Consider the following 144,179-nt stretch of genomic DNA (forward strand, 5'->3'; position numbering starts at 1 on the left):
CTATATAAACTCCTCCTCCACCCTCTTTCTAGGGTTAGCATTGTGATAGCTCATACTTTGAGATAGAGCTTTGCTCACCCATACGGATCTAGTCCACCGCGAGGGACCGACACCTCTTCGGAGAAGGTCTACTTGGGTTCAAGACCTCCTCTCGAAGAAGACCCTCCTCAAGACTCCTCATGGAGAAGAACCGGTACCCTATGTCTCGTCCCTTGTTTGATTCAGATCTTGTATCCTTTTGTGTTTCAAGGATCTAGCACATGTGTGACTATATTCTTGTTGGTTGAGTGTTTTCTTTTGTGTTTCCCCTGTTTCCCCACTCGTGTTCTTTGTGTTCTTGGTAGAATTCTCTCCAAACGTGAATGATCGGACGTCTAGGGTTCTACCCAACATCATGGTCCCTTAAGCTTGTGAGGGAGATATTTGATGGCATGTAGATCATCACCGTGAGCCATGTGAATGTGGAGAAGGAAATCTTGGATCCACACTGCGGGATCCGTCGTGCCATCGTATGATTCGATGTTCATGGGTTTAAACCCTTCTGGGAACTAGTGTTCCATCACCTCATCGGTGAAGCATAGGGGGTGCCCGGTGCCTCTATATCGGGCCACGTCACGACGCAGTTCAGATGGAGTCCGTATGCGGGTTTCAGCCAGTGTGAAGTTATGCTTGTCGTGCCAGGCTTGATGGCATCTTCTCGCGCTGGGGCTCGGCCCCTTGATCTGTATATAGATCTTTTCTGACCAGCTCTATTATCCACGTCCCTTCGTAGGTGGTAAGTGTATCCTGCAGCAGTTGTCTCTTTACCTTTACGACAGGGTGGTGCAGGCGGGTGTCCGGCTTGAGTTGCCGCTCTATCTCGGCCACGTGGTGGTCGGTCAAGTCCGTCAGTAGCATTACGGTTGGGCGATATAGGCTCTAGGGCGTTGTCGTCGAATTGGGGTAGCAGCTTGCGCTTCGGGTAACTCTTGGTTGGGCATCCGAGGCCGTATTACTCGGCTGCCAGGACATCTGTCCATCTGTCATTAAGCAGATCATAATCATCTTGAACCTGTTGCTGCTTCTTTTTCAAGCTTCTTGCAGTGGCTATTAGCTGGCACTTAAAGCGCTCTTGTTCGAAGGGTTCCTCTAGCACGATGAATTCTTTGTTGAGGAGGCTCTCGTCTTCTTTGGAGATTGGTATCTAATCATCATCCTCCGAACCCTCGTTCCCTATGGGACTGTCGGGGTTGACTTGCCCCACCTCCCAATCATCATGTTTGGATGTTGGTTCGACCGGGGTTTCTTGGTCTTCGGCGTTATCCGGAGTATTATTGTCTTTGGTGCCGGTATTGCTGTCTTTTTCTCGGTGCGGTTAAGAGCGGCGCCGGTTGAGGGAGTCCTGAATTAGGGGGTATCCAGACTGCCGGACTGTGTACAACGTCCAGACTATTGAAGCGTGAAGATACAAGACTCAAGACTTCGGCCCGTGTCCGGATGGGACTCTCCTTTGCGTGGAAGTCAAGCTTGGCGATCCAGATATTGTGTTTCCTTTCTTGTAACTGACTCCATGTAAACCCTAGCCCTCTCTGGTGTCTATATAAACCGAAGAGGTTGGTCCTTAGAAGGCCGATCACAATTACAATCATACCATCATAGGCTAGCTCTTAGGGTTTAGCCTCTACGATCTCATGGTACATCAACTCTTGTACTACCCATATCATCAATATTAATCAAGCAGGAAGTAGGGTTTTACCTCCATCGAGAGGGCCCAAACCTGGGCAAACATTTGTGTCCCTTGCTTCCTGTTACCATCAGCCTTGACGCACAGATCGGGACCCCCTACCCGAGATCCGCCGGTTTTGACACCGACATTGGTGATTTCATTGAGAGTTCCTGTGTGACGTCGCCGCAAGGCTCGATGGCTCGTCTCATTGTCAGGACCCCGACTCGATGTCACATCGATCTAGCTTGTAACACCTCATATCACTTTGCGGCCTCACGCATGGTATCCCCACGGGTGCCGCCTTACCTTTGCCCGGGACCGTTTGCGCCTTTTGGCTCACGTATATGATAGTGTCGCTAGCATCCATATGATAAAGAGCCCGGGCTGACATGACTAGTCGTAAACCCAAAGTGGCACAGACTTACAGGGACAGGCATCCATGACCCAGCAACGAACGTGTCGGTCATCAGCAAGTGGGTCCGGGCTGTAGCACTGGGCTAGCAGGACTCCGGTAAACCGGGCTGTAGCGGGCTAACAGGACTCCGGTACTCAATGCGTGACATTTCCCCGAAGGGACAGACACAGGAACGAAGAAGGACACATGCCGGCCAGCCTAAGTGTTCCCAGAGCAGTAGCAAGCTACCATGGCTCAGCGGTAACACTAGGAGACATTTCCCGGTAAGAGAGGCTACTAAGGATAAACAACTAGATAGTCAGATCCCACACATACCAAGCATTTCAAACATACACACAATATGCTCGATATGTGCAATACAACAAGGCATCACAACATGACTCTATGACACAAGTACTTTATTTAAGGCTCAGAGAGCCATACATAACATACACAAAGGTACGGGTCACACGACCCAGCATTCAAGTCATACAGTCATACAAACCAGCAGCGGAAGTAGCTTGTCTGGGTACAGACAACTAGCAAAATAAAAGAGGCTTGGAAAGCCTAGCTATACTACGAGGTCCTTCACAAGCTCAGGATCACCACCTGGGCCTTAGCCTACTCATTGATGTCAACGTCTACATAGAACCCATCAGAAGGGGTTGCAGCGTCTTCTGTAAAAATGTAAATTATAGCAACATGAGTACAAAGGTACTCAGCAAGACTTACATCAGATCCTACATACATGCACATTATCAAGAAGGGTTGGTGGAGTTATTGCAGCAAGCCAGCTTTGACTCTTGGCTAGACTATCCTACGAGACTCCAACTTGAAATGGTTTTGCGTACACGAGTCCACTATTCACCACTTCAATACACTACCGAGGATCCACCTCCGTCTTCCTACAGAAGAGCCATCCTCGGCACTCACACTTATCTTGTAGCTTTTAGTAGTTTCCATTTACTTGTCTATGAACTGTATAGGCAACCAAGTAGTCCTTTACCGCGGACGCGGCTATTCGAATAGATCATGATAACCCTGCAGGGGTGTACTTCTTCATACACGCTCTCACCACTTACCGTCGTTTACACGACATGTACTCGGCAACCTTCAAGCGGAAGCCCAACGTGGGTGTCGGCCACGACCTACCTAATCACCTCAGCCTCCAGTCCAGGTTTATCGCCTATCCAGGTTCCATCCGAAGGGAGTCCGGCCGAGGTTTCCCATACGGCCCCGAACGATGTGAACAGGGTTTCCGAAATACCTAACGGGTATTCGGTACACCCGGCCACGTACCTACCGCATCACAGCCCACCCCTACGGTCAGCGCTGTCCACGGCCTCCAGTAGACTACAAACACCAGAAACTACTTGCAACTCCTGGACGGAGAACTAGGGTGAATAAGAAGCCGAGAGGGTCCATTGGTTTCGGGCCCAATGCATGGTAGTAGCTGGTTCTTAAATCACACATACAGATCTCAGTGCTTAAGGTCGGCTTCAATGAAACAACCCACCATGTACTCCTACATGGCCTCTCATCGATACCTTTACCAAATCGTGTTCACCACACCACTCTCATTACGGACATAATCATTTCACTCTAGCCCATCACCCAGATGAACCAGACCTGACACGACTCTAAGCATAGCAGGCATAGCAAGGTAGGAACAACACATACATATGGCTCAATCAACTCCTACACATGCTAGTGGGTTTCATCTAGTTACTGTGGCAATGACAGGTCATGCAGAGGAAGTGGGTTCAACTACCGTAGCACACAGCAGTTTGAAACGCGTTGTCTTAATGCAGTAAAAGAGAGCAGGAGCGAGAACATGGGATTGTATCGATATGATCAAATGGTTGGTTGCTTGCCTGATGGTTCGATGCACTGATACGGTTCTTCGTTAGGGTAATCACGATACTCCTCGGTGGCAGAACCTGCCGCAAAGAACACCGATACACAACCATCACCAAACAATGTGCAACAATATGATGCATGCATGAAACATAGCAATATGAGTGTGTTGGGCTAATGCAACTAAGACCAGAAGGGTTTGAACCAATTTGAATCAAAGATTCAAATTTCAAACTCAAACATGGCCCTTTAAAGTGTTTTTCCTTGTTCTGCATTAAACATCAAGTTAACTTGTTTAATCATGCATGAAAATAGTACAGATGGATAGATTGGATTTTTCTGATCATTTTTCATATATAATTTGTCTGATTTGGAGTTACAGAATAAAAGTTATGAATTTTTAAAGTTTAAACTATATTCTGGAATTTCCTATATTAGATTAATTCCAGAAAATCAATTATTGCGTCAGCCTGACGTCAGTGTGACGTCAGCAGGTCAACGGAACATGTCCAGGTCAAACCTGACAGTGGGTCCCGCGTGTCAGGGTGATTAATTTAATTAAAGTTTAATAAAACTAAACCTGTTTAATTAACAGGGCTGGGCCCCACCTGTCATTGACTCAGGGGAGTCAACCAGGGCCCACCCGTGGTCAAACCCGGGTCGTCTGCACCGGCGTTTAGCCGCCGGCGAGCCCGACGCGGCGGCGGAAGTGGTTTTGGCTGTTTCGGCCACCAAATGGGTCGCGGAGACCACCTGAGTGGAGCTGAGGACGAGCCGCAGCTCTTGGTGGTGTCCGTTGGGGTCGGGGTGGCCGGAGTTGGCGCCAGCGACGACTTTGGCGGCCACCGGGGTTCGGCCGAAGACGAACTTGACGCTAGAGGGGTCGGTAAGGCGCGGGGAGTAGCTAGCTAGGTGCTACGTGACACGGTGAGTATGATGGACACCGTGGAGTGGCCGGAGGGTGACCGGGAGCACGTCGGCGACGAGCTCCACGGCGGTGGGTGCGGTTGAGCTCCGGGAGGTCGCTACACGGCTCGGGAGCAAGAAAAGAAAGGGGGGAAGATGGCCAAGCTCACAGTGAGTGCGACGAGGCCCTTGGTGCGGCCGGGGATGGACCGGAGCGACGACGGCATTGAAGGGGATCTCCGGCGGCGGCGGTTCGGGCGAGGTCGTTGCGGTGGACTCGGGCGTTGCGAGCACTCGGGGCTCGGCTTGCTCGATGGAGTGGAAAGCGGCGGAGCTCCTGGACACGATGAGAGGACGCACGGGCGGCAGGGAGCACGGCTACGACGACGGCACGGCGATGGTGGCGTCGGTCATGGCGGGGGAGCGCGAGGGGGAGGAGCTGGAGAGAGGAGGGGGTGTCTGGGGGGTTCGGGGGAGCGAGGGAGGCCGGTCCACGACGTCACCGGGCGAGGGAAGCGGCGAGGCGGCGAGCGGGTGCGTGGCGCACGCTGCGGTCGCCGTCGGGCACCTGCCTGCCTGCCTGGCCGGCAAGCAGCTCGCTGGAGCGGTGCTGGGCTGGGCCGGCAGGTGGGCCGGGTGCTGGGCGCCAGGTAAGTTTTTCCATTTTTTTCTGTTTTCTGTTTTTTAATACTTCTGCAACTTTGTTGAATTAAATAAAATACTTAGGCAACTCCTAAAATCACCAAACTACTCATGGTCCATAGTTGGATTATTTCCAACATGAAACATTTTAGTTTGGAGATATTTGAGCATTTAAATATTTTATATAATTTTAAATGCCCAAATTCAAATATTTATGATTTAATTCAAAAACCCTAAGATGGCCTAGGAAAATGTGCATCACTTTTGGCAGAGGTTCTGAACCAAGACAAAAATGATGGGCATTTTAGAAGGGCATTTCAGGTTCATTGAAAAAGTTTTTAGTAAACCCTAATTGGTTTCAGAGGGGACTGGGGGTTCTGTCATCCCCATTTCAGGTTTCTGATGAAAGAGTAAACATGATGCAACACTCTAATGCATGGCTAACTAGGATGTGACAACTCACCCCCACTCAAAAGAATCTCGTCCCGAGATTTGGGTTCCTCCGGAAAGAAGGCGGGATACTCAAGTCGAAGACGATCCTCCCTTTCCCAAGTTGCTTCATCCTCAGAATGGTGCGACCATTGTACTTTGAGAAACTTGATATTATGACGTCGAGTGGTACGCTCGGCCTGATCGAGGATACGGATGGGGTACTCTCGATATGTAAGATTATCTTGGAGATCAAGCATTTCGTAGTCCACTCCACGGATAGGATCCGAGAAGCAACGCCTGAGTTGAGAAACGTGGAAGACATCGTGGACTCTGGAGAGGTGCGGAGGTAGTTCCAACTGGTAGGCAACTTCTCCTTGTTTAGCGAGAATGCGAAAAGGTCCAATGTAACGAGGAGCCAATTTGCCTTTGATACCGAAACGATGGGTTCCCTTCAGAGGGGTAACCCGAAGGTAAGCCTTCTCGTCAACCTCGAAAGTCATAGCCTTATGTTTTCGGTCATATTGACTCTTTTGACGAGATTGGGCTGTTTTCAACTTTTCACGAACGATGCGAACTTGTTCTTCTGCTTCCTGAATCATATCCGGGCCAAAGAATTGTCTTTCCCCGGTCTCTAACCAGTTAAGAGGTGTTCGACACCGTCGTCCATAGAGAACTTCAAAAGGGGCTTTACCCAAGCTAGATTGATAGCTGTTGTTGTAAGCGAATTCGGCAAATGGAAGGCACTTCTCCCAATCCATTCCGAATGAGATAACAGAGGCTCGAAGCATGTCTTCTAGAATCTGGTTGACGCGTTCCACTTGACCACTCGACTAAGGGTGGAAAGCGGTGCTAAAGGAGAGACGGGTTCCCATAGCATTTTGGAAACTTTCCCAAAATCGAGAGGTGAAAATACTTCCTCGATCCGAGTTAATTTCCAAAGGAACACCATGGAGAGACACTATCCGGGAGATGTATAAGTCTGCCAATTGACTAGCAGTTATACTCTCACGAACAGGTAGGAAATGGGCTACTTTGGAAAGACGATCGACAACGACGAAGATAGCATTATTCCCTCTCTTGGTCCTGGGAAAACCGGTAATGAAATCCATACCAATTTTATCCCATTTCCATTCAGGAATAGCTAAGGGTTGAAGGGTGCCAGCAGGCCGTTGATGCTCTGCTTTTACACGACGACAGACGTCGCAATTAGCAATATACTGAGCAATTTCTCTCTTCATCCTAGTCCACCAGAACCTCTGGCGTAGGTCCTGATACATCTTAGTACTACCAGGATGAATGGTGAGAGGAGATTCATGAGCCTCCTTAAGGATCAATTGCCTCAGGTTTCACACTTTGGGAACCACTAGTCGATTCCCGAAGTATACGACCCCTTGATCATTAATGGAGAAACAATTCGCAATTCCTTTCTTGATGTTTCTCTTGATGCAGGAGATTCCCGGATCTACCTTCTGTGCTTTGAAGATCTGGTCCGTAAGGGTAGGTTTCGCCACCAAGGTGGAAAGAAAACCTTGAGGAACAATGTGAAGGTTAAGCTTCCGAAATTCCTCATGGAGAAGCGGTTGACTTTGTTGTAGCATTAGGTTGTTACAATAAGATTTACGACTTAGCGCATCAGCCATGACGTTGGCTTTCCCTGGGGTGTAAGTTATTCCTAAGTCGAAATCTGTGATCAACTCAACCCAACGTCTTTGCCTGAGATTCAAATCCGGTTGGGTGAAAATGTACTTTAGACTTTGGTGATCAGTGAATATTTCGCAACGGTTACCGAGGAGGTAATGTCGCCAGGTCTTAAGTGCATAAACTACGGCTGCAAGCTCTAGATCATGAGTAGGATAATTCTCCTCATGTGGATGCAATTGCCGTGAAGCGTAAGCAATTACGTGTCGATCTTGCATGAGAATGCAACCTAGTCCTTGTCGCGAGGCGTCGCAGTAGATAACAAAGTCCTTGGAGAAGTCTGGCGGTACCAGTACGGGAGCAGAAGTCAGGCGTCTTTTCAGTTCCTGAAAGCTGTGCTCACATTGTGGAGTCCATTCGAACTTCTTATCTTTCTTGAGGAGTTCGGTTAGAGGTTTAGCAACTTTGGAGAAGTTTTCGACAAAGAGACGACAATAGCTCGCTAAGCCCAGAAAACTCCGAACTTGCTTGACCGATTCAGGTGGAGTCCAATTAAGGACGGCTTGAACTCGCTTAGGGTTAACAGCAATACCTTTACCAGATATTACATGACCCAGATAGGTCACTTCCGATAACCAGAATTCACATTTAGAAAATTTGGCATAAAGACGATGCTCTCGAAGTTTCTTCAACACTAGCCTTAGATGTTCGGCATGTTCTTCCTCGTTCTTGGAGTAGATGAGTATATCATCGAGATAAACTACGACAAATTTATCCAAATACTCCATGAAGATTGAGTTCATTAACCGAGAAAAGGTGGCTGGAGCGTTGGTTAAGCCGAAGGACATGACGGTGTACTCGTATTGGCCATAACGAGTAACAAAGGCCGTTTTAGGAATGTCCCCGTTTCTGATTTTGATTTGATGGTAGCCCAACCTCAAATCCATCTTGGAGAAGATTGAGGATCCAGCGAGCTGATCATACAGGTCGTTGATCCTGGGGAGCAGATATTTGTTCTTGATTGTGACCAAATTGACAGGTCGATAATCTACAACCATCTGGTCCGTACCATCCTTCTTCTTGACGAATAGGACGGGGCAAGCCCACGGAGATGAGCTAGGTCGGATGAAACCCTTTTTCAAGGACTCATCGAGTTGTTTCTTAAGCTCGGCTAGTTCTAGTGGTGCCATCTTATAGGGTCTTCTAGCAATCGGAACGGTTCCTGGAATGAGGTCTATTACGAACTCAACATCCCTGTCAGGTGGAACACCTGGCAATTCCTCTGGGAAGACATCCGGAAAGTCACGGACTACCGGAACGTCCTCAAGGTCTGGCAAAGGGCTGGCGTTAAGAGAATATAATTGTCGCTTGGCTAATCGGGTCAAGACATTGACTATCTTCCCCGAAGAATGAGTGAGTTGAACAGTCCTAGAGAAGCAATCAATTTTGGCATGATGAGCTGACATCCAGTCCATACCCAAAATGATGCAAGGAAAACAAGTCTGTCGACTTGGATTTCATTTCCATAACTTACCCTGGAGGTCTGCCATCTAGAACCAGGAGTAGAAATTTCCATAGTGGATGGCATGTCACAGAATGCGGTGTTATGCAAACGAGCATAGTTCTCGGATATAAATGAATGAGAGCCTCCTGTATCGAAAAGAACAGATGCCGGATGGCAATTAACAAGGAGCGTACCGAGAACAACGTTGGGATCCTCTTGAGCTTCTTCGGCAGAGATACAGTTGACATGGCCACGTGTAGCGGTGGCCGGCTTGGCGTGGAACACTTTCCCTGTCGGCTTGCCACGGCCAACAGCTTTAGCAGATTGGTTGGGGTTGGTCTGGGGACACTCACGCATATAGTGGCTAGATTCCGCACACTTGAAACAAGTCACGGAATTGGCACGTGGGGGAGCATTGTTGGATGGACCCCCATAGGGCTTGGCTGGTGTAGACTGTTGAACAGGGCGAGGCGCCTGGAAAGATGGCCTCGGTGTGAACCTGGGTGGCAGGGCGGTGTTGGGCACCCACACGCGGCGCTTCTGAGGACCAGCACTAGATGAGGAACCCATGTCACGGCCATGCTTGCGTGTTGCGTCATAATCATTCTGACCAGTTTCAGCACTGATGGCCTTGTTAACAAGTTTCTGAAAAGATGTGCACTCATGCAGACGGAGGTCGCGGCGAAGCTCAGGACTAAGTCCCTTACGGAACCTTGCTTGCTTCTTGGCATCGGTAGAAACTTCCTCAGTTGCATATCGTGCGAGGTTACCAAACTCCCTGCTGTAAGCATCCACAGAGAGTCGGCCTTGGGTGAAATTGCAAAATTCCTCACGTTTACGGTCCATGAGACCCTCCGGAATGTGATGTTCACGGAAAGCCTCGCTGAATTCAGCCCAAGTAGTGACATGGCCCGCTGGGCGCATAGCTCCATAATTCTCCCACCATAGACTGGCGGGGCCTTCAAGATGATATGCAGCAAAGGTGACCTTGTCAGCCTCAGCTACTAGCGCGGAACGCAGCTTGTGGGAGATACTGCAAAGCCAGTCATCAGCGTCGAGAGGCTCGACGGAGTGGTGGAACGTGGGTGGATGTAACTTGATAAAATCACTGAGTGACACCACATTAGACCTCTGATGGTGTGCTGTGTTCTGTTCAATACGCTCCAACAAACGGTTGGTCTCCCGCTTGTTTCTTTCGGTTTCCATCATAACCTCGGCTAGGGAAGGAGGATGAGGTAGATTTGCATTCCTGACTTCACTGCCTTCGGCCTGCTCTTGAGGAGCAGGGTTAGTGCGCGTGTTGACCATCCTAGGTAAACAAGACAATGATTTAGTCAGAATGATGAAATTCCGACATAGGATACAGAATGTAAGGAATAACTCGAAATGCAAGATGATCATCCGTATGACATGGTAGATACAGAAACTGCTTCTTTATTCCATCGTCATACACACCATACAGGGTTTAGTACAAGACCAAACAAAGTACTATTACGGTGAAAAGAGGATTACATCTCATCGGAGGCATCCCAAGCTCCTATACATTATTTTTCTACACCTTCGGAAAGAGTACAAACTAGGTCATATCCCACGAGTCACGCGGGACGATAGACGACACAGCTAGTGCAAACTAGTGATACTACCACTAACTCAGACCGATCCGTAGTAGTTCTCGTAGAAATCACCTCCATAGCCTGGAAGCTCAACATGATCATCCGGAAACAGACGATTTCGCGGAGCTTGTGGACCATAGGGGCTAGGATGAGGTCTTGGACCAACAGACGGTGGCCTGCGGGGACCGCGAGGTGGGGTGATGCCTCCTACATCACGCCAACCCATCACATCTGGCAGAGCAGATCTCACAGGATAGAGATCGCGCATATCCGAATATCCAGCTTGCACCGCCGGTGCAAACCGAGTCAATGTGGCCCAGTGGTCAGCACGGGTATTGAAGAGCTCTAACCTCAAGGCCCGATTTTCACGGTCCTTATCCTCGAGCATCTCAGCAGTGGTGCGAGTCCGTGAATCCTCCTGGGTGGGGTCAGCATAGATAGCCTGGAGATACCCTTGTGCTCCCGGAAGTGATCCTGGCATATACCGGAAATCAGAGTCCCAAAATAGACAAGACCTGACTCGCATGATGGTCATCATAGAGTAGGCGGCGTCCTGCACAGCCATCTCAATAGTAACCCCGAGGCCATAGGAGCAGTGAAGGGGCTCGGTGGACCTAGGATAAGACGGAAATATCCTGACAGTGCAGAGATACTGGCTTTGATTAAAGTCTCGGAATTGCTCTTCGACCGTGTACTCAGGATACCAACGGTATCCAGCCTCAGTCATTACCCTGACCAACATGGCAGTATGGCCGGGTACATCTAGGCATTGAGTCAGGCGAACCACTTGATTGAGGTCGCGAGTGGCCATCTGAAAGCACAACCATAATGCAAAGGCATTAGAATTTCTAGCAAAATTTCGGCAGCATAACAACTGTAAATGCTCAAGAAGGATTTTGAGACATTTGACAAAGGATTTCATATGCACTCAACATCATCATATCAAGTTCTGAGTCCATCCTAGCAACATAATGTGGTAGTAGAACTGAACTAGGCTTGTATCCATCAACCCTATAAGGTACTACTGATTAGTAACACGTGATCCTGATAGAGAGAATAGATCCTAATTCCTTAACCCCCGGTGGAAGAATAGACTGACTCAGATCAGAAAGTCATAAGATAAAGAAGTAAAAGAGCCTTACGTTCCATCCACAAACAATTCCCCTACATATAACTAAAGAATTTCTAGACTCAACATCGACCAGTTTGGCTTGGAGAACCTACAGGCAGTCCAGCTCTGATGCCAACGCTGTCAGGACCCCGACTCGATGTCACATCGATCTAGCTTGTAACACCTCATATCACTTTGCGGCCTCACGCACGGTATCCCCACGGGTGCCGCCTTACCTTTGCCCGGGACTGTTTGTGCCTTTTGGCTCACGTATATGATAGTGTCGCTAGCATCCATATGATAAAGAGCCCGGGCTGACATGACTAGTCGTAAACCCAAAGTGGCACAGACTTACAGGGACAGGCATCCATGACCCAGCAACGAACGTGTCGGTCATCAGCAAGTGGGTCCGGGCTGTAGCACTGGGCTAGCAGGACTCCGGTAAACCGGGCTATAGCAGGCTAACAGGACTCCGGTACTCAATGCTTGACATTACCCCGAAGGGACAGACACATGAACGAAGAAGGTCACATGCCGGCCAGCCTAAGTGTTCCCGAGCAGTAGCAAGCTACCATGGCTCAGCGGTAACACTAGGAGACATTTCCCGGTAAGAGAGGCTACTAAGGATAAACAACTAGATAGTCAGATCCCACACATACCAAGCATTTCAAACATACACACAATATGCCCGATATGTGCAATTACAACAAGGCATCACAACATGACTCTATGACACAAGTACTTTATTTAAGGCTCAGAGAGCCATACATAACATACACAAAGGTACGGGTCACACGACCCAGCATTCAAGTCATATAGTCATACAAACCAGCAGCGGAAGTAGCTTGTCTGGGTACAGACAACTAGCAAAATAAAAGAGGCTTGGAAAGCCTAGCTATACTACGAGGTCCTTCACAAGCTCAGGATCACCACCTGGGCCTTAGCCTACTCATTGATGTCAACGTCTACGTAGAACCCATCAGAAGGGGTTGCAGCGTCTTCTGTAAAAATGTAAATTATAGCAACATGAGTACAAAGGTACTCAGCAAGACTTACATCAGATCCTACATACATGCACATTATCAAGAAGGGTTGGTGGAGTTATTGCAGCAAGCCAGCTTTGACTCTTGGCTAGACTATCCTACGAGACTCCAACTTGAAATGGTTTTGCGTACACGAGTCCACTATTCACCACTTCAATACACTACCGAGGATCCACCTCCGTCTTCCTACGGAAGAGCCATCCTCGGCACTCACACCTATCTTGAGGCTTTTAGTAGTTTCCATTTACTTGTCTATGAACTGTATAGGCAACCAAGTAGTCCTTTACCGCGGACGCGGCTATTCGAATAGATCATGATAACCCTGCAGGGGTGTACTTCTTCATACACGCTCTCACCACTTACCGTCGTTTACACGACATGTACTCGGCAACCTTCAAGCGGAAGCCCAACGTGGGTGTTGGCCACGACCTACCTAATCACCTAAGCCTCCAGTCCAGGTTTATCGCCTATCCAGGTTCCATCCGCAGGGAGTCCGGCCGAGGTTTCCCATACGGCCCCGAACGATGTGAACAGGGTTTCCGAAATACCTAACGGGTATTCGGTACACCCGGCCACGTACCTACCGCATCACAGCCCACCCCTATGGTCAGCGCTGTCCACGGCCTCCAGTAGACTACAAACACCAGAAACTACTTGCAACTCCTGGACGGAGAACTAGGGTGAAATAAGAAGCCGAGAGGGTCCATTGGTTTCGGGCCCAATGCATGGTAGTAGCTGGTTCTTAAATCACACATACAGATCTCAGTGCTTAAGGTCGGCTTCAATGAAACAACCCACCATGTACTCCTACATGGCCTCTCATCGATACCTTTACCAAATCGTGTTCACCACACCACTCCCATTACGGACATAATCATTTCACTCTAGCCCATCACCCAGATGAACCAGACCTGACACGACTCTAAGCATAGCAGGCATAGCAAGGTAGGAACAACACATACATATGGCTCAATCAACTCCTACACATGCTAGTGGGTTTCATCCAGTTACTGTGGCAATGACAGGTCATGTAGAGGAAGTGGGTTCAACTACCATAGCACACAGCAGTTTGAAACGCGTTGTCTTAATGCAGTAAAAGAGAGCAGGAGCAAGAACATGGGATTGTATCGATATGATCAAATGGTTGGTTGCTTGCCTGATGGTTCGATGCACCGATACGGTTCTTCGTTAGGGTAATCACGATACTCCTCAGTGGCAGAACCTGCCGCAAAGAACACCGATACACAACCATCACCAAACAATGTGCAACAATATGATGCATGCATGAAACATAGCAATATGAGTGTGTTGGGCTAATGCAACTAAGACCAGAAGGGTTTGAACCAATTTGAATCAAAGATTCAAATTTCAAACTCAAACATGGCCCTTTAAAGTGTTTTTCCTTGTTCTGCATTAAACATCAAGTTAACTTGTTTAATCATGCATGAAAATAGTACAGATGGATAGATTGGATTTTTCTGATCATTTTTCATATATAATTTGTCTGATTTGGAGTTACAGAATAAAAGTTATGAATTTTTAAAGTTTAAACTATATTCTGGAATTTCCTATATTAGATTAATTCCAGAAAATCAATTATTGCGTCAGCCTGACGTCAGCAGGTCAACGGAACATGTCCAGGTCAAACCTGACAGTGGGTCCCGCGTGTCAGGGTGATTAATTTAATTAAAGTTTTAATAAAACTAAACCTGTTTAATTAACAGGGCTGGGCCCCACCTGTCATTGACTCAAGGGAGTCAACCAGGGCCCACCCGTGGTCAAACCCGGGTCGGCTACACTGGCGTTTCGGCCACCAAATGGGTCGCGGAGACCACCGGAGTGGAGCTGAGGACGAGCCGCAGCTCTTGGTGGAGTCCGTTGGGGTCGGGGTGGCCGGAGTTGGCGCCGGCGACGACTTTGGCGGCCACCGGGGTTCGGCCGAAGACGAACTTGATGCTAGAGGGGTCGGTAAGGCGCGGGGAGTAGCTAGCTAGGTGCTACGTGACACAGTGAGTATGATGGACACCATGGAGTGGCCGGAGGGTGACCGGGAGCACGTCGGCGACGAGCTCCACGGCGGTGGGTGCGGTTGAGCTCCGGGAGGTCTCTACACGGCTCGGGAGCAAGAAAAGAAAGGGGGGGAAGATGGCCAAGCTCACAGTGAGTGCGACGAGGCCCTTGGTGCGGCCGCGGATGGACCGGAGCGACGACGGCGTTGAAGGGGATCTCTGGCGACGGCGGTTCGGGCGAGGTCGTTGCGGTGGACTCGGGCGTTGCGAGCGCTCGGGGCTCGGCTTGCTCGATGGAGTGGAAAGCGGCGGAGCTCCTGGACACGATGAGAGGACGCACGGGCGGCGGGGAGCATGGCTACGACGACGGCACGACGATGGTGGCATCGGTCATGGCGGGGGAGCGCGAGGGGGAGGAGCTGGAGAGAGGAGGGGGTGTCTGGGGGATTCGGGGGAGCGAGGGAGGCCGGTCCACGACGTCACCGGGCGAGGGAAGCGGCGAGGCGGCAAGCAGGTGCGTGGCGCACGCTGCGGTCGCCGTCGGGCACCTGCCTGCCTGCTTGGCCGGCAAGCAGCTCGCTGGAGCGGTGCTGGGCTGGGCCGACAGGTGGGCCGGGTGCTGGGCGCCAGGTAAGTTTTTCCATTTTTTTTCTGTTTTCTGTTTTTTTAATACTTCTGCAACTTTGTTGAATTAAATAAAATACTTAGGCAACTCCTAAAATCACCAAACTACTCCTGGTCCATAGTTGGATTATTTCCAACATGAAACATTTTAGTTTGGAGATATTTGAGCATTTAAATATTTTATATAATTTTAAATGCCCAAATTCAAATATTTATGATTTAATTCAAAAACCCTAAGATGGCCTAGGAAAATGTGCATCACTTTTGGCAGAGGTTCTGAACCAAGACAAAAATGATGGGCATTTTAGAAGGGCATTTCAGGTTCATTGAAAAAGTTTTTAGTAAACCCTAATTGGTTTCAGAGGGGACTGGGGGTTCTGTCATCCCCATTTCAGGTTTCTGATGAAAGAGTAAACATGATGCAACACTCTAATGCATGGCTAACTAGGGTGTGACACTCATTTTCAAGGATGACATTACCTCGGAGGGGGCTCTGGCTGTAGGCCATACGCTCCAGCTCGGTGGCTTTATCATGGCCGCCCCATCACGTCAGCTCGGAACTTGCCGCTTCTAGGGTCATCAATCATAACCTTCATGTCAGCTCGGAACTTGCCGAACAGATGGATCCAATGGATCTCTCCTCCCTTAACAAACTCTTGGATCGCATCGCCGCTTTGGGAGTCGCTACAGACTACGGCCGGATGGGGCTTAAACCCGACTGAAGGGACATCAGGTCCCCGCCGGCCACCCATGAGATAGCGATAGTGGAGGAACCACACACAAATTTCCCCTCAACTTTGAGGAAAAATTATGTTCGGATCACCAAACTTCTTGAGCCGAACACCTGCTCAAAGGAAAATTTGACCCAGGCCCTAGACTTAGAATCGGGCATTGGGCCGAAGAAATTGGGCAGCACTCCGGATTCTGAGCTGTTAAGCTCGAAACCGCCCGCTCCCTTGGGCGTTAGATCGGATCAAAATCCGGATTCTGCTAAGAGCACCTACCTGGACTTAAACTGTCTCTCCCGCATCAGGCAAGAGCCCCAAGAAACCGTACATCGCTACTGGGCCAGGTTCCTCCTTGCGCTTAACAAGGTCAGGGATTGCCGCGAGGAGAACATGGTCTCACTCTTCTGCAAAAACTGCACGGACGAAGGACTCCTCAATGTTATAAGCCGCCATGACATAGTACGCTTCACGGACTTGGAAATCATAGTACGGAAGTACTGTGCGATGGAGAGCACCTGGAAGAGCCAAACAGAATTTTGGGATAGTACTGCTCTCACCAAGACCTTTGTCCGAACTAAACGGACGAACTCTCGTAAGTCGTCCGACCCAATCCCCAAGAAACCAAAGCCCACCCCAGAGCGGGGATCCGTGTTGGAAGAATGGATCGACGGGCCATGTAAGCTCCACAGTACTCCGGATACAACGCCAACTCATAGCCTTAGGGCATGTTGGATACTCTGGCAGGTGGCAAAAAGTGGCGAGGATCTTCTTCTGGGCCACAAAGCGGAACAACATCCTGCCAGCGAACGCAATACGGTACTAACAGTCTTCGAGACTTTTGCCTCAAACAATAGGCGCAAGCGAGCTCGTCGAAGCTCCGCTGAAATTTACCATGTGGCAAAAATAAACCCTTGGAACGACACTGCTATAACTTTTAATGCCAATGATGAACCTTGATTCCAGACTGTCCGGGCCTAGCCGCTCTGGTCCTCAGCAAGATCGTAGATGGCTTTCGGCTCACTAAATTACTCATGGACGGCGGAAGCGGATTAAATCTGATTTATGAAGAAACACTCAGCAAGATGGAGATTGATAAAAGCCGCATTGAACAAAGCGGCACGACCTTCAGGGGAATTATCCCTACTCGGGAAGCGCGGTGTGCGGGAAAAATCACACTCGATGTGGTATTCGGCACCCTGGAGAATTATAGGTCTGAAGAAATCACATTCCAGGTGGCTCCTTTTAGCAGCAGATACCACACCCTTCTAGGGTGGGACGCATTTACAAGCTTTCAAGCTGTGCCCCATTATGGGTACATGAATCTTAAAATGCCCGGACCCAATGGAATCATCACTCTAGCCAGTGATCCGGACGTTGCACTTTGCGCCGAAAATGAAACCGCAGCACTAGCCTTGGAAGCGTTATCTAAAGCCCTAGCAGCCGAAGAGTTAACAACACTGCGGGCCACCGTGGACAGGGATGACGTGATACTAGACAAGCGACCCAAGTCCACCTCATTTAAGCCTGCAAACGAGATAGTCAAATTCCAGGTCCATCCAACGGAACCCACGAAGACAACTTCCATCGGGACACAGTTGAGTCCCGCGATGGACGCTGCACTACGAGATTTCTTACGCGAGAATTGGGATATTTTTGCCTGGCACCCATCGGACATGCTAGGCATCCCGCGCAGATTGGCCGAACACAGCCTCAATATTCGAAAAGTATATAAACCAGTCAAGCAGACCCTAAGGCGATTCTCAGAGCCCGAACGACAGGCAATGTGGGAAGAGTTAGCCAATCTACTCGTGGCCGGATTCATCATAGATATTAAACATCCGGATTGGCTAGCAAATTTGGTGATGGTACCAAAGAAGGACAAATCCTGGCGCCGATGCGTTGACTTCAAAGACCTCAACAAGGCTTGCCCCAAGGATCCCTTTCCCCTCCCTCGCATCGATCAACCCATCGATGCCACAGATGGACACGACTCGCTGTGTTTTCTCGATGCATACTCTGGATACCATCAAATAAAGATGGCAGAGTCTGACCAAGCTGCTACAGCTTTTATAATGCCATATGGTCCTTTTTGCTTCAACACTATGCCCTTCGGGCTCAAGAATGCCGACGCAACCTATCAACGCATGATTCAAACATGCCTGGAAAAAGAAATCGGCAAAACAGTGGAAGCATATGTGGACGACGTGGTCATAAAAACTAGACACGTCGAAACACTGATAGATGACTTGAGGCTCACATTCGATAACCTCCGGACGTATGACATTAAGTTGAATCCGGAAAAATGCGTCTTCGGCGTCCCATCAGGGAAACTGCTGGGCTTCATTGTTTCCAATAGAGGAATTGAAGCGAATCCGGCAAAAATCCGAGCTCTGCCTCAGTTGGCTATACCAACAGACCTCAAGAACATCTAGAAGCTAGCCGGATGTGTGGCCGCTTTGAGCCACTTTATCTCCAGGCTAGGAGAAAAGGCATTGCCTCTTTACCATCTCCTTCGCCGCACAGAACACTTCGTATGGACGGCTGCAGCCGTGGCCGGACTCGATGAAATAAAGACCTTACTAGCCAGTAATCCAGTCCTAACAGAGCTGAACATCGGCGAGCCTATGCTATTGTACATAGCGGCAACACATCAAGTTGTAAGCGCAGTACTCGTCATCGAACGAGAGGTTGACGGATACAAATTCCCGCTCCAAAAGCCGGTTTATTACGTATCCACAGTCCTCACCCCATGCAAATCCCGATACCCACACTATCAAAAAATAGCATACGCGGTCTTCATGGCATCCCGGAAGCTGCGACACTACTTTCAAGAGTGTTCGATCATAGTAGCCTCCGAAGTACCACTCAATGACATAATAAACAACTGCGACGCTACCGGCAGGATTGCTAAATGGGCCATCGAGGTCCTTCTGTTCAACATAATGTACAAACCACAGCGGGCCATCAAGTCGCAAGTACTGGCCGACTTTGTCGCCGAATGGACGGAAGCCGAACTCCCTAAAGAGTACAACGCATACTCCAACCGGATCATGCACTTCGACGGCTCTAAAATGCTGGCCGGATTGGGAGCAAGTGTAGTCCTGACGTCTCCCACCGAAGACACAGTCCAGTACGTCCTCCAAATACTTTACACGGACTCCAACAATGCAGCCGAATATGAGGCTTGGTTGCATGGTCTTCGGATGGCGGTCTCTATGGGCATCCAATGCCTGGAAGTGCGCGGGGATTCGAACCTCGCAATATCACAAATAAACTAAGACTTCGATGCCAAGGACCCAAAAATGGCGGCCTACCGTAATGCCGTCCTCAAAATGTCAGCTCGGTTCGAGGGGCTTGAATTCCACCATGTGGCTCGAGCAAACAATCAAGCGGCGGACGTCCTTTCCCGCATCGGCGCCAAACGTGACCCTGTCCCACCTAACATATTCTTGGAAAGGCTGTTCAAGCCATCCGTAGTATGGGAAGGGGAATTCGGCAATACCAGCACGGATCCAAACACATCCCCAGATTCCGAACCATCAGACACAATCGGAGGCTCTGCCACCGAAATAACATCTTCGGCCCACGAAATCATGGCCATAATTGCCCCGTGGAACGAGCCTTTCTTGGTCTACCTAAATAGGCAGGAGCTCCCCGAGGATCAAAACGAAGCATGCTGCATACTCCGACGCTCTAAAGCTTACAAGGTCGACGAAGGGGAACTCTATAAGAAAAGCGCGACCAGATTGCTCCAAAGGTGCATCTCTGAAGAGGAAGGGCGGCAACTCTTGGCTGAAATCCATGCCGGACTGGGCGGACACCACGCCGCGGCTCGAGCGCTAGTCAGCAAGGCCTTCCGTACAGGCTACTATTGGCTAACGGCCCGAGCAGACGCACGGGACCTTGTCCAACATAGCGTCGGTTGCCAGCTCTTCGCCAATCAGAGTCATATGCCCCCTACCGCTGTCCAAACAATCCCCATAACTTGGCCCTTCGCGGTCTGGGGGCTGGATATGGTCGGACCCCTTAAAGGGGGAAGCCATAATAAAAAATACCTACTGGTCATGGTGGACAAGTTCACCTAATGGATAGAAGCCAAACCAGTCAAAGCGGCCAAATCCGGACCTGTGATAGACTTCATATCCGGGGTCGTACACCGATACGGTGTCCCCCACAGCATCATCACTGATAATGGCTCAAATTTCATAGCCGACGAAGTAAAAACTTGGTGCGGCAAAATGGGCATTAAGCTTGACTACACTTCTGTCTACCACCCCCAAACAAACGGCCAGGTCGAATGGGCAAACGGTCTCATCATGAGCGGCATCAAACCCAGACTAGTGCGATCTTTAACAGAATCGGATACGCACTGGGTAGAGGAGCTCGACTCCATACTCTGGGGGCTGCGGATCACACCGAATCGAACCACCGGATATACACCATTTTTTATGGTGTACGGTGCAGAAGCAGTACTACCCTGCGACATAATACATGATTCGCCACGCGTACGCATGTACGAAGAGAAGGAAGCCGAGTTAGATCGGCAGGATAACTTGGATGTCCTAAAGGAGGAGCGCAATGTCGCAAAAGCCCGTTCCGCATTCTATCAGCAGCAGGCTCGACGATATCAAAGCAGAGAAGTGCGGGCCAAAGCTTACAATATTGGCGAGCTCGTTCTACGCCTACCGGAGAAGAAGAAGGACAAACTCAAACCAAAGTGGGAAGTTCCCTTCGTCATTGACGAAGTTCTCACCAGAGGAGCGTACCGTCTGCGTAATGCATCCGATAATAGACGCAAGCCGAACCCATGGAACGTGGCCAGACTCCGGAGATTCTACGCCTAACGCCGAACTCAGTGTTCGTCTCCTTACCCCTCCTTTTGAATTATGCTCCACCCCTTTTCTCCCCTTTCTCGACCCTTTTTCTCTTCACACAATGTTAGAGTAAATGACCACGGGTAGCCTAACCGTCTCCCTTTGGACCTCAGAAAAAACAATGGGCCGACCGAGCCTTGAAGCACCCAAGACATGGGGCCGCCTTCTTCCGGCCGGCTATCACATAGGCCGGCTGGCAGAAGACAGCCTGGCCATAAACAACCTTTGGAGGACGCCACGATAAGGCTGACTCCAAGAAGCCGGCCCATGAAGGACCGACTCCAAGAAGCCGGCCTTAGAGGATCGACTCCAAGAAGCAGCCCCTGGCAGGCGGCCGTGGGCCGCACCCTAAAAGTCCACCCCCCTTAACGGTGACGGGACAAGGCGTGGCTACGATGAACCCTGCCACCCCCAAATCCCGGAACATACATGGCTGCAGTACGCCATACGGGGCGGCCATCTCTTGTCCGGCGAGGCACGATTGCCATGCGGATCATCACACCATCCACGACGGGCCGCCAGTACGGCCCATAGGCGGCGGGCCCCTTCGGTCAGAGAGACATTCGAAGGCGGCCTGACCTCCCCCAGCCGGCCTGAGGCCGGGCCGGCTTCCTATAGCCGACTTGCTCCCCTCCTCGTGGCATGTGCACCATTAAGCAGACAAGACAAGGTAAGGCTAAAGTGAGAGCCCGGAAGGCGGCAGCACTGTAGCCATGCTTAACTCGACAAAGCCCTCATCATTAGAGGCGAGGCGGCAGTAACCAGCCCCCGATAAGACCCCCCAAGCGGTGGGGCCGGCCTGTCGACCAATGAGCTGGCAGCCGGCGGGACCCACCAGTCGGCGGGCCCCAGAAGCCGGCGGAGAAGCCGGCGGTCGTAGACACTGACGGCCTGGACCCACGCCCAGCCGGATTACCATTGTACCCCCGGGGGGTAGGCCTATATAAACCCCCCGGGACACCCATGCAAAGGGTTGATCTCAGGGAGTCTTAGACACTACCATAGGGAGAGAAGAGAGTAGCCTTGCCCTTCTTCCTCCTCCCACCGAATAGCTCAAGGAGCCTCTTGTAGCTTCTTATCGATCTAGTGATCATGCGGAGACCCTGCAAAGCAGGAGTAGGGGTATTATCTCCTCAGAGATCCCCCAACCTGGGTAAGATCCACCGGCGTGCATGTCTTCGCCTTATCCCGTTTCAGGCACCGGCGATGTCTTACTGGCTCCCACAATGATAAGCCATCCGTTGGCATATGTTGCACCTACCACCCGACATTTGGTGCCCACCATGGGGCCAGGTGCACTGTCGTCCGGAGACCTGCTTTGGACGGGAACCCTCTTCCTCCCCAGCGAGCGTAGCCAGCCCGGCACGCCCGATGGAGCTTGCCCCGACGCGCTGCAAAGCGTCGACGGCGCCTGCGCAGCGAGCTGCCTCGCCGATCTTCTTGGCGAGACTCGCATCTCTGACGAGCCCGCATCCGACACGGGCACAGGCTGCCCCGAGAGCCGCCTCGTTAGCCTCCTCGACCAACTCCACGTCTCCGGCGAGCATACCGCAGACTTGAGTCGGTCGGCTCCACCGACCCGATGCTTGTCGACTCCGATACGGTGTCGCTCGACGCCTTCCCCACCAACATGATCATCTTCGACGACCGTCTCCCTCAAGCTAACAGTGGCGGCAGCACCGTCACCGTAGTGCTAGTCATAAGCCACGGTGTCGCCTCCGACGAGAACGCCCATGACGCCCTGCAGGCTGCGTTGCATGATCTGTCCGCCCCCATCCCGGCGGACGCTGATGCTGAGACGCTGGAAGGACACCGCCTTGCCCTCCTTGCGGAGGGCCAGAAGATAGCCACCATGAGACGCCTCACGGAAGCCCACCAGCGCAAAGTCGACTGCGCCGCCTTCGGCACGCCGCCTCCAGAAGGGCCAAGCCGAGTCAGTGTTGTCAAGAAACGCGGCACGTCCATCGCCAGCATGCTGGGAGCGGACCGCCCAGTCTACGCCATGCCCCTCGAGAATCTACACGCTGCCCAGTCGATCATAGACGAGATAAACAGACTGGGGGCCGATGAGCTCCCCTACATGACCAGATGCATCCAACAGCTGGTCGACGCGGCCGCATGGGCGGCACGAAGCCGGCGTCCGAGCTGGAAGCCCCACTCGTCGAGAGCACGATGCGACGTCGGGTACGCCGACTGCGGGTGGCGCCCGTACAAGACAAGAGAAGGAGCCGGCTGCTAGCCGCAGCCGGACTTGAATCACCATCGAGCGCAACACAGAAGGCCGTCCCCGAGGTGTGGAACCACGAGGCGACCCGCCTCCTCCTCCACCTCGCGGGGAAAGATATCCCACGCCGCCGCATGTCGAGCATCCGACTCTCAGCGGCCGACTTGGTCTCCGCGAAGGAGTCGGCGAGAATGATGCCCGCCATCGGATCGAATGCCTTGCGCGATCCCTGGCCCTGGAAGAAGAAGATGATGTCGGCCTTGTTTTGGCCCCCGCATCAGCGACGAGCTTTCCCAAAGGGTTCTCGCTCCCAAGAGACACGCCCAAGTACAACGGCTCCGTGAAGCTGGAAGACTGGTTGATCGACTACTCCACCGCAGTCCGCATAGCAAACTGCAACCGATGCGTTGCCGTGAAATATGTCCCCCTGATGCTCCAAGGCATGGCGCGCACCTGGCTCAACAGTCTCAAGCCTTACAGCATCAACAGCTGGCTGGACTTCACCGAAGCCTTCATATGCAACTTCACCAGCACCTACAAATGGGCTCCCAAGCCCCGACAACTCTCCTTGTGCATACAAGGGCCCAATGAATCAACCCACGACTACCTCACGCATTGGGCCGAGCTCCGCAACTCCTGCGAAGGGGTGCACGAGGTTCAGGCCATAGAGTACTTCACCGCCGGGTGACGAGAGGGCACTCTCCTCAAGCACCGACTCCTCTGCGACGAGCCGGCAACCCTTGACAAGCTACTGATCATCGCGGACAGGTACACCATAGCCGACTCTTCAATGAAGACTGAGCTCCGGGTAGACGCCTCCGGAAAAGTGTTGGCGCCGGCTCCCAAGACGCCGGCTGGAGAATCAAGCCGGCGCCGTATCAAAGCGACCACAAGCGCAAGGCCCCTATGCCGCCTTCCACTAGTCGGCAGGTGGAAACGATCAAAGAAGAGCAGCCTAAGGGACGACCGGCTCCCAAGAAACAGAAGGGCGGCAGGCCGGCTTGGCAGCCAGCTTTCTCCTACGAGCAAACTCTCGACACCCCCTGCAAGTTCCACAGCGGTGCGAAGCCGTCCAACCACACAACTCGGAAGTGCCATTGGCTCACCCAAATCTCCAAGGGCGAGGGGCTGTTGCCGCCTCCGCCTGCAGGCCAGCTGCCTCCTGCCCTACAGCAGCCGGCCGCTTGGCCTGCAGTCGGAGCTATCCAAGACGAGTTCCCCGACGAGCAAGCCGCCTACGTCGTGTTCACCAGCCAGACAGAAGATCGGCGCAGCCGGCACCGACAGCAGCAAGAAGTCAACACGGTCACCTCCAGTAACCCTGGGTTTATGCATTGGTCGGAGAAGCCCATCAGCTGGAGCCAGGACGACCACCCAGAGGTGATGGCGTCTCCTGGCTCCTATGCCTTTGTTTTGGATGCCACCCTCAACATACTGTACCAAGATACAATGGAGAAGCTCAACATCAAGCCGAAGCAACTCATGCCAAGCCGGACTGTGTTCCACGGCATTGTACCCGGCCTGTCCTACTCACCAATCGGCAACATCAACATGGATGTCCTCTTTGGGGGCAAGGATCATTTCCGCCGAGAGGCAATATGGTTCGAGGTAGTGGATTTGGAGAGCCCGTACCACGCATTGCTTGGTCGACCAGCGTTGGCCAAGTTTATGACTGTGCCCCACTACGCCTACCTCAAGATGAAGATGTCGAGTTCCAAGGGCATTATCACCATAGCCGGAGACTATAAGAAGACTTCTGAGTGTGCAGCAGCCAGCAGTCGGCTGGCCGAGTCCCTCGTGATCGCCGAAGAGAAGAAGATGCTGAATCGAGTCGTGGCCTTGGCTGGCAAGCAGCCGGCCCTGTCTCCTGACCCCAAAGAATGTGAAGCTCAAGGTTCTTTCCAGCCGGCCAAGGAGACAAAGAAGATACCCCTGGACCCGGAGCACCCGGAGAGGCACGCTGTCATAGGCACAGGCCTTGACAGCAAATAGGAAGGCGAGCTCGTCGATTTCCACAGTGAGAATCGGGACGTCTTTGCATGGTCTCCCAAAGACATGCCAGGTGTCCCGACGGATTTCGCCGAGCACAAGCTACACGTCCGATCTGATGCAAAGCCGGTTAGGCAGCCCTTCCGCCGCCTGTCAGAAGAGAAGAGAATAGTAGTCGGAGGAGAAATAGCCCAACCTCTGGCAGCCGGCTTCATTATGGAAGTGCTCTTTCCAGAATGGCTTGCCAACCCGGTCCTCGTATTAAAGAAGAACAAGCAGTGGCGCATGTGCATTGACTACACCAGCCTCAACAAAAGCATGCCCTAAAGATCCGTTTGCCCCGCCAAGGATTGACCAAGTGATAGACTCCATAGCCAGATGCGAGCTGTTGAATTTCTTGGATGCTTATTCAGGCTACCACCAGATAAAGTTGGACCCAGCTGATCGCTTGAAGACCGCCTTCATCACCCCATTCGGAGCTTTCTGTTACCTGACCATGACATTCGGCTTGAGAAATGCTGGTGCCACCTTTCAGCATTGCTTGCAGAAATGCCTCCTCAAGCAACTCGGCAGAAATGCCCACGTCTATGTACACGATGTCGTGGTGAAGACGGAGAAGCACGGCACCCTGCTGGAAGACCTCAAGGAGACCTTTGAGAATTTGCGCTGGTTTCAGATCAAGCTCAACCCGGAGAAGTGCGTGTTCGGGGTACCAACCAGCCAGCTTCTAGGCTTCCTGGTCTCCGAACGCGGCATCGAGTGCAACCCAGTGAAGATCAAGGCGATAGAGAGAATGAAGGTCCCTACAAAGCTGTGAGACATCCAAAAATTCACCGGATGCCTCCCGTCTTTGAACCGCTTCATGAGCCGGCTCGGAGAGAAGGCTCTCCCCCTCTACCGACTCATGAAGAAGTCCACTCACATTGAGTGGAATGACCAGGTGGACCAAGCTTTCCACAAGCTGAAAAAGATATTGTCCACACCGCCTGTCTTGGCGGCCCCAACTGAGAAGGACCCCATGTTCCTCTACATCGCTGCCACCAGCCGGGTGGTCAGCACAGTCATCATGGTCCAGTGTCCAGAAGAAGGCCGAGCTCAGCTAGTCCAGAGGCCGGTATATTATTTGAGCGAAGTATTGTGCACCTCAAAATAGAACTACCCGCACTATCATAAAATGTGCTATGGTGTGTACTTCGCCTCCAAGAAACTCAAGCCCTACTTTCAAGAACATGCCATCACGGTCGTATGCACTGCCCCGCTTGCCGAGATCATAGGCAGCCGAGACGCATCCGGACGAGTGGCGAAATGGGCCATTGCGCTGGCTCCTTACACAATCTACTATCAGCCCCGCACCGCCATCAAGTCCCAAGCATTGGCCGACTTCCTCGTCGACTGGGCCGAGACCCAGTACCTGCCACCGGCCCCCGACTCCACTCATTGGCGGATGCATTTTGACGGATCCAAGATGTGCACCGGCTTGGGAGTCGGCATTGTCCTCACCTCTCCCAAGGGCGACAAACTCAGATACACATTGCAAATCCACTTTGCTGCCTCCAACAATGTGGCCGAGTACAAGGCGCTCATACACGGGCTCCGGCTAGCCAAGGAACTTGGCATCCGCCGGATCCTGTGTTATGGCGACTCGGACTTAGTGGTTCAGCAATCATCCGGCGACTGGGATGCCAAGGACGCAAACATGGCAAGCTACCGTTTCCTCGTCCAGCAGCTCAGCGGATATTTCGAGGGGTGCGAGTTCCTTCACGTGCCACGGGCCGACAATGAGCAAGCAGATGCCCTGGCACGAATAGGCTTGTCAGGACCCCGACTCGATGTCACATCGATCTAGCCGGTAACACCTCATATCACTTTGCGGCCTCACGCACGGTATCCCCACGGGTGTCGCCTTACCTTTGTCCGGGACCGTTTGCGCCTTTTGGCTCACGTATATGATAGTGTCGCTAGCATCCATATGATAAGGAGCCCGGGCTGACATGACTAGTCGTAAACCCAAAGTGGCACAGACTTACAGGGATAGGCATCCATGACCCAGCTTCGAACGTGTCGGTCATCAGCAAGTGGGTCCGGGCTGTAGCACTGGGCTAGCAGGACTCCGGTAAACCGGGCTGTAGCGGGCTAACAGGACTCCGGTACTCAAAGCGTGACATTTCCCCGAAGGGACAGACACAGGAACGAAGAAGGACACATGCCGGCCAGCCTAAGTGTTCCGGAGCAGTAGCAAGCTACCATGGCTCGGTGGAAACACTAGGAGACATTTCCCGGTAAGAGAGGCTACTAAAGATAAACAACTAGATAGTCAGATCCCACACATACCAAGCATTTCAGTATCATACACACAATATGCTCGATATGTGCAATACAACATGGCATCACAAAATGACTCTACGACTCAAGTAGTTATTCAATAGGCTCCGGGGAGCGAGATATTACAAACATGGGTCTCATGACCCAACAATCAGAGCATACAAGCCAAAGCACAAGCGGAAACTATCATGTCTGAGTACAGACATCTATAAATGAAAAAGGCTGAGAAGCCTGACTATCTACCAAATCCTGCCGAGGCACAAGATCGTAGCTGAGGTAACAAGCTAAACGTCGAAGACCACGCGGAAATACTAGTGAGACTGAAGTCTCTCTGCAAAAACATAAAATAGGCAAACGTGAGTACAAATGTACCCAGCAAGACTTACATCAGAACTAACTACATATGCATCATTATCAACAAAGGGGTGGTTGGGTTTTAACTGCAGCAAGCCAGCTTTGACTCGGTGGCTATCCTAAACTACGACTGCAATGTAACTCTTTTGAGGTGGTGCACACGAGTCCACATATTCACCATATCAATACACCACTATGGAATCGCTCCCGTCTCCCTACGAGAACGCCATCCATAGCACTCACGCTTATCTTGCGTATTTTAGAGTATCCACTTTCACTTGTCTATGAACTGATATAAGCAACCCAGAAGTCCTTTTCCGCGGACACGGCTATTCGAATAGATGATGTTAACCCTGCAGGGGTGTACTTCTTCATACATGTTTCCACCACTTAACGTCTGCACACGACATGTGCTCGGCAGACTTCAAGCGAAAGCCGACGTGGGTGTAGACCATGACCTACCTAAACACTCAAGTCTCTAGTCCAGGTTTATCGCCTATTCGGGTTCCATCCATGAGGAGATCCGGCCGGAGTTTCGCTCACAGCCCCAAACGATGTGAACAGGGTTCCGTGACACCAAACGGGCGCCCGGGTAACCCGGCCGCGTGCCTACCGCATCACATCCCACCCCTACGGTCAGCGCTGTCCACGGCCTCCAGCATACTACAAACACCAGAAACTACTTGCAACTCCTGGACAGAGGACAAGGGTGAATAAGAAGTCGAGCGGGGTCATATTTCAGGGCCCAATGTATGGTAGTAGCTGAATCATGGATCACAAACACAGAACTCAGTTCCTGAGGACGGCTACAATGAGACAACCCACCATGTACTTCTACATGGCCTCTCACCGCTACCTTTACCAAATCGTGTTCACACACTTAGCTCACACACAGTAGGACATGTTCACACGCCTCTGATTCATCCCCGATGAATCAGACCTGACTCAACTCTAAGCAGTAGCAGGCATGACAAACAAGCATGAATGAGTAGGCACAACAGGGCTCAAACAACTCCTACTCATGCTAGTGGGTTTCATCTATTTACTGTGGCAATGACAGGTCATGCAAAGGATAAAGGGGTTCAACTACCGCAGCATGTAACAGTTGAATCGGTGTTGTCCTAATGCAGTAAAAGAGAGCAGGAGCGAGAGGGTAGGATTGTATCGGAATGAACAAGGGGGTTTTGCTTGCCTGGCACTTCTGAAGATAATATAGCTCTTCATCGGTGTCATCGATCACATCGTCGGTACACGTCTATCGAGAGGGGACAAATACCGGCAACACAGAAAGGAACACAATCAATGCAATGCACAATATGATGCATGCTATGACATGGCAATATGAATGTGTTTTGGGCTAATGCACCTAAAACCAGATTAAATGAAGTTGGTTTGAATCCAAGATTCAAATTCAAACTCCATATGTGGTTATTTCAATGTCATTCACTTCATTTGCCCTAAACAGTAGTGATAAGTTGTTCTAACATGCATGAAAATGGTACAGATGGATTCCTTGAATTTTTCTGATAATTTTTCATATATAATTTATTTAATTTGGAGTTACGGTTAATTTTCTATGATTTATTGAAGTTTAAACAATTTTCTGGAATTTTCTGATTTATTTTAAATCCAGAAAATCATTTAATGCGTCAGCATGACATCACCTTGGCGTCAGCAGGTCAACAGGGCGCCCCCAGGTCAAACCTGACCTGTGGGACCCATATGTCAGCGTCACAGGTTAACAGGGGGGGTTTATTTTAGTTTAATTAAGGATTAGGGCACTAGGGCCCACATGTCAGTGGCTCTGGGGTTAGATTAGGTGGTGATTAGCTTAAGCTAATCACCTGATGGCGGGGGCCCACCTGTCAGTGTCAGCAGAGGGGGTGGTTAAAATAAAATAACTAACTAATTAGCAGGGGGGGCTGGCCCCACCTGTCATCGACCCAGGGGGGGTTACGCCGTGGTCAAGTGGTCAACCCCACCGGCGGCTTGACGCCGGCGAGGCCAGCCGCGGTGGCGAGCCTCGGGTTTTGCCCACAGGGCTCAGTTTGGCGCGCGGAGCACAGCTTCGGGATGCGGACGCTCGTCCGCATCCAACTGTGGTGGTGGCGCGGCCGGGGAGTGGCCGGAGTGGTGCCGGCGACGAGCTCGGCGGCGGCCGAAGCTCGGGTGCAAGTGGGGATGGGGCTGCGGTGCGTAAACGAGCGCGGCGAGGTTTCACGGAGGCTCTACGCGATGCGGGGAGCGCGTTGGGCGCATGCCCGGGACCAAATGGTCACCGGAGCTACGCCGACGTTGAGCTCAGGCGGCGGCGCGTTTCGGCCATAAAGGGGGCGACAGCTACGGCGATCAAATGAAGCGGGGAAGAGGGGGAAAGGGTGGAGGAGCTCACAGCGATCACGAAGAGGGGCTCGGCTTGCTCGGGAACGGCCGGAGTTCCACGAATTTGGGCGACGGCGACCGGCGGGTCTGAGGTAGGAGATGAGCTCGGGGAGGATGTTCGGGGCTTCTGGAGGGGCGCGTGGCGTCGCGGACGGGTCCAGGGCGACGAGAGGAAGCAGGAGGTGGCCAGGGGGAAGCAGGAGGTGGCCGAGGCAGCGTCGGCGAGCGCCACGCCTCGCCTCTGCTCGTCCTCCTGGCAGAGGAGGAAGAGGACAAAGGAGGAGGAGGTGGGCTGGGCCGGCTGGGGAGCTGGGCCGGCTCTGGTGGGCTGCACGGTGAGGCCAGGTAAGTTCTGTTCTTTTTATTTTTTTCTGTTCTGTTTGTTTTATTTAATATCTTTTGCCACTGTTTTGAATTTTAAACAAATTCAAGCAATGCCAAAAACTCCTCTGAATAATTTTATTTGGCTAGATGGACTTTTCCAAAAGCTCATAAAATATTTCAGGGGTATTTGAAATTATATTCTAATTATATGAATATAATTCAAATTCAAATAGCTAATGATTTAAATTCAAAGTCCCAAAAATAAATCCTTAAAAATGTTCAATATTTCGGTTGGGACCAGAACCCTTACCAAAATTATCAAACATTTAAGAAGAGCCTTTTGGAGCAATGAATGAGATTTCTAGGGTTTTTGCCCCTCTTTTATTTAGGGTTTTGAGGCTTCCAATATTCCTCAATTCAAGTTTCAAAAATATAGACATGATGCACACATGAAGTTAACCTAGAGCAATGCCTGAAGCTAGGGATGTGACAACTCACCCCCACTAAACAAGAATCTCGTCTCGAGATTCAAGCGTAGGGTAAGGTGAAAGGGGAACGCAAACTAGTACAATCTTCACGATCCAGGTTGCACTTCAAATGAACGTTGATTTGAACACCATCTTTGTCTTGTCGTCTTGCTCTGAGATCTTCAGCTAATCATGACAAGAAGAGGAAAGGAAAACTCTGGAAGGATTGGTCTTCTCGAAGATCGAACAACTCAGGATTAACTCCCGGAATGAGACATAGAACCATCTCTCGGGTTGAGACACAAGTTACACATCAAGAGGGGTGGAAAGGGACGAATGATGAAGGTTCACTAGGTGGACAACAATTCCACACTTAAGAAGGTGGGAAACGATTGTCAACGTAGCGAGGAGTTGAGTTGCCATGATACCACGACGAAACATCCTGGAGGAGGGTGATTCGTAGATTATTATCTTAAGTGGCAAAAAGAATTACCTTTGATATAGAGATCATTGAGACTCTCTATATCAGCCTAAGGCAAATCACAGCAATCGATTGGCGGGGGCGGTAGAATGGCATACTCAGACTTGGATGATGTGGATTACCTTGTTGAAGACAACGTAATGGATGAATTTGCTTACCACCGGAAATGGAAGAGACCCATGGTAGAATGGCACATTGACGGTGCAAGCTGGGAACAAAATGCAAATGCTGGGAATGATTCTGGTAACTGGGGAAGAACCCAACAATAGAGAGTGAATTCACTGTGGAAGTGGTTATAGCATAACCGAGGAGACTAGGAGCAATCCCGGTTAGTGCCGGCGATAATACCTAGCGCTTGTGCGTGCTCTCAAGAACTTGAGCATTTCCATAATCATCAAGGTTTTATCAACATCCGTGTCGAAGATCCTGGCAACACAACTTGCTACCATGATGAATGGTGATGGATGATGCAGATGCAAAGGAAGATAACACTTTCTCAGATTTCACCCTAGCGAGGCCAAGGAAACAAAATCTGGATGATCGACCGAGAGACATTTAGCACTCCGCTTCTAATGTTCTCCTTGACGTGCTAGTGTAACCCATTCTTAGATATGGTTTGCTAACTAGAACATCAAGTAAAGGTCGGACTTCGGGAGCAATAGAATCCATAAGGAACAGTTACGGAGGTAAATCCTACGAAATCCTTATGGGGAGGTGGCCAACTTCCTCAACCAAGATACTACAATAATAGGTCTTCCGGCTGGGTGTGTTGGCCACGACATCCGCTTTACCGGTTATCGAGGGACCAATATTATAGTTTTTGGGAAATGTTCCAACCATCATATCTGCCTGAGACTCAGATCTGATTGGTGTCAGGATATTCCAGACTCATCGAGTCTAGGAAGAAAAATGAAAGTTTGCAACACAACTTGACGAGATGACGTTGCGAGATTCTCGGAAATGAACTACGATAGCAAGCTCCAAAACATGAGCTGGTTCTGCTACAAACATGTGAACACGTTGTCCCAGACAAGCATGCCCACATGGTAGTCTTACAATAAAACACTACCGAGTTCTGGTTGGAAGCCATCATCGAGGATATCGAAGTCCTTGCATAAGGTATACTCTTAAGAAGGAACTTCTTCTCCTTGAACAATTCAATCAGTGGCTTGGTGTGCTAGGATACACATATGGAATGAAGATGATCAGTCTATCAAACCACAGAATACTTCGCACGTGCATAACTGACTTGGGATGGTTCCAGAGGAGGCAAAAAACAAACCTTCTCGAGTTCACGACGGCAACTTACATCAAAATGCACGTGAATCAAGGAAGTCACTCCTTTCATCAAACACATACCCCATGAGCTAGCATGAAGAAAATGCTTTCAAAAGTTTCCAACACTAGCTTAATGTTCAACAAAATTATGGAGGAGATAAGGATGTTGTCAATGGGCACAACAACAATTCATCTGGGTTTCCTTTTAAGAGGAATTCCATAGTTAAGTGAACAAGTGATAGCATTGGTCAGACCTAAAAGATATAGTGGTGTATGCTCGAGGAATCAACCACGAGTAAGACAACATTACGAATATCGTTGGTTCTGATTTGATTTGACGATAGCCCACACTCAAATCAAAGGATTGATAAGACAATAGATCCAGCAATTGATCACAGGGACCAATCGATGAAGATATCATCTTTCTTCAACACACACTACACAAGAATATCCCTTTGGAACGAACTAAGTCAGACAAGCTTTTATCTTCCAACTCTCCAAGTTGTTGTCTAGCTTAATCAACTAGCTCAGGGATATCTAACACCCATTCTTGGAGAAAAGGTGGTTCACAAGAAACCAACTTGATCACGAACTCAACATAGCGGTCAGGTGACAACCCGGTAACACTTCTGAGAAGATCTTCGGAAATCACGAACCACCGATATGTTACTAAGCTCGAGAACAATCTTGCTTTTCAGGGCAAGATGATATGATCAAATGAGCGAGGACTTGACAAAATCCTAACTCATCAATCAAAGAGTGCACCAGGAAATAAGGACTAGGTAGCACGATCAATCTTAGAATGATGATTCAATAAACAACACGCTAAGAATGAAATTATTGTCCTTTAGCTACCAAGCAACAAGGTTGCTAGGAGTATTGATTTCACACATCACGATTCACTTGTCGGCATTCCGGTTACAATAATACAGGAACCGAGGAATGAACAATGATGGCAAGAAGTATCACTGTACCAAGAGTTCATGGGATGGGGTGCAATTCCTATAACAATCTCGATATAAAATATGTAATACTCCAAGGTAGAACAGAACCAAAAGCTGGATTAGCAATTTGATCTGCGGAGCACAACTTCTTTGACCCAATCCTAGATATGGAAGAGGTACCGGAGTTTGTTTCTCCTAGTCATTCTGCGATAGAATGGCTTGACGGACCACAAGAGTAATAGGCATCGATAGACGAACGCACGCATACTCTTGACTATCAATTGATAGACGAGGGTCAGAAGATAACTAAAGAGGGACAACTCAAAGGAACATACGATTTTCTGAGTTGTGGATGCATGGTTTAGCATGTCGAACGAATTCCACATATTTCTTCCGGATAACCCATGCAGAAAGGTAGAACTGGCAGAGTCACGATTTATGGATGGAGAACTCCTCAAGAGTACTCTAATTGTGATCTTTTGATCCAATAAACATCTGCCATAAGCGGTTCATAGTATTTGGAAGAAGGAAATACCACGGACCTCGAGGACTAATGCAAGGTTTACTAATATCCTGAAGGAACTAGCAACACTATCAACATGATTTAAGTAGAGTGAATCTCGGGTTCAAAACCCAGGAATAGAATACCTACTACTAAGTAGCATCACGGGATGCTTCCGAGAATAAAAGCCAGAATCATCACACTGGGATCACAAAACATTGCTAGATTACTAGGTGACTCCCTAAACACCTAGGGCCACAATAATATCTCCAACATATATGTCAAGGTAACGAAGTACCTCAACTCACTGAGTAGTGTGGTTAATCTGGCCCAAAGGAACATCGGAACGGAAGGAAGGGATTTTGCAAATGCTTCAGACTATCTAGAAACATGGGGTGACTCGGACAGCATAACGGCTGTAAATGCTCAGAAAAGATTTGAGACATTCACAAAAATGGTGGCATAACCACTCAGAAGCACGATATCAAGGTTTCGAGATCAACAATTAACATACGGAAGTAGTAGAAACTGAACTCAAGCTTAAATCCAACAATCTTATAAGTCTACGGATTAGTAACACGTGATCCTAATAGAAAGAAGAGTAGCCTAGTTCTTAATCCCCGTAGGAGAGAAGATGATGACTCAGATCAGAAGGCCATGAGGTATAAGGAGTAAAAAGAGCCTTACGTTCCATCCCACAATCAATTCCCTTATATAACTAAAGAATTTCTAGACTCAACTTCGACCAGTTTGGCTTGGTAATCCTACAGGCAGTCAAGCTCTGATACCAACGCTGTCAGGACCCCGACTCGATGTCACATCGATCTAGCCAGTAACACCTCATATCACTTTGCGGCCTCACGCACGGTATCCCCACGGGTGTCGCCTTACCTTTGTCCGGGACCGTTTGTGCCTTTTGGCTCACGTATATGATAGTGTCGCTAGCATCCATATGATAAGGAGCCCGGGCTGACATGACTAGTCGTAAACCCAAAGTGGCACAGATTTACAGGGACAGGCATCCATGACCCAGCTTCGAACGTGTCGGTCATCAGCAAGTGGGTCCGGGCTGTAGCACTGGGCTAGCAGGACTCCGGTAAACCGGGCTGTAGCGGGCTAACAGGACTCCGGTACTCAAAGCGTGACATTTCCCCGAAGGGACAGACACAGGAACGAAGAAGGACACATGCCGGCCAGCCTAAGTGTTCCGGAGCAGTAGCAAGCTACCATGGCTCGGTGGAAACACTAGGAGACATTTCCCTGTAAGAGAGGCTACTAAAGATAAACAACTAGATAGTCAGATCCCACACATACCAAGCATTTCAGTATCATACACACAATATGCTCGATATGTGCAATACAACATGGCATCACAAAATGACTCTACGACTCAAGTAGTTATTCAATAGGCTCCGGGGAGCGAGATATTACAAACATGGGTCTCATGACCCAACAATCAGAGCATACAAGTCAAAGCACAAGCGGAAACTATCATGTCTGAGTACAGACATCTATAAATGAAAAAGGCTGAGAAGCCTGACTATCTAGGGGCTGTCACATCCCTAGCTTCTGGTAATGCTCTAGGCTAGCTTCATGTGTGCATCATGTTTAAATTTCATTTAAATTTGAAATGAGGATTGGTGGAACCCTCAGAATCATTTTGAAAATGACCCAAATAAAAAAATTCCCCAAAAGGGTCCAAGAAAATGCTCATGTTGCCCTCTGAAAATATTGGACAGAGATAAAAATCAAAACAATATTTTTAGGAGCTCATGGACATTTATTTTGGCCATTTGGATTAATTCGATAAATATTTGCATTGGAAAGATATTTCTATATATATGAAATATGGTCCAAAAATTATGCCAATTATAAAAGAGCTCTGGAATAATACCATTAGCCCCTACAAAAATTGGCATAATAAAATTAAATGATTTAATATATTTATTAAATCAAACAAATGTCAGAAAAATAGAAAACAAAAGTAAAATAGGAAAAACAGAGAGAGGGAGGGAAACATTACCTGCAGCCCACCTGGGCCATTTACCTGTAGCCGGCCCAGCTCCTCCCGCTGGCCCAGCCCACCTCCTCCCTCCCCCTTGTCTTCTTCCTCCCCTCGCACCGAAGCAGCTCGGTGGCGAGCGCCGATGCCGCCTCGGCCACCTCCTGCTTCCACCGAGGCGTTCCCGAGCCTCCCTCGCGACGCCACGAAGACGCCCTCGCACCCTGCACCTCCCCTCTCTTCCCCTGGACCCCGTTCTCTCCTCTGCTTTCCTCCCTGCACACGCCCGAGCGGAGCTCGTCGTCGCCGACGCCGTTCGCCGTAGCCACCGTGCTCCTCGCTGCCACCCGAAGTACCCAGGGGATCCGCCTCGACCACTTCTTCCTCCTCGCCGAGAAGCGCACCGCGGGAGCCCCTGCAACGTCGCCACCGCCGGCTTCTTCAACCTCGGGACCGCCGGCCATCTTCGTCAAATTCGTCGGCTCGGGTGCCTCCCCGAGCTCCCCGAGGCCACCGTCGCAACCCCTGTGAGCTACTCTTCCATTCCCCCTCCTCCTCGTGCTCGTTCCCGTACCCTAGCCGCCTTTCAGCCGGACCCGAGAGCTCGCCGCCGCCGTGCCTCGTCACCACCGTGGCTGGAGCCGTTGCAGCTCGAAGCCGAGCACACCACCGCACTCAACACGTCTCCAGGAGCCCGTAGCCGCCACTAGCTTCCCCTCCCGTGCCCCCGAACGCCAACCCCGACCTCGCCCGAGCTCCGGCCGCCGCAAAAGAGCTCGCCGCCGGCAGCTCCGGCCACCCCAGCCTCCGCCACCGCCACCGTTGGATGCGCCACTCCACCCTCTCCCCGTAGCTGCTCCCTGCGCGCCAAAAGAGCCCCTGTAGTTGGTTTCCGACGCGCACCACCGCGTCTGGCCTCGCCGGCGTCAAGCCGCCGGTGGGTCTGACCACGTTGACCACGGCGGGACCCCCCCCCTTTCTGGGTCGATGACAGGTGGGGCCAGCCCCCCCTGTTAATTAGTTTATTATTTTATTTTAACTACCCCCTCTGCTGACACTGACAGGTGGGCCCCCGCCATCAGGTGATTAGCTTAAGCTAATCACCGCTAATCACCACCTAATCTAACCCCAGAGCCACTGACATGTGGGCCCTAGTGCCCTAATCCTTAATTAAACTAAAATAAACCCCCCCTGTTTAACCTGTGACGCTGACATATGGGTCCCACAGGTTAGGTTTGACCTGGAGGCGCCCTGTTGACCTGCTGACGTCAAGGTGATGTCATGCTGACGCATTAAATGATTTTCTGGATTTAAAATAAATCAGAAAATTCCAGAAAATTGTTTAAACCTCAATAAATCATAGAAAATTAACCGTAACTCCAAATTAAATAATTTATATATGAAAAATTATCAGAAAAATTCAAGGAATCCATCTGTACCATTTTCATGCATGTTAGAACAACTTATCACTACTGTTTAGGGCAAATGAAGTGAATGGCATTTGAATAATCACATATGGAGTTTGAATTTGAATCTTGTATTCAAACCAACTTCATTTAATCCGTTGCTAGTTGCATTAGCCCAAAACACATTCATTTTGCCATGTCATGATCATGCATCATATTGTACATTGCATTGATTGTGTTCCCTTTTGTGTTGCCGGTAATTATCCCCTCTCGATAGACGTGATACCGATGATGTGATCGTTGACACTGATGAAGACTCAATGTTATCTTCAGAAGTGCCAGGCAAGCAAAACCCCCTTGTTCATTCCGATACAATCCTACTCTCTCGCTCCTGCTCTCTTTTACTGCATTAGGACAACACCGATTCATCTGTTACTTGCTGCGGTAGCTGAACCCCTTTATCCTTTGCATGACCTGTCATTGCCACAGTAAATAGATGAAACCCACTAGCATGAGTAGGAGTTGTTTGAGCCCTGTTGTGCCTACTCATTCATGCTTGTTTGTCATGCCTGCTACTGCTTAGAGTTGAGTCAGGTCTGATTCATCGAGGATGAATCAGAGGTGTGTGAACATGTCCTACTATGTGTGAGCTAAGTGTGTGAACACGATTTGGTAAAAGGTGTCGGTGAGAGGCCATGTAGGAGTACATGGTGGGTTGTCTCATTGAAGCCGTCCTTAGGAACTGAGTTCTGTGTTTGTGATCCATGATTCAGCTACTACCATACATTGGGCCCTGAAATATGACCCCGCTCGACTTCTCATTCACCCTCGTCCTCTGTCCAGGAGTTGCAAGTAGTTTCTGGTGTTTGTAGTATGCTGGAGGCCGTGGACAGCGCTGACCGTAGGGGTGGGCTGTGATGCGGTAGGCACGTGGCCGGGTAAACCGGGCGCCCGTTTGGTGTCACGGAACCCTGTTCACATCGTTTGGGGCTGTGAGAGAAACTCCGGCCGGATCTCCTCATGGATGGAACCCGAATAGGCGATAAACCTGGACTAGAGACTTGAGTGTTTAGGTAGGTCGTGGTCTACACCCACGTCGGCTTTCGCTTGAAGTCTGCCGAGCACATGTCGTGTGCAGACGCTAAGTGGTGGAAACATGTATGAAGAAGTACACCCCTGCAGGGTTATCATCATCTATTCGAATAGCCGTGTCCACGTAAAAGGACTTTTGGGTTACTTATATCAGTTCATAGACAAGTGAAAGTGGATACTCTAAAATACGCAAGGTAAGCGTGAGTGCTATGGATGGCGTTCTCGTAGGGAGACGTGAGCGGATCCATAGTGGTGTATTGATATGGTGAATATGTGGACTCGTGTGCGCCACCTCAAAAAGTTACTCGCAGTCGTAGTTCAGGATAGCCACCGAGTCAAAGCTGGCTTGCTGCAGTTAAACCCCACCACCCCTTTGTTGATAATGATGCATATGTAGATAGGTCTGATGTAAGTCTTGCTGGGTACATTTGTACTCACGTTTGCCTATTTTATGTTTTTGCAGAGAGACTTCGGTCTCGCTAGTAGTTTCACGTGGACTTCGACGTTTAGCTTGATACCTCAGCTACGATCTTGTGCCCCGGCAGGATCTTATAGATAGTCAGGCTTCTCAGCCTTTTTCATTTATAGATGTCTGTACTCAGACATGATAGCTTCCGCTTGTGCTTTGACTTGTATGCTCTGAGTGTTGGGTCATGAGACCCATGTTTGTAATATCTCGCTCCTCGGAGGCTAATGAATAAAGTACTTGTGTCGTAGAGTCATGTTGTGATGCTTCGTTGTATTTGCACATATCGAGCATATTGTGTGTGTGATTGAAATGCTTGGTATGTGTGGGATCTGACTATCTAGTTGTTTATCTTTAGTAGCCTCTCTTACCGGGAAATGTCTCCTAGTGTTACCGCTGAGCCATGGTAGCTTGCTACTGCTCTGAAACACTTAGGCTGGCCGGCATGTGTCCTTCTTCGTTCCTGTGTCTGTCCCTTCGGGGAAATGTCACGCTTTGAGTGCCGGAGTCCTGTTAGCCCGCTACAGCCCGGTTTACCGGAGTCCTGCTAGCCCAGTGCTACAGCCCGGACCCACTTGCTGATGACCGACACGTTCGAAGCTGGGTCATGGATGCCTGTCCCTGTAAGTCTGTGCCACTTTGGGTTTACGACTAGTCATGTCAGCCCGGGCTCTTTATCATATGGATGCTAGCGACACTATCATATACGTGAGCCAAAAGGCGCAAACGGTCCCGGGCAAAGGTAAGGCGACACCCGTGGGAACACCGTGCGTGAGGCCGCAAAGTGATATGAAGTGTTACCGGCTAGATCGATGTGACATCGAGTCGGGGTCCTGAAAAACATAAAATAGGCAAACGTGAGTACAAATGTACCCAGCAAGACTTACATCAGAACTAACTACATATGCATCATTATCAACAAAGGGGTGGTGGGGTTTTAACTGCAGCAAGCCAGCTTTGACTCGGTGGCTATCCTAAACTACGACTGCAATGTAACTCTTTTGAGGTGGCGCACACGAGTCCACATATTCACCATATCAATACACCACTATGGAATCGCTCCCGTCTCCCTACGAGAACGCCATCCATAGCACTCACGCTTATCTTGCGTATTTTAGAGTATCCACTTTCACTTGTCTATGAACTGATATAAGCAACCCAGAAGTCCTTTTCCGCGGACACGGCTATTCGAATAGATGATGTTAACCCTGCAGGGGTGTACTTCTTCATACATGTTTCCACCACTTAGCGTCTGCACACGACATGTGCTCGGGAGACTTCAAGCGAAAGCCGACGTGGGTGTAGACCACGACCTACCTAAACACTCAAGTCTCTAGTCCAGGTTTATCGCCTATTCGGGTTCCATCCATGAGGAGATCCGGCCGGAGTTTCGCTCACAGCCCCAAACGATGTGAACAGGGTTCCGTGACACCAAACGGGCGCCCGGGTTACCCGGCCACGTGCCTACTGCATCACAGCCCACCCCTACGGTCAGCGCTGTCCACGGCCTCCAGCATACTACAAACACCAGAAACTACTTGCAACTCCTGGACAGAGGACAAGGGTGAATAAGAAGTCGAGCGGGGTCATATTTCAGGGCCCAATGTATGGTAGTAGCTGAATCATGGATCACAAACACAGAACTCAGTTCCTGAGGACGGCTACAATGAGACAACCCACCATGTACTTCTACATGGCCTCTCACCGCTACCTTTACCAAATCGTGTTCACACACTTAGCTCACACACAGTAGGACATGTTCACACGCCTCTGATTCATCCCCGATGAATCAGACCTGACTCAACTCTAAGCAGTAGCAGGCATGACAAACAAGCATGAATGAGTAGGCACAACAGGGCTCAAACAACTCCTACTCATGCTAGTGGGTTTCATCTATTTACTGTGGCAATGACAGGTCATGCAAAGGATAAAGGGGTTCAACTACCGCAGCATGTAACAGTTGAATCGGTGTTGTCCTAATGCAGTAAAAGAGAGCAGGAGCGAGAGGGTAGGATTGTATCGGAATGAACAAGGGGGTTTTGCTTGCCTGGCACTTCTGAAGATAATATAGCTCTTCATCGGTGTCATCGATCACATCGTCGGTACACGTCTATCGAGAGGGGACAAATACCGGCAACACAGAAAGGAACACAATCAATGCAATGCACAATATGATGCATGCTATGACATGGCAATATGAATGTGTTTTGGGCTAATGCACCTAAAACCAGATTAAATGAAGTTGGTTTGAATCCAAGATTCAAATTCAAACTCCATATGTGGTTATTTAAATGTCATTCACTTCATTTGCCCTAAACAGTAGTGATAAGTTGTTCTAACATGCATGAAAATGGTACAGATGGATTCCTTGATTTTTTCTGATAATTTTTCATATATAATTTATTTAATTTGGAGTTACGGTTAATTTTCTATGATTTATTGAAGTTTAAACAATTTTCTGGAATTTTCTGATTTATTTTAAATCCAGAAAATCATTTAATGCGTCAGCATGACATCACCTTGGCGTCAGCAGGTCAACAGGGCGCCCCCAGGTCAAACCTGACCTGTGGGACCCATATGTCAGCGTCACAGGTTAACAGGGGGGGTTTATTTTAGTTTAATTAAGGATTAGGGCACTAGGGCCCACATGTCAGTGGCTCTGGGGTTAGATTAGGTGGTGATTAGCTTAAGCTAATCACCTGATGGCGGGGGCCCACCTGTCAGTGTCAGCAGAGGGGGTGGTTAAAATAAAATAACTAACTAATTAGCAGGGGGGGGGGGCTGGCCCCACCTGTCATCGACCCAGGGGGGTTACGCCGTGGTCAAGTGGTCAACCCCACCGGCGGCTTGACGCCGGCGAGGCCAGCCGCGGTGGCGAGCCTCGGGTTTTGCCCACAGGGCTCAGTTTGGCGCGCGGAGCACAGCTTCGGGATGCGGACGCTCGTCCGCATCCAACTGTGGTGGTGGCGCGGCCGGGGAGTGGCCGGAGTGGTGCCGGCGACGAGCTCGGCGGCGGCCGAAGCTCGGGTGCAAGTGGGGATGGGGCTGCGGTGCGTAAACGAGCGCGGCGAGGTTTCACGGAGGCTCTACGCGATGCGGGGAGCGCGTTGGGCGCATGCCCGGGACCAAATGGTCACCGGAGCTACGCCGACGTTGAGCTCAGGCGGCGGCGCGTTTCGGCCATAAAGGGGGCGACGGCTACGGCGATCAAATGAAGCGGGGAAGAGGGGGAAAGGGTGGAGGAGCTCACAGCGATCACGAAGAGGGGCTCGGCTTGCTCGGGAACGGCCGGAGTTCCACGAATTTGGGCGACGGCTACCGGCGGGTCTGAGGTAGGAGATGAGCTCGGGGAGGATGTTCGGGGTTTCTGGAGGGGCGCGTGGCGTCGCGGACGGGTCCAGGGCGACGAGAGGAAGCAGGAGGTGGCCAGGGGGAAGCAGGAGGTGGCCGAGGCAGCGTCGGCGAGCGCCACGCCTCGCCTCTGCTCGTCCTCCTGGCAGAGGAGGAAGAGGACAAAGGAGGAGGAGGTGGGCTGGGCCGGCTGGGGAGCTGGGCCGGCTCTGGTGGGCTGCACGGTGAGGCCAGGTAAGTTCTGTTCTTTTTATTTTTTTCTGTTCTGTTTGTTTTATTTAATATCTTTTGCCACTGTTTTGAATTTTAAACAAATTCAAACAATGCCAAAAACTCCTCTGAATAATTTTATTTGGCTAGATGGACTTTTCCAAAAGCTCATAAAATATTTCAGGGGTATTTGAAATTATATTCTAATTATATGAATATAATTCAAATTCAAGTAGCTAATGATTTAAATTCAAAGTCCCAAAAATAAATCCTTAAAAATGTTCAATATTTCGGTTGGGACCAGAACCCTTACCAAAATTATCAAACATTTAAGAAGAGCCTTTTGGAGCAATGAATGAGATTTCTAGGGTTTTTGCCCCTCTTTTATTTAGGGTTTTGAGGCTTCCAATATTCCTCAATTCAAGTTTCAAAAATATAGACATGATGCACACATGAAGTTAACCTAGAGCAATGCCTGAAGCTAGGGATGTGACAAGGCTGCACCCGACAAGCTATACCAACCGGCGTCGCCCTCCAACGCCTCCTCAAGCCATCTGTCAAGCCGTCTCCGGAGTCCAGTTCCATCTTCGTGCCGCCTGACCCTGACGTAGTCGGATCCGACTTCGGGACCAGGCAGGCGGCCCGGGGACTTCGGCAGCCGGCTCGGGGACTGCCATAGTCAAACCCGGCCCGAGGACTGCAGCAGCACAGCAGGCGGAGGCCGACTCCAACTCCTCACAACCCAGCCCGCCCACCCTGGTTGCAGTAGCCGTTTTGGCAATCGAAGAAGTCACAACTCCATCATGGGATCAGCCCATCCTCCGTTTTCTGATAAATGGAGAGCTACCGACTAACGAGATCTTGGCAAGACAAGTCCAACGCCGAGCCGGAGCTTACACGATAATGAACCAAGAGCTAGTTAGGCGCAGTGCTACCGGAGTCTTCCAGCGCTGCGTTGAGCCAGAGAAAGACATAGCAATCCTCGAAGACATCCACCAAGGCGAATGTGGCCACCATGCCGCCTCCAGGATGCTCGTCGCAAGGCCTTCCGCCATGGATTCTTCTGGCCGACTGCTTTGGAGGATGCCAAGGAACTAGTCAAACACTGCAAAGGGTGCCAAGTCTTCGGCTCCAAGCAAAACCTGTCGGCTTCTGCACTCAATACCATCCCCATCACCTGGCCTTTTGCCGTCTGGAGGCTGGACATGGTCGGCCCATTCAAGATGGCGCGCGGCGGCATGACACATCTGCTTGTCGCCGTGGACAAATTTACCAAGTGGATTGAAGCAAAGCCGATCAAGAAACTGAATGGGCCGACTGCCGTGACATTCATTGCAGACATTACAACCTGGTATGGCGTACCACACAGCATCATCACCGATAACGGCACGAATTTTGCCAAGGGAGCACTGGCACGTTTCTGCGCAACACAGGGCATCCGATTGGACTTAGTGTCCGTTGCCCACCCGCAGTCAAACGACCAAGTCGAGCGAGCAAACCGCCTCATCCTCTCCGGCATCAAGCCCCGACTGGTCGTGCCACTAGAGCATTCGGCCGGCTGCTAGCTCGACGAGCTATCGACCGTCCTCTGGAGTTTGCGCACTACCCCAAACAAGTCAACCGACTTCACCCCCTTTTTCCTTGTATATGGTGCCGAGGCTGTCATCCCAACTGACATCGAGTTCGACTCACCTCGGGTCACCATGTACACGGAAGCGGAGGCTAAGGAAGCAAGAGAAGACGGTGTCGACTTGCTGGAAGAAAGCCGGCTGTTAGACCTCAGCCGATCCGCCATCTACCAGCAAGGCCTACGCCGTTACCATAGTAGAGGGTCAAGCCAAGAACTTTCCAAGAGGGAGACCTTGTGCTCCGGCTGATACAGCGAACAGCCGGCCAGCACAAGCTCTCGGCCCCTTGGGAAGGCCGAAGGCACACAAGAGAGACGACTCCAGCAAGGAGTTGGAGCGCCCGTGGAATGCCAATCTTCTTTGAAGATTTTACAGTTGAAATGCAGTATGTATCACGCTACCTTTTGTATTAAGTATGAGACAATGGGTCCCCCGAGGAGTTCTCGGGGACTACCCTATTTTATCTATGTATGCCGGGTATCATACCCATCGTTACCCTAGTACATTTATTTTCTCCGTCCGGCACCGGGTTCGACTAGTCGGCCCGGGGACTTGCCGCCTTGAGTTATGTCCAAGTTCTACCTGTAGTCAGACAAGTAATGTACCGGCACCCAAGCCCTCTCTTGCGAAAGTCACAGCTCGAAGAATCGGCTGCCCGACTAGCAAGAGCCAAAGGCGGAAAGGATGCCCACATGAAAAAACGGCTAAGGACTAACAAACTTACATAACACAAGCCGGCTCCTCCCTCGCCAACCGGCTGTCGAAGCAGTCGGCTGGCCGGCTTCCCTTCCTACTCTGCTACAATCTAAGAAAGCTTGAGTACTTGCCTTCCCAGACGGCTGAACTCCTTACCCGGCCACAGACTGCAGAGCAGCTATCCGGCTGGGAAGGTGGCAACCAAGGGAAGGCGGGAAAGTAAAAAAGCCGAGAGATAAAAAGCAAGTAGGAATGGAAGCCAAGCACATGCATAATAATATTTACACAAAAGGCCTTTGAGAGGCCGGCATTCAACGAAGTTTGAATACACCCCCAGTGGGTGGAATTGCACAAAGATAACAAATCTGTTCAAAGAGTGACAAGCAGGAAAGTAAAAATAGTGAATCAAGCCAAGGGAGCGCCCGGAGCGTCAGGAAGATTGGTGGAGACGGCGGCGTCGGCTGGAGGAGTGGCCGGCTGGCGAGTCTCGGCCTGGTCGTCGCCGGTGGCAGGCGGAGCATTCGCGCGTGCCTCATTGCTGGAGGCACGGTCAGGATGAGGCTGGCTGGCTGCTCCGACATCCGGCACAACGTCTTCGCCGTCTTCCTCCTCCTCCTCTTCGCCCTCGTCGCTGGAGTCAATCTCCTCCGCCGAGTCTTCACCGTCAGCTGGATTCAGCCCGAACCATTCCTCCGGCTGCACGACGCCGTCCTCGTTCACCTCAGGAGCAAAGTCGCTAGTGTTGGTGAAGTCGGCGATCACCTAGGCGTGCTGGATGATAGCCGGTTGCACCACCTCCAGCTCCTCGTCAGCCTCCTGCCGCCAGGTGCACAACTGGTCCAAGTTCAGCCCAGGGTACCAGGCCCGAACAAACTCTAGCGCCCGTCGAGCCCCGGATCGAGCTGCTGAGGCCTTCCAGGCCTCAAGGAGGCCGACTGCTACCTCCAACCAGTCGGTAGTACGGCTGGGGGTGCGAGGAATTACTTCGCCAGGCCAATGGGCGGCCAGCACCTGTGCTCTGGCATGCTGAAGCCGGCGGAGCATGCTGTAGGCCGGCTGGAGGCGGGCCTGGATCGCCAGAAGCTGCTCCTCAAGCTACCGGTTGGCATCTGGCGCGATCTCAACCCCAGCCCACCACCGGGCCTCACGGTGAGCTTCGATGCTTTGGTTGGCAGTGACGGAGTAGCCAGGAAAGTACTCTTCACAAAGAAGAAAGAAACAGAGCAAGTCGGGAGATAAACTGGCTTACAAGGACAAGCAAAGAGTGAAGAAGAAGGCGGCCTACCGTACACCAAATCCTCAAGTCGGCCATAGCCTTCTCTCAGAGCTTGCCTTGCCTCGGCCCAGCTCGCCACCTCGGTCTCGTATTTGGCTTTGAGGGCGGCCTCGCTGTCCTGCGCCGCCTTCAGGGCCGCCTTGTGGCTTTCCTCCTGGTCGGCCAGTTTCTTGGCCAGGCGGTCACGCTCCTGAGCCAAGGCACTGAACTCACCCTCCTTGGTGCGAAGGGCGGTCTGGGCCCACCCAACTGCTACCTCAAGTCGGCGTTGGCTCCTGCCAGTATGGAAAGAAGAAATTAAGAAAGAAGTCGGCAAGAAAGATCCGACCCGACTGCTCAACAGTCGGCCAAGAATCTCGGGGACTACACCCAGTGGGTGTGCTGACGCGCCCCCACGTGAGATAAAAGGACAAAGACACTCACGCCGGCTCTCCGACAGATCGGGGGCCTTTTGGTCCGCCTCCCGGACCTGGGAGTTAAAGGTAGCAGCGTGGAGGTTGTGATAATCCTGCAAACAGGACGAAGAAGCAAGCAAGAACAAATCAGTAAAACAAAGTCTTCAAAGAAGTTCCAAGCCGCCTGCTCAGCAGCCAACTCGAAACTCGGGGACTACACCTAGTGGGTGCGCTGACGCACCCCCACGAAAAAAATCAAGAGCAAGAGAACTCACCCGAACGACCGCCCGTGTCGCAAGAAACTCTCGGGTACACTGCTGCAGCGCGGTGGCCTGAGCCTGAAGCCGGCTACGGACATCTTGCGCCGCCAAGTTCAACGCGGCTGTCCCACTGCCCGGCATCCACCCTGGTGAGCTAGCGATGGCCGACTCCAGATCATGCGACAACGAGCTGGAACCGGCTGCCCCCTGCGGATCCGGCTCTGAAGCCGCCCTCCCCGCGCGCCGGCGAGTCTGCGACAAGACCATAAGATCCACCTTTGCAGGCGTCCCTCCTCTAGTCGGCTGCTCAGGCGGCACCTCGGGCTGGCTGCCTTGGCCGGTCCCGGCCGACGGAGACGGCACCGTTTTCCCTCCGGGACGACTACGTCGCCCCCTCCCTCTCCATCACCGGTGGGTCACGGCCGCTTTCCTCCAACGGGGGCACCGGGACGTCCGGGGGTGCGGAGCGAAGGGGGATGACGAGTTGCGGAGGCTGGCCACGCAGGGCCTCCGTCGTCCTCTCTGCGGCCTCGGCCTACGCCCGGGCCCTGGCTGCCGCGTCGGCCTGCGCCTCGGCCGACTCCGCCGTCGTCTCCTGGGCCTACTCGGCGGCGGCTGCCCTTCGCTCCTCCGCCTCCCGCTCCTCCCACGCCTCCCGCGCGTTCCGCTCCGTCACCGCCTGAAGCTCGGCGCGGGGGTCTATGCGACGGGATCCCCCAGATCCTCCCACTCCGCCGACTATGCAGGCGGCGGTAGTCCGCTCAAGAGAGAGCGGGGCCCTGGTTGACGAAACGAAGAAAGGACTTAGAAGAGCATCAACTAAAGAAAGAAAGAAAAGTGCGTAAGGACCAGAACTTACACCGAGACCGCACAAGATCTTCACTCGGTAGCCGCCGCGTCTTGTGGAGAAAATCGATGTGGTCGTCGCGTACGGTGGAGCCGTCCCAGGAGCTCGACATCGGAGCCATGACGGTGAGCGTGGCGGCGGAGAGCGCTCGGCGCGGAGGCAGCGGGCTTGTGGAGCGCTGGGAAGAAGAAAGAATGGCGGAGCGGGAGCACGGCGAAAGGCCACTGCAACGAGGAAGAAGAGGGAGGAGGCCGAACGAGGGCGAGCGTGCGAACGACTGCCGCTCCCCCTCCCCGCTCCTACTTATAGCGTTGTGCAGCGAAGCCGAGGAGGTGAGGCACGGGGGGCGTGGGATTAACTGCGCCCACTCCCCCACAACTCGCGATTATCGCGCCTTTATGGCGTGCGGGAACCGCCGTCGGAAGACGCGCGGTCGTTCGGGCCACAGAAGATCCACGCACGGGCCGAGGCCGGAAGTGGTGGGCCCCAGCCGGAGGCACCGTCCCGTCACGCGCGTGGGCTGGCAGGCCCTTCCAGCCGAAGGGTGCCACATGGCGCGCGGTTAGCAGGCGGTCAGGCCGCCGCCTGGCTAGCGTGCTAGCTGGTTCCCCCCTTCGGATTTTGAGGAGGCTTCGCCGAGAAGGCACGCGCAAGGGAGGCCGGCTCCTAGCTGCTGGCTCTTCGGGATAGGAAGCTGGTCAAGCTTCTCGATTCCCCCTTCAGCCGCGAAGCCCAGCCAGCTTCGGGGACTACTATCAGAGTAAATGACCATGGGTAGCCTAACCGTCTCCCTTTGGCCCTCAGAAAAAACAATGGGCCGACCGAGCCTTGAAGCACCCAAGACACGGGGCCGCCTTCTTCCGGCCGGCTATCACATAGGCCGGCTAGCGGAAGGCGGCCCGGCCATAAACAACCTTTGGAGGATGCCACAATAAGGCCGACTCCAAGAAGCCGACCCATGAAGGACCGACTCCAAGAAGCCGGCCTTAGAGGATCGACTCCAAGAAGCCGGCCCCTGGCAGGCGGCCGTGGGCCGCACCCTAAAAGTCCACACCCCATAACGGTGACGGGACAGGGCGTGGATACAGTTAACCCTGCCACCCCTGAATCCCGGAACATACATGGCTACAGTACGCCGTACGGGGCGGCCATCTCTTGTCTGGCGAGGCACTGTTGCCATGCGGATCATGACGCCATCCATGACGGGTCGCCAGTACGGCCCGTAGGCGGTGGGCCCCTTCGGCCAGAGAGACATCCGAAGGCGGCCCGACCACCCCCAGCCGGCCTGAGGCCGGGCCAGCTTCCTATAGCCGGCTTGCTCCCCTCCTCAGGATGTGCGCACCATTAAGCAGACAAGACGAGGTAAGGCTAAAGTGAGAGCCTGCAAGGCGGCAACACTGTAGCCATGCTTACCTCGACAAAGCCCTCGTCATCAGAGGCGAGGCGACAGTAACCAGCCCCCCGACAAGACCCCCCAAGCGATGGGGCCGGCCTGTCGACCAATGGGCCGGGAGCCGGCGGGACCCACCAGTCGGCGGGCCCCAGAAGCCGACGGTCGTAGACGTTGACGGCCTGGACCCATGCCCAGCCAGATTACCATTGTACCGCCGGGGGGTAGGCCTATATAAACCACCCGGGACACCCATGCAAAGGGTTGATCTTAGAGAGTCTTAGACACTACCATAGGGAGAGAAGAGAGCTAGCCTTGCCCTTCTTCCTCCTCCCACCGAACGGCTCAAGGAGCCTCTTGTAGCTTCTTATCAATCTAGTGATCATGCAGAGACCCCGCAAAGTAGGAGTAGGGGTATTATCTCCTCGGAGAGCCCCCAACCTGGGTAAGATCCGCCGGCGTGCATGTCTTCGCCTTATCCCGTTTCCAGGCACCGGCGATGTCTTACTGGCTCCCACAATGATAAGCCATCCGTTGGCATATGTCGCACCTACCACCCGACACACAAAGTATTTAATACAGTGTAGACTCCTGGATCATTCTGGCCGTACTATGTGTGTAAGCTATACCTGGGGGCTTCCAATTCGGAAGCTAGACATAATTACTTTAAATGGCTTTTTGCCCATCGCATATGCGTTCCTTTTCCATCTGTGCCTTTTCTTCACCATTATATGCATCGATATGACTTAAGATGTGGCCAAACTGGGTTGCCTGACTCTTGTGTTTATGCCCTACGTTCCCGTTAATTCGGCTAGGGCATAAGGGGAGCACCTCTGTGATTGTTACTGCCGGTACAGCCGGATGTGTACCTCGGACTGGGTGAAGCCAAAAGCTAGTTTCCTTATGAGAATATTCGATCGGTGAACAAAGGATGTATTTGTTGGTTACAACAAAAAAACCCAGAAGTTTTGTATCCTGCACCATCGTTCATAGTCCGGACATGTGCATCGACACATGCATACCCAGGGAAAGGAACCCCTAACGGAACTATTCTCCCTGGAAGATGTTTCTTGCTATCCATGTAATATAACATAACTAGTTGGGTACTTGTCTGTTCAAGCACTTATGACCCCTATGCCTGGTCTCCACGCATACCCCGGTTTTTGGATAACTGAGGAGGTATTCGGACACACCCCGGACTATAGGATCCAGGGGCTGAAGCGAAAAGGTCTGCCATGACAAATGATTTCAATCCGGCTAGGGGCTACTTATGCCAATTAAATTACACAGTCACTGAGACTGACTATATTCCTCCTATATACCATCTAACAGGCTATCTAGCCTACAATCTTGTTGAGAAAACTTAGCGGCTAACGCTACCTGGTCATATACCAGACTCATGGGAATTTCTTGCCCATCGGGCCCCACCGGTCCTACTTCGGCCATATGGTTCGGGTACAGCTTGGTGTAGCGTGTCTTCACCATTGCCCAGGCTTCTCTTGCTCCTTGCCGGCATGCTGATATCTTCCACAGACAGAAGAGCCGCCGGGCTCCTTGAAGGAGGTCCTCAAGCTCCCCCATGCCATTCGGCAGGAGGCTTGATGGCCACAAGGCCTGAGCAACGCCGTGCATCACCTGCCGACCACGGTCGTGGAACTGCGAAAGTTCTTGTAGTAAATCACCTGCAGATGAGGGCATCTCCTCTTCAGGGCGACACGTTAATATTCCCTGCAAGCAACAAAATTTCAAAAAAACGTCCTCGTCGAACTATCACACAGTTCGAATGAGCTCCTACCATAAATGCTGCGTCGAAGCCTTTTGTTCTCCCTCACGGAGTCCGCCAGTTGAGTGCGGACGTCCTTTACTTCCACGTCCAAACGAATATTGGCATCTTGTAGCTTGTTCTTCTCTTGCTTCACCTTCGTAAGGATGCGCTCGCCAGCCTTTAGCTGCCGTTGGAGATGCGAGTCGCCACCCATCACGCCCGCCGGATTCACCCCGGGATTGTCTACAGAATTTTCTATTAGACTAACCGCAAAACCAGCCATTTACTAACTGGTACATCTGCGTATAATGGAGACAAATATTACCAGAGGGGGCCTTCCGGGATCCCTCTAACTTGGCTACCGCATCAGTCAGCTGGGCCTTGCATGCCTCTAGCTCCCGCGCCAATTGTTCATTCTTGTCCACAAGGACTTGTACATATATTGATCCTTCAAACAGTTGTCCCAACTATTCCAAGTCTCAGGGGCTACTGCTATACATACTTATCAAAATTTCTTACCCGTATGTCTTTGGTATACTGGTTTGTCGCTTGGGCAAGCCCGCCTCGAACATCTCGGACGTATGCGTCCACCGAATTGAAGGCATTAAAAGCCTCTTCGGAAAAGATGTTGTTCCGGAGCACGGCCCTCCGGCGCCGGTGATTCATGGCGCTCTCCACTTCGGAGTTTGTGGCCAAACACATATCTGCATCCTCCGTCGGGGAACTATGTGGTGCTGGCCCCATGTCCGCCTCCGCCCCCAAAGCCGGTTCTGGAACCCGGCTAGTGGAGGCGTGATTGGTGGGGTCCCCGGATATAGTACGGTTATTCCTCTTCCTGCCAGACACAAAGGGCGCTGTCATATTTCAAATTCTATAATCGCAGGACATGTTATTACCTTACCACTATAGCGGTGTGTCAACCCTCACCACCTTCCTCTTGAGCTTGCCCGATCCGGACGCCCGTGGTTGACGAGTCCCTAGGGGTCGGCCCCTCGCTCCGGCCATCGTCTCTGCAAACAGAACAACGCCTCAATGGTAAATTATAATACCTGAAGGGAGTCCTCTTCCGAGGATAGGGTTTTTTAGTTCGGCTTACACGTGACACGGGGAGCAGTCCAGGGTAGTCGGCCGTAATCGACACTAGGGCGCCATCCCAGCTCGCTTGATAGAATACCCCGTTGACATGCTCCACAGTGATATCCGGATCTTCTTTGAGTCCCGGATCTAGGGCCCTTCCGGGGTCCTCTGGTTGCAGGGAGGGGCTGAAGATTCCTTCTACGGCCCTCCTCAGATCCTGCTCAGAAGCATTGACGCAAGTAATCTTACCAGAAGAACGCTTGAGTAAGTGAAGCAGGGAAAAGAATGGCAACTCACCCACTCAGGAGGGTTGTACATGCAGAATCCGTCCCACGTTTTTATGCGAAGGAATTCCTCCTCTTCCCCTTTGTACAAATCGAACAATATCCTTGCCAAAACGGCAGCAGAGTCCGGACCCTTACGGCCGCAGCGGGTGGCGTCGTCTTCCCCATTGAAATGCCACATGGGCTTCCCCTGATATTGGAGCGGTTGCACTCCCCGCCTTATGCATATCGCCATGACCTCAACTATCGTCAGTCTGGATTTGGCCAGTAACTTTATCCTATTCATCATGAGGTATATTTCCCTTGTGTCCTCTTCTTGAGGGCCCGAGGGGCGCCAGCTTAGGCGTGCCTTCGGCGGGGCATTGCTGAACTTGGGGAGACCTGTCCGGACTAGATTCGGAAGGGGAACGTCGTCTATATAGAACCACTCTGAAGGCCAGTTTTCTGGTGCCTTCTCAAGTGTGCCGGACAGGTATCTAGTTTCGGCGATGCGCCATACTTCGGCCCCGCCCACTTGACATAGGAACTCTCCCTGGGTGCGGGGGACTAGGCAGAACAGCTTCCTCCATAATCCGAAGTGTGGTTTGTAGCCTAAAAACAGCTCGCAAAGGGCGACATACCCCGCTATGTGCAGATAGATGCAGGGGTAAGATTGTGTAACTAGAGGCCATAGAACTCCAGGATCCCATGAAGAAACGGGTGGATAGGAAACCCGACGCCCCTCAGCAGATGCGGGATGAGGCATATACGCTCCTCCGAAGATGGGTTAGGAGATCCCTCAGCTTGTTCCCCTCCGTCATAAGTGGCTATTCTAGCTCGAACGAGGACCATGAACGCCGGTGGGAGAAACCCTTGGGTTTGTAACTCTATGAAACGGGTATGAGGAACTGAACACTCTCCCCAAACCCCCGACTTGGAACGAGAAGGGCGAGCAGAAGAGCTGCGACGGCCGGCCATGCTGGAATGGTTTTTCGCGGAGCGCTCTGTTGGATGCTAGCTCTGGGAGGGAGAGTGAGGTTTGGATCTGAGAATCCCCGTCCCTTCAAATAGACGGTTAGCCCAGAGGATCGAGGGTGGCAAATGCAAAAATGCCTTGACTCCTCACATTCACTCGACACGTGGAGATGGTCATTACTAAGGTGCTGAAGCCAAGGAGCACAACATTGATTGGAGGCTGGACACTATTTGTCATAACAGGTATTTTGGAGTATTCGGAGATGAAACCCGCCTTGTAATGCCGAAGACAATACTGCGTGCCAGACTCATCGTTATTGAAGCATGGTTCAGGGGCTACTGAGGGAGTCCTGAATTAGGGGGTATCCGGACTGCCGGATTGTGTACAACGTCTGGACTATTCAAGCGTGAAGATACAAGACTCAAGACTTCAGCCCGTGTCCGGATGGGACTCTCCTTTACGTGGAAGGCACGCTTGGCGATCCAGATTGTGTTTCCTTTCTTGTAACCGACTCCATGTAAACCCTAGCCCTCTCTAGTGTCTATATAAACCGAAGAGGTTGGTCCTTAGAAGGCCGGTCACAATTACAATCATACCATCATAGGCTAGCTCTTAGGGTTTAGCCTCTACGATCTCATGGTAGATCAACTCTTGTACTACCCATATCATCAATATTAATCAAGCAGGAAGTAGGGTTTTACCTCCATAGAGAGGGCCCGAACCTGGGTAAACATCTGTGTCCCTTGCTTCCTGTTACCATCTGCCTTGACGCACAGATTGAGACCCCCTACCCGAGATCCGCCGGTTTTGACACCGACACTGCTAACGACGACGCTTTGGTGGTGTCTTAGGAGAATTATTCTCGACCGGGTCCTTCCCACCTTTGCAGTCATCCTCTTTGGGTGTATCCACCATATACACGTCATACGTAGAGGTAGCCATCCAGCGTCCGGTAAGCGGCGGGTTCTGGCCTTGTTCTTCTCCGTCATCGTCGTCCATGTCGTCGATGTCCTCAGGAGAGTAATCAAGAATGTCGGTTAAGTCCTCGACAGTGGCTATGAAGTGGGTGGTGGGTGGGACGTAAAATTACCTGCTCTCAGCCCCTAGTGCGGGCCGGTCATAGTTCTGCAGCGATTCTTCCGTAATGGCGAGAGATCGCATTAGGTCCAGAGCCTCATTTAAGGGCGAGGTATGGACAAGGAAACAAGAATCCATGGAGCGGGATGGGACAAGAGTTCCCTGGCCGAGCTCGTGCAACACAGACCTCAAGTGTTCGGAGCTGGTGCGTGGAGGTGAGTCCGGCTCGGTGAGGATAAAGGGAGCCAGGAGTGACTCTGGGCCGGCCGGTGAAGCGATTCCCTCCATATATCCGGTGTTGTGCTCTATGACTGTGAAGAGCCCGGCGGGTTCTAAACTCCCGTCTTCGGACTCGGTGAGGAGTTTCGGATCTGAGGCTCGAGCAGCGGTTAGGGCCGTGAAGCCTTGGAAGATAAAGTGATGTGAAACATCCTACGGTCATCCCCATGGACCTACCATCATCTCACCAAGTGTCGAGAGGACCCATGACACGAGCACGAGCTAGATCTCTCGAGACCAAGGTGACTTCTTTCCTTAGTGATATCTCATTCGATCCTCTCGAGACATGGCTACTATCTAAGTCCGGAATGTTGTGCATGATTAGGTACCAAGAGCACCATCCTGAGGATGCACGTGAAGATGGTGAAGCTCCCAAGTCCACGGATGAAGAGAACCAACGGAAGAACGCCAGGACAACTTCCAGGCCCAAGACATCCGGCCATGGCCCCGGACATTCAGCCCCTGGAGCATCTACTACAGCCGCAGCCCAGCCGGAGCTACAGGCCCCGGTCATCCGGCCCAGGACCCGGACATCCAATGCATAGTGAGCAACCGGACATCCGACTCGACCCCCAAAAATCCGGCTGCCATTCACAGAAGATGGACCCCTTCCAGCCCAGACATCCGGCCAAAACCCTGGAAATCCGGCCCTTCACATTGCCCCAGACGTCCGACCAGGGCCCGGACATCCGGACCAGTCCTACCCAATGAGATCCAAGATGGCGCCAGGCAAGCCCGGACGTCCTGCATCTCACGAGCGCCCAGACATCCGGCCGACGCCCGGACATCTGGCCTCACCTGTCTGCGCATAGTATAGGGCCGAGCCCATGTACCCCCCTTCGCCCCCTAGACTATATAAACTCCTCCTCCACCCTCTTTCTAGGGTTTGCATTGTGATAGGTCATAAGTTGAGATAGAGCTTTGCTCATCCATCTGGATCTACTCCACCGTGAGGGACCGACACCTCTTCGGAGAAGATCCACTTGGATTCAAGACCTCCTCTCGGAGAAGACCCTCCTCAAGACCTCCTCACAAAGAAGAAGCGATACCCTATGTATCTTCCCTTGTTGGATTCAGAACTTGTACCCTTTTGTGTTTCAAGGATCTAGCACATGTGTGACTATATTCTTGTTGGTGGAGTGTTTTCTCTTGTGTTTCCACTGTTTCCCCTCTCGTGTTCATCGTGTTCTTGGTAGAATTCTCTCGAAACGTGAAAGATCGGATGTCTAGGGTTCTACCCTACATCATCTTGGTATCATGAACCATGTTGATCATGTTTTTGGAGCCCCCACCCTTTGTTTTCTAGCTTGATTTTGTTGATTTTGTCCTAAAGCCAAAAATCCCCACCAAAAATAGCCCCAATTTTTTTTTGTGATTTGTTGGTGTCATGAAGTTTTGTTGGATTTGATCCACGGATCTGCTTTGCCATGTGTGCATCTAGCTTTCCTCCATCTTCTCCGCAATTTCCATCCACTATATCATCCGATTTTTACCCCGGAGTTGCCCTTTTTCCCCATGGAGTTCTTCGTGTTCGTCCACGGATACAGCGCCCGGACATCCGGTCTATGTTCCCCGAACATGCGGCTCCTGGCCCAGACATCCGTCCCCTAACAGCAGCAACTCCATCCACCGCCGCATTTTCCGCCTAACTTTCGCCAAATTTTTCCCTGGTGCACACGCATACTTCCGCATACCACCATCACTTCCTCATAACACCACCGCCTTTTGCAAGCACCACCATCACTTACCGTGACCACCTACGACAATTTTGACCCATTTTGGTCTTTGAGAATTTGAGTTGCGGTTCCCGTGTCCTATTGTGTTTCGGCTATATAGGTACAGTTCGACGTGAACATCACCACCGCTCATCTTTGCCAAGGACTCGTCATCGCCAACAACTTTCCGTGCTTACAAACAACTACCGCCATGGTAACCTCGACGACATCTTTGTCTTTTCCATGCCATTTGCGTTGATAACCACATAGCCTTACTTTTGCGTTGCTTACCCATCGAGACTAGCCTTTGAGTATTGCCTGCAACATGACTTGTGCACTTTAGTGATCATACTCCACGTAGCATACATACCATATCATAATGGTGCATATCTTGGCATCATCTTTTGTGTCACAAAGTTGTCATCGCATACACAATTGCTATCTTGGTTTGTAAAGTTTGGCATGCGAAAAGAGCTCAAAAGTGAAAGAGCCAAACAAGCTTTTAAGCAAGAAGGAAAGATAAGCAAAGAGCTTATAAGCAAGAACCATAGCATCATACTACATTAATATTGTCATATCCGATCATCTTGGATCATACCATCGGAATACCATACATATAGCATACTTGGGATATAATTCATTGCATTTTTGCCTAGTAGGTTGTGCACAAGTTCCGTATAAGCCTATACTGCAATCATGCTAGTGTCTCTCTAATGTTGTACAACAAGAGCATTTTTCGTGGTCTCCACATTTTGGCTCATCCTTTTGTAGCACAACCCCACTTATCTATATGTGTTTGTGTTACCATGTACCATATAATGTTATTCGTCTACTTTGTGAATTTGTGAATCTTTTCCAGCATTATTGAAGCTCACTAACAATTGCATCAAATATTGTGCCACCATCCTAACCAAGCTCCACCATAAGCTTTTACTTGTGTAGGTGTGAGAACAGACAAGAATTGGTAACAATTATGCTATTTCCTGGTCCACATTTGAGTGATCATTGATCCATCTTCAACATTGGTCAAGGTACATTTGGTATAAGTTCTTCTCTTTCTCCCACTCACATATTTGCTTGGAATGATGGATAGGCCACATTCCTCTACCAACCCATTCTTAATCGAGCAAGACAATGACAAGTCATCGCATGTTACCAAGAGCCACCTCTTAGGTGCACAAAGAGCTTTGTACCAAGAACAACAAGCAATGACCGACCACATCGACAATCTCGCCACCGACTTGCAACTCTCCGAGCAACGAACAAGAGACTACTTTGACAACAAGATCGACGCTCACAAACAATTGAATGATGCAAGAATGGACGAGATACGTGCCTTGTTGGTGAACCGCCATTCTTCCACTTCTTCCTACTCAAGATGGAGCCATTCAAGTCGACACACTGACGACACCCTTTCCGGATCAAGTACACCGACATAAAAAACTCTACGTCGAGCCGCGCGTCAAGACCGCCAAGCAACTTGCAATCCTCTACACGGAAATCATCCACAAGATCAAGTCGACGAGCAAGAACATCGACATCGTCAACACCAAGTTCCTCTTGCACAGGCTCAGGAAAGGAAATGTCAACATCTGCAAGAGGGGGAGTGAGCGCGACAACATCAAGACGAATAAGACACCGAGGCTCAACGTCTTCAAAAACAACAATGTGAAGCACACGCTCTTGGGCGCAACATGCCCTTCAAGAATCAAGTCGAGCCATTCCCAACCACAACCGAGATAGGCGCAATCAAGAGGAAGCACTTCGCGAAGAAATTGAAGAGCGGAACTACCAACCAAGAGTGCATTTTCAAGTTCTTGAAGCTCCTCCACAATCTCGACAAGCTCCTCAAAAAGTTCAACAAGATCAAGATGACTATGTAAATCCTCCACGCCAAGAGCAACATGAGGTTGATAATCCTCCACGTCAAGGGCATCATCATCACCCTCGTCCGCAACATAATGAAGGGAAAAGCTATGGCAAGCTCAAGTTCACCATGCCCAAGTTCAATGGAAGCAATGTTCCCAAAGAGTACCTATCATGGGCATTGAAGGTCGACAAGATCTTTCATTTGCACAACTATGAGGAAGAGAAGAAGATCGCTACGGAATCACTTGATTTCTAAGACTATGTGCTCATATGGTGGGAACTAGTCCTTGAGCACCAAGAAGCAAGATGTGAACCACCGATCACCACTTGGGCTCAAATGAAATATGTCTTGCGAGCATGCTTTGTGCCCACCTACTACAACTGTGATATCTTCAAGAAGCTACAACTCCTCAAGCAAGGAACAAAGAGTGTTGAAGAATACTACAAGGAAATGGAGATAGCCATGATAAGAGCCAATGTCACGGAAGATGATGAGCAAATTATGTCCCGTTTCTTGAATGGCCTCAATCATCCCATCAAGAAGATTGTCGACTTCCAACCCTACTCCAACCTCATTGAGCTCGTGCATCAAGCTACCAAAGCGGAACGTCAATTGCAACATGACTTCAAGTACGCCATGTACTCTTCCAAGAGCTACATCTTCTCCGACACCCAAGCTTCAACGACTCCTCCAACTTCTACCTCAACCAAGCCATCTACAACCAACGGCGACAAGTCAAGCTACAAGAAAAATTCGACTACCTCAAGTCGTCCTCCTACTACAAGCAACTTCAAGCAACGCGCTTCATCATCAACTCCAATCGATGAGACCGTCAAGACAAGTTCTATCAAGTGTTTCACTTGCGGCGGCCGAGGCCACAAGTCCTTTGAGTGTACCAACAAGTGCACCATGATCCGCAATGACGATGGAACCTATGACTCCATGAGTGAATAAGAGATGGAAGCCCTTGAGCAAGTGGCCATGCAACAACGCATGAACGAATATGAAGATGATCAAGTCTTTTGTGATGAGGATTCGAGCCCCGCTCTTGTTGTCTCCAAAGTCTTGACTCTTCAACATCAACAAGATGAAGACCAGAGATGTCACATCTTCCACACAAAGGCTGGCATCAATGGAAGGTCCGTCAAGGTCATCATTGATGGAGGTAGTTGTCATAAATTGGCAAGTGAAGAACTATGCCCCAAGCTTCAATTGGTCAAGATGAAGCACCTGCACCCCTACAAGGTCCAATTGCTAAGCGATTCCAGCACTATACAAGTTGAGCATAAGGTCCAAGTCTCCTTCAAAATTGGAGCATATGAAGACACTTTGGAGTGTGATGTCATACCGATGTATGTTTTCCACCTTCTTCTTGGTCGACCATGGCAATTTGACCGCGGCGTCATCCATAACAGACATACCAATCATTATAGCTTCTAGATGAAAGGGAAGGAATATGTGCTACGACCTATGTCTCCAAGTCAAGTGATCACTGACAAGAAAGCCATCCATCATGGAGAAAAGAGTGATAGAGTGATCCACCAAAAAGAGAGTGAGCGCCAAAAGTCGAGTGCCTCCATGATGAGCGACAAGAAAAACTTAGTCCTATTTGCCACCAAGAGTGAGACGAGAGAAGTCTGTGAGGACCTGTCAAGTGTTATGCACTATGTCCTTGTGTGCAAGGATGAGGCACCAAAAACTAACACTTCTCACGATCTACCTTTAGTGTTATCTTCTATTTTGCAAGAATTCCAAGATGTTTTCCCTGATGAGCTACCTTTGGGTCTGCCTCCACTACAAGGCATTGAGCACCGAATCGACCTCGTCCCCGGAGCACCTCTTCCTAACAAGGCTCCCTACTGCGTCAACCCCGAGGAAACTAAGGAGATCCAATGGCAAGTACAACAACTAATCGAAAATGGTCAAGTACATGAAAGCTTGAGTCCTTGTGCCTTTTCGGTCACACTTGTTCGAAAGAAAGACGGTACTTATCGCATGGTCTCCGATTGCCGTCCCATCAATGCTATCACCGTTAGATATCGTTGTCCTATTCCAGGCTTAGATGATATGCTTGATGAGCTTAGCGGAGCCACCATTTTAAATAAGATTGATCTTTAGATTGGCTACTATCAAATACGCATCCAAGAACGTGATGAATGGAAAACCGCATTTAAGACCAAATTTGGCTTATATGAATGGCTAGTTATGCCAATGGGTTTATCCAAAGCACCCAGTAATTTCATGCGAGTCATGCACTTTGTTCTTCGTCCCTATATTGGTGTATTTGTTGTGGTCTATTTTAATGATATTCTTGTCTTTAGCAAGTCCCTCAAAGAGCATGTCACCCATCTTAGAATCGTGTTGCAAACCCTTAGGAAAGAGCGACTTTATGATAATACAGACAAATGCCTTTTTGGTGTTGATAAGCTTGTTTTCTTGGGTTTTGTTGTGTCTTCTAAGGGTGTTCATGTAGATTAATCTAAGATCAATGCTATTAAAACTTGGCCCCAACCAACCAACTTGCAACAAGTGCGTAGTTTTCTTGGTTTAGCCGGTTTCTATCATCGCTTTGTGAAGGATTTTAGCACCATTGCTTCACCTTTACATTCATTGGGTAAGAAAAATGTGCCATTTGTTTGGGGACCATCTCAAGATACCGCATTTAATGAGCTTAAGAATTTTCTTACTCACGCTCTCGTGCTTGCATTACCCAACTTTGACAAACCTTTTGAGATTCATTGTGATGATAGTGGTCATGGCATAGGAGGTGTGTTAACGCAAGAGAAGTGCCCCATAGCATACTTTAGTGAGAAACTTTCCGGAGCACAACTATATTATCCCATCTATGACAAAGAGCTATATGTTTTAGTGCGAGTTTTGGGTGAATGGTAACATTATCTTTGCCCTCACGAATTTATCATTCATACCCATCACAAAACGCTTAAGTACTTAAAAGGACAAACTAAGTTGAACAAGCGTCATGCAAAATGGAGTGAATTCATAGAGTCTTTTCCTTATGTCATCAAGTACATCAAGGGTAAGGAAAACATAGTGGCGGATGTCCTTTCCCACATATGCACGCTTGTCACTAAAATTGAATTGCATGTCATTGGCTTTGAGCACATAAAATACTTGTACGCACATGATCCTACCATTGCTATTCCTTATGCTAAGTGTTTGACGCATACTTCTTGGGAATGATATTACATCAAGGATGATTATCTTACGAGAGCTAACAAACTTTGCATTCCCGAGTCTTCTCTTCCTTTGCTCCTTTTGCAAGAGGCTCATGGAGGCAGACTCATGGGACACTTTGGACGAGACAAGACACTCGCCACGCTCTCCAAGAAGTACTTTTCTCCCAAGATGTTCCGCGATGTCTGATGCTTCACCAACCTGTGATCTACATGTCGCAAAGCTAAGTCTAAAGCTCAATCCAATGCTCTTTACATGCCTCTTCCTGTTCCTTATCAACGTTGGGAAGACATTAGCATGGAATTTATACTTGGTTTGCCTAGATCTCAAAATGGAAAGGATCCCGTGTTTGTTGTTGTGGACCGATTCTCTAAAATCGCTCATTTTATACCATGCAACAAGATAGACGATGCTTCACATATTGCGAATATCTTTTGTAGGGAAATCTTGCGCCTACATGGAGTTGCCAAGACGATCGTCTCAGACCGCTATGTCAAGTTATTGAGTTACTTTTGGAAGAATCTATTCACCAAGCTCAGAATCAAGCTCTTCTTCTCTTCGGCACACCATCCCTAAACCAACGGCCAAACGGAGGTGACGAACCGTACACTCTCCACTCTACTTCGTGTGTTTATCAAGAGGAACATCAAGGAGTGGGAGGAGTGCCTACCCATCGCCGAGTACGCCAACAACCGTGCAATACATTCAACTACCGGCAAGTCCCCTTTCGAGGTCGTCTACGGTTTCAACCCGTAGTCCCATTTGGACATTCTACCTCTTCCACTACAAGAGCGCACCAACATAGACGTGAGTGCACGAGCAAGCTACCTCTAGAAGATGCATGAAGATACAAGACTCATCATCGAGCGCCAAGTACAACTACTCACGACCAAGCTCAACTTCAACAACTAACCCATGATATTCAACATTGGAGAACTTTTGTGGCTACACCTTCGCAAGGAGCGCTTCCCCAATGAACGCAAGTCCAAACTCCTACCACGAGCCGATGGACCCTTCAAGGTGCTTGAATGCTACAACAACAACGCCTACAAGATTGACATCCCACATGACAAGTACTCCGTGAGCGACATCTTCAACGTCAATGATCTCTCCCCGTACCATGGTGATGAGGATTTTGATCCGAGGTCGGATCTTTTCCCAAGGGAGGGGAGATGATGCGGAGCATCCTACGGTCATCCCCATGGACTTGCCATCATCTCACCAAGTGCTAAGAGGACCCATGACATGAGCACGAGTTAGAGCTCTTGAGACCGAGGTGACTTTTTTCCTTAGTGATATCTCATTCGATCCTCTCGAGACATGGCTACTACCTTAGTCCAGAATGTTGTGCATGATTAGGTACCAAGAGGACCCTCCCGAGGATGCACGTGCAGATGGTCAAGCTCCCAAGTCCATGGATGAATAGAACCAACAGAAGAAGGCAAGGACAACTTCCAGGCCCCGGACAACAGGCGATGTCCCCGGACATCCGGCCCCTGGAGCATCTACTACAGCCGCAGCCTAGCCGAAGCTACAGGCCCTGGACATCCGGCCCAGGATCCGGACATCCGGAGCACAGCAAGCAAACGGACATCTGGCTCGACCCCCGGAAATCCGGCACCGCATCACAGAAGTTGGACCCCTTCCAGCCCGTACATCCGGCCAAAACCCCGGAAATTCGGCTCTTCACGTCGCCCCGGGCATTTGGCCAGTGCCGGGACATCCGGACCAGTCCTGCCCAATGAGATCCAAGACTGCGCCAGGCTAGCCCAGACATCTGGCCCGACAGCCCGGACATCAGGCACCTCGCGAGCACCCGGACATCTGGCCCAACGCCTGGACAACCGGCCTCACCTATCTGCGCACAGTATAGGGCCAAGCCCATGTACCCCCGTTCGCCCCCTAGACTATATAAACTCCTCCTCCACCCTATTTCTAGTGTTAGCATTGTGATAGCTCAAACTTTGAGATAGATCTTTGCTCATCCATCCGGATCTACTCCACTGCGAGGGACCGACACCACTTCGGAGAAGATCCACTTGGATTCAAGACCTCCTCTCGGAGAAGACCCTCCTGAAGACCTCCTCACGGAGAAGAACTGGTACCCTGTGTATCGTCCCTTGTTGGATTCATATCTTGTACCCTTTTGTGTTTCGAGGATCTAGCACATGTGTGACTAATATTCTTGTCGGTTGAGTGTTTTATCTTGTGTTTCCCCCGTTTCCCCTCTCATGTTCTTCGTGTCCTTGGTAGAATTCTCTCCAAACGTGCAAGATCGGACGTCTAGGGTTCTACCCTACATCATGAAGTCTCCTCGAACATCAGCAACGTAGTTTAGGTGACCAAGGGCGTAGCTGTCGATCTGCTCCAAATGGCCAATCGAATTGGCACGGAGTGCGAAGCTGCTGAATACGAAGATTTGGCTGGGGAGAAAAGTCTCCCTCAGGGCGATGTTGACATGGATGGTTGATGGAGCCATCGAGTCTTCTGGTGATGACACAGTGGAACTCTCAATGAAAGCACCAATGTTAGTGTCAAAACTGGCAGATCTCGGGTAGGGGGTCCCAAACTGTGCGTCTAAGGATCGAAGGTAACAAGGAGGCAGGGGACACGATGTTTACCCAGGTTTGGGCCCTCTTAATGGAGGTAATACCCTACTTCCTGCTTGATTGACTATGATGAATATAGGGGTTACAAGAGTTGATCTACCTCGAGATCGTAATGGCTAAACCCTAGATGTCTAGCCTTTATGATTGTGATCTTCCCCATGGACTAAACCCTCCGATTTATATAGACACCCGAGGGATCTAAAGTTGTACAGCGTTAGTTACAGAAGAAGGAAAATACATGATCCAAACGCCAAGCTTGCCATCCACACAAAGGGGAGTCCCATACGGACACACGAAAGGTTCTTATATCTCGTATCTTCATGGTCCATCAGTCCGGCCCACATAACGTAGCCCAGACGGCCGAGGACCCCTTAGTCCAGGACTCCCTCAGGCGCGCCCTGGTGGGTTGTGCCCACCTCGGCCGCCTCCGAAACCGCCTCTTTGCTCTATAAACACCCTGAAAATCCAAAAAACCTAGGGGAGTCGACGAAACACAATTCCAGCCGCCGCAAGTTCCAGAACTACCAAATCCAATCTCCGATGATGCGTGAGTAGTTCATTGTAGACCTTCGGGTCCGTAGTTAGTATCTAGATGGTTTCCTCTCTCTCTTTTGATTCTCAATACAATGGTTTCTTGGATACACTACTAGAAAAACCTCTACTAATGGCGCACCTGTTATGGCCATTAATGGCGCATCTGTGGTGCGCCACTAACAGCACGCCATTAGTAATTTTTACTAATGGCGCACCAGTGGTGCGCCATTAGTATCTGGTATACTAATGGCGCACCACTGGTGCGCCATTAGTATAGGCCACGGTGCGCCATTAGTATGCCTCCCAGGGGCCAGGTGCTTTGGATACTAATGGCGCACCACAACTAGATGTGCCATTAGTAACCGCGGCATACTAATGGCGCACTTTCCTGTGATGCACCATTAGTGATGCGTCATTTAGAATCTAGATCTGGATCGTGATTTTTTGCCCATTTTTTGGCTCGTTTTTTTTTTGCTTGTTTTTTGGCACGACAATATTCTCAAATTTTGTTCCTGTTGTTTTTGGATCTTGTTGCCATGGTCTTTTGCCGGAGAGGAGCTCACCGGAGAGGAGGAGGAGGAGCTCACCGGAGAGGAGGGAGGAGGAGCTCACCGGAGAGGAGGGAGGAGGAGCTCACCGAAGAGGAGGGAGGAGGAGCTCACCGGAGAGGAGGGAGGAGGAGCTCACCGGAGAGGAGGGAGGAGGAGCTCACCGGAGAGGAGGGAGGAGGAGCTCACCGGAGAGGAGGGAGGAGGAGCTCACCGGAGAGGAGGGAGGAGGAGCTCACCGGAGAGGAGGGGGGAGGAGCTCACCGGAGAGGAGGGAGGAGGAGCTCACCGGAGAGGAGGGGAGGTCGCCAGAGAAGAGGGAGAAGAAACCATGAGGGGAGGGGAGGGGAGGGGAGGGGAGGGGAGGGGAGGAGAGGAGGGAGGAGGGAGGAGGGAGGAGGGAGGAGGTAGGAGGAGGTCGCCGCAGAGGAGGAGAGAAGGGAAGATGAAATGAAGAGAGGAGGAGAGGACCAGCCATATATACGGCATACTAATGGCGCACCGCGGGCAGGTGCGCCATTAGTAATTTTTTTTATTTTTTTATTTATTTTGAATTTTGAAGGCGGGAAGATACTAATGGCGCACCATGGTCAGGTGCGCCATTAGTAATTTTTTTATTTTTTTGATTTATTTTGAATTTTGAAGGCGGGAAGATACTAATGGCGCACCATGGTCAGGTGCGCCATTAGTAATTTTTTTTATTTTTTTGACTTATTCTGAATTTTGAAGGAGGGAAGATACTAATGGCGCACCATGGGCAGGTGCGCCATTAGTAAGTTTGAATTTTTTTGATTTTTTTGCCTCTCTAGATCTTAAAAGCCCCATATCTTTTTTTCTGTTAGGTTTTTGAGGATTTTGAAAATGATTAACGGGGTTCCCCGTTAAATTTGGATGTAACTTTTCGAGTAGATGATTTTTCATATAAAAAACTTTTTCATCCGAGTTAGTATGCAAAAGTTATGCCCATTTTTACAAATTCTCGCGAGATTTTGCAAATGAAGTCAAAATTCATATTTGCAAATTTTCCCAACAACTAGGCCACATATCACATGGGAAACTTATTTTCTTTTATTTTTTTGACATTTTTATCATTTTGTTTTATTTTTTTTAAACTGAAAAGGCGATCCAAGGGGGGGGGTGCATTCGGTGGAAGTGGTGGCCAAGGTTAGTAATGGCGCACCGTGGCATGGTGCGCCATTACTAGTTTAACTAGTAATGGCGCACCACACACACGGTGCGCCATTAGTATGTTTGGACAGGCGCACTAGTTCAAAAAAAATTGGTACTAATGGCGCACCGTAGGCAGGGTGCGCCATTAGTAGTTTCAACACTAATGGCGCATCAGAAGGTGGTGCGCCATTAGTATATACTAATGGCGCACCACATGTCTGGTGCGCCATTAGTGCCATTTCCATCTATAGCCCTTTTCCTAGTAGTGATATCTATTTGATGTAACTCTTTTTGTGTATTGTTTGTTGGGATCCGATGAACTTTGAGTTTATGATCAAATCTATTTTATCCATGAAAATTATTTGAGTTTTGATCTCCTATATGCATGATTACTGATAGCCTCGTATTTCTTCTTCGAATATTTGGTTTAGTTAGGGCGACTAGATCGATTTTTCTGGCCATGGGAAGAGGTGCTTTGTGATGGGTTTGGTCGTACGGTGTTTTTTCCCAGTGACAGAAGGGGCAACAAGACACGTATTGAGAGTTGCCATTAAGGATAACAAGATAGGGGTCTATTCCTACATGAATAGATCTTGTCTACATCATGCAATCATTCTTATTGCCTTGCTCCGTTTCTCCATGAACTTAATACACTAGATGCATGTTGGATAGCTGTCGATGTGTGGAGTAATAGTAGTAGATGTAGGCAGGAGTCAGTCTACTAATCTTGGACGTGATGCCGATATAATGATCATTTCCTGGATATCTTCATAATCATTTGAAGTTCTATCAATTGCCCAACAGTAATTTGTTTACCCGCCATATACTATTTTTCTCGAGAGAAGCCACTAGTGAAATCTATGGCCCCCGGGTCTATTCTTTATCATATTTGACTCCAAGATTTATTTTTATTAGCTTTTATTTTCATATCTATTTTCCAAAAACCGAATAATTCCTTGCTGCACTTTTCCTTTGTTTATTTTATTTTGTGTTTATTCGAGATCTATTTATCGTATCTATCACAATTTTATCCCGTCAACTTGACAATTTCTGGTGCCGTTACCCGAAGAAGGGATTGACAACCCCTTATACGCGTCAGATTGCAAATATTTGTTCTTTGGTGCAGGTACCGTTTTGATAGTGTTGCTTGGTTCTCCTACTTGATTGATACCTTGGTTTCATAACTAAGGGAAATACTTACCGTAGTTGTGCTGCATCATCCCTTCCTCTTTGGGGAAATACCGACGTAGTTCAAGCGACATCAGGTACATGCATCTAACTACTACATCTCTTGGCGGGCATCAACGAGCCACATGAAAATGTCTACCAACATGTCCACCATGAAAAACAAATGGAAGCATGCTTAGGGACCTGATCAGTCATTTTTTTGTTTATTTGTACACCTTCTCACACTTTGTCTTAAGTTGTGAAGTAAATATTGGGTCTGGTACGTGAATCATTGATATGCATTAGCATGCATGTTACTTTTCGTTGTATTTATTGGAATGTTGTAACAAGAAAACCTTCAAGGCAAAACGCATGAAAGAAAAGCGGAAAGCTTCGTCACATTTTACTAGTACAATTTTATCTCGCTGAGGAATTACATTTACTAGCACAGTGTGTATACAAACAAATGCTTTAAGGTCGATAGCATTGCGAGATACCATTCTAGGAGCACAGAACTTCCTTTCCTCATCATGTTGGATATCCAGCATCCAGGTCCACGTGCCATGCACCAAATTATGAGTGCACAACCGCAAGGAATATTACTAATGATCCATCACGTATCGAAGCCACACCTTTCCAATAGTAAGTTGGGTGCATGAACAACACATCATGTCACACATCATAGAATTTTCTTGTAATAATTTTCCATGAAAAACACCACACGTGAAGATTGGACAGTATTGTTGCAGCAAGGCATATAATCCTTATTCGAAACATCAAGTATGGCTGTATGGGGATGGTTCTAAAAAATAATATTCCCTCGGTTCAGTTTATGGGCCTCAATTCCAAATCTAAACCAAGCATTGAACTAGTACTACAGTAAGGTGAGCGCTTACTACTATGCATGTGTTAGCAGTACAATGACCACATACGAATTTGATGATATGATTTGTGTAAGTTGTAATATGTCCATTTCGCATAATGTTTTCTTATTGTTGTTTATAATGTTTTATGCTTTATAACACTTTGTGGAGTAATTCTAATGCATTTTTTATCATAATATGCAAGGTTTACATAAAGAGGGAGAATACCGGCATTTGGAATTCTAGACTTGAAAAAGCTATGTCAGGGATATCTATTCTGCACATCTCAAAATCAGCTGAAATTTGACGAAGAATTATTTTGGAATATATAATAAATATTGGAGAAAAGAACTACCAGAGGGGGATTCCATGTGGTGGGTAGTGGGCCACCTGACCCAGCTCCGATGCCCATCTTCCGGTACATAAGGTCTTTTGACCTACAAAAAAAATAAGAAGAGGACTTTCGGGACGGAGCGCCACCATCTTGAGGCGGAACTTGGGCAGGAGCACTTTTGCCTTCCGGCAGAGCGATTCCACCGAGGGGAAGTTCTCTCTCGAAGGGGGAAAGCGAAGCCATCGTCATCATGAACAACCCTCTCATCTTTGGGAGCCGAATCTTCACCAACATCTTCAACAATAGCATCTCATCTCAAACCCTAGTTCATCTCTTGTGTTCAATCTTTCTATCAGAACCTTGGATTGGTACCTATGGGTGACTACTAGCATTGATTACATCTTGTAGTTGCTGCTATATGGTTTATTAGGTGGAAGATTATATGTTCAGATCCATTATGCTATTTAATACCCCTCTGATCTTGATCATGAATATTATTTTTGAGTAGTTCCCTTTGTTATTAAGGCCACAAGAGAAGTCATGTTGGAAGTAATCATATGAACTAGCGGGGTGACCCACGCATTTGCGCGGCTAGATTATGCACTTGATGCTTCTCAAAAGGTGTTTGTGTATCTTCAAACATATTCAAAAAAAATCATTTGTATCGCCTCCCTTTGCAAGTTAGCGATGTTGTATTTCTCAATTGCATACTTATTTTGAGATGTGCATACTTAGTCCGCTCCAGTTTTTCTTTATAAAAAGAAAATAAGATGGCTCTCTATGCTCTGATTGATTACTTGTATTATGCCCGATCTAAGGGAAATATAAATTGTTTCAAAGGAGGATTACTTTTTCTTACATCTATGTACTAACCCAGGTTAAATAACTGACATCGATTATCCAGAATAGGAATATCTATTGAACATCCAATATTTTTTTGTACGCCTAGACTCTTCATATATGTTTTGTACGCCTAGGCTCTCTATGCTCTGATTTTACTTTAATTTTTTTCCATGTGACCATTTATTTTTTTATTACATGGTCAATATTTACTTCATGACCTCATTATATGGAATAGACTACTGTGCATAGTAAACACTTATTTTTCTCTTCTCAATAACACTGTTTTGCGGAATGGAGTATCAAGAATAGGAATATCACTTTAACATACAATATTATTTTCATGGGTAGACTCCCTATATTTTTTTGACCTTACATCTTATTTTGTATTAGATTTTCCTTTTAATGTTTTTTCTGTTGGAACTTTTATTTTTTAATTGCGTCGTCTATATATTTTTTTTCTTTTCATAACCTTGTTATATAGAATAGACTATTGTGCGTATATCATAATTAAACTCTTAATTTTTTTTCTCCTCTCAATAACCCTTTTTTGCGGCATCTGTTCTCCATAACTTTCATATTAACCATTTAGTCACCTCACTCAACTTCTTGAAAGGCAGAGTTGTTTTCTGGTGGGGGAAGCCATGGTGATAATTGTTTATTTACAGTGTACCTACGAAGCTTGATATGTCAAACATGTTGGGGTGGAAGCATCTATGAGACACGGAATATGTGCAGTAAGATGATGGCATTGTTGCCATGCCTTCCATCTGTCCGTCATGGCATCTCCGATATTTTGCAATGCTCTAATACATCGAAGTCTACTATTCAATGGACAACGGGCGTGTGGGCATTATCCAGATCAATAATTATGTTCCTCTAGTGCCTGATAGACGTTTGACATTATCATTGTCTATATTGTTCTGCTCGTGATTGGCCAGGTGTCCAGACGTGTATGCATGCGGAGTGTGCTCATGTCTATTTTAGTCGAGCGTTTGTATAGAGGCCATATGGGGCAATGGATGTGTGTCCGTGTGATTCTCAGCTTGCAAACGTGAATAGTCTAACCGGAAATCGATCAGCCATATGCCATGCATATTCTTGCCGGCGACCAATCAGTTGTGACGTGCGGAGACCAAAAAATATATCAATTATATTTTTTTCTTTGGTCATGCATGTGATGGATTCATAGCGAAGGATTTGTTCCTCTTTTTTTGCATAGTTGGAACTCATCGCATACGCTAAAACGTGGGAGATGTATAGTGTACTTACTTCCTTCCAGCAAATCCCGCAAAAAGAAATCACAGCCATACTTTTCCAAGAAAAACACAGGACACGTGACAGCTACATAGCCATATTAGATATGGACTCTACCCTTTTTTCCAGCAGGTGCATAGCCGAATCAGACATGGACTTTTTTTTCTTTTGTTTTTGCATCGATGGACTTTTAACTCATCGTTTTAGCTTTTCACGTACAAACACGCACGTGCTGGTGGGTTTTTTAACAACATGTGCTGGGGGTTAGCCTAGTAAACTTGTAAGTGTCCTTGTCATATACGTGATGTGATGGCACTTTTCCATCATAGATGACATGTGTACGTGACTGAGAGTTTGTACGTGCAACACAGTATATATGCCTAAACATAATATTTGTATGTAACGTTATATCTTTAAATCTCGTCCGTTCATACTAAATTGTTAATGGTCGAGATATTTTAATCTGTGTGGATGAACATGGTGGCTTCTTTTACTTATGTTTTACTTATATAATAGATTTGATATTTGTTCGGTATTTTGATGATATCTATGTTGTGATTTCCTTAGTGGTGTTATGTGAACGTAGACTACATGACACTTCACCATATTTGGGCCTAAGGGAATGCATTGTGGAGTAGTTATTAGATGTTGGGTTGCTAGAGTGATAGAAGCTTAAACCCTAGTTTATGCGCTATTCCATAAGGGGCTGATTTGGATCCATATGTTTAATGCTACGGTTAGCTTTTATCTTAATACCTCTTTCGTAGTTGCGGATGCTTGAGAGGGGGTTAATCATAAGTGGGAGGCTTGTTCAAGTAAGAATAGCACCCAAGCACCGGTCCACCCACATATCAAATTATCAAAGTAGCAAACGCGAATCAAACCAACATGATGAAAGTGACTAGATGAAATTCCCGTGTGCCCTCAGGAATGCTTTACTTATTATATAAGAACGTACTGGCATGTCCTTTGACATCAAAAGGATTGGGCTACTTTGCTGCACTTATTATTACTATTGCTACTTGTTACAAATTATCTTGCTATCAAACTACCTATTACCGACAATTTCAATGCTTGCAGAAATTACTTTGCTGAAAACCACTTGTTATTTTCTTTTGCTCCTCATTGGGTTCGACACTCTTACTTATCGAAAGGACTACAAATGATCCCTTATACTTGTGGGTCATCAAGACTCTTTTTTGGCACCATTGTCGGGGAGTGAAGCGCTCTTGAGAAATTGAAATCGGTAAGGAAAAACTTATACTACATGCTGAAATTTATTGTCACTTGTTACTATGGAAAACAATCCTTTGAGGGGTTTCTTCAGGGTATCTTCACCTCGACCGGAAGCACAAAGAGTTTCCCCTCAACCAACTACACCTAATGAAAATATTAGTTATGAAATTGCTTCATGTATGATAGAGAAACTACTAGCTAATCCTTATCCAGGAGACGGAACGAAACATCCCGATATGCATGTGATACATGTGGATGAAATTTGTGCATTCTTTAAGCTTGTAGGTTTACCCGAAGATGAAGTTAAGAAAAGGTTTTCCTTTATCTTTGAAGGGAAAATCATTGACATGGTATAGGCCATGCTATGATATTGGAACATGGAATTGCAATCGATTGAAATTGGAATTTCACCAAAAGTTTTATCATATGCATCTAGTTCATCATGATCGGAATTATATATATAATTTTTGCCCTCGTGAAGGAGAAAGTATCGCTCTAGCTTGGGAGAGTCTTTAGTCAATGTTATTTTCATGCCCCAATCATCAGCTCCTGAGAGAAATTATTATCCAGAATTTTTATGCTCGGTTTTCTCATGATGATCAATCCATGCTCGATACTTCTTGCACTAATTCTTTTATGAAGAAGACTATTGAATTCAGGTGGAATCCTTTAGAAAGAATTGAATGCAACTCTGAAGATTGGGAACTCGACAAAGGTAAAGAGTGAGGTATTAAGCTTGAGTTTGATTGTGTTAAATCTTTTATGAATACCGATGCTTTTCACAAGTTTAGCACTAAATATGGGTTGGACTCTAAGATAGTAGCTTCTTTTTGTGAATTATTTGCTACTCATATTGATCTCCCTAAAGTGAAGTTGTTTAAATATCATCCCCTATTAAAGAAGAAATCAAAGAAGTAGTTACAGCTAAATATGAAACTATCATTTATATTGTTGATCCAGTTGTGCCTACTGCTTATATTGAAAAACCACCTTTCCTTGTTAGGATAAAGGAACATGCTAAGGTATCAACAGTGGTTCACAAAAGTAATATTAATGAACCTAAATCATTTGAACAAATTAAAGTAGAACCTAGTATTGCTATGGTTAAGTATCTCTTGGTCAAAAATATTGATGGGCATGTTACTTATTTCTGTGATGAAGCTGGTCCACGACGCCGAGTGCCGTGACTTTCTGTGCCAGGCGTTGACCTGCAACTTAGCAACCTGCTGCGCGTCGACGACGAATTCAACTTCGACCACGTGCTATCTCCAATCCCTGAGGAGCCTCAGGCAAGCTTGCGAGGGCGATGGAGGACCACGTGTTGAGCCTGCTGGAGCGGTTCGCACCCGTCAAAGAAGGATCCAGCGAAGACGCGGTACCGTCGTTGATGATAGCGGCTCTGCCGCCAGAGCTCCTCTCACTCTCCTTCCTGTAATAGGGTAGAGAGGGCCCTGCGAGAGCCTAAAAATATTTGTATTGCACTTCTGGTTTAAGAACTTAATGTTTTATGCGTACTGATTTTCCTCCTGAGGCCGTTATCTCTCTCTTATGCTGCCTTCGTGCCCTGCGTCCCTGTGACCCAACCCTGAGGCGGGCTACAACCACCGCTGGTATGCTTAGAGCGTGTGCTCTATAAGGCCAGAGGGCATATGGATCTTAGGGCTGGTAGGGCTCCCTGAGGTGCGATGCTCAGGGTCCTCCCATTGACGCGTAGGCACCTCGTGCCAAGGAAACCATGATGCCTCAAGAGGGAAACGAGAGGGAGAAAACCCGATGGGTGCTTTAGACTTAGCTCCTTCGAGGTATGCAGCTTGGAGCGAGTCCTTTGCAGGGCGCGGTTCATTTTGCAGTGCTATTGGGACCGACCCAAGCACAGACATCGTGCCCAGCCCCCACTCGTTTGATAGACATGGGGGAGATCACGAGCGTGCGCCCCTACCGAGGCACACTCAGCTGCAAGTACACTGGACTTTGAAGGAAATAAGCTTTACTGATGCATGAAGTGGGTTCATTACATAATTGAAAGGTACATGCTGTCATGTATGACACGTGTCAGCTTGAGGATGTGACGACTGAGGGCCCGTCAGGTAAGTAGGCCACCCACGCTGAGCATGTGGCATCCGCCAACGCTGAGCATGGGGCTTCCACGAGACTGGGAAGGAGCTCTCACGTGCTGGAGGCAGCGTGGGTATACAGAGCCCGAGAGCGTGTACACTTCCATGTCGCTTGTATCCGTGGGGCACGAATAGAACTTATGGTGTTGTTGGGTGTTCCGTGTGTTTTGTACCAGAACACCCTCCACCTCTGCATTTCTTGCAATGCGGGACTCCTGGCTCATGCGCATCAGCATTGCGAAGGTGGATCCGGCACCCCACAGGCCAAAAGGCATATGCATGAGCCAGGGCGAGCCCGCGATCTTGTCAATCTGCGGAGGAGGGAAGAGGGTCACGGGACGAGCCTAGTTGAGGGAAACGAAGTGGATGCACATGCACCCACTGCTGCACGGCGTGGTGACGGGGGTGACGTTGGCGATCCACTCGGGGCAGGGAACATCACGGGCGATCCCTAGATGACGACTTCCTGCTTCTTGGGCGTCTGACATCGTTCCTTCTTCTTGACGGGCTGCGTGCTCTGGCACGCGGCTAAGTTGTGCCCGATCATCTCCCTCGATAGACCAGACATGCCTGATGTTGTCCAAGCTGACATATTAGAGCTTGCATGGAGGAAGGTGACAAACACGCCTTCCTATTTGGGGGAAGGGGCACCGCCGATGGCGAGGGAAGGGCCTGTGTCGTTACCCTCCTGGGAGAGTAGGGGCTTCTTCTTCACGGGCGCCTCATCGGCAGGCCTATGCACGTCCTCATCAATCGGGTATGCATTGGATGCAGCCTTGTAGGCATTCCGAAGGGTGTGCATCATGTCCTTCTCATTGCAGCATATTGTGAGGGTGCCGCTGCAGCCCGGCATCTTGGCAAGGCCATAGGCATGGTGGGTCACGGCCATGAACTTGGAGAGCACTGGGTAGCCCAAGATATGGCCAATGTGGGCAATGTGGAAGATGATGAACTCTGTATGGTAGATCTAGCGATTGCCGAAGGTGACAGGAAGGTGCACCTGCCCCTGGGGAAGAGTAGAGCCATCTGTGACGCCTGAGAAGGGCCTGGTGGGCATCAGGTGCTCGTAAGGCACTTCCAGCATCTCAAAGTTCTCCACAGAGAGAACGTTGAGGCCCGCACCACCATCGTTGAGCGTCTTGGTGATAGCCATATTGCTAATGGTAAGAATACACGGTAGGGGAACGACACCCACCACCTTCATGGACTTGGGGTGGTTGCTTGAAGGAAATATTCCCTAGAGGCAATAATAAAGTTGTTATTTATATTTCCTTATGTCATGATAAATGTTTATTATTCATGCTAGAATTGTATTCACCGGAAACTTAGTGCATGTGTAAATACATAGACAACACATAGTGTCCCTAGTATGCCTCTACTTGACTAGCTTGTTAATCAATGATGGTTATGTTTCCTAACCATAGACATGTGTTGTCATTTGATGAATTGGATCACATCATTAGGAGAATGATGTGATGGACAAGACCCATCCGTTAGCTTACCATTATGATCGTTACATTTTCATTGCTACTGCTTTCTTCATGACTTATACACATTCCTGAGACTATGAGATTTATGCTCTACAAGTGTCTCCGAAGGTGTTTATTGGGTTGGCATAGATCGAGATGAGGATTTTTCACTCCGTGTATCGGAGAGGTATCTCTGGGCCCTCTCGGTAATGCTCATCACTATAAGCCTTGCAAGCAATGTGACTAATCAATTAGTTGCGGGATGAAGCATTACAGAACGAGTAAATAGACTTGCTAGTAACGAGATTGAACTAGGTATGATGATACCAACGATCAAATCTCGGGCAAGTAACATACCGATGACAAAAGGAACGATGTATGTTGTTATGCATTTGACCTATAAAGATCTTCTTAGAACATGTTGGAGCCAATATGAGCATCCAGGTTCCGCTATTGGTTATTGATCGGAGATGTGTCTCGGTCATGTCTACATAGTTCATGAGCCTGTAGGGTCCGCACGCTTAATATTAGATGACGATTTGTATTATGAGTTATGTGTTTTGATGACCGAAGTTTGTTTGGAGTCCCGGATGATATCACAGATGTGACGAGGAGTCTAGAAATGGTCGAGACGTAAATATTCATATATTGGAAGGCTATATTCGGACATCAGAAAGGTTCCGAGTGATTCGAGTATTTTTTGGAGTACCTAAGAGTTACGGGAATTTGTCGAGGAAGTTAATGGGCCTTATTGGGATTTAGTGCAGAGAGGGAAGAAGGGCCATGAGGTGGCGCACGCCTCCCCCTGCCCAAACCGATTTGGACAATGGGTGGGGGCGTGACCCCCTTTTCCTTCTCCCTCTCCCTCCTTTCCTTCTTTCCTACTCCGAAAAGGAAAGGGAATCCTACTAGGACTTGGGAGTCCTAGTAGGACTCCCTTAACTTGGCGCGCCCCTAGGACGGTCGGCCTCCCTCCCTCGCTCCTTTATATATGTGGGCAGGGGGCACCCTAAAGACACACAAGTTTCTCTTAACCGTGTGCAGTGCCCCCCTCCACAGTTACACACCTCGATCTTACAATTGTAGTGCTTAGGCGAAGCCCTGCGTCGATAACATCATCATCACCGTCTCCATGCCATCGTCCTGAAGGAACTCACCCTCATCCTCAACTGGATCAAGAGCACAAGGGACGTCATCCAGCTAAATGTGTGCTGAACGCAGAGGTGCCGTACGTTTGGACTTGATCGGTTGGACCGCGAACAAGTTCGACTACATCAACCGCGTTATTGAAACGCTTCCTCTTTCGGTCTACGGGGGTACGTGGACACACTCTCCCCTCTCGTTGCTATGAATCACCTAGATAGATCTTCTATGATTGTAGGAAAATTTTGAAATTACTGCATTCCCCAACAGTGGCATCCGAGTCAGGTCTATGCGTAGATGTTTTATGCACGAGTAGAACACAAAGAGTTGTGAGCGATAGTAGTCATACTGCTTACCACCAACGTCTTACTTTGATTTGACCATATTGTTGGATGAAGCAGCCCAGACCGACATTACATGACCGCATTCATGAGACTGGTTCTACCGACGTGCTTTTGGACACAGGTGGCTGGTGGGTGTCTGTTTCTCCAACTTAAGTTGAATCGAGTTTGACTACGGTCGGTCCTTGTTGAAGGTTAATACAGCACACTTGATGAAAATCGTTGTGGTTTTGATGCGTATGCAAGAACGGTTCTTGCTAGAAGCCCATAGCAGCCACGTAAAACTTGCAACAACAAAGTAGAGGACGTCTAACTTGTTTTTACAGGGCTTGCTGTGATGTGATATGGTCAAGACATGATGTGATATAATTTGTTGTATGAGATGATCATGTTTTGTAACAAAGTTATCGGCAATTGGCAGAAGCCATATGGTTGTCGCTTTATTGTATGCAACACAATCGCCATGTAATTGTTTTACTTTATCACTAAGCAGTAGCGATAGTCGTAGTAACAATAGTTGGCAAGATGACAATGATGGTACGATGGAGATCAAGGTGTCGCGTCAGTGACGATGGAGATCATGACGATGCTTCGGTGATGGAGATCATGAGCACAAGGTGATGACGGCCATATCATGTCACATATTTTGATTGCATGTGATGTTTATCTTTTATGCATCTTATTATGCTTAATTCGGCGGTAGCATTATAAGATGATCCCTTACTAAAATTTCAAGGTATAAGTGTTATCCCTGAGTATGCACCATTGCGACAGTTCTTCGTGCTGAGACACCACGTGATGATCGTGTGTGATAAGCTCTACGTTCAAATACAACGGTTGCAAGCCAGTTTTGCACACGCAGAATACTTGGGTTAAACTTGATGAGCCTAGCATATGCAGATATGGCCTCGGAACACTGGAGACCGAAAGGTCGAGCGTGAATCATATAGTAGATATGATCAACATAGTGATGTTCACCAATGAAAGCTACTCCATCTCACGTGATGATCGGACATGGTTTAGTTGATTTGGATGACGTGATCATTTAGATGACTAGATGGATGTCTATCTAGGTGGGAGTTCTTAAGTAATATGATTAATTGAACTTTAGTCTATCATGAGCTTAGTCCTGATAGTATTTTGGAAATTATGTTGTAGATCAATAGCTCGCGTTATAGCTTCCCTATGTTTTTTATATGTTCCTAGAGAAAACTAAGTTGAAAGATGATAGTAGCAATGATGCGGACTAGGTCCATGATCTAAGGTGTATCCTCATTGCTGCACAGAGGAATTATCTCCTTGATGCACCGCTAGGTGACAGACCTATTGCAGGAGCAGATGCAGACGTTATGAACGTTTGGCTAGCTCAATATGATGACTACTTGATAATTTAGTGCACCATGCTTTACGGCTTAGAACCGGGACTTCAAAAACGTTTTTGAAACGTCACGGCACATATGAGATGTTCCAAGAGCTAAAATTGGTATTTCAGACTCATGCCCGTGTCAACAGGTGTGAGACCTCTGACAAGTACTTTGCCTAAAAGATGGAGGAGAATGTCTCAACTAGTGAGCATGTGCTCAGAATGTCTAGGTACTACAATCACTTGAATCAACTGGGAGTTAATATCCAGATAAGACAGTGATTGACAGAGTTCTCTAGTCACCATCACCAAGTTACTGGAACTTTGTGATGAACTATAGTATGCAAGGGATGACGAAAATGATTACCGAGCTCTTCGTGATGCTGAAATTGACAAAGGTAGAAATCAAGAAAGAGCATCAAGTGTTGATGATTAAACAAGACCACTAGTTTCAAGAAAAGGGCAAAGGGAAAGAAAGGGAACTTCAAGAAGAATGGCAAACAAGTTGTCACTCCCATGAAGAAGCCCAAAGCTGGACCTAAGCCTGAAACTGAGTGCTTCTGGTGCAAAGGAAATGATCACTAGAAGTGGAACTACCCCAAATATTTAGTGGATAAGAAGGATGTAAAAGTGAACAAAGGTATATTTGATATACATATTATTGATGTGTACCTTACTAGTGCTCGTAGTAATCCCTGTGTATTTGATACTTGTTCGGTTGCTAAGATTAGTAACTCGAAACAGGAGTTGCAGAATAAATAGAGACTAGTTGAGGATTAAGTGACGATGTGTGTTGGAAGTGGTTCCAAGATTGATATGATCATCATTGAGCACTCCCTATACTTTCGGGATTAGTGTTGAACCTAAATAAATGTTATTTGGTGTTTGCGTTGAGCATGAATATGATTAGATCATGTTAATTGCAATACGGTTATTCATTTAAGACAGAGAATAATTTTATTCTGTTTACATGAATAAAACCTTCTATGGTCATACATCCAATGTTGATGGTTTATTGAATCTCGATCGTGGTAATACACATATTCATAGTATTGATGCCAAAAAGATGCAAAGTTGATAAACATTGTGAAACTTATTTGTGGCACTACCTTTTGGGTCATATTGGTGTAAAGCGCATAAAGAAACTCCATAAAGATGGACTTTTGGAATCACTTGATTATGAATCATTTAATGCTTGCGAACCGTGCCTTATGGGCAAGTTGACTAAAACTCCATTTTCCGGAACAACAGAATGAGCTAGTGACTTATTGGAAATAATACGTACCGATCTATGCAGTTCAATGAGTGTTGATGCTCGTGGCGGGTATCATTATTATCTAACCTTCATAGATGATTTGAGAAGATATGGGTATATCTACTTAAGAAAACGCAAGTCTGAAACATTTGAAAAGTTCAAAGAATTTCAGAGTGAAGTAGAGAATCATCGTAACAAGAAAATATAATTTCTACGATCTGACCGTGGAGGAGAATATTTGAGTTACGAGTTTGTCCTTCATTTAAAACAATGTGGAATAGTTTCACAGCTCATGCCACCTAGAACACCACAGCGTAATGGTGTGTCCGAACGTCGTAACCGCACTTTATTGGATATGGTGCGATCTATGATGTCTCTTACCGATTTACCACTATTGTTTGGGGTTATGCATTAGAGACAGTTGCATTCACGTTAAACAGAGCACCATTGAAATCCGTTAGGACGACACCTTATGAACTATGGTTTGGCAAGAAACCAAGGTTGTCGTTTCTTAAATTTTGGGGCAACGATGCTTATGTGAAAAAGCTTCAACCTGATAATTCGAACCCAAATCGAAGAAATGTATCTTCGTAGGATACCCCAAAAAAACTATTGGGTACACCTTCAATCACAGATCCGAAGGCAAGATATTCGTTGCTAAGAATGGATCCTTTATAGAGAAAGAATTTTCTCTCGAAAGAAGTGAGTGGGAGGAAAGTAGAACTTGATGAGGTAATTGTACCTTCTCCCGAATTAGAAAGTAGGTCATCATAGAAATCAGTTCCAGTGATTCCTACACCAATTAGTGAGGAAGATAATGATGATGATCATGAAACTTCAGATTAAGTTACTACCGAACCTTGTAGGTCAACCAGAGTATGATCCGCACTAGAGTGGTACGGTAATCCTATTCTGGAAGTCATGTTACTAGACCATGATGAACCTACGAACTATGAGGAAGCAACGATGAGACAAGATTCCGCGAAATGGCTTGAGGCCATGAAATCTGAGATGGGATCCATGTATGAGGACAAAGTGTCGACTTTGGTGGACATGCCCGATGATCGGCAAGCCATTAAGAATAAATGGATCTTCAAGAGGAAGACGAACGATGATAGTAGTGTTACTATCTACAAAGCTCGACTTGTCGCAAAAGGTTTTCGACAAGTTCAAGGAGTTGACTACGATGAGACTTTCTCACCCATAGCGATGCTTAAGTTTGTCTAAATCATGTTAGCAATTGCTGCATTTTATGATTATGAAATTTGGCAGATGGATGTCAAAACTGCATTCCTGAATAGATTTCTGGAAGAAGAGTTGTATATGATACAACCAAAAGGTTTTGTCGATCCAAAGGGTGCTAACAAAGTGTGCAAGCTCCAGCAATCCATTTATGGACTGCTGCAAGCCTCTCGTAGTTGGAACAAACTCTTTGATAGTGTGGTCAAAGCATTTTGTTTTATGCAGGCTTTTGGAGAAGCATGTATTTACAAGAAAGTGAGTGGGAGCTCTGTAGCATTTCTAATATTATATATGGATGACATATTGTTCATTGGAAATTATATAGAATTTCTGGATAGCATAAATGGGTACTTGAGTACGAGATTTTCAAAGAAAGACCATCAGTGAAGCTGCTTACATATTGGGCATCAAGATCTATAGAGATAGATCAAGACGCTTAATAAGATTTTCAATGAGTGCATACCTTGAGAAGATTTTGAAAACAGTTCAAAAATAGATCAGTCAAAGAAGGAGTTCTTGCTTGTATTACAAGGTGTAAAGTTGAGTAAGACTCAAAGCCAGACCACAGTAGAAGATAGAAAGAGAATGAAAGTCATTCCCTATGCCTCGGTCATAGGTTCTATGAAGTATGCTATGTTGTGTACCAGACCTATTGTGTACCTTACCATGGTTTTGGCAAGGAGGTACAATAGTGATCTAGGAGTAGATCAATGGACATTGGTCAAAATTATCCTCAGTGAGGACTAAGGAAATGTTTCTCGGTTATGGGGGTGATAAAGAGTTCATGATAAAGAGTTACGTCGATGCAAGCTTTTACACCGATCCAGATGACTCTAAAGTCTCAATCTGGATACATATTGAAAGTGGGAGCAATTAGCTAGAGTAGCTTCATGCAGAGCATTGTCAACATAGAATATTTGCAAAATACATACGGCTCTGAATGTGACTGACCCATTGACTAAAATTCTCTCATGACCAAAACATGATCACACCTTAGTACTCTTTGGGTGTTAATCACATAGCAATGTGAACTAGATTATTGACTCTAGTAAACCCTTTGGTTGTTTGTCACATGGCGATGTGAACTATGGGTGTTAATCACATACAGATGCGAACTATTGATGTTAAATCACATGGCAATGTGAACTAGATTATTGACTCTAGTGCAAGTGGGAGACTGAAGGAAATATGCCCTAGAGACAATAATAAATTTGTTATTTATATTTCCTTATATCATGATAAATGTTTATTATTCATGCTAGAATTGTAGTAACCGGAAACTTAGTGCATGTGTGAATACATAGACAAAACATAGTGTCCCTAGTATGCCTCTACTTGACTAGCTCGTTAATCAAAGATGGTTATGTTTCCTAACCAAAGACATGTGTTGTCATTTGATGAAGGGGATCACATCATTAGGAGAATGATGTGATGGACAATACCCATCCGTTTGCTTAGCATTATGATCGTTACAGTTTCATTGCTACTGCTTTCTTCATGACTTATACATGTTCCTCAGACTATGAGATTCTGCAACTCTCGAATACCGGAGGAACATCTTGTGTGATATCAAACGTCACAACGTAACTGGGTGATTATAAAGATGCTCTACAGGTGTCTTCAAAGGTGTTTGTTGGGTTGGCATAGATCGAGATTAGGATTTGTCACTCTTTGTATCGGAGAGGTATCTCTGGGCCCTCTCGGTAGTGCTCATCACTATAAACCTTGCAAGAAATGTGACTAATGAGTTAGTTGCGGGATGAAGCATTACAGAATGAGTAAAGAGACTGGCCAGTAACGAGATTGAACTAGGTATGATGATATCGACGATCGAATCTCAGGCAAGTAACATACCGATGACAAAGGGAACAATGTATGTTGTTATGCGGTTTGACCGATAAAGATCTTCTTAGAATATGTAGGAGCCAATATGAGCATCCAGGTTCTGCTATTGGTTATTGACCGGAGATGTGTCTCGGTCATGTCTACATAGTTCTCGAACCCGTAGGGTCCGCATGCTTAACATTCGATTACAATTTGTATTATGAGTTATGTATTTTGATGACCTAAGTTTGTTTGGAGTCCCGGATGAGATCACAAACGTGACGAGGAGTCTCGAAATGGTCGAGGCGTAAAGAATCACATATTCGAAGGCTATATTCGGACATCGGAAAGGTTCCGAGTGATTCGAGTATTTTTCGGAGTACCTGAGAGTTACGGGAATTCACTGGGGAAGTTAATGGGCCTTATTGGGCTTTAGTGGAGAGAGGGAAGAAGGGCCACGAGGTGGCGCATGCCTCCCCCCTACCCAAACCGAATTGGACAAGGGGTGGGGGTGTGGCCCCCCTTTTCCTTCTCCCTCTCCCTCATTTCCTTCTATCCTACTCCGAAAAGGAAAGGGAATCCTACTAGGACATGGGAGTCCTAGTAGGACTCCCTACACTTGGCGTGCCCCTAGGAGGCCCGGCCTCTCTCCCCCCCTCTATATATGTGGGCAGGGGGCACCCCAAAGACACACAAGTTTCTCTTAACCGTGTGAGTTTCCCCCCTCCACGGTTACACACCTCGATCATACGATCGTAGTGCATAGGCGAAGCCCTGCGCTAGTAACATCATCATCACCGTCTCCATGCCGTCGTGCTGACGGAAGGCACCCTTGTCCTCAACTCGATCAATAGCATGAGGGACGTCATCGAGCTGAATATGTGCTGAACACGGAGGTGCTGTACGTTTGGTACTTGATCGGTTGGATCATGAAGAAGTTCGACTACATCAACCGAGTTATTGAAATGCTTCCGCTTTTGATCTCTGAGGTTATGTGGACACACTCTTCCCTCTCATTTCTATGCATCACCTAGATAGATCTTGCGTGATCGTAGGAAAATTTTTAAATTACTGCGTTCCCCAACATCGCTGGCGTCGAAGGAGATGGGGAACTTAGACGACTTGAGGGGGCTGGCGGACTCGGGCACCGGAAGGTATGCATTCACCTCATGAGAGAACTGCTTGAAATGGCAGTTGGATGGAGGGGCCTGAGCCCCACAGAGCATGCAGGCCACTCTGCGGGGCTCTTGGTAGCCCCAAGCTTTCTCGGCAGGAGGGGAGTCATTGGCGTGTGGCGGGGCGGTGTTGGACTGAGGGTCGGCCTGTAGCGGTTGGTTCTACGGGCCCTGATGGTTGTTGTCACAGGCGTCATTGTTATTTTTGTTGCCCCATCGGCCACCTCCGTTGTCGTCACCACGGCTCTCGCTGTGCTCCTAGCAGCTGCTGCGGAGCTCGGTGTGGCCCTCGCGAAGCAGCTTGAGCTTGTGGCAGTCTTCAATCTTGTGGGAGTTCACATTGTGGTCGGTGCAAAAAAGACGGTCATCCTTCTTGGCCTTGCTGTGGTCGCGGCCATTCCTGTAGTCCAGCTAAGCTACGAGGACGACAGGGCCCTTGCACTCAGCGTCCTTGCCCTTGGACTTCGCCGCGCCAGGCTCAGTGTCAGAGTCGTTGTGGAGAAAAAGGTGTCCCTCGTTGACCTTGGTGCAACGGTCCGCGTGTAACGATCCGAGACCGATGCTCTAGAAGCCTTGTAGTTATTTCATTGTCACCGTGTGTTTTATTTGTTTGTTGCATTCATCATGTCATCATTTGCATTGCATCGACACTTGTCGTCATGTTTTAAAAACTTGCATTCGTTCATCATTGTCGTTTCTCCCTTTGCCTTCATCACCTTCCCTCGGACCGCTTTTGCTTCTTGATTGTGCCACGTCAGCGCGAGGCCCAGCCGCACCATGCCCATGCAAGGCCGCTTCCTCACCGGCCTACCTCTCCACCGACAGGGCTTAGACTATGGTGAGCAGCCCAGTCCACCCAGCAATTTTGGCCCGTGTAGTGTTTTTTTCATGTCTGCGAATTTGCCAAATAATCCAGAGAATGGCAGTTTTTTTAAAACAAACCTAGAGTTCATGCAGGTAATATCTCACTAACCATGCATCATATGTAAATACTTTATATTTGTAAAATGCTTAGAATTGCATCTAATTTCATAATATTTTGCTTTCATCCATGTTTAAAATTTTTAAATGGATGTTTGCATTAATTTGCATAAATGACATGCTAACATGGTTTTATTCATAACTAATTAACCATAGCTCCGCATTAAATAAACTTCATATGTAAATGGGGTAGAAAAATGCATAGAATAACTTGGTGCACTTTATTTTACTTTTTAACAACATTAAAATATGGTTTTAGGCAGAACAGTACCAAATCCAAAATATGCACATGGGGATTTTTCGAAAATGTTGTTTGTTATTCCGGCCTCATTTCAACTTGCCTAGATAGGTAGTTTTATTATGCCTTACCTCTTGCCATGTTAACGCTGAGCTGCACCCTCCCGCCAGACCACCGGTTCCTGCGGTCGAGGAATGCGCTCCCACGAATGAGGAGGTGTCGTTGGTCCTTGTAGCCGAGCCTCAGACTCCAACTTGGGCGCGACACATAACCCATTTCCTCCAAACAGGAGAACTTCCCGAAGAGCAAGAAGAAGCTGAAAGAGTAGCCCTGAGGACAAGTATGTATCAATTCGTTGACGACACTATCACGCCCAATATGCGATACTATCCTAAAGAGACTCAAAGGTCCCATCCAGGATAGAACCGCATATTGATACGCTTTTGCAAGGTGGATATCATTACATCAACATTACAAAATAGATGGGGATACGTACAAAAGGCACACAATGCCACATGAATACAACATCATCGTACACAAGAGCATCATCCGACTACGGATGAAACACAAACAGAAACTCAAACGACATCCACCCTGCTAGCCCAGGCAGCCGACCTGGAACCTATCCCCTGATCAAAGAAGAAGCAGAAGAAGAACTCCAAAACAAGCAAACATCGCGCTCGCGTCATGATAATCGCATAATCCTATACTTGCAACTGTTGTTGTAGTAATCTGTGAGCCACGAGGACTCAGCAATCCCATTACCATGGGTATCAAGACTAGCAAAGCTTAATGGGTAAGGAATGGGTAAGTGGTGAGGTTGCAGCAGCAACTAAGCATATATGGTGGCTAACATACGCAAACAAGAGCGAGAAGAGTAGCAACGGAACGGTCGTGAAGCTAGCAATGATCAAGAAGTTATCCAAAACTCCTACTTACGTTAAACATAACCCAAAACCGTGTTCACTTCCCGGACTCCGCTGAAAAGAGGCCATCACGGCTACACACGCGGTTGATGCGTTTTAATTAAGTCAAGTGTCAAGTTATCTACAACCGAACATTAACCAATTCCCATCTGCCACATAACCACGGGCACGGCTCTCAAAAGTTTATACCCTGCAGGGGTGTCCCAACTTAGCCCATCACAAGCTCTCACGGTCAACAAAGGATATTCCTTCTCCGAGGAAGACCCGATCAGTCTCAGAATCAAAGTTTACAAGACATTTCGACAATGGTAAAACAAGACCAGCAAAGCCGCCCGATGTGCCGACAAATCCCAATAGGAGCTGCACATATCTCGTTCTTAGGGCACACCGGATAGGTCAGCCTACGAGTAAAACCAGCCCTCGAGTTGCCCCATGGTGGCCCTACAGTCTGCCCATTTTGGACCAACACTCGAAGGAGCACTGGCCCGGGGGGGTTAAATAAAGATGACCCTCGGGCTCTAGAAACCCAAGGGAAAAAGGCTTAGGTAGGCAAATTGTAAAACCAAAGGTTGGCCATTGCTGGAGGAGTTTTATTCAAAGCAAACTGTCAAGGGGGTCCCATAAATCACCCAACCGCGTAAGGAACGCAAAATCAAGGAACATAACCCCGGTATGACAGAAACTAGGGCGGCAAGAGTGGAACAAAACACCAGGCATAAGGCCGAGCCTTCCACCCTTTACCAAGTATATAGATGCATTAATTAAATAAGAGATATTGTGATATCCCAACATAATCCTGTCCATCATGGAGCAATCTTCAACTTCACCTGCAACTAACAACGCTATAAGAGGGGCTGAGCAAAGCGGTAACATAGCCAAGCAATGGTTTGCTAGGAAGGGTGAAAAGGTTAGAGGCTGACATGGCAGTTTGGGAGGCTTGATCAACAAGTGATAGGGGTAGCGCAGCATAGCGATAGAACGAAGCAACTATCATAGCAATGATAGTAATGAGATCCAGGGTAGCGGTCATTTTGCCTGAAATCCCACTAGCAAGAAGAACGAGTCCATGAAGGAGATGAACGGGCGAAGACGAATCAAGCGTAGTCGAACGTATCCTCACGGTCGCGACGAAACAGGAACTATCGAGTAGAAGCACAACCGGAAAGAAGCAAACAACAAGGTAAACACACAAGCATAATCATGGCATGATGCACAATCAAGTATGATGCATGTTCGGTTTAAATATACAAGGCATGGCAAGGTGAAGCAAACAACACTACAATTTAAGTGGAGCTCAATATGCAATGAGTTGCATATTGACGAAACACCACATCAATTATTTAGTTCTTTCTCGGTTATGTACCCAACAATATTAAATGTTGTTAAACATGGAAAGAGGTGAAGCATAATTAAACTACATGCTTAGGCAAGTTGAAATGAGGCCGGAACAACAAACAACATTTCCGGAAAATCCCCATATGCATATTTCGAATTTGGTACTGTTCTGCCATAAAACATATTTTATTGTTGTTAAACATGAAAATAAAGTGCAGCATGTTAAACTAGGCATTTTTCCACCCCATTTACATATAAAGTTTATTAAAATTGGAGCTACGATTATTTAGTTATGAAATAAATCATTTTAGCATGGCATTTAAGCAAATTTAAACAAACAACATTTTAAGAATTTTAAACATGGATGGAAGTGGCAAAATATGAAACTAGATGAAATTCTAAGCATTTTACATGTTAAAATCATTTTAATCCGATGCACCATTTGTGAGTTATTAGATGCATGATCTAGAGGGACTTTTCTACGAAACTGTAAATTACTGGATAATTAGCAAAACGTCCAGAACAGGAAAAAAACAATGTGGGCCGAATCTGGATCGAACTGGGTTGGCTGGGATGCTCACCTAGCCGGGATCGGCCCATGTCGGTGCGGTAGGCTAGGCAGGCCAGTTGGATGTGAGGCAGAGGTGGGCGCTGGGCCTTGGCGAGGCATGGAGGCCCACACGCAACGCGGTCAACGAGCGGGCGAGCGGGTGCGCTCGATCCCGAACCGCTCCTGAAAGCAGGGGAAGCAAAGGCCGGTCGACGGGAGGGACGGCGAGGATGAGCAGATCCGGCGGGGCGGCGCGGCAACCTAAAGCCAGGGACAAGGCCGGGGGTGCGGGGACTCGCCGGTTCTGGCAGGGACGGCGACGAACGGAGCAGGGGAAGTCGATGCAGTCACGTGCGGGCGAGCGGGAAGCAGAGGAGGTTCGAGCGTCCTCCTAGCGCAGAGGATGGCGGCGTTGTTCGTAGATGAAGAAGACAGACGGCACGACGGGGCATGCAGTTGGAGACGTGACGAGGTCGGGGAAGCACTGGACTTGTCGGATCTTGCGGCAGCAGGGGGCGAAGGCAACCCAAAGCGCAGGCGCTCGCTGCTGAAGGCGCGGGACTTGCAGAGCTTGGACGCGGGGCTCCGGTGACGCGGGGAAAAGCGAGGGAGGCTGGAGTTGGGCGTATCCGGGTGAGGAAGGCCTTGGACGACCCGAGGCGCAATGGATCCAGGAGACAGGACGATGGTGAAGCTCCAAGGCCATTGTGTTCCTGTGAACCAGATAAGAGTGAGACATCACGCACAGTGAAGAGAAGAACTAGGGGGAGGAAGAGAAAGGCAAACAAGGGGGCGCGACGAGCAGTTCCTGCTGGCACTCGGTGTTAAGGTTCGCCGGCCTGGACTTGTTGTTGTGTTGCTGCGGTGGTGCTCGTAACTCTGACGAGGTGCGAGCAGCGGAGGCGCACGGGAGAAGCGGGGTTCTGCTTGCGAGATGCTGGGAGCGAGGCTGCGGTGGATTGGCTAGATCTAAAAGCGAGGAAGGAAGGAGGCTGGTTGGCTCGATGTGGATCCTGAGGGAGATGGTGGAGAGTGGCGGTGGCGGGGATGGGACAAGGGGAGAATTTTTAGGGTTGTCCAAAATAGACTAGGGACGGACTATATATATGAAAAAGGAGGGGAGTTTGGATCATCCGATTAAAATCGGACGGTCGAGAATAAAATGCTTCAGGAGTCCAAACAAATAAACGAAGATATTTTAGGGATGTTTGGGGTTGATCCGGACCCATCGGTGACGACTGCCCGGGTCGGGTTCGGGGGAGTTTCGGACGCGCGCGCGAGGGGGCTGCGAGCTGGCAAGAGTGGTTAGGTGGGCACGGTCAAGAGGGAAGCGAAAACCCGATTGGTCTCGGAACGGTCAACGAAAGCAAGGGGGGACATGGCAACTAAGAACGGGTGCAAGTTTTATGAAAACATGCAGATGCAATGCACATGATGCTATGAGATGAGATGCATGACATGAACAAAATACAAAACAAAAGACAAAAACCCAACCACGAAGGAAATATCATATCGCATCTGTGGAAAAGGCAAGAGTTGGAGTTACGAACATGGAAAGTTGTATCCGGGGCGTTACAACACTCCACCACTACGAGAGGATCTCGTCCCGAGATCTAGGATGGCACTGGAGAGAAACAAAGAGGAAGAGAAGAGGTAAAACTAAGTTGCTTCTTCGACCAATGAGTGAAACCAAAGAACCTTGAGAGATTAAAAAGTTGAAAGAAAGAACACAACGGAGTTGAACACAATTGAGAGCACTGTGGTAGAAAATAGAAACAAGTAACACCATGTGAACCTTGGAGGTTGCAAAGCTATGAATGACAAGTACAATGGACAAGAAGGAAATGGAACCACTCTGGTTGAAGAGAGATAAACAAGGAACAAGGAAGATTAAATTCGGACAACACTCTAGTTGAAAAGAGATGCAAGACTTGATAAGATGAAAATAACTTGAAGAGATGACACAACACTCCGGTTAAATGGATAAGCACGTAAAGAAGACGATCCTCACAATTCGAGATGATGGGTGAAGAGCACAACATCACAATGCCTCCGTAACAAAAGAATAGAAGCTAGACCGTTGGGATAAAGGGACGGAGAAGAAAATGACAACTTTTGCCAAAAGAGAAGTTGGAAAGCACCCTTCCAAGAAGGTTATAATAGAGTTGTTGGAAAACCAACAACGAAACGAATAAGCTTGTAGTGGGCTTATGGAAAACTTCTCAAGATTGAGGCAAAATTCTGCCACTACGGAAACAAATAATATAATTGATAACACCAATGAGATGAAAAACTTCTTCCACCAAGATGATAGAGAGATAACTTGGACCGTTGATAATCACCACAATAGCAACATTCCTTAGGGAAGGCTTTAGGTGAAAGCTATACCAAGATAACTCCAAAGTAGAGATTGATGTTTTGAAAATACCTCATTCTTGACAACATGTGAATCGCGAAACCTGAATGGAAATTGCCAAGAATGATATAACACCGCCTCAAAAGCTAAGGTAGAATGAATTGCACTTTGAAATGCAAGAAGAAGAATACTTGAATGCCTCAAAACAAAACATGTGTTGAGCACCATGTTTAATTTTGAGTATAGCTTGGCGGATCATCACCTCGAGAGAAGTCTTGAAGAACAAATGAAGAATGAAAGGAATCCTTGATGAACCACCGTGTAGAGCCTCCATGAAGAACTCTGGTAATAAAAGGGTGATTGAAAGGAAGAGAAGTTGAAAACACAAGGTGAAGCCTTGCAATAACTTAGGTGGAGCTTCATAATCAGATAATGCGGAAAACATGGAACTCCAGAAAAGAAAAAATGGAGCATCTCCAACCGAGAAATGTGACATGATGAACAACGATGGAAAGAAGAAACTAGATCACTTCGATGAACAATAATAAGAATTATGTTATGCGTATCATTCACCAATTTAAATTGATGACAAGCAACAGATTTGGCATACTACTTATTCTTCTTGAGGGATTGAAAAGAGATATAGTGCCAACTTGAACGAGTTATTGGTGGGACCACCGGTGGGATTGGAAACAATGAATGAAATGATACGGTAGCAAAGGAAGAGGAATCTTGAACGAACCACCGTAAGACTAGAAAATGAAAGTAGCAAAGGCACAATTCACTGAGAAGAATTGGAAAACAAATGAAGATACTTGAGGGAATTTAGATACAAGGGAACGGGAAGAACTCGAGCTGATTAAAGAACATTTGAGCGAAGCACCGGGATAAATAGAGAACGATAACTGGAATGATGGCCTCCGGTGAAACAAACAGAAATCAGCTCCTGAAATACTCCGGACGGGTAAGAAAAGAATATCTGACAATTGGAATAATTCGAGAGGATAATATGAAGCTAGAACCACGAATCTTCGAGAGAACGGGCAACATTTAGAGGAAAAACTCTTCTTCTATCTTGAAATGACGACGCGGAACACCACCAAAATAACTGAGGTACTCCAGTAGAATGAAAAGCAAAGAGGTCGATCCCGCAATGAAATGATTTGAAATCGATCTTGGGGAAGGCATGTGACTGATGGAATCCATTCTTACGTCACCCTTTGCGAATTGCTCTGGATAAATTAGAAGAGTCAGGTAAGATCCTGGGAAAATACATGTGGGTTTGGGCCCACTCAAAAGAAAACACCGTTGAATAATTTTAAAGAGAGGTTGCACCAGTTGAATTAAATGGCTTGCATGAGATAACAACCTCGAAATATCTTGAACGGATTGAGAATGGAAACACAAGTCTTTTGATATATCTTCAGCACTCCAGAACAAATGAATAGGAAGAAGTGAATGATTAAGAGGTGCATCGGCATGAGAAAGCATTAGAAACGAGGAAAGGAATATGATGAATATCAAAAGCTTGAATTGGATCCACCAGAGAAGAAACAACAATGAAGGATGATGAACTTGAAACTGTTGAGTATCTTCATGGGAAATAACCGATAAGAACATTGAAAGAAAAGAATGAAGAGACTTCCCACAAATAAAAGGATACATGATTGAGAAATCTGAGTCCTTGAAGAAAAAGGGTGGGAGGGCGGGAAAACAAAGGCAACTTGGGGACGGATGAAACAGATACCGTTGAGAAAACTTAGAATTGATCTCACAAATGTTGAAATGGCCGGATCCACTTGAAGAGAAGCACACCGGTTGGAAAGAATTGACATGACAATATCGATGATCAAAAGGATTAGTACTCCCATAGAAATATGAGAACACCGCTTGAAAGGTATGGAATCAACACTTGACATTGAAGCAACTCAAATACCACAACTCAAAACAAAACAAAGGATTGGCTTGCAGAAATAAGACGGAACAAATATATATGATAGAGATTTCCCCAATCCCATATCAGGCATCTGTCGGAAAGATATTCTAGGAGCTACTTGAATTCCCACCTATAAACTCCCGAAACTTTCTGGTTATGCAACCTGGTGTTGGGGATACAGGGGAAGCAATATATCTCACCCAAACTAACAATCCCTACATCCAGCTGTATCCATCCGTCAACACATAAGCAAGAAAACTCCGGAAATCGTGTACCTCAACCTTCAAAAAGCATCCGTTATACGAGCTATGGCAATACTCCCGAACTCCCCAGTACTGGGTGGCATCGAGTTTATCTCACCAACAACTGCATAAAAGAGATTTTCGATGTCGGCAAAAGTCAGGTATTCCAGAACAGCAACGATAAAATTGTGACGACAACACCTCGGAGCTCAACTCCCGGGGACACTGCCACAACCCCTAAATGTCAGGAGGCACAAAGAACAATGTTCTCGTCACAAGAATATCAGAATGATCCCAAGATACCCGCGTGATCCTAAAAATTTTTGTGAAAAATTGAGGAGAGGAAAGACAAAACATCTACGTCGGGAGTCCTCACCAGAGCGATGAAGGGGGCTCAGGAATAAAAAGAATCCTACTCTCCGATATATATAATCGTAAGACTCAAAATAGTTTTCCTCTAGACTCAACAACGGCCAACAATCAAGGGGCTCCTATGGTCGGTCGAGGCTCTGATACCAACTTGTCATGCCCAATATGCGATACTATCCTAAAGAGACTCGAAGGTCCCACCAAGGATAGAACCGCATATTGATACACTTTTGCAAGGTGGATATCATTGCATCAACATTACAAAATAGATGGGGATACATACAAAAGGCACACAATGCCACATGAATACAACATCATCGTACACAAGAGCATCATCCGACTACGGACGAAACACAAAAAGAAACTCAAACGACATCCACCCTGCTAGCCTAGGCTGCCGACCTAGAACCTATCCCCTGATCGAAGAAGAAGAAGAAGAAGAAGAACTCCAAAACAAGCAAACATCTCTCTCGCGTCATGATCATCACATAATCCTGTACATGCAACTTTTATTGTAGTAATCTGTGAGCCACGAGGACTCAGCAATCCCATTACCATGGGTATCAAGACTAGCAAAGCTTAATGGGTAAGGAATGGGTAAGTGGTGAGGTTGCAGTAGCGATTAAGCATATATGGTGGCTAACATACGCAAAGAAGAGTGAGAAGAGTAGCAACGGAACGGTCGTGAAGCTAGCAATGATCAAGAAGTGATCCTAAACTACTACTTATGTTAAACATAACCCAAAACCGTGTTCACTTCCCGGACTCCACCGAAAAGGGACCATCACGGCTACACACGCGGTTGATGCATTTTAATTAAGTCAAGTGTCAAGTTATCTACAACCGGACATTAACAAATTCCCATCTGCCACATAACTGCGGGTACGGCTCTCGAAAGTCTATACCCTGCAGGGTGTCCCAACTTAGCCAATCACAAGCTCTCACGGTCAACGAAGGATATTCCTTCTCCCAGGAAGACCAGATCAGTTTCGGAATCCCGGTTTACAAGACATTTCGACAATGGTAAAACAAGACCAGCAAAGCCACCCGATGTGCCGACAAATCCCGATAGGAGCTGCACATATCTCATTCTCAGGGCACACTGGATAGGTCAGCCTACAAGTAAAACTAGCCCTCGAGTTGCCTCGTGGTGGCCCCGCAGTCTGCCAGTTTTGGACCAGCACTCAAAGGAGCACTGGCCGGGGGGGTTAAATAAAGATGACCCTCGGGCTCCAGAAACCCTAGGGAAAAAGGCTTAGGTAGGCAAATGGTAAAACCAAGGTTGGGCCTTGCTGGAGGAGTTTTATTCAAAGCAAACTGTCAAGGGGGTCCCATACATCACCCAACCGCGTAAGGAATGTAAAATCAAGGAACATTACACCGGTATGACAAAAACTAGGGCGGAAAGAGTGGAACAAAACACCAGGCATAAGGCCGAGCATTCCACCCTTTACCAAGTATATAGATACATTAATTAAATAAGTGATATTGTGATATCCCAACATAATCCTGTCCATCATGGAGCAATCTTCAACTTCACCTGCAACTAACAACGCTATAAGAGGGGCTGAGCAAAGCGGTAACATAGCCAAGCATTGGTTTGCTAGGAAGGGTGAAAAGGTTAGAGGCTAACATGGCAGTTTGGGAGGCTTGATCAACAAGTGATAGGTAGCGCAACATAGCGATGGAACGAAGCAACTAGCATAGCAATGATAGTAATGAGATCCAGGGTAGCAGTCATCTTGCCTGAAATCCCGCTAGGAAGAAGAATGAGTCCATGAAGAAGATGAATGGGCAAAGACGAACCAAGCATAGTCGAACGAATCCTCACGGTCACAATGAAACAGGAACTATCGAGTAGAAGCACAACCGGAAAGAAGCAAACAACAAGGTAAACGCACAAGCATAATCATGTCATGATTCACAATCAAGTATGATGCATATTCGGTTTAAATTTATAAGGCATGGCAAGGTGAAGCAAACAACACTACAATTTAAGTGGAGCTCAATATGCAACGAGTTGCATATTGACGAAACACCACATCAATTATTTAGTTCTCTCTCGGTTGTGTAGCCAACAATATTAAATGTTGTTAAACATGGCAAGAGGTGAATCATAATTAAACTACATGCTTAGGCAAGTTTAAATGAGGCTGGAACAACAAACAACAATTCCAGAAAATCCGCATATGCATATTTTGAATTTGGTACTGTTCTGCCCTAAAACATATTTTATTGTTGTTAAACACGAAAATAAAGTGCACCATGTTAAACTAGGCATTTTTCCACCCCATTTACATATAAAGTTTATTAAAATTGGAGCTACGGTTATTTAGTTATGAAATAAATCATTTTAGCATAGCATTTAAGCAAATTTAAACAAACAACATGTTAAGCATTTTAAACATGGATGAAAGTGGCAGAATATGAAACTAGATGAAATTCTAAGCATTTTACATGTTAAAATCGTTTTAATCCGATGCACCATTTGTGAGTTATTAAATGCATGATCTAGAGGGACTTTTCTGCAAAACTGTAAATCACTCGATAATTAGCAAAACGTCCAGAACAGGAAAAAAAATGATGCGGGCCCAATCCGGATCAAACTGGGTTTGGCTGGGATTTTCACCTAGCTGGGCTTGGCCCAGGTCGGTGCGGTAGGCTAGGCAGGCCGGTTGGAGGTGAGGCAGAGGTGGGCGCTGGGCCTTGGCGAGGCAAGGAGGCCCACGCGCGACGCGATCAATGAGCGGGCGAGCGGGTGCGCTCGATCCTGAACCACTGCTGAAAGCGGGGGAAGCAGAGGCCGGTCGACTGGAAGGATGGCGAGGACGAGCAGATCCGCACGGGCGGCGCGGCGACCTTGAGCCAGGGACGAGGCCGGGGGTGCGGGGACTCGCCGGATCTTGCAGAGACGGCGATGAATGGAGCAGGGGAAGTCGATGCGGTCACATGCGGGCGAGATGGAAGTAGAGGAGGTTCGAGCATCCTCCTGGCGCAGAGGATGGCAGCGCTGTTCGTGGATGAAGAAGACAGACGGCACGACGGCGCATGCGGTTGGAGACGCGACGAGGTAGGGGAAGCACTGGACTTGCCGGATCTTGCGGCGGCAGGGGGCAAAGGCAACCCAAAGCGCAGGTGGTCGCTGCTGAAGGCGCGGGACAGGCGGAGCTTTGACGCGTGGCTCTGGTGACGCGGGGAAAAGCGAGGGAGGCCGGAGTTGGGCGTATCCGGGCGAGGAAGGCCTTGGACGAGCCGAGGCGCAATGGATCCAGGAGACGGGATGATGGTGAATCTCCAAGGCCATGGTGTTCCTGTGAACCAGAGAAGAAGGAGACATCACGCACAGTGAAGAGAAGAACCAGGGAAGGGAAAGAAAGGCAAACGAGGGGAGCGCGACGAGAAGTTCCTGCTGGCGCTCGGCATTAAGGTTCGCCGGCCTGGACTTGTTGCTGGCTTGCTGCGGCGGTAGAGGGACTCCTGGACTAGGGGGTGTTCGGATAGCCGGACTATCATCATCGCCCGGACTCCAAGATTATGAAGATACAAGATTGAAGACTTTGTCCCGTGTCCGGATGGGACTTTCCTTGGCGTGGAAGGCAAGCTTGGCGATACGGATATGTAGATCTCCTACCATTGTAACCGACTCTGTGTAACCCTAGCCCTCTCCGGTGTCTATATAAGCCGGATGGCTTTAGTCCGTAGGATGAACAATAATCATACCATAGGCTAGCTTCTAGGGTTTAGCCTCCTTGATCTCGTGGTAGATCTACTCTTGTAATACCCACATCATCAATATCAATCAAGCAGGACGTAGGGTTTTACCTCCATCAAGAGGGCCCGAACCTAGGTAAAACATCGTGTCCCTTGTCTCCTGTTACCATCCGCCTAGACGCATAGTTCGGGACCCCCTACCCGAGATCCGCCGGTTTTTACACCAACATTGGTGCTTTCACTAAGAGTTCCTCTGTGTCGTCACCGATAGGCTCGATGGCTTCTTCGATCATCAACAACGATGCAGTCCAGGGTGAGACCTTCCTCCCCGGACAGATCTTTGTATTCGGCGGCTTTGCACTGCGGGCCAATTTGCTTGGCCATCTGGAGCAGATCGAAAGCTACGCCCCTGGCCGTCAGGTCAGATTTGGAAGTTTGAACTTCACGGCTGACATCCGCGGGGACTTGATCTTCGATGGATTCGAGCCACAGCCGAGCGCGCCGCACTGTCACGACGGGCATGACTTAGCTCTGCAGCCGGACAGTAACCTGGAGGCCGCACACGAGACCACTCCGATCTTCAATTCGGAGCCGGCTGCGCAGATCGAGGACGGGTGGCTAGACACTGCCTCGGGGGCTGCAACCTCTACGGCGATAGAGCCGAACACTGACCTTGTCCCTCATGAAGCTCACGACTCTGAGGTGCCGGACTCCTCACCGAACTCCGAACCTCCCGTGCCCCCTCCAATCTAATCCGATTGGGCGCCGGTCATGGAGTTCACCGCTGCCGACATCTTTCAACACTCACCTTTCGGCGACATCTTGAGTTTGCTAAAGTATCTCTCGTTATCAGGAGAGCCCTGGCCGGACTGCGGTCAGGACGGTTGGGATGCGGAGGACGAAGAAATTCAAAGCCCACCCACCACCCACTTAGTAGCCACTGTCGACGATCTAACCGACATGCTAGACTTCGACTCCGAAGACATCGACGGTATGGACGACGATGCCGGAGATGACCAAGAACCAGCGCCCACTAGGCACTGGAAAGCCACCTCATCATATGACATATACATGGTGGATATCCCAAAGGATGGGAATGGCGAAGGAACAGCGGAGGATGACCCCTCCAAGAAACAGCCCAAGCGCCGGCGTCAGTGGCGCCGCTCTAAATCCCGCCACAGCAAGAATAGAGATTCCGGCACCGGAGATAATAACACCCCAGACAGTGCCGAAGACAACCCCCTCCAGCAAGATTCAGCGCAGGAGGACGGAGACGCCAGCCCTCATGAGAAGGCAGCAGACGAAGAAGTAGAGGATTACATGCCTCCCTCTGGAGACGAGGCAAGCCTTGACGACGACGAATTCGTCGTGCCTGAGGATCCCGTCGAACAAGAGCGTTTTAAACGCAGGCTTATGGCCACGGCAAACAGCCTCAAGAAAAAGCAGCAGCAGCTTAGAGCTGATCAAGATCTGCTAGCCGACAGATGGACTGAAGTCCTTGCGGCCGAAGAGCATGAGCTCGACCGCCCCTCCAAAAGCTACCCTAAACGCAAGCTGCTCCCCCGATTAGAGGAGGAGGCATATGGACCTGCATCACCAGCAGACAATACGGCTGACCGACCACCCCGTGGCCGCGACAGAGAGGCCTCTAGGCCCTCCACCAGAACCGTACCCTGGCATCGCTCGAAAAGCACAAGGCCATAGGGGAATGCTCTGGACTTGCGAGATATATTGGAGGATAAGGCAAGACAATCAAGATCGATCTATGGATCGCGTGGGTGCCCCATGATAGGCGACGACAACCGTCGCGCCGGACACAGTAAGTCCGGCCAGGCCGAAAAAATATAAAAAGCTCTTTTGAACTCCGTCATGATATCGCCCAATACAGAGGCGCCGCACACCCACTATGCTTCACAGATGAAGTAATGGATCATCAAATCCCCGAAGGGTTTAAACCCGTGAACATTGAATCTTATGATGGCACAACAGACCCCGCGGTTGGGATAGAGGACTATCTCCTTCATATCCACATGGCCCGCGGTGATGATCTCCACGCCATCAAATATCTCCCACTCAAGCTTAAAGGACCAGCCCGGCATTGGCTTAACAGCTTGCCAGCAGAGTCAATTGGGAGTTGGGAAGACCTGGAAGCCGCATTCCTCGATAACTTCCAAGGCACGTACGTGCGACCACCAGACACCGACGACCTAAGCCATATAATTCAGCAGCCAGACGAATCGGCCAGACAATTCTGCACACGGTTCTTAACCAAGAAAAATCAAATCGTCGATTGCCCGGATGCGGAGGCCCTCGCGGCTTTCAAACATAACATCCGCAACGAGTGGCTTGCCCGGCACCTGGGACAGGAAAAGCCGAAATCCATGGCAGCCCTCACATCACTCATGACCCACTTCTACGCGGGCGGGGACAGCTGGCTAGCACGCAGCAACAACCTCAGTAAAAATTCTGGCAGTCCGGATATCAAGGACCGCAATGGCAGGCCGCGTCGCAACAAAAACAAACGCCGCATTAACGGTGACAATAGTGAGGATACGGCAGTCAATGCCAGATTCAGAGGCTCTAAACCCGGTCAACGGAAAAATCCATTCAAAAGAACTACTCTGGGTCCGTCCAATTTGGACCGAATTCTCGACCGCTCGTGCCAGATGCACGGCACCCCCGAAAAGCCAGCTAACCACACCAACAGGGACTGTTGGGTATTCAAGCAGGCAGGCAAGTTAATTGCCGAAAACAACGACAAGGGGCTGCATAGCGATGACGAGGAAGAGACGCGACCGCCGAACATTAGAGGATAGAAGGGTTTCCCCCCACAAGTGTGGACGGTGAACATGATATACGCAACCCACATACCCAAAAGGGAGCGGAAGCATGCACTCAGGGACGTATACGCGCTGGAGCCAGTTGCCCCGAAGTTCAATCCATGGTCCTCCTGCCCAATCACTTTTGATCGAAGGGACTACCCCACCAGCATCCGCCACGGCGGATTTGCCGCATTGGTTTTAGACCCAACCGTTGATGGATTTCACCTCACCAGAGTCCTGATGGACGGCGGCAGCAGCCTGAACCTGCTTTATCAGGATACAGTGCGCAAAATGGGCATAGAACCCTCAAGGATTAAACCTACAAAGACGACCTTTAAAGGCGTCATATCAGGTGTAGAGGCCAATTGTATAGGCTCAGTTACACTGGAAGTGGTATTCGGATCCCCGGATAACTTCCGAAGCGAAGAGTTAATCTTCGACATAGTTCCGTTCCGCAGCGGCTATCATGCTCTGCTCGGACGCACCGCGTTTGCAAAATTCAACGCGGTACCGCACTACGCATACCTTAAGCTCAAGATGCCAGGCCCTCGAGGAGTCATCACGGTCAACGGAAACACTGAACGCTCTCTCCGAACGGAGGAACATACAGCTGCTCTCGCGGTAGAAGTACAGTGCAGCCTCTTAAAGCAATTCTCGAGTCCGGCCGTCAAGCGACCGGACACGGCTAAACGCGCCCGGAGTAACCTACAACAAGACCACCTGGCACGTTCTGAGCACGCGTAGCAATGCGGCCCCAACCCCAGCCCCTAAAAAAATTTCAAGACGGGTCCTTCGCGTACATCATTACGCTTTGAAGATACCATGGGCGTAGGGGGAGGGGCACGACCACGATAGGCCCAGAATGCGGCTTAACCACACCAGGGGCTCTCAAGTGTGTCATTCTTTTTTCTTTTCTTTTTTCTTTACCCACAGGACCCCGTTCATCAGAGGCCCTGTCCGGCAGTAGACCTGCCGAACTCACGATGCAACAGCCAGGGAAGGAGAAAGGCTACAACGAATATCCAGGTGGTCTCCATTATGAGCATTAAATCTGTTTTATACACCATTCCGCAGCCTACCCCTGGAGGGGGACATGTTTAATAGTCCCATCCCTTGCTTATCGCACCATTTGTATCGTTCTGCATTCACAACAGTATTTCCTGAATAAACAGTGCACCTTTTTGCTTACAATTGCATTCCTTTCTTATACATATGTTCATTTATGACATGTTGCATCCGTACACTTTGGTACGGCCAAATACACCAGGGGCTTATGTTTCCCGCATCATGGTGCGATAATTCCGAACACTTTCACAAGTGCGGCACCCCGAACTTATAGCATTATATGCATCGGCTCCGAATCATGTCTTGGGTCAATAGTTGGGTTTGCCCGGCTCCCATGTTTTGGTACCTTACGTTCCGTTGTATCGGCTAAGGTAGCACTGGGAGAACCACTGCGATTGCGCCCCAGTTGAGCTGGGCGAGCGCCTCAGTGGAGAAAGCTAAAACTGACCATCATGATGAGGCGAGAGCCGGTCGCTGTTCGAGAGGTTTTTTCGAGTCCCTAAAGACTTATGCCACTTAGAGAGAGGAACCGGCTTTGTCCGTCCCAGGCGTGGATAGCGCCCCAAATTCGGCCTTCCGAACACTAGGGGCTTCACCGAAATTTAAAATTATAGAATTCTATGGCTAAGTGAGAGTGTTCAAGCATTATAAGTCCGGTTGCCTTGTTCGTTGTGTTGAGCGCCTCCCTAGATGGACCAAAAATGGGAACAAGAGCGCTCAAATTTATCCCGAACACCCCAGCACTCGTGGCATGGGGTCCGAAGCCGACGACTTGCCATCTCTCAGATTTGATAAACGGCCGCACAGAAGGTAATATTTTAAATTAACAAGCATTGCTTAGCGCATATGAACAAAGTTTTCAGTGCACAGGATAACAAAATGCGAGTCTACTCAAATATTACATCTTTGGAGCACTCAACCGCAATAGTGCGGGCACCCTTCAGAACAGTCTTATAATACATCTCGAGAGTACGATACTCCTTGCCCAGTGGTGGCGCGTCCGTCACAAGCTTCTCAACATCCATCTTGCCCCAGTGCACCTTTGCGTGGGCCCGACGGGCACCTTCAATACAGGCGGAGTGCTTGATGACTTCAACCCATGGACACGCATCCACCAGCCGCCGCACCAGGCCGAAGTAGCTCCCAGGAACGGCCTCCTTAGGCCATAGCCGAACTATGAGGCCCCTCATGGCCTGTTTGGCCAGCTTGTGGAGCTCGACCAGCTGCTTCAGCTGGTCGCCAAGGGGCACCGGATGTCCGGCCTCAGCATACTGAGACCAGAAGACCTTCTCCGTCGAGCTCCCCTCCTCGGCCCGGTAGACAGCGGCAACATCGGACACGCTGCGAGGAAGATCTGCGAACGCTCCTAGAGAGCTCCGAATTCGGGTAAGTAACAGGTAATTCACACTCACATGCTTACTTTGCATGAAAAATGCCTTACCCGCTGCTATTTTCTTCAACGCCTCGATTTCTTGGAGGGCCTTGTAGGCTTCGGCCTTAGCGGCTTTGGCACTCTCAAGAGCCGATGCAAGCTCAGACTCTCGGGTCTTCGAGTCACGCTCTAGGCTCTCATGTTTTTCCACGAGATCCTGGAGCTCTTGCGGTACCTCCGCCACCCGCGCCTCCTGCTTCTCTCGTTCGGTGCGCTCCGCGGCCACATTACGTTCGGCCGCGGACACCGCCTCCTTCAGGGTTGCCACCTCGGTCGTCGCACCTGCAATACCCATGTTATCCTTGTCAATTTTCGTGCAACCAAATCCTTTTCTGTAAGGTACAATCTTAATACGGTGTTATTCACCTTCCTTGTCCTCGAGCTGCTTCTTGGCACGGCCGAGCTCGTTCTTGGACCACTCGAGGCTTTGCTTCAGAATATTGACCTCCGCAGTCAGTGCAGCAGAGGTCAGCAGCACAGCCTGCAACCCCATATTGACATATTTCATGACTCCTGCGTACATCTTTTTAGATCCTCAGTCCGGCTTTTCTTTCCGAATACCGAACCGAGCATCAAGGGCTACTGTCTATGCGGTACTATTCTACATATATCAAAATTCTTACCTCAAAGCCTGTTAGAAGGTTGCTGCAGGCTTCGGTCAGCCCGCTCTTGGCGAGCTGAACCTTCTGAATCACCGCACTCATGAAGCCGCGGTGTTCCTCTTCAATGGAGGCGCCTTTGAGCGCCTCCAGCAAGCTATCCGGCGCCTACGGTTGGAGGGAGGCCGCTGGCATCGTAGTCTTACCCTTCTTACGAAGGGGCCGCCCGTCGGACTCCGGAGCCACTTCAGGTTCCGGTGCGGAGTCCGGTGCAAAGTCCGGGAGGTTGCCCTGTGGCACCTCCTGGGCCTCCCCCTCCTGGCGGGTCCCTTCCCGGGATCCCACCTTGGCATCGTCTGCATCACGGGGGGTGGAGGCGGTCGGCAGGGAATCCATATCCGACGCACCCAAGGACCCGCTCGACGAAGGGGGAAAATCATCCTTGGGCGGACTGCAGGGTTGTATGTGGCATTAGAAAGACACTATGTGGCGAAAAGAAAAACCATGAAGTTATTCGGGAGTCCGGATACTTACGATCTCGCCAGGGGCTTGGCCCTTGGAGGCCAATCCTCGTCGTCATCACTGGCATTGGCGGAGCAGTCCGGGGGAACAGTCTTTCCCTTCTTGGACCCTTTGGCCTCCCTCGTTGGGGAAGCCTTCCTTTTCTTCCCTCCCCCCGCTGGGGGAGAGGCCTTCTTCTTCTCCTCCTCGCCTTTGTGGGAGGAGTGTGCCTCGGAGTCATCGTCCGATGACACCTGAAAATGGGAACTCCTCCGAGTGCCCGTGGCCTTCTTCTTGGCCTTCTTCTCCGGCACCACGTGGGGTGCCGGAGCCAGCAGCCCCGTTAAGTGGGCGTCCGCTAGGTCCTCTAGCAATGGGGCCGGACAGATAGTCTGTTCAGCCTTCTTCAGCTAGTCCTGTCAAAGGAGAGGGAGTTTAGATCCCGCATAGAGTCAAACTATGGAAAACAAGTGTCCCGTAAAGGGCAAAATCGCTTACCTCGCTAGCCGGACGCTGCGAGCTGAATCCGCGATCTTCGGTAGCGGATGCGGGGGCCTCGGCACCTTTAAACAACACCCTCCAGACATCTTCGTACATGGTGTCGAAGAGCCCGCTCAAAGTCTGGTGCTGCGCCGAATCAAACTCCCACATACTGAAGCCCCGTCGTTGGCACGGGAGAATCCGGCGGACAAGCATGACCTGGACTACGTTGACAAGCTTGAGCTTCTTGTTCACTAGCTTTTTGATGCAGGCTTGGAGTCCGGTCAGCTCCTCCGAATCACCCCATGTCTGGCCGCTCTCTTTCCAGGAGGTGAGCCGTATGGGGATGCCAGATCTGAATTCGGGGGCCGCTGCCTGTTCAGGGCCACACAGCTCGGTGATGTAGAACCACCCCGATTGCCACCCCTTAATGGTTTCCGCGAAAGTGCCCTCAAGCCAAGTAACGTTGGGCATCTTGCCCACCATGGCACCTCCGCACTCCGCTTGGCTGCCCTTTACCACCTTCGGCTTGATACTGAAGGTCTTGAGCCACAAGCCGAAGTGGGGCTGGATGCAGAGGAAGGCCTCACACACAACGATAAACGCCGAGATATTGAGGATAAAATTCGGGGCCAGATCATGGAAATCCAGGCCGTAGTAGAACATGAGCCCCCGGACAAAGGGATGGAGTGGGAAACCCAGTCCGCGGAGGAAATGGGGAAGAAATACTACCCTCTCGTGGGGCCTGGGGGTGGGAATGATCTCTCCCTCGTCGAGGAGCCGGTGCGCGATGTCGCTGGACAGATATCTGGCGCTGCGCAGCTTCTGGATGTGCCCCTCCGTAACGGAGGAAGCCATCCACTTGCCTCCCGCTCCGGACATAGTTGGAGAAGGTTGAGGTGAGATGTGCGGGCTTGGGCGCTGGAGCTCGAGTTCGCGGAGATGGATAAGCCAAGGAGGAAGAAGGTGCAGGTAAAAGGGTTGGATCTTTATCCCCTTATATGGGCGGACGGAAACATGCGTCCCCACCGGCCTGATAAAACTCGCTTATCCCCCAAGCGCCACAATCAATGGCGCGGTTGGGTTACCCACGTCCGTATTGATGAGAATCCCGGAATAAGGGGAACATGATCTCTGCTTCGACAAGACGTGCCAAGGAAACCGCTTCGCTAAACACGCTGAGGTGGTACAATAAAAACGGTTCGAGTAAAGGCTTGGTAGTGGTCTGACGTCACGCCACCAAATACGTCAGCAGATTGAACTTGTGTAAATATCATTATCTCTATGGTGGTATGTGGAATTTATTTTGCAGAGCCGGACACTATCCTGGTGTTCACAATCTTATATAAATTATTCGAAGAAGGAACCCGCCTTGCAATGCCGAAGAAAACATGCGCGCCGGACTCGTCGTCATTGAAGCCTGGTTCAGGGGCTACTAAGGGAGTCCTGGACTAGGGGGTGTTCGGATAGCCGGACTATCATCATCGACCGGATTCCAAGACTATGAAGATACAAGATTGAAGACTTCGTTCTGTGTCCGGATGGGACTTTCCTTGGCGTGGAAGGCAAGCTTGGCGATACGGATATGTAGATCTCCTACCATTGTAACCGACTCTGTGTAACCCTAGCCCACTCCGGTGTCTATATAAACCGGATGGCTTTAGTCTGTAGGACGAACAACAATCATACCATAGGCTAGCTTCTAGGGTTTAGCCTCCTTGATCTCGTGGTAGATCTACTCTTGTAATACCCACATCATCAATATCAATCAAGCAGGACGTAGGGTTTTACCTCCATCAAGAGGGCCCGAACCTGGGTAAAACATCGTGTCCCTTGTCTCCTGTTACCATCCGCCTAGACGCACAGTTCGGGACCCCCTACCCAAGATCCACCGGTTTTGACACCGACAGCGGTGCTCGTAACTCCAACAAGGTGCGAGTAGAGGAGGCGCACGGGAGAAGCGGGGCTCTACTTGCGGGAGGCTGGGAGCGAGGCTGCGGTGGATTGGCTAGATCTAAAAACGAGAAAGGAAGGAGGCTGGTTGGCTCGATTTTGTCCCGAGGGAGATGGTGGAGAGTGGCGGCGGCGGGGATGGGACAAGGGGAGAATTTTTAGGGTTGTCCAAAATAGACTAGGGACGGACTATATATATGAAAAAGGAGGGGAGTTTGGATCATCCGATTAAAATCGGACGGTCGAGAATAAAATGCTTTGGGAGTCCAAACAAATAAACGAAGATATTTTAGGGATGTTTGGGGTTGATCCGGACCCATCGGTGACGACTGCCCGGGTTGGGTTCGGGCGAGTTTCGGACGCGCGCGCGAGGGGGCTGCGAGCTGGCAAGAGAGGTTAGGTGGGCACAGTCAAGAGGGAAGCGAAAACCTGATTGGTCTCGGAACGGTCAACGAAAGCAAGGGGGACGCGGCAACTAAGAACGGGTGCAAGCTTTATGAAAACATGCAGATGCAATGCGCATGATGCTATGAGATGAGATGCATGACATGAACAAAATGCAAAACAAAAGACAAAAACCCAACCATTAAGGAAATATCATATCGCATCTCCGGAAAAGGCAAGAGTTGGAGTTACGAACATGGAAAGTTGTATCCGGGGCGTTACAGACACACTGTACAGAAGAAGGCCCAACGGTGTGAAATTGAAGTGCATTTGCCGGTTAAGAAGGAAAGGAACTCTTGGCAGAGATACACAAGGGTATGTGCGGCTCACACATCGGATCGAGGGCTTTCGTTGGAAAAGTTTTCCGACAAGGATTTTACTGGCCCGCGTCCCTCCAAGATGCAGTTGAGTTGGTCACCAAATGTGAAGCCTGCCAGTTCCACTGCAAGAATATCCATCAGCCTTCCCAAACTCTCCAGACGATCCCTTTATCATGGCCCTTCTCGGTTAGGGGCTCGACCTCTTGGGCCCCTTCCCCCGTGCTACCGGGGGCTTTGAGTTCTTGTTCGTCGCCATCGACAAGTTCACAAAGTGCCCAATAGTGGAGCCCATGAGAAAGGTGACCGCATAGTCAGCTATCATGTTCTTGAAGGATTGGTGTGCTGCTTCTGGGTCCCCGCCTGGATCATCACCGACAATGGTACCCAATTCACGAGCCATGCCTTCATGCATACGTTTATGCCCTTGGAAGCAAAAAAACAATTGCCTTTGTTAATCATCTAGAGCAGCGGACAGGCTGAGAGGGCGAATGCTGAAGTGCTGTGAGGACTCAAGACGAGAACATTCGATAAGCTGTGGAAGTATGGCAGGCGATGGATCGACAAGCTGCCGGTGGTTCTTTGGTCCATCAGGACGACACCAAATCAAGCTACCGAGCAGACTCCCTTCTCTCTAGTCTATGGGGCAGAAGCAGTTATCCCCATGGAACTCATATACGGGTCACCTCATGTACTTGCCTATGATGAAGTAGCACAAGAACGGCACCAGTGTGCCGACGCTGTGCTACTTGAGGAGAACCGTCTCCGGGCTGCTACGCGTGGTGCACGCTACCAGCAAGCCCTACGTCGCTATCTCAGCCGCAGGGTTCATGCCCGGAGTTTTGAGGAAGGGGACCTTGTCCTTAGGCGCATTCAGTCTGCCAAGGGTACAAACAAGTTGATGCCAAAGTGGGAAGGAACTTATCGGGTAGTACGAGTCAATGGACGTGGTGTAGTCCGTCTGGAGACCAGAGATGACATTCCATTGCATAACTCATGGAACATTGAGCATCTCCATAAGTTCTACCCGTAAGGCGCGGCTGTCGGGCCCTGCCAGGCAGCCACCATTTTGTACAAGCTTTGCCGGTGTTGCATGTAACCCCTTGTACAAAGCCAGCGCAGACCCTGAGCAATAGAGAAATAAATGAAGTGCTAGGGGCCCCGACAAATTGCATGATGCATAAGCATATCATGAGCATAGCATGTTCATGTAGATAAGATCACATGTGGCATCATTCTCATCTGCACTAAGCTGCAAGGCTCTTACTGGGGACTTGTCGAAGGAGAGAAGAGAAGACAAGCCTACGTCACGATCCCAGGCAAGCCAAAGAGATAAGTTCTTTCTTACCCATACGTATTCTGTCAGTAGAGAATTGTGCATATGAAAACCTCCCCACCTTCAAAACTTAGGTGCTCCCATCTTTTGAATTGAACGTTGCTTTGGTCTCAATGGTTGCAGTGGACTTTGGCGAAAAAGTTTGTAGGGGGGCTGGTCCCTCTTTATGATTTGTGCCCGGTAGGCCTAGCTCCGCGGCAACAAACTGCGGGTACCGACAGGATAGCCTGCCCAGGAAAACTTGTTTACTTGAATGTATAGAGGCATTTCACCTCTGTAAGGACATGTTACATGCACAAGTACCCGACAAGGCTTATCTTTTTCATTAATATGCTAATTAACAAGTACAAGATCTTACATAATGCAAACATGGGTAAAGAGGATTACATAATTTAAACTAACGTTTGGCTAATGCCAACTTATTTTTGTCGGCGTACTAGGAACGAGGGTCCCCAGACTTGCCTGCCTGCGGCGTGGCTCAAGGAGTGGCCCAGCATGGCCCGTCTTCATCAACCCAAGCTCAAGACCCTCACGAGGGGCCAAGCCTCGCGGGGCGGATGACGCAAGGCTTCCTCAAGGGCGGCCTCACCAGGCAGGCTCGCGAGGAGGCGGAGAGATCAAAGCAGGAGTACCTCGCGAGGTGCTCATGACGCAAGCCATGACGATCGAGACCAGGTGGGCGCCAGCCTGCGCAGTGTCCTCGTTTCCTCTTTGGTGCAAAGGGGGCAAGCGCAGGCGCGGAGTACCGAGGCATCAAGAAAAGGTTACCATTTTGGTGCAACGAGACCAAGACCAGCAGAGCGGCAGGAAGGAGGTCACCGTGGAGCCCAAGACGGCATCATCGCTAGTGCCTTTGGCAGCCGAAGAGAAACTTAGTGAGGATAACTTGTACTAGATTTTCCCCTTCAAAATGGCCATTCTTGGCTCCCTTCCCGCTCAATATTTGGGAGGAGGACCAGGGCCTCTATAAGTAGAGATAGCCACCACAGTAGAGAGGGAGAGTTCTCATCAGATCCAGAGGTGATCGAACTCACCCAAGCAGTTCACCGCACCAGCCCAAGAACACCTCTCGCGAGGTTGTTCTTCCTCCATACTATTCATCATCAGCCCCTGAGGCAATCCGCCACACCACACACTGTATTAGGGTATTACGCCACAACGGTGGCCTGAACCAGTATAAACCTTGTGTCCCTTGTGTTGTTCATCGTGTAGCTTAGATTCGCAGCGACGCGTTGGGACATGGGACGGTAGGCGGAAGATCTTTGTGCGCACCCCAGAGTTCGAACCTTAATGGTTTTGCCGGAACTCGATATCCGACATTTGGCGCGCCAGGTAGGTGTGCGCCGGAAACTTTCTTCTGCTGTTCCGCGTTCGAACGTTCATCGCATCCATGGCTGACGCTTGCCGAGCTCACATAGACCGTCGGGCTGCTCTCGCCGCCCGCATCGCCCAGACGGCTCCCGTCGGTGGGCCTCCCCGCCGTTCTCCATTGCCTACCACCAACGACACCACCGGCCCGGCGGGGAATGAGCAACAGGCATCGTCGCTACATCCCTCGGTGCGGTGGGAAGGCCACACCGCCACTCCGTCGCTCACTCCAGCTGTTTCATCGTATCACGCCCGTCGCGGTCCCACGGATGCGCATGCCGCGTTGCTCCTGGCACGCGAGCTCCGACATTACCGCCCCGTCGACGACCTCTACGAGGAGTGGCTCGCTCGCATCACCGAGCTCGTCAGCGCCCCAGGGGGATCTCCTGCGCCGTCCCTCTCGCTGCCTCGCCCTCCGTCTTGCGTGGGTGATGTAGCTCAGGAGGTGCCTCCGCGACCTCCTCCCCAAGAAGGTGCCCTGGCTCCAAGGCGCGCGACCCCTGGATGAGACCCACCGCATCCAGCGCCCGCGTGACAAGAAAGGGGCTGCCAAGAAATCCCTCCTCCCCTAGAAGGTGCTCGCGTGCTCCCTGCTCCAGCACGTCCTGGCCGCATCCCTGCGCCAGCACGTCAAGACCTCGCGCAGCCCCTGGCGGCGGCACACGGGAATCCCAGGAGCAAGCCCCGCGTCTGCATAGGGCTCCGGTGGCCACCGCAGGCTGCCGCGCCTTCACCAGCAAGCTACGTAGTGTTGCCTGGCCGGGCAAGTTTAAGCCAGATCTGCCTCCTCGCTTTGACGGCACTGCCGACCCCGCGGAGTTCCTGCAGCTCTACGAGTTGGGCATCGAAGCGGCCAACAGAAACGAAAAGGTCATGGCAAATTGGTTCCCCATGGCGCTCAAAGATGGTGCCCACACCTGGATCCTAAACCTGCCTCCCGACACGATCTCCTCTTGGGACGAGATGCGCACCCGCTTCATCACCAACATCCAGGGCACTCGCGACCGTCCTCCAGTCGTGGGTGACCTGCTTTGCATCAAGCAGCAACCTGGAGAGACCCTCAGAAGTACATCCAACGCTTCAACAACGCTCGCCTCAAGATTCCCAAGGTGACCAAGGAGGCCATCATCTCAACGTTCTCTGATGGCGTCCGCGATGTCAAGATGAAGGAGGAGCTGGCAATCCACGAGGATCTGTGCACATCTTTGGAGTTGTTCAACCTGGCGACCAAGTGCGCAAGTGCTCAGGAGGGGCGCCTCTCCCTTCTTGAGCTTCCAGCTGCTGACCCTGAAGAGAAGAAGCAAAGGCCAAGGATGTGAAGCGCAAAGGAGTAGCCGTTCTCGCAGCAGAGCCAGACACGAAGCGCGGCAGGGACCAGCCGGAGTCTACCAAGGGCAGTCGATACTGCGTATACCACGACCTCCACACCCACAACACCAACGAATGCCAAGAACATAGGGCTGTTCAAGAAGGACACATCGGTCGATACCCCGAGCGCAACGACCGGGGCTACGGCCAAGGAGGAGGAAGAGGTGGAGGACGATGGGACGACCGAGGCCCTCGCCAGGAGTGGCGTGACCGACCTCGTGAGAACCGTTGGCAGGACCAGCCTCGCGAGGGGGCTTGGAGGGATCAGCCACGCGAGGACCGCCCTCAGGGCAATGCCTTCCTCCTCTACCACTACCGCCAAGAAGGAATGAAGACCATCACCAGGACGAGGGGGCTGGGGGCTTCCAGGAGCCACGTGCTATCGCTTGCATCTTGGGCGGTGCTCAAGCCCCAGCCTCTTAGCGCATCTTCAAGCAGTTTGCTCGCGAGGTGAACGTAGTCCTACCCAAGCTCGAGGCCACGCGCCCACTCAGGTGGTCCACGTGCACCATCATGTTCAGCTCAACGGATCAGCTCAAGTGTGCGGCTATAGCTGGTGTCCTCGCAATGCTTTGTTCCCCAGTCATCAGCAATGTGCAAGTTACCAGGACCCTCATCGATGGCGGTGCAGGGCTCAACATCCTGTCCGTCGGGACATTCAACAATCTCCAAGTGCCATATGACTAGCTTTAGCCGACCAAGCCTTTCTCAGGAGTCACTGACGGCTCCACCACACCGATAGGGCAGGTCCGCCTCCCTGTCACCTTCGGGCAACGCAAGAACTACCATCCGAGCTCATCGACTTCGACGTTGCCCACATTCGCCTACCATACAATGCCATCCTCGGGTATCCAGCCCTGGCCAAGTTCATGGTAGTGACTCACCATGGTTACAATGTGCTCAAGATGCCTGGAAGCGGCGGAGTCATCACAGTCCCATGCGAAGAGAAAGACGCGGTGTGCTCTCTCGAGCGTGCCTTCCAAGCTGCATCAGTTGAGAACCCAGACAACAAGAGTGGGAACCTTCCCAAGGCAGTTCCTAAGAAGAAGACATCGCCCAGCTCAAGGCCTCAAGAGGCAGGCATCTCCGGAGGCGCCGCATCAGGATCTGCGCCCGTGCAAGGGGCGCCTCCCTCCATCACATATGAAGGCACACCCGGCTCCCTCCTCGGGCAAGGCTCAGGGTCCCTCTCCTGGAGGGCCTCTGACTTTGCCAAGATCACGAGGTAGGCGCTCGGGCACCACTTGGAGGCGTGCTTCACGGCACCTTTCCCTCAAGAAGGCATGAGGCAAGGAGGGCCCAACCCTCAGGAGTTCATCACCAAGGTCATTCTGGAGCTGCAGGAGTCGAGAGTCATGTGCGGGGATCGCCGCCTACCCAGTGTAGCTCCCCATCCAGGCGAGGATGGTGGGCTGCGCGTCTGCATCGACTACCCAGGGCTCAACCGAGCCGCGTCTCAGGAGCGTTTCTGCTTTCACGCGTGGGACGCTACGAGAGTCTGCCACACAGCTACGTTTGCATGCCTTTCGGCCTGCCGAACAAGCTGTTGCTCATGAGAGCCTAATGCGGAGCATCCTGGAGGCTCATGAGGCCAGGCACTGTGCGTTCCTGGCAGAGATGGAGATGGACCTTGAGGAGCCGCCCGGATCCCCAGAGCCTTCCGAGGCTCAGGGCTTCGGTGGCTCATGAGGATCGGCTTCTTCACTGTGCATCGTCAACTACTCCAACACCCGCTCTGCAATGGTATTAGGTGACACCTTTCGAGTTTCATTTCAGCTGGGAGCGCCCTCAGGGCTGCATTATTCCCAGGTCGTGTGGGTCCGTCTGTGCGGCATGTATCTCTTTTTCTTATGTCCTTAGCTTACCTTGCTGGGAGCGCCCTTCGGGCTACATCATCCCCAAGCCGCTCGGGCCTGACCCAGTGGCATGTATCCTTCCTACAGTTACCTAAGTCGGTTTGCTTTTCATGCTTAACTTCTCCATGATTATCATCTCTCGCCTACCACGGCCCCTTTTTCTCCCTCATGCAGACCGCTTGCATGTTAAAAGGGGGACGCCTGAGCATCGCGACTCAGGGGCTCCTACTGGCTCTCCAGCCCTCGCCCCTGTCCATGACATCGCAACTTGGCATACCAACGGCGGCTGAGCTTGCTCGGGGGCCGAGACCCAAGGATGTAGAGCATTTTCATCTAACCACCCTGCAGGAACTCTCAGCCGCCAAAGGCTCAAGATCAGGTGCAACCCGCCTTGTGGTAGGGCCTCGTGAGTCTCGCGCTGGCTCACGGTGCCTAGATACACCTCGTCTAGCCCTACCGTGCCGGCCACGTGTCAGGGCGGGGCTGTACATGCCCCGGGGGCCCCTCCCAGAGGGGGTCCCCCTCCCACGTACCAGTGGAAGCACCATGTTCCTCGCTGGCTGAAGACACTGCCGAGGAGCGGCTATGCCCGTACACATACGGAAGCGCTATGCTCCGCGCTGGTGATAAACAACTGAGGGCAGCCCACGGTTGTATCAACCTCAGGGAGCCCAGAGCTCAATGTCTGGCCTCATTGCAACGCCTCCCCTCGGGAGCGCCATGCGAGGGGGGTGGACACGGGGGCTGCACCCGGGTCACGGCCGAGCGCACGCCACCCAGCCAGGTCCCTTGGACCTAGTCATCGCGCACCCCTCCTCGAGCGGAGCCAAGGTATGAAGACCATTTGAGCGTCAAGGGGGACTCCTAAGCATCGCGACTCAGGACCCTAGCTGGTAACGTAGCCCCTCACTCCTTATTTCCGAAAGGCTAACGGCGGTTGACGTATGCCTGGGGCCAGGCCCTGCCGACGTAGAACGACAGATCTACTCCTACACCCCTCCCTATTTGTTGTTTGCGTGTCAGGGGGGACTCCTGAGCATCGCGACTCAAGAGCCTAACTTGCCACGTAGCCCCTCACTCCTTGGTCCCATCCTGGTGATCCGGTCGGGGCTAACAGAGGCTGAGGTATGCGCGGGGCCGTGCCCTGCCGACGTAGAACACAAAGCAAACAGGAAGGAAACCGCAAAATCTCGCAAATTCAGAAGCAAATATTACAAACCATAAATTGTCCTCACGATACCAAACACAAGTTTAAACGCCTCCACGAGTCACGGTGCATGTGGCGGGAGTTCAAACAAGAAATAAGACGCAAGGAGATCACCCTTGGGCAGCACGGTCGCTCGTGGTGGAGTCGCGCTTGTCAGCTCCACCTTCCAAGGCATCGGGACGAGCAGCACCTGCCTTGGGCGCAGTGGCGAAGGCACGGAACTTCGCCAGCAAGGCCTCCGCTCGGCCCTTCACGGCCTCAGCAGCAGTGGCAGAGCGCTCGGCGTCCACAGGCTCCAGTAGATCGTCAAGGTTGGCATCGGGGTTGTGAAGGTATACGTGGCTGAGAATCCGCGTCAGCGCCGCAGAAGAAAGGATGCGAGCTTCAACCTCGGCCATTGGGCCGATGCCGGTCACGACCTCCTCAAGCGCTTCGACCAGGAAGGGAAGCAGCTTGGCGGGGCCGTCCATAGCTCCGGCCAGTGACTTCTCCAGACCCTCCTCGTAAAGCGACTTCAACACCCTACGAGATCTCACCTCGTAATCAGTGAAAGTCGTGCGATCCTCGGCCAAGACCTTCGCCTTGGCGTCCAGGTCAGTCCTCTCCACCTTTAGCTTCTGCTCCAATGTCTTCAGCCGGCTGCGATCAGCAGACAGCTCGGCGTCACGATCCCCGATGGCGGCATTCCGAGCCTTCATCTCCTCCTCCTTTGCCTGGCGGGCATGAACCTCCTTGGCGAGATCATCGTGCAGGCCTTGCAGCTCGTCCTCTAGCGCCTTGTAGCGGCCCTGGATAGTGGAACCATCCTTCAACGCCGCGTTGCGAGCGGCTATGGCCTGGGTGGCAACTTGCTTCTCCTCCTCGGAAGCCGCCACGGCCTGGCTCAGTGCCGCTCTGACGGAGGCGTCAGAGCGAGCCCAGCCAGAAATCAGCTCCAGGCACCCGACCACCAAGCGGGGGTCAGCGCCCTAAAGATCTTCTCGCAGCCGACCTAGCTCAGCAATTGCACGGTCCAAGGCGACGGAGAAAGCAGAGGAGTCAGGGACCAGAGGAGCAGGAGGTGGAGACGGCAGCGTAATCACGGCCCGGGAGGCTGGGACCTCCTGAGCCTTGGCAACCTCGGCGATAGCATCAAGCGCCGGCGCCTCCAGAGTTAGGGGGGCCACGGGGGCTGGGCCCCCGCAAGAGCGTCCCTCCTGGCCTCACGAGGACGACCGGGCAGGGGAGGTGTGAGCTCCACTGCCTCCCCTCCTCGCAGGCGAAGGCGCGGCTACAACAGACGAGCTAGCCCCAAGCGGACCCACAGTGTCCCCCTTTAGCCTCTTCTCCGCAGGCGTAGGCCTACCCAAGCAGCGGAGGAGATCAAGCCCTGACAGCGAAAACAAGAGCAAAGCAGAGTTCGAGTACTTAGTCGTTAGTCACGGCAAGCTCCAACGGCCTCCTACCGAGCTTAAAGCCCGAGAGCCTCTTGCGAGGCGCAGCCTCGGGAGGTCCGGAGGCAGAAGAGGGTGCACCGGAAGAGCTGGAGCTGGCTTCGGGCAGTACCGGAGCCATTGTAGACACTCGGGAGATCAGCTCCAACATGTCCTTCTTCAGGATCACGGGCGGGTCCTCTCCCCCTCGCCTGGTGTTGGCCTCGTCGTCGTCCGGCATGGAGCGGAGGACGTTGGACCTGCGCCAGGGGGAAGTCTCCCCCGTCTCCTTAGTGGTCGCCTCCAAGTCGCGCTCCTCCTCTTCCTCGTCTTTCTCCTCTCCACCACCGGAATCATCCCAGGACAACTCCACCGCCGCCGCAGCCACCTGGCCCTTGGGAGGCACCCCCCGGTACCAGACCGTCCCCGTCAAAGGTGGGCATGGTGTCCACCACCCGCTCCTAGTCATCGTGAAGGAACAAAGGGACCGGAGCGCCCACCAGACCTTCCACATCCTCTCCAACCAGGAAGCAGAGAGCTGCGGTCAGATCTTCATCAGCCAGGGCCTCCGAGTTCAGGCGAAGATCAGCGTGCGCATCCCTGAGCCTCCACAACGTGTGAGAGTGCGCCTGAAGTGGGGCCACCTGATGCGCCAAGAACTCCCTCAGGAGCGTGGCCCCGGTTAGTGTCAGGACTGGATTTTCGGGATATCAATTTCCCAGAAAATGGCACTTGTGCTCACCAGCCCCAGGATTACTGTTAGCTGATGAGGCACCAACTTGATACAGAAACTCCAAGTAATTACATAATATGTAGTACAAGACCATTCTGGCCTATGAGTACAACAATTTGTTTCTAGTGGTTGATGGCGGAAGCGGTTTGTGGTTCATCGGTGGCCATGAGACTCCATTTCCCACGGGAACAGCTGACCAGGTTAACTCCTATCTTCGCGAGGCTGTTGTCACCATTGCTTTGGTTCCGGGGCTGTCATCGCAACGCTCCTCTCCAAGCAAGAAATCTGGCCAAGACAATAGCCAGGAACAAGCGTTTGAGTACTTTGAATGTACTCGCAAACATTATGAACACTGGTATAATATAAAAAACGATAATCATGCTCTGAAATATTCTATGATCACAACATCAGTCATAAAATAAAATCACTGATGCATGCAAGCAGGTTATTTATATATGACATGAATATAAAATAACAGAGTAGTAACAAAATGCACCGATCGGGTGTCTGAAGCCACGCCTCGAAAGGATAGTGAATAACGAGTATGCTTCAGTCGGGCGTCTGAGCGACACCACATAAAGGGCATATAAGTGAGATGAGTAACGAACATGCCACAGTCGGGCGTCTGTGCGACACCACATAAAGGGCTTATAAAGTAAATAAATAACAGCATGCCACAGTCGGGCGTCTGAGCGACACCACATAAAGGGCTTATAAAGTAAATAAATAACAGCATGCCATAGTCGGGCGTCTGAGCGACACCACATAAAGGGCTTATAAAGTAAATAAATAATAACATGCCACAGTCGGGCGTCTGAGCGACACCACATAAAGGGCTTATAAGAAAACAATCACAGTGAATATCTAGGAGGTAGAACCGTCCCAGGGATACTCATTAATTCAAATAATATAAAGGGTTAGTCCATAATAATAATAATCATAATCATCATAAGTCGCAAGTCATGATCCATGTTCTGGTTTAGCAGTTTCTCCTCCGAAGACCGACACTAAGACCGACACTTAACCCGTTCCAGACTGTAGTCCTTAACCATGGACACGGCTATTCGAATAGATATAATCTTTGTAGAGGGTGTACTCTTTACCCACGAGTCACGGATTCCTTCAGTCCATCGGGACTAATTCCGTCTACGGTCTTTTAATCGAAAACACACCTGACTCGCACACACCAGCTTAGCTTACCGGTGTCGGGAATCACCCACGACACCTGTCAAGCAAAACTCTAAGTGGGGAGGCTACAACCTCGATTAGCATGGGGTCAAATTTATACCGTGCGCTACTAAGGGGTGCCCCCCTCTCGGTCCCAACTGGAAACACCCATGCCCCCGGACCAGGTGGCATGCCTACCGGCTGTAGTCGGTATCTTCCACCATGGCTTCTCTGTATGGTGTGTGCTAGGAAGGGGTTGAAAACTTACTGAAACGTACCCTACCTACTGCAGCGACAAGTGGTAGTACGAAACAAGTATGGGGGTTACTGGAACAAGACTCAATCTATGGTCGACTCAGGAGGTTTAAGTATTCCCTGCGTGATTAGCATAACAGATATATATTTCATCCAACACACAGAATCACCACTCATCATACTCCATCATGCCATACCGGACACACTCGTCTCGACGAGGAACTAGGGACAAGCTCAGGTCTACCCAAGACAGAGACTTTCCCGGCTTCCTTCCGGCAGGCACGAAAAGCATATGAAGATGATCACTATGACAAGCATGTCCATTTCCAACAGCAAAAATCTTCATTTTGCACTCATGTGTATGGTTCTATCATCACATAAAATATCGAATGTTCCATGTCAAAGTGGTGTGGTAACCATATCAAACAACACACGAAAATATTATGCCAGGGTTCAGAATGCTTGCCCTCAAGAGTATGCAAGTGGGAGTGCATTTTTGAAAGTTGTCTCCTTCTTCAAAATCCTATTTTTGAAAATATTCAAATCAATCAATAGTTTTAAAATAGTGCAAAAAAGGTTGTCTGAATTTTTCTAAAATAAATATGAAAATAAACTAGACAAATTTTGAGGGAGGTAGGAAAAAAATCAACTCATTTGGAGTTTTATTTTAAAAAGATATGTCCAGTCAAAGTTTAGTCAAAGTTCTGATTTTTAAATAAAACAGAAAAAAGATAAACATTTTGAAATAAATACACGTCGAAGGCGTACTTTGGGATTAGGCATCCACTTACGCCAGCGTGGACCGGCGCTGGGTCACTGACAGTGGGTCCAGGGGGCCCACTGGTCATGTTTGACTGGTTGCCCCTGCCTCCTTCCTCCTCTAGCCGAACAGAGGCGGGGCTCCGGCGATCGATGCCGGCGAACGGCGGCTCCTCGCGGGCTCCGGAGGGCAGGGATGGATCCGCCAGTCCAGGACGGTCCTCCCGGTGGTCGCTAGGTTGGTGGGGGCGGAGGGAGTCGCCGGCTGCGAGCTTCGCGGCGGAGGTGGCTTCGGGGGGATTTGGGGATCCACGCTACGGTGGTTCTCCATCGAAGCTGAGGGTCTGGGCGGCTCTACAAGGTCGAGAGGAAGAGGACGGTGGCTCTGGATGGGCGGCGGAGGCCTTGCTTGCGACGCAATGGACCGGAGGGCGGCAGCGGTCGAATTGGCCAGAGACGGGGAAGAAGGCTTTCCGCCGTCGCTAGCTGGCCATGGGGGCTTTGGTGGAGTGGCTTGAAGTTGCCTGGGTGCCTGGTATAAAGACCATTTGAGCGAAAAGGGGGACTCCTGAGCATCATGACTCAGGACCCTAGCTGGTAACATAGCCCCTCACTCCTTAGTTCCGAAAGGCTAACGGCGGTTGACGTATGCGAGGGGCCGGGCCCTGCCGACGTAGAACGACAGATCTACTCCTACACCCCTCCCTATTTGTTGTTTGCGTGTCAAGGGGGACTCCTGGGCATCGCGACTCAAGAGCCTAACTTGCTATGTTGCCTCTCACTCCTTGGTCCTGTCCTGGTGATCCGGTCGGGGCTAACGGCAGCTGAGGTATGCGTGGGGCCGTGCCCTGCCGACGTAGAACACAAAGCAAATAGGAAGGAAACCGCAAAATCTCGCAAATTCAGAAGCAAATATTACAGACCATAAATTGTCCTCACGATACCAAACACAAGTTTAAACGCCTCCATGAGTCACGGTGCATGTTGCGGGAGTTGAAACAAGAAAGAAGCCGCGAGGAGATCACCCTTGGGCAGCAGGGTCGCTCGTGGTGGAGTCGCGCTTGTCAGCTCCACCTCCCAAGGCTGCGGAACCGGCAGCACCTGCCTTGGGTGCAGTGGCGAAGGCACGGAACTTCGCCAGCAAGGCCTCCGCTCGGCCCTTCATGGCCTCAGCAGCAGCGGCAGAGCGTGCGGCGTCCACAGGCTGCAGCAGATCTTCAAGGTTGGCGTCGGGGTTGTGAAGGTAGACGTGGCTGAGAATCCGCGTCAGCGCCGCAGAAGAAAGGATGCGAGCTTCAACCTCGGCCATTGGGTCAATGCCGCTCACGACCTCCTCAAGCGCTTCGACCAGGAAGGGAAGCAGCTTGGCGGGGCCATCCATGGCTCCGGCCAGCGGCTTCTCTAGACCCTCCTCATAAAGCGACTTCAACACCCTACGAGATCTCACCTCATAATCAGTGAAAGTCGTGAGATCCTCGTCCAAGACCTTCGCCTTGGCATCCAGGTCAGTCCTCTCCACCTGTAGCTTCTGCTCCAGTGTCTTCAGCCGGCTGCGATCAGCGGACAGCTCGGCGTCGTGATCCCCGATGACGGCCTTTCGAGCCTTCATCTCCTCCTCCTTTTCCATGCGGGTGCGAACCTCCTTGGTGAGATCATTGCGCAGGCCTTGCAGCTCGTCCTCTAGTGCCTTACAGCGGCCCTGGACAGTGGAACCATCCTTCAACGCCGCGTTGCAAGCGGCTATGGCCTGGGTGGCGACTTGCTTCTCCTCCTCGGAAGCCGCCACGGCAGGGCTCAGTGCCGCTCGGACGGAGGCGTCAGAGCGAGCCCAGCCAGAAATTAGCTCCAGGCACCCGGCCACCAAGCGGGGGTCAGCGCCCTGGAGATCTTCTCGCAGCCGACCCAGCTCAGAAGTAGCACGGTCCAAGGCGACGGAGGAAGCAGAGGAGTCAGCAACCAGAGGAGCAGGAGGAGGAGATGGCAGCGTAATCACGGCCCGGGAGGCTGGGACCTCCTGAGCCTTGGCAACCTCGGAGACAGCATCAAGCGCCGGCGCCTCCAGAGTTAGCGGGGCCACGGGGGCTGGGCCCCCGCGAGAGTGTCCCTCCTGCCCTCGCGAGGACGACCGGGCAGGGGAGGTGTGAGCTCCACTGCCTCCCCTCCTCACAGGCGAAGGCGCGGCTACAACAGATGAGCTAGCCCCAAGCGGAGCCACCGTGTCCCCCTTTAGCCTCTTCACCACAGGCGGAGGCCTACCCAAGCAGCGGAGGATATCAAGCCCTGACAGCGAAAACAAGAGCAAAGTAGAGTTTGAGTACTTACTCGTTAGTCACGACAAGCTCCAATGGCCTCCTACCGAGCTTAAAGCCTGAGAGCCTCTTGTGGGGCGCAGCCTCGGGAGGTCCGGAGGCAGAAGAGGGTGCACCGGAAGAGCTGGAGCTGGCTTCGGGTAGTACCGGAGCTAGAGTAGACCCTCGGGAGATCAGCTCCGACATGTCCTTCTTCGGGATCACGGGCGGGTCCACTCCCCCTCGCCTGGTGTCGGCCTCGTCGTCGTCTGGCATCGAGCGGAGGACGTTGGACCTGCGCCAGGGGGAAGTCTCCCCCGTCTCCTTAGTGGTCGCCTCCAAGTCGCGCTCCTCCTCTTCCTCCTCTTCCTCCTCTCCCCCACCGGAATCATTCGAGGACAACTCCACCGCCGCCGCCGCCACCTTGCCCTCGGGAGGCACCCCCCGGTACCAGACCGTCCCCATCAAAGGTGGGCATGGCGTCCACCAGCCGCTCCTAGTCGTCGCGAAGGAACAAAGGGACTGGAGCGCCCACTAGACCTCCCACATCCTCTCCAACCAGGAAGCAGAGAGCTGCGGTTAGATCTTCATCAGCCAGGGCCTCCGAGTTCAGGCGAAGATCAGCGTGTGCATCCCTGAGCCTCCACAATGGGCACGAGTGCGCCTGAAGTGGGGCCACCCGATGCGCCAAGAACTCCCTCAGGAGCGTGGCCCCGGTCAGTGTCAGGACTGGATTTTCGGGATATCAATTTCCCAGAAAATGGCCCTTGTGCTCACCAGCCCTAGGATTACTGTTAGCTGATGAGGCACCAACTTGATACAGAAACTCCAAGCAATTACATAATATGTAGTACAAGACCATTCTGGCCTATGAGTACAACAATTGGTTTCTAGTGGTTGATGGCGGAAGCGGTTTGTGGTTCATCGGTGGCCATGAGACTCCATTTCCCACGGGAACAGCTGACCAGGTTAACTCCTATCTTCGCGAGGCTGTTGTCACCATTGCTTTGGTTCCAAGGCTGTCATCGCAACGCTCCTCTCCAAGCAAGAAATCTGGCCAAGAAAATAGCAGGGACAAGCCTGTGAGTACTTTTAATGTACTCGCAAACATTATGAACACGGGTATAATATAACAAACGATAATCATGCTCTAAAATATTCTATGATCACAAGGTCAGTCATAAAATAAAATCCTGATGCATGCAAGCATGTTATTTATATACGACATGAATATGCAATAACAGAGTAGTAATAAAATGCACCAATCGGGTGTTTGAAGCGACGCCTCGAAAGGATAGTGAATAACGAGTATGCCTCAGTCGGGCGTCTGAGCGACACCACATAAGGGGCTTATAAGTGAGATGAGTAACGAACATGCCACAGTTGGGCGTCTGTGCGACACCACATAAAGGGCTTATAAAGTGAATAAATAACAGCATGCCACAGTCGGGCGTCTTAGCGACACCACATAAAGGGCCTATGAAGTAAATAAATAATAGCATGCCACAGCCGGGCGTCTGAGCGACACCACATAAAGGGCTTATAAAGTAAATAAATAACAGCATGCCACTGTCGGGCATCTGAGCGACACCACATAAAGGGCTTATAAGAAAACAATCACAGTGAATATCCAGGAGGTAGAACCGTCCCAGGGATACTCATTAATTCAAATAATATAAAGGGTTAGTCCATAATAATAATAATCATAATCATCATAAGTCACAAGTCATGATCCATGTTCTGGTTTAGCAGTTTCTCCTCCGAAGACCGACACTAAGACCGGCACTTGACCCATCCCAGACTGTAGTCCTTAACCATGGACACGGCTATTCGAATAGATATAATCTCTGCAGAGGGAGTACTCTTTACCCACGAGTAACGGATTCCTTCAGTTCGTCGGGACTAATTCCATCTACGGTCTTTTAATTGAAAACACACCTGACTCGCACACACCAGCTTAGCTTACCTGTGTCCGAAATCACCCACGACACATGTCAAGCAAAACTCTAAGTGGGGAGGCTACAACCTTGATTAGCATGGGATAAAATTTACACCGCGCGCTACTAAGGGGTGCCCCCCTCTCGTTCCCAACCGGAAACACCCATGCCCCCGGAGGTGGCATGCCTACCGGCTGCGGTCGGTATCTTCCACCATAGCCTCTCTGTACGGTGTGTGCTAGGAAGGGGTTGACAACTTACTGAAACGTACCCTACCTGCTGCAGCGACAAGTGGTAGTATGAAACAAGTATGGGGGTTACTGGAACAAGACTCGATCTATGGTCGACTCAGGAGGTTTAAGTATTCCATGCGTGATTAGCATAACAGATATATTTCATCCAACAGACTGAATCACCACTCATCATACTCCATCATGCCATACCGGACACACTCGTCTCGACGAGGAAGTAGGGACAAGCTCAGGTCTACCCAAGACAGAGACTTTCCCGGCTTCCTTCCGGCAGGCACGAAAAGCATATGAAGATGATCACTATCACAAGCATGTCCATTTCCAACAGCAAAATCTTCATTTTGCACTCATGCGTATGGTTGTATCATCACATAAAATATCGAATGTTCCATGTCAAAGTGGTGTGGTAACAATATCAAACAACACACGAAAATATTATGCCAGGGTTCAGAATGCTTGCCTTCAAGAGTATTCAAGTGGGAGTGCATTTTTGAAAGTTGTCTCCTTCTTCAAAATCCTATTTTTGAAAATACTCAAATCAATCCATAGATTCAAAACAGTGCAAAAAAGTTGTCTAAATTTTTTTCAAATAAATATGAAAATAAAGGCAAAATTTGAGGGAGGTAGGAAAAAGAATCAACTCATTTGGAGTTTTATTTTTAAAGATATGTCTAGTCAAAGTTTAGTCAAAGTTCTGATTTTTAAATAAAACAGAAAAAAGAAAAACGTTTTGAAATAAATACACATCGAAGGCGTACTCTGGGATTACGCCTCCACTTACGCCAGCGTGGACCGGCGCTGGGTCACTGACAGTGGGTCCAGGGGGCCAATTGGTCAGGTTTGACCGGTCGCCCCCGCCTCCTTCCTCCTCTGGCCGAACAAAGGCGGGGCTCCGGCGATCGACACCGGCGAACGGCGGCTACTCGCGGGCTCCGGAGGGCAGGGATGGATACGCCAGTCCAGGGCGGTCCTCTCGGTGGTTGCTAGGTTGGTGGGGGCGGAGGGAGTCTCCGGTGGTGAGCTTCGCGGCAGAGGTGGCTTCGGGGGGATTTGGGGGTCCGTGCTACGGTGGTTCCCCGTCAAAGCTGAGGGTCTGGGCGGCTCCGCAAGGTCGAGAGGAAGAGGATGGTGGCTCTGGATGGGCGGGGGAGGCCTTGCTTGCAACACAATGGACCGGATGGCGGCGGCGGTCGAACTGGCCGGAGACGGGGAAGAAGGCTTTCCGCCGTCGCTGGCTGGCCGTGGGGGCTTTGGTGGAGTGGCTTGAGGTCGCCTGGGTGCCTGGTCGGGCTCGGGGCCCCTTATATAGGCGGTCGAGGTTGGTTCCGCGGCGGCCGTGGATAAGTCCGACGGGGAACCACCGTTCTGTTGCAGCGGGGCGACGTGGCGATGGCTGGCGGGGTCTGGTAGGGCAAGGGGATGAGCTCGAGCTGTTCAGGGCGAGCTGGCGCACGGCTGTGGCTCGGGCGGCGCCGTCCACGGCAGGAGCTGTCGCAGCGGCAGTGGCGGCTTGCGTCGGTGGCGCTGTAGGGCGCCAGGAGGGGGCCGGGGCGGCTCTGCGGCGAGGGAGGAGTCGGGGCGCGTTGGCTGCGAGTGGGGAAGGGCCAGAACGAGCGCGAGGCAACGGCAGTGGGACGGGGCAATTCGGTGCGCGCGCGTGCAAAACGTGCGCTCTAGGCGCGCCCAGCGCACGCACGCGAGGTGTTCGACAAAATGCCAACGCTTGCCAGGAGGCTCCAAACCACATGAGGGTTAGCAGGGTGGGGCTATAGGCTAGGGCAGAGCCATTAGACATGCTGGTTAGGCAAAGCAAGCAGGTCCAATGTACAAACCAGAAACTATGTCAAAACTGACCATGCCCATAAGGTGTTTGACAAAATGCCAAGGGCACCTAGACATTTCTTGGGGTGGCCAAACTCTCCAGACTAGTGTCTCTTTAGATGTTAAAGAGGGTGGTAAGGTTAGTTGGTCAAGACTAGAAACTTGATAGTGGAAGTTTTTGAGAAAACCATTTCTGGACAGAAAGTAAAGGCTATCATTGCATGCACCAAATATACTCCAATGGGTCCACTCTCCTGGACTTAAGGGTTTTGCAGGGAGGTTAATAAGCAGGAGAAAGATCATGGGTATTAGAGCAACAAAAATTAGAGTTGCTGTAGAAAAAGCCAATCTGGACCAGATTTGAAAAAAATTCAAAGAACATTAGTGGGATTTTGCATAAAGTTGAATAAGATACTCCTACTAATATCCCCTAATTTTGGTGGAAGTTTTAAAGAAATATTTAAATAGGCTGTAGTGCAAAAGTGCAATTGGACCAGATTTGAAAACTAGGGGTAAAGCACAAAATCTCCAAATGACCAAAGGATATTTTTGCACAAAAGTAATTTAGGGACATCATATGTCATCCCCAAATTTTGGTGGGATTTTTAAATGAATTTATAAAAGGGTTGCAGTGCAAATGGGACCCTAAAACTTATGAAAAACCATTTTAGAGAAATAAAGCTCAGGGAAAAATAAATATATAAATAATCCCACTGATAAAGGAAATGTTTCTTGGGAGGGTATACAAGTCCAAAATTTTGGAAAGTTTTCACTTGGGGTTAAAAACTCCACAATATCAAAGAAAAGAGAGGTTTTGAAATCAAAAGATAAACCCAGAAAATAAAATTTTAATTTCCTGGCAAAATTTTAATAAAGAAAACATGGTTAAAATTTTGGGGTGTTACAGTTAGCTTCGCCGCCTTCATGTTGCTCGGGCCCGGGGGCTACTGTCCGCGTTCTGGGAACGGGGGTCCCCAGACTTGCCTGCCTGCAGCCTGCGGCGTGGCTCAAGGAGTAGCCCAGCATGGCCTGTCTTCATCAACCCAATCTCAAGGCCCTCAGGAGGGGCCAAGCCTCGCGGGGCGGATGACGCAAGGCTTCCTCAAGGGCGGCCTCACAAGGCAGGAGTACCTCGCGAGGTGCTCATGACGCAAGCCATGACGATCGAGACCAGGCGGGCGCCACCCTGCGCAGTGTCCTCGTTTCCTCTTTGGTGCAAAGGGGCAAGCGCAGGCACGGAGTATCGAGGAATCGAGCAAAGGTTACCATTTCGGTGCAACGAGACCAAGACCAGCAGAGCGGCAGGACGGAGGTCACCGTGGAGCCCAAGATGGCGTCATCGCCAGTGCCTTTGGCAGCCGAAGACCAACTTTAGTCAGGATAACTTGTACTAGATGTTCCCCTTCCAAATGGCCGTTGTTGGCTCCCTTCCCGCTCAATATTTGGGACGAGGACCAGGGCCTCTATAAGTAGAGATAGCCACCACAGTAGAGAGGGAGAGTTCTCATCAGATCCAGAGGTGATCGAACTCACCCAAGTAGTTCAGGGCACCTGCCCAAGAACACCTCTCGCGAGGCTGTTCTTCCTCTGTGTTGTTCACCATCAGCCCCTGAGGTAATCCGCCACACCACACACTAGATTAGGGTATTACACCACAACGGTGGCCCGAACCAGTATAAACCTTGTGTCCCTTGTGTTGTTCATCGTGTAGCTTAGATTCACAGCGAGGCATTGGGATGTGGGATGGTAGGGGGAAGATCTTCACGTGCACCCCGTAGTTCGAACCTTAAGGGATTTGCCGAAACCCGATATCCGACAATTTTAGACTGAAAAAAGATAAGCACCCCGTGATGCCTTTCTTGTCCCTCTCCTCCTAGGCACTACGGTGGGAGGCGAAGTGGGCAAAATGAGCGCCTGGGCAGAAGCCCAGCCTGACCCCGTCAGGCCCTTTGACAAGGAGCCTAGCAGGTGCTGGCAAACGTGATGGTGAAGAGATCGGCTGGGACGACCCCCCCTCAGTCGCCAACACCAGGGCCAATAGGATGCTGTAGGGCAAACGAAGCTATAGCCCGCGAGGAAGCCTACCGGGGTCCAGCTGGAAGGCTGCTGGAGGAGCTAAGGACACCACTCCCACCTCTGCATCCAACTCCCTGGCAAATCGCCTTGTCGGGAAAGGGGTGTAGGTGCAGATGATGGTGCCGCCACCTGAGGGTGTCGGTGCGGCTGATGTTCAGCTAGAGTTGTAGTCATCATCCTCCTAGTCGGCGCCAGCGTCATTGCCGTCATTGTGCTCCTTGTTGCTATCGCTCGAGGAGGATCTTTCATCGTCGATCGAGCTCTTCGCGCAGCACCCTAAGCAAGCACCCGAGTACCCAAAGACCATGACGGAGAGTAGGTCGGCCTCCATTAAATTGAAATGGAGTATGTGCCCCTCCGACAAGCTATGGGCGCGAGCAAAGGTCTTCCAGCCGTGTCAGAAGAACATGACATGAGGGGCAGGAAAATCGGCATTTACCCGCATGCCGCCATTCACGCAACCCCTCATGTGCAGCTTCAAAGCGCGCAGCTGTTCGAGCTCCATCACCCTCACGAATGGAGTGGGGAGACGGAGGCGTCCGCGCTGAGGCTTGTACAATCTGATGATGAACTCCAGGGGTTGGTCTCCAATGTGGCCTTCCATCTGGGGAGGGCGGCCGGTGGGGGTGCAATCAGAGCGCCACCCCATCCTCGTCCGCCCTGGGCACCGCGACGACCACGACCTCGCCCCCTCCCACCTCCTCTCTGGGTGGGCTCCTCCCCCGCATTTCTGGAGGGAGGAGGGAGACGCTATCGAGCAAAAGTTCTCGTCCCCTCAATTGGAGCAGCGCCGCGCCCCGACCTCTCACTATGGTGGGCGAAGACTCCTGCAAGAATGGAAGGAGAAGGGTGTATGGAAAAACGCCTTGCCCCACGTTCCCTTTTAAAGACGAGCAGGGCAGGGGCTAGATTTTTCCATGAAGGTGGCCTCCCCGTTCGACCAGTCCGGCTCTCTCTCACCATTAAAGGCTCGAAGAATCAAGGCCAACCCCCTGCACCAATCCACGACGCTTGGCTTTTTGCCATGGCGCTCATTCCCTCACCCTTTGCATATGCCACCAACTTTGCATAGTGCATGCAATACACATGGCGGAGGCGCTTGGAGCGGAAAAGACTATGGGGTGGCGGTTACCGTCCCGTGAACGTGGGACAGGGATACCCCACGAATCATGGCCCATTATCTCTCCCACTACAATTGGCATTACGCGACGCGCGGGATAAACGGAAACTGACCTACGCTTAGGTTAATGAAGAAGCAAAGAAGATCTCAAAGGACAAGCAACTACTACCCTCTTGCGTGTGCACTGGATAAGGCCTACCCTGACGACGCCTGACAGAATGATCTGGCCAGGCCTGGGGGCTCCTGCTGGTGCAACAAACCCTGGGTCTATTTCCTAGACCATGCACAAGCCTAAAAGAGCAAGGTTGCAAGCTAAGGGAAGCAAGATACCACTAAGACGAGATCAAGTTGAAGAGATAGCTCTTTGAGAAATTAGAGGGCGGATTAAGAAGACCAAGTCAAGCCAAGGGAAGCAAGACACCACTAAGGGAAAGCCTCCCTTGCCGGGTAGGCGAGCCTGGCGAGGTCGAGGTTACTCCGAAGACAAGTCTCAAGACTGCCTCAGCAAGCTTACCGGGGACGCCAAGGGCGGACCACCCCGCCAAGGCTGCACTGCTCCACCCCATAGCAACACAAGTCATTGATCGCTATGGTGTCAAGCCCCCGAGTGACTAGGTGGCTGTTTCTTGATACATGGAAGCCACTTTCGAAGGAAATCACCTCCAAATGACACCCGTCCAGAGACGTGTCGAACAGACACACAAGAAGGTGGCCAAACAACCCGTTAAGGTTTGCCGGGCACACCATGATGTGACACTAAGCGACGCATTTAATGCGCTCTGCCTTGTCTGCAGAGTTAGGTATGATAACACTTTGCTATCTAATCAGTACACAATAACCAATTTACCATTATGGTGACCCCTTGATCTATAAAAGGAGGGCCATGGCAACCGTAGAAAGGATTCAGACCCTTGTACACTCATACGCGCGTAGCTGCCCTCGCCCCGAGGCAGCCCTGCCGGGCTAGAGCGCTGCGTCTCCACCATGTTCCTCTTATCATTCCACCAAAGCAGGAGTAGGGTTTTACTCCTCTCGGTGGCCCGAACATGAGTCAAACTACCCGTGTGATCTCTGTCGTGTTGTGCTACATTCTCCGCTCTTTGTGAAATGTGCTCATCCTGCCGCTCCGCCCTGCCTGCCTCCGGCCCACCATGTGGCTCCATGAACAACCTGGTACAGCCCAGCTTCAGCATCAACAACTCAAGACTCTCGCGAGGGGCCAAGCCTCGTGGGGTGGACGATGCGAAGACCCCCGAGGGGATCAGCCTCCTCAAGCTGGCTCTCGAGGGGCGGAGAGTTCTATGCAAGGTTCACCTCACGAGGCTCAGCTGACGTGAGCCATGACGATCAAGGCCAGGCGGGCACCAGGCGGGCGCAGAGTGCAGGTTTCCTCTTCGGTGCAAAGGAGGCAAGCCACAGACATGGAGTCCTGAGTAATCAACAAAAGGTTTCCATTCTGGTGCAACGACACCAAGACCGCGAGGATGGCAGTACCGAGGTCATCGATGAGCCCACCGAAGCATCACGACCAGAGGCTTTTCGCATGCGAAGACCACCTTTGTCAGGATAAGTTGTACTACTTGTCCCCTTTCAAACCCGGCCATTGTGGGATCCCTTCCCGCCAACATTTGGGAAGAGGATCAAGGCCACTATAAATAGGACTAGCCACCACCATAGAGGCAGGACGAAGACAAGTCGAACTAGATCACACCACACCAGCTCCCTTGAGCTCAAGAACACCTCACCCCCTGAGGCCAGTTCATCCATTGTACTAGTTTATCCTCAGCCCTTGGAGGCAATCCACCAAAACGCTGGAGTAGGGTATTACACCGCAAGGTGGCCCAAACCAGGATAAATTGTTGTGTCTCTTTGTCTCTTTGAGCTTGACGTGCTAGGCTTAGGAGGATCGCGAGTAGGCAGGCTGGGTAGGTTGAGATCTCCGCATGCACCCCAGAGTTCGAACCTCTCAAAGGTTTGCGGATCCCTTAATCCGACATTTGGTGCGCCAGGTAGGGGTGCCTCAGAAATCTTCTACCCCGACCGCCAGATCCCGCCGCCAACCCCGATGGAGGGCGCTCCTCCGTCGACCCAGCCGACGCGCGCTCCCGAAGAAGCACCAGGGCTGCGCAGCTTGACCCTCTCTCAATGGCAGGTGCAGTGGCCGCCCAAGTTTCGACCGGAGATGCCTCAACGTTATGACGGTGCGGCGGATCCGGCCGCCTTCCTTCAAGCATACGAGGAGGCAGTCTGGGCGGTGATACATCTCCAACGTATCTACTTTTCCAAACACTTTTGCCCTTGTTTTGGACTCTAACTTGCATGATTTGAATGAAACTAACCCGGACTGACGTATTTTCAGCAGAACTGCCATGGTGTTGTTTATTGTGCAGAAAACAGAAGTTCTCGGAATGACCTGAAAATCCACGGAGATAACTTTTGGAAAATATGAAAAATACTAGCCAAAGAATCAAGACCAGGGGCCCCACACCCTGTCCACGAGGGTGGGGGGCGCCCCCTCCCCCTGGGTGCGCCCCCCTGTGTCGTGGGCCCCCTGCTGCTCCACCGACCTCAACTCCATCTCTATATATTCTGTTTCACGGAGAAAAAAATCAGAGAGAAAGTTTCATCGCGTTTTATGATATAGATCCGCCGCCAAGCCCTAATCTCTCTCGGGAGGGCTGATCTGGAGTCCGTTCGGGGCTCCAGAGAGGAGGATTCGTCGCCGTCGTCATCATCAACCATCCTCCATCACCAATTTCATGATGCTCACCGTCGTGCGTGAGTAATTCCATCGTAGGCTTGCTGGACGGTGATGGGTTGGATGAGATTTACCATGTATCCACTATGTTCTGAGATTGATGTTGCTATGACTTTGCTATGCTTAATGCTTGTCACTAGGGCCCGAGTGCCATGATTTCAGATCTGAACCTATTATGTTTTCATGAATATATGTGAGTTCTTGATCCTATCTTGCAAGTCTATAGTCACCTATTATGTGTTATGATTCGACAACCCCGAAGTGACAATAATCGGGATACTTCTCGGGGATGACCGTAGCTTTGGTCCGGTTCTCTATTAAAAGGAGGCCTTAATATCCCATAGTTTCCATTAGGACCCCGCTGCCACGGGAGGGTAGGACAAAAGATGCCATGCAAGTTCTTTTCCATAAGCATGTATGACTATATTCGGAATACATGCCTACATTGCATTGATGAATTGTAGCTAGTTCTGTGTCACCCTAGGTTATAACTATTACATGAGGAATCACATCCGGCATAATTATCCATCACTGATCCAATGCCTACGAGCTTTTCACATATTGTGCTTTGCTTATTTACTTTTCCATTGCTACTGTTACAACTATTACTAAACTGCTATCTTTACTTTTGCCACTGTTACCATTACTATCATATTACTTTGCTACTAAATACTTTCCTGCAGATACTAAGTTATACAGGTGTGGTTGAATTGACAACTCAACTGCTAATACTTGAGAATATTCTTTGGCTCCCATTTTGTCGAATCAATAAATTTGGGTTGAATACTCTACCCTCAAAAACTGTTGTGATCCCCTATACTTGTGGGTTATCAAGACTATTTTCTGGCGCTGTTGCGGGGGAGCATAGATCTATTCTTTGAGTCACTTGGGATTTATATCTGCTGATCACTATGAAGAACTTGAAAGACGAAAGAACTAAGATTTTTCCCTCAACTATGAGGGGAGGTAAGGAACTGCCATCTAGCTCTACACTAGATTCTCCTTCTGTTTTTAGTAAGCTTGCGACACCTAAACCTGCTACTGCTATGAATTCTGATATGTCGCATGTTATTGATGATACCACTTCTGGTATGCATGATACTTATGATGAAACTACTTTGGTGCTTGATACTACTTTGCCATTTGGTTAATTTCTTGATGAACAACTTGCTAGGGTTAGAGAGAATGAAATTATTGAAGATGAAATTATTGATGATAGTGATGATGAAGGTTCTCCCCCTAAGTATGAATTGCCTGTTGTTCCTGAGGGTTATGTTATGGATGAAGAAACTGCTAGAGATCTTTTTGCTTGCAATAATAGATCTGATCTTAAGAAATTACTGGCTAAACTTAAAAAGAAAACTCTGAATGCCAGAATGAAATACGACCCTGCTTTTGGTACTTCACCTATCTTTGTTACTGATAAGGATTATGAATTCTCTGTTGATCCTGAGATAATTGCTTTGGTTGAATCTGATCCTTTTTATGGCTATGAATCTGAAACTGTTGTGGCACATCTTACCAAGTTAAATGATATAGCCACCTTGTTTACTAATGATGAGAAGTCTCGCTATTATTATATCCTTAAGATATTTCCATTCTCATTAAAGGGTGATGCTAAAACTTGGTTTAATTCTCTTGATCCTGGTTGTGTGCGTAGTCCCCAGGATATGATTTATTACTTCTCTGCTAAATATTTCCTTGCTCATAAGAAACAAGCTTCCTTGCGGGAAATATATAATTTTGTGCAAATCGAAGAAGAGAGTCTCCCACAAGCTTGGGGGAGGCTTCTCCGATTACTTAATGCTTTGCCTGATCATCCTCTTAAGAAAAATGAAATACTTGATATCTTTTATAATGGACTAACCGATGCTTCAAAGGACCACTTGGATAGTTGTCTTGGTTGTGTTTTTAGGGAAAGAACCGTCAACCAAGCTGAATTGTTATTGAATAATATGTTGACTAATGAAAATAATTGGACTCTTCCTGAGCCAATTCCTAAGCGATTTGAGCCAACTCCTGAACCTATATCCAAACCAACTCCGAAGAAGAGGAGTGTTCTATTTCTCAGTCCTGAAGATATGCAAGAGGCAAAGAAATCTATGAAAGAAAAAGGTATTAAAGCTGAAGATGTTAAGAATTTACCTCCTATTGAAGAAATATATGGTCTTAATATACTGCCTGTTGAGGAAACACATTGTCTTGATAACCCGACACGGGGAGTAAAGGTAAATTCTCTCTACAGATATGATAAAGTTGAAATCCCGTCTACTAAATTTCATTGCCAATGCTTAGATGAATTTGATGACTTTATGGCTAGACAAGAAAGTTTTAATGCTTATGTTGGTAGAGAATTAAAGAGTAATGCTTTCATGATAGGACGCTTGAGTGATTATATGGCTAGAGTTAAAGGTGAACTTAAACTCATTAGCAAATATGCTTCTATGGTTACCACTCAAGCTAAACAAGCACTTAAGGCTCATAGTGATTTGCTCGATGCATTAAATAATAAACATGATTTTGTTGTTAGAGTGGCTACTAGAACTGGTAGAATGACTCAGGAACCTTTGTATCCTGAAGCCCACCCTAAGAGAATCGAGCAGGATTCTCAGAGAAATAATTTAGAGGCACCTACTTCTTCTAAAGAAGAGAAAAAGAAAAACGATAGGACTTTGCATGCTTCTAGTGAACATGTTGTAGACACACCTGAGAATCCCAATGATATTTCTATTTTTGATGCTGAAACACAATCAGGTGATGGACATGAACCTAGTGATAATGTTAATGATAATGTTCATGTTGATGCTCAACCTAGCAATAACAATGATGTAGAGATTGAACCTGATGTTGATCTTGATAACCCACAATCAAAGAATCAATGTTATGATAAAAGAGATTTTGTTGCTAGGAAGCACGGTAGAGAAAGAGAACCATGGGTTCAGAAACCCATGCCTTGTACTCCTAAACTATCCAAGACAAAGGATGATGAGGATTTTGAGAGCTTTGCTTGAATGATTATACCTGTCTTCTTACGTATGCGCTTAACTGATATGCTTAAAGTAAACCCTTATGCTAAATATATGAAGGATGTCATTACAAATAAAAGAAAGATACCGGAAGCTGAAATTTCCACCATGCTTGCTAATTATACTTTTACAGGTGGAATATATAAGAAACTTGGAGATCTGGGGGTACCAACTATACCATGCTCCATTAAAAGAAACTATGTTAAAACTGCTTTATGTGATCTTGGAGCCGGTGTTAGTGTTGTCCCTCTCTCTTTATATCATAGACTTGATTTGAATAAGTTGACACCTACTGAAATATCTTTGCAAATGGCTGATAAATCAACTGCTATACCTATCGGTATTTGTGAGGATGTGCCTGTTGTGGTTGCAAATGTCACTATCTTAACGGACTTTGTTATTCTGGATATTCCTGAGGATGATAGTATGTCGATTATCCTTGGTAGACCCTCTTTGAATACTGCAGGGGCTATTATTCATTGCAACAAAGGCAATGTCACTTTTCATGTTAATGGTAATGAGCATACGGTACACTTTCCGACGAAACAACCGCAAGTTCATAGCATCAATTCTACTGGAAAAGTTCCAACTATCATTATTGAAGGTTTTGAATTTCCTCTCCCTACTGTCAAGAAAAAATATGATATCATTATTGTTGGGGATGTTCATATCCCCGTTGAGGTAACCTAGTGGTTCCATGTTATTCGGAATGAGTTTGTTAAGAAGACTTGATCAACCTTGTTAGTGGATTCATTTTGATGATCATGAGATGGATGAAACTAGAAGGAACAACCTTCTGTACCCTCTTTTTACTTTCTGTTATTTAGATTAAATAAAACAAAATTAGTATTATCTATCTGTTTTCTGATTTATCCATGCAATAAAAAATATCCCGAAAATAAAAGTGCTCCAAATGCCCTGCAAATTTAGTATGATTTTTTATGGAATATTTGAGGATTTTAGGCACTGAGAACACAGCAGGGAGGGCAAGCACCTGGCCACGAGGGTCCAGGGCGCGCCCCCTTCCCCTGGGCGTGCCCCCTGCCTCGTGGGCCCATGGTGGCCCCCCTCCACTTATTCCTGCACCCACACACTCCATCTTCCTCCCAAAAAAATCCCCATCCAGCTCAAGCACGAGTTCTAACTCATTTTGCTACGATTTTCGATCTCCTTGCTCAAAGCTCCATTCACAAAACTGCTTTGGGAGATTATTGCTTGGTATTTGACTCCTCCATTGGTCCAAATAGTTTTTGTTCTAGTGCTTTATTCGTTGAAAATTTTTGCTGCATAGGTGACCCTGTTCTTGAGCTTGCATGTCAAATTTATGAGGTCCCTAGCAATTCTAATGCATGATATAGGCTCTAGGCACTTGTGGGAGTAGTTGCTATCAACCTTGTTTAGTTTGATTCACTTTTAGTTTGAGTTACTAAAAATTTCAGAAATTTTCGGAAAATGATGAGGATACTTTTGAGGGGCTCTTCTAGCCAAAGCTCCAAGGATAAACAAGCTAAGGAGAAAGAAAAGGCCAAGTATAATCTTCCTCACGTAGCAGAAGTACGGCCGTGTGAATGGCCTTGTGATAATATCTTGAGAGCAGTTGGGATTTATGAAGACTTTTATTCTTTGGCTGAAAATGCGGGCCTCACCGACTTCCTCCACGACCGGATCGAATAGTATCTCTTACTTACCAATACTTTCATGCAAAACTTTTACTATTATCCTAAGAATTCACCTCCTTCAGTATCTTTTCATTTATATGATGAGGCTATGGAAATGTCATTACGTAACTTTTGCACGGCTTGTAGAATACCCTTTGAGGGCAGCTTGGATGAACCACATCGTAAAGATGTGGATGGTTTTATTGATACTATTACTGTAAGGGAATCGAGGAAGGGTTCCGATATGAGAATCACTAGCGTACATTTTCCTGTTTTACGCTACTTTGCCATATTTCCTAGTAGATGCTTAATTGGTCATGGAAATAGTGGAAACTTCAGTGTTCCTGATATTATTATTCTGCTCCATGCCTTATTTGGTGATAACACTTTTAGTATGGGTGCCATTATTGCTAAATGGTTAAGTCTAAACCATACAAAGGGCCCCATCTTTGGAGGTATCTATGCTGCACGCCTTGCTAAACATTTTGAGATACCTATTAGGCATGACGAGAAAGAGGAGACACTACTGCCTCTTACCTTTTTAGATTACAGGAGCATGGTAGCACATGAGTTTATTGTTGACAATGATGATAAGATGCTTCTGTATAACCTGAGATTTAATAAGAAACACAATGAGGTTATTACCTTGCCTGTGCCTTCTTTGTTCGATTTAACTGTAGGACATTACCTTTTCTTGCCGAAGGCCGTGTGCGTGCACCGAGGCAAGACTTCAGCTCCAGAGCCTGAGCCGGAACCTCCACTAGACACTTACCGTCCATCCTGTTATCAGTGGGATCTGGAGGAGATCGCTAGCCAGTGGTATCTAGATGACACTCCTCAGTACACCGGGGAGAGTAGCCGCGATCCTTGGGCATAGACCAACTTATACCAAAAGCCTAAGCTTGGGGGAGTACGTATTTCTCACCAACATTACATTCATGTTCACACATTCATCCTAGTTGTCGGTGCTCATACTTTTTCATTGTATTATCCATGCTAGTTTAATTTTCTTTTTCTAGTTTTCTTCTTGTGTGTTTGATAAACCTTAAAAAAATAGTTAGTTTAATTTCCATGCTTGTAGTAGTAATTGAAATGAAAACCCAAAAAGATTTCTCGTTCTTCTTTTTACTTGTTGGGAGCTTTCCCGTGTAAATAGTTTTATTTCTTTTCTTTCCTTTGGGGGTCGAGAGGAGAAGACCATAATGAAAATGCTTAGTGGCTCTCATATGCATGATTGTTGATTTAACTTAGAGCCCATATTACTTTGTCTTCTCCCTTGAATTGAATGCTTGCAGATTCCAGCTTATTCCAATGCACGTGCACTATTATTATTATACACACCGTTCGGTCGTGCAAGTGAAAGGCAATAATGACGATATATGATGGAGTGATTGAGATGAGAGAAGCCGGTATGAACTCAACCTCTCTTTTTCTTGTAAATATGATGAGTTCATCGTTCCTGATTTGGCCTATTATGAATAAACATGTTTGCAATGACAATTAGAGATTATAGTTACTTATGCCATGTTTAATTAGCTAGGAGCTTATAATGGTTTACCTTGCATTCCAACATGCTATTAAAATGGTTGTGATGTGGTATGATAGGGTGGTATCCTCCTTTGAATGATTCGAGTGACTTGACTTGGCACATGTTCACGCATGTAGTTGAAACAAGTCAACATAGCCTTCACGATATTTATGTTCATGGTGGATTATATCCTACTCATGCTTGTACTCAGTGTTGATTAATTTTAATGCATGTTCATGATTGTTGTCGCTCTCTTAGTTGGTCGCTTCCCAGTCTTTTGCTAGCCTTCACTTGTACTAAGCGGGAAGACTACTTGTGCATCCAAACTCGATAAACCCCAAAACTATTCCATATGAGTCCACCATACCTTTCTATATGTGGTATTTACCTGCCGTTCCAAGTAAATTTGTATGTGCCAAACTCCAAACCTTCAAATGAAATTCTGTTTTGTATGCTCGAGCAACTCATGTTTCAACAAGGGTTGTCTGTATCTTCCATGCTATGTCGGTTATTCTCAAGGGGAGTGGACTCCACTCCTCATTCATGAGAAAATGGCTGGTAACCGGGATGCCCAGTCCCATGATCAAAAAGATCAAAGCAAATCAAAATAATTAAACAAACCTCCCCCAGGGCTGTTGCTAGTTGGAGGCACTCGTTGTTTCAAGCAAGCCATGGATTGATGCTTGTTGGTGGTGGGGGAGTATAAACTTTACCATTCTGTTTGGGAACCGCCTATTATGTATGTAGCATGGAAGATATCATGATCTCATAGTTGTTGCGTTGACAGTGAAAGTATACTGCTCAAAATGTTATTCCTCTCTATTTTAAAAATCGAGCTCTAGCACCTCTACAAATCCCTGCTTCCCTCTGCGAAGGGCCTATCTATTTACTTTTATGTTGAGTCATCACCTTCTTATTAAAAAGCACCCGCTGGAGAGCACACTGTCATTTGCATTCATTACTATTAGTTTATACTGGGTATGACTTGACTGGATCTCTTTTACCATGAATTACAATGTTTAGTCAATCCTTGATCTTTAAAAGTGCTCTGCATTTATGTGTTGCGGTCTTAGAAAGGGCTAGCGAGATACCATCTTTTGAGAAAGTGTTGTCATCCGAGCTTTATTATTATTGCTCGCTAGTTGATTATGCCATTGATATGAGTAAACATGAGACCTAAGTGTTATTGTGAATATGGTTAGTTCATAATCTTTGCAGAAAACTCCCGCAGTCGTGCGTCACCTACTATGCTGATGAGAGTGTGCACCTGTGCGGCCACTCTTGAGCAACTATGCGACGAGAGTGTGCAACTCTATGGTTTTGCCTGAACTAATAAGCCGATGAGAGAGCCCACCTCGTGGCCTTGCATGTGCGACTATACAAATGAGAGTGTGCAACTCCATGGTCATGCGTGTGCGACTATGTAGACAAGTGTGCAACTATGCGGCCGCGCGTGTGTGACTATAACGACGAAAGTGCGCAACTCTGTGGACGTGCGTGAGCTACTATACCGAGCAGAGTGTGCAACTCTGTAGTACTATATGTGCGACTATGCCATCGTGCATGCGCAACTCCTTTGGTCGTGCGTGAGCAACTACGTCGACAAGAGTGCACCTCTATGGGCGCATGTGTGACTATGCTGATGAGAGAGTGCAACTCTGTGGCCGTGCGTGTGCGATTATGCAGACAAGAGTGTGCAACTCTGCGGCCTTGCACACACTACTATGCCGACGAGAGTGTGCAACTCCTAAGTCTTGTGTGTGCAACTACTCCGCGGCCTTGCACACGCTACTATGCCGATGAGAGTGCAACTTCTTAGTCTTGTGTGTGCAACTATGCCGCCGCACATGTGCAACTCCCGTAGTCATCTATGAGCTACTATGCTGACGAGAGTGTCCACCTCCACGGCCATGCGTGTGCGACTATCACGATGACTATGCAACTCCGCGTATGCGACTATGTAGATGAGAGTGTGCAGTTCTGCGATTGCACATATGTAACTATGCCGACAAGAGTGTGCAACTCCATGGCGATGTATGTGTGACTACGTCGACAAGAGTGTGCAACCAAGTGATGTCTACTACACAACCTTCTTCTTGGAGACATTGTTGGGCCTGCAAGTGCACAGGTTTGTAGGACAGTAGCAAATTTCCCTCAAGTGGATGACCTAAGGTTTATCAATCCGTGGGAGGCATAGGATGAAGGTGGTCTCTCTCAAACAACCCTGCAACCAAATAACAAAAAGTCTCTTGTGTCCCCAACACACCCAATACAATGGCAAATTGTATAGGTGCACTAGTTCGGCGAAGAGATGGTGATACAAGTAAAATATGGATGGTAGATATAGGTTTTTGTAATCTGAAAATATAAAAACAGCAAGGTAACTAATGATAAAAGTGAGCGTAAACAGTATTGCAATGATAACATAAATAAATCATATAACAATCCCTCAACATGCAACAAAGAGTCATTCCAAAGCCACTAATAGCGGAGAACAAACAAAGAGATTATGGTAGGGTACAAAACCACCTCAAAATTATTCTTTCGGATCAATCTATTCAAGAGTTCGTACTAGAATAACACCTTAAGACACAAATCAACCAAAACCCTAATGTCACCTAGATACTCCATTGTCACCTCAAGTATCCGTGGGCATGATTATACGATATGCATCACACAATCTCAGATTCATCTATTCAACCAACACAAAGTAATTCAAAGAGTACCCCAAAGTCTCTACCGGAGAGTCAAGACAAAAACGTGTGCCAACCCCTATGCATTGGTTCATGGGCGGAACCCGCAAGTTGATCACCAAAACATACATCAAGTGGATCATGTGAATATCCCATTGTCACCACACATAGGCACGGCAAGACATACATCAAGTGTTCTCAAATCCTTAAAGACTCAATCCGACAAGACAACTTCAAGGGGAAGACCCAATTCATCATAAGAGAGTAGAGGGGGGACAAACATCATAAGATCCAACTATAATAGCAAAGCTCGCGATACATCAAGATCGTGCCATAGAGAGAACACGAGAGAGAGAGATCAAACACATAGCTACTGGTACATACCCTCATCCCCGAGGGTGAACTACTCCCTCCTCGTCATGGAGAGCGCCGGGATGATGAAGATGGCCACCGGTGATGGGTTCCCCCTCCAGCAGGGTGCCGGAACAGGCTCTCGAGAGGTTTTTGGTGGCTACAAAGACTTGCGGCGGCGGAACTCCCGATCTATCTTCGTCTTTGATGGTTTTAGTGTATATGGGAATATATAGGCGAAAGAAGTCGGTCGGGGGAGCCTCAAGGGGCCCACGAGAGTGGAGGGCGCGCCCAGGGGGTGGGTGCGCCCCCCTATCTCGTGTCTTCCTCGACGCTTCCCCGGCTTGCACTCCAAGTTTCCTGGGTCACGTTCGTTCCAAAAATCACGCTGCCAAAGGTTTCATTCCGTTTGGACTCCGTTTGATATTCCTCTTCTTCGAAATACTAAAACAGGCAATAAAACAGCAATATGGGTTGGGCCTCCGATTAATAGGTTAGTCCCAAAAGTAATATAAAAGTGTATAATAAAGCCCGTAAACATTCAAAAGAGATAATAATATAGCATGAATGCTTCATAAATTATAGATACGTTGGAGACGTATCAGCATCCCCAAGCTTAATTCCTGCTCGTCCTCGAGTAGGTAAATGATAAAAGAAAGAATTTGTGAAGTGTGAATGCTAGAAGGTTCACAAGTTTGATCAATGATAATTTCAATCACTTTTTCTTAGCATGATTATATGTCATAACAGTAGTTCATCTAATAAAACTTCTCACGAACAAGTAACAAGCAATTCACATGTTGAAAGCATAGACCATAAACTAGCAAACTTCATTCTTAGTTATCACACAATTACAATTCATCCTATTTTCAGGAAGGGTCTATGTCAGAGCTTTGATTTAGCACACTCCACATACTCAACTATCATATAGTCTTCCACAATTGCTAACACTCATGCAATACTAATGGTTACGGAGTTTCAATCAGACACTGAGAAAGATAGGGGCTTATAGTGTTGCCTCCCAACGTCTTCATCTTTGGGTGATGTCAACAATAATAGTTCATCCTAACTTTCATTCAATTGGATATATATATCAGGATCTTTCCAACACGAGGTGCTTGCCAAAGGATAAAATGAAAAAGGGAAAGGTGAAGATCACCTTGACTCTTGCATAAAAGTAAAAGATAGGCCCTTCGGAGAGGGAAGCAGGGATTTGCAGAGGTGCCAGAGCTCAATTTTGAAATAAAGATAAATAATTTTGAGAGGTATGATCTCATTGTCAACATAACAACCAAGAGTTCCCAATATCTTCCATACTACATACATTATAGGTGGTTCCCAAACAGAATGGTAAAAGTTTTTACCCCCCCTCCACCAACAATCATCAATCCATGGCTTGCCCAAAAGAACGGGTGCCTCCAACTAACATCAAACCTGGGGGACTTTTGTTTGCAATTATTTTTGATTTGATTTTGATCTTTTGATCATGGGACTGGGCATCCCGGTTACCAGCCATTTTTCTCATGAATGATGAGCGGAGTCCACTCATCTTGAGAATAACCCACATAGCATGGAAGATACTGATAGCCCCTAGTCGCTACATGAGCGATTCGGGCATACAAAACAGAATATTATTTGAAGGTTTAGAGTTTGGCACATGCAAATTTACATGGAACGGCAGGCAAATACCGCATATAGGTAGGTATGGTGGACACTTGTGGCAAAACCTGGGTTTAAGGATATTTGGAAGCACAAGTAGTATCTCTACTTGGTGCAAGGAATTTGTCTAGCAGGAGGGGGAAAGGCAAGCTCAACATGTTTGAATGATCCATGGCAATATACTTTAACTGAGATGTGAGAAAACATAACCCATTACATTGTCTTCCTTGTCCAACATCAACTCTTTAGCATGTCATACTTAATGAGTACTCCCTCTGGAAAGATTTATAAGACGTTGAGGGATTTTCAGACACAGCCGACAAAAGTGCAAATAGACCATTATGCCCTTATTTTGAATTTCGAACCAGTTGTCTTCTTCCTCGCGTCGTCCCCGTATCCACGCCCCCAGCCTTGCCGTCGCCGTCGCCTGGCTGTGTCCAGGAGCTGGTCCCCGTCGTCACCCGCTCTTCCCCGTCGCCTGGCTGCGCCCAGCCTTGTCGCCGCCGGGCCCCTCCACGCGCCCAGCCTTGCCGTTGCCGTGCCCTGGTCCTCCTCCTCGCGCCCAGGCCCTCCTCCTCGCGCGCCCAGGTCCTCCTCGCGCCCAGGTCCTCCTCGCGCCCTGGCCCTCCTGCTCGCGCGCCCAGGTCCTCCTCCTCGCGCCCTAGCCCTCCTCCTCACGCCCAGGTGCTCCTCGCCTAGGTACGCCTCGCGTCGCCCAGAGCAAGGAGAAGCAATACATTAGCAAGATACAAGATCAAAATAAATTCCACTATAGTGGAGTACAAGATCCATGTGCTTGACAGTGGAGTATAAGATCAAGAGGAGTAGCTTCGAGAGCAGCAATAAATAACAGTAGCAATAATTTTTCATCATAGCACAACACCAGATCAGGAGATCTTCAAATTACTCCAGATCAAGGAATCAGGTGTGCTCCAGATCAAGGAATCAGGTGTGCTCCAGATCAAGATCAAGAGTACAGGAGTAGGACAACAAAAGAGATCTTCAAATTACTCCACATCAAGAGATCGATAGCTCAAGATTAGGACAACAAAAGCATTAAGAGCATCATTAACACAACAGCTGATCAAGAGGAGCAGTTGATCAAGAGGACCAGCAACAACAACAGCACTATCAACAGTATCAATAGCAGGCGGCATTATTAGAAATCAAGAATGTCACTGTGAACCGACACGTAATGCGGCAGTATATGATGGAGAAAGTGGTTCCGGGAATAAAAGAAGTGTGGCCCACAAATGATATTTGCCCAATATTGATCCAACAGGACAACGCGAAGACACATATTCTTCCCGGTGATGCAGAGTTTGCAGAAGCTGTGGCTACAACTGGTCTCGACATTAGAATAATACAACAACCTCCAAATTCTCCAGATCTGAATGCACTTGATCTTGGATATTTCAGATCCCTTGAGTCTTTGACCGACTGCAGAGCCCCTACGACTATCAAAGAACTGATTCAAGGTGTGCAGGAAGAGTTCGATGAGTATGATGTCGACAAACTCAACCGAATATTTCTAACACTTCAGACCATCATGGTTGAAGTGATGAACTATCGAGGAGGAAACTCGTATAAAATTCCACATTTGCGGAAGGAGAGATTGGAAAGGCAAGGAATGCTACCGCCTATGATACATTTCCCTCGTGAAGTTTATGATAATGCCATGGAGATTCTAGGACAAGATGTCGACTGAGCAGGCAGTGGAGTATGTTGAGGCTTGTAGTGCTATGATGAGACTTGTTTGTGGAAATGCATCCATGGAGTCTTTTTTGTCGAAATGGATTATATTGTTTTAAAGTTGTTTGTGGAAATGGATTATACTCCATATGTGTTGTAAGAAAGTATGAAATGGATTATATTGTGTTGCTTGAAATGGAGTACTCCATATGTGTTGTTTGAAATGGAGTGTGAAAGTTTCTGAAATTATATGCAAGTTTCTGAATTTTATAATTTCTGAAAGTTTCTGAAATTTCATGCAAGTTTCTGAAATTATATGCATGTTTCTGAAATTTATATGAATTTTATAATTTTTGAAAGTTTCTGAATAATTTCTGGAATATGCAAGTTGTCTTGTTCTTTGGAGTAGTGTTTGGAGAGGTAAGGAAAGGTGATGAGAGGCAAGGAAAGTTTGTGTGCGTGCATGAGCGCATGAGTGTGTGTGTGTGTGTGTGTCTGTTGTGTTTTAGCTATAGTACACTAAAGGAGAGTTTGTTTGTTTGAGAAGAAGAGAAAAGGCAACGAGAGGAAAAGCAAGGAGAGGAAAGGAAAGGAGATGAGATGCAAGGAAAGGAGAGGAGACTATTCATCCAAACTTGTCAAGTTACTCTAGCAGTACTACTCCACCAGATCAAGAACTAGTCCATGTTCCCAGAAGTAGTACAAGTACTCCAAGCAAAATCACTCCTAACATTAACATCAACAAAAATCACTCCTAAAGTTTCAGCTAAGCACATCTACTATCATTAGATATGCACTAATTTTATTTCTAGAATGACACATGGTCAACGGGGAAAACACATGCTATTCACTTGCAAAAAAAAACAGTGAATGTACTCCTACAGTACTGAATTTACTGAAGTTTCTGAATTTACTGTAAATTTACTGAAGCTTCTGAATTTACAAGGCGGGGTGCGGGGATGGACCTGTGGAAGATGGCGGCGACAACACACGAGTGCGTCTGACCGAATTGTGCCCCAGACCCGGTATGTGGCTCGGCTGGGGCTTCCGGCTTTTGATGTTAGGCTTAGGTGAGTGGTCTGAGTGGCCCAGCTAGCACCCCTTCATCGTATGGATAGGAGTAGCGGCATATGTTGCCAAGATGGTGAATTCAGGCATATTGTTGTAATACTTTGTAAGGTCCTCGAGAATAATCAATAAAGTGGTCGTATGCATCTCCTAGATGCAGAGGCCGGGGGTCATCCTCCTTTTCTAAAAAAAACTACTCTTACAAGGAGTACTTTCAGACTTCCAGTAGAGTACTCTAACTGCTCCTAACAAAAATCCTACTCTGAGCAAGCACTCTAACTACTGCATGTACTCTACTCCTACTCATATTAATCTAGCAGCACCAGAAGATATAGCAGCACAAGCATAACCACTAGCAGTACAAGCAAAAGAACATGGAGTACAAACAGCAACTCAGTGTCGTCGGAGAGGAACCGTGGATCAGAATGGTTAAATGGTTGTCCTTTCTTATGCAGAAATTGAATGGTT

This window comes from Triticum aestivum, chromosome 4B (assembly GCF_018294505.1).
Source record: "Triticum aestivum cultivar Chinese Spring chromosome 4B, IWGSC CS RefSeq v2.1, whole genome shotgun sequence".
Classification (NCBI taxonomy): domain Eukaryota; kingdom Viridiplantae; phylum Streptophyta; class Magnoliopsida; order Poales; family Poaceae; genus Triticum; species Triticum aestivum.